Source organism: Taudactylus pleione, unplaced genomic scaffold, assembly GCF_031769625.1.
Source record: "Taudactylus pleione unplaced genomic scaffold, aTauple2 ptg000037l, whole genome shotgun sequence".
Classification (NCBI taxonomy): domain Eukaryota; kingdom Metazoa; phylum Chordata; class Amphibia; order Anura; family Myobatrachidae; genus Taudactylus; species Taudactylus pleione.
Window position 1 is genome coordinate 19,700,808 of NW_028284439.1, and position 111,190 is coordinate 19,811,997.

The following is a 111,190-nucleotide window of genomic DNA, read 5'->3' on the forward strand; positions in this document are numbered from 1 at the left end:
CACCCTTTAACGGTCAAGCCAGCTGGCCCTTTACTTATGACACAGGCGCACGCTTGGCACTACTTTGTTGATGCACATGCGGCTACTGCGCACACAATTCACAAACACAGAAAATAATTTTTTTTTTGGTTTGGACTGGAGTGTACTTTGGGGGTTACAGCACCCTTTAACGGTCAAGCCAGCTGGCCCTTTACTTATGACACAGGCGCACGCTTGGCACTACTTTGTTGATGCACGTGCGGCTACTGCGCACACAATTCACAAACACAGAAAATAATTTTTTTTTTGGTTTGGACTGGAGTGTACTTTGGGGGTTACAGCACCCTTTAACGGTCAAGCCAGCCGGCCCTTTACTTATGACACAGGCGCACGCTTGGCACTACTTTGTTGATGCACGTGCGGCTACTGCGCACACAATTCACAAACACAGAAAATAATTTTTTTTTTGGTTTGGACTGGAGTGTACTTTCGGGGGTTACAGCACCCTTAACGGTCAAGCCAGCCGGCCCTTTACTTATGACACAGGCGCACGCTTGGCACTACTTTGTTGATGCACGTGCGGCTACTGCGCACACAATTCACAAACACAGAAAATAATTTTTTTTTTGGTTTGGACTGGAGTGTACTTTCGGGGGTTACAGCACCCTTAACGGTCAAGCCAGCCGGCCCTTTACTTATGACACAGGCGCACGCTTGGCACTACTTTGTTGATGCACGTGCGGCTACTGCGCACACAATTCACAAACACAGAAAATAATTTTTTTTTTGGTTTGGACTGGAGTGTACTTTCGGGGGTTACAGCACCCTTAACGGTCAAGCCAGCCGGCCCTTTACTTATGACACAGGCGCACGCTTGGCACTACTTTGTTGATGCACGTGCGGCTACTGCGCACACAATTCACAAACACAGAAAATAATTTTTTTTTTGGTTTAGACTGGAGTGTACTTTCGGGGGTTACAGCACCCTTAACGGTCAAGCCAGCCGGCCCTTTACTTATGACACAGGCGCACGCTTGGCACTACTTTGTTGATGCACGTGCGGCTACTGCGCACACAATTCACAAACACAGAAAATAATTTTTTTTTGGTTTGGACTGGAGTGTACTTTCGGGGGTTACAGCACCCTTTAACGGTCAAGCCAGCCGGCCCTTTACTTATGACACAGGCGCACGCTTGGCACTACTTTGTTGATGCACGTGCGGCTACTGCGCACACAATTCACAAACACAGAAAATATATTATATTTTTAGCACTTGGGGGGAGCACCCCTGATGGACAGAGCACCCCCTGGACAACACTACAGCACCTCTTTAGGACTGGGACACTGCACAGGACTTTGGAGTGGACACAGCCCCTATGGAGAACTGACTGCACAACACAGCCCAGCCAGCCCCTATGGACTTTGAAGTAGTGGACACAGCCCCTATTAACAACAGCAGCACAGCACAACACAGCCAGCCCCTATGGACTTTGAAGTAGTGGACAACAGCAGCACTACACTACACTACACTACACTACACAGCCCTAACTCCCACCCTCCCTCTTCACTGTCCACAGCCGAGTGAGAAAATGGCGCCGACGTGGGTACCTTATATAGGATCCAAAACCCGCGAGACTCGGAAGGCGGGAAGATGACGTTTTGCCTCGATTTCAGAATCCGAGTCAGGCGGGAAAAGTCGAGCCTGACTCGGATCGGACTCGGATCGGGGGGGCTCGGGGGGGTTCGGATTTCAGAAATCCGAACCCGCTCACCCCTAATGCTGATGATGATTTACCGGTGTCATCGGAATACATAGACAAAAGTTGAGTATACAGTATACTTTGTGTGTTGTTTGTTTATTGTTTGTATGTTACTTGCTAATAAGGGCCCTGATTCAGACCCACTCGCGAGCGGCTGTCCGCTCGCAAGTGGGTCGATGGTCTGCACTGCACATGCGCACGACGGAGGGAGCTCCGTCGTGCGCATGCGCGAGACGGGACGAGCGAAGGACTTTCCTTCGCTCGTAGTGTCTGATCAAAGGGGGCGTGCTGTCGATGTTGATTGACAGCACGCCCCCTTTGGTGGGCGTGCCGGGGGCGTGCCTGCTAGACGGAGGCATTCCCAAGGGAATGCCTATTCTGTGCAACCAGCACTGGGCCATCACTAGTGATGTCAGTGGGAGTGATTTTGGCTCTGATAGAGCCAAAATCACTCCTGGCCTTGCAGTTGAGAAACTCAACCGCAGGCTTCTGCTCGCAGTGGCGATGGTCGCGATGGTCAAGACCATCGCGACCATCATCCTGCACGCTCGTATATGCTGTGGGTGGTGACCCACAGCTATACGAGCGTCCAGGAGGACGCTCCATTTTAGTGGAGGTGGGCCCTGATTCAGAGCTCTGGTCAGAGCGTCCGGCTCTGAATCAGGGCCAAAGTGTGTTCATTTGTACTCATTCATATTGGTCACATGGGTACTATTTCATTTCGATCAGAACGAAACCCACCGTTATGCACTAAGGGCCTGATTCAGAGCCGGACGCTATTTGCGCTTGCTCGTTCAGAAAAGGGGCCGGCTATTTAAACTGAGCGCTCACTCTTTGCGGTCTGTTGACGCCTCTATGTCTGAGCGAGCGAACGAAACATGCGCTTGCTATTTTGTAAAGACGCCCCCTGGCCGCTCGCATCATACGTTATCTCCGCTATTTATTAGATTAATCGAGTACATCGAAAGGCGTCTGAACTGCTCGCAGTGCTTGTGGTTGGATTTTCCTACAGCAATCATGCGAACAGTTCAGGCTAAGAAACAACCAAGTGACGTGGTCGATGACGCTGCTTTGTTAATTATGCACACCCTTAAAACGCCCGTTTTGACCGTTTGGCACGCCTGCGTTCGGATCTCCACTCCCCGTTTTCAAGCACCTTCCCCTGTTACCACCCACAAACGCCTCATCCTGTCACTCAAATTTGCAGGCACTCGCAATTTTGCGAACACACGATTTCCGACCGCACTGACTGGTTGGCGCATGCACATTACGACCCATACGCATGCGCAGATGTGCGAACATGGCTCGGAGCGAACGAGTGGCCGCTTATGAGCGGCCCTGAATCAGGCCCTAACTTCAGTGCATGCTATGAGGCCTGCGTTCGGCCGACCACCCCCCGTCACCTTCCACAAACAGCACTTCCTCTCAATCAATGCGGTGGGTCTGCGAAGCCACTGGGTTCGCAGTGGACCAGTAGCGGAACTCCCGGAGACAATGGAGTCATTTGTCGCCGGGCGCCAGCCCTGAAGGGGGCACCCGGCTCCATTGTCACCCGGCAGTTTCGGGCACTGCTGAGGAGGAGCTGCATGGAGAAGGAGCGCCGCTGATTGGCGCTCCACCTCCAGTGGCGTAACTACGGAAGGTGCAGGGGGTGCGGTCGCAGCCCCTGCACCCTCCATTTGCCGGGCGCCCGCTGAGTGTGTTACCAGCGGGCGCCTGGCACTTTCTATCCCCCCCCGGCGCCAGTGCCAGCCGGAGGACATAGCTCACTCCTGAGCTCCGTCTGTCTTCTGGGTCCTGCAGAACACTATGGGAGCATTACAGGGGGCTTACTACTGGGGGCACTACAGGGGGCTTACTACAGGGGGCTTACTACTGGGGGCATTACAGGGGGATTACTACAGGGGACATTACAGGGGCCCTTACTACTGGGGGCACTGCATAGGGGGACCACTACTGGAGGTACTGCATAGGGGGACCACTACTGGAGGCACTGCATAGGGGGACCATTACTGGGGCACTACATAAGCGGGCACTGCATAGGGGGACCTCTACTGAGGGCACTGCATAGGGGGACAACTACTGGGGGCACTGTATAAAAGGAACTGCATAGGGGGGCGGCGGCAGCTGGGGCTGGCATAGGTGCTGGGGGGGTGGTAAATTTTAATTTGGGGGGTGGGCACCAACAATTATCTTGCCTTCAGGCACCTGGGATGAAGTTACGCCACTTTAGTGGACGGTTCGTGCACGTGCACTGCAATGCATATGCATGCGCAGTACACAATAATCGGTCGATTGCATGCGTATAAGCAACTGAGATCCTTACTGAATCAGTCCCAGAGCTCTACTCTGCAGATGGGGATTCCAAGATGGTGCCCAGACTGAAGCGCAGGAGGCTCAGCTAGCAGTGGATTTAGATGTACAGAAAAATCCTTGCAAAGTGGGAGGCTTTCCAGAAGTAGCTATCCCACAAGCAGATGGTGCAATAAAAACATATGAATATTAGACAAATAATACAAACATTTTAATAAACTGAATAAAATAATATATGGAACCCACCTGACAACTGATAAGAGGCACTGCTCGCAAATGTGGATTGCAAGATGGTGCACGTCACTGCACACCTCGCAGAAGGGTAATGGAGGAGTCAATGTGTGAGGTAAGATTCCTGGTGCCTCAGTGTCAGTGACATGTTTCCTGGTGCATCTCTTTGAGGACTCCTGCACAATGACAGGATCAGAACAAAGAATGTGAGGGAGGAAATCCTTAATGCAATGTAAGTTCCATGTCGGCCTACGGACCGCAGGGAGCAGTAACATTACGCCCAGTTGTGATGACGCAAATTACTAATATGACACTGCGGTCGACCAGTGCAATGTGTTTGCCACACCTGCTATAGTAACATGAATATGTTGCTTACATGGGCAAGTACATGGGGTCCCGCAGCCGGCCGCCACAGTTTAGAGGAAGAGGCCAGGAAATCTCCGTCAGCCAATGGAGTTCCTGGCTTCTTCCCTCCCCTGCAATGGCAACGACATGCTTCAGTTTCGGGAAACGGAGGGCATCGCCGCCCCCTCCCCGCCCACAAACGGCAGCAGACTGTCAATCACTGACAGTCTGCTGCCAGTCTGTGAGCGAGTTAGCAGGACCTATTCTGCACACTCGCAGAATGGGTCCTGCACCTGCGCAGATTCCCAAACTAGCGTGCACTGCTGAATCAGGCCCTGCGAGTGCTGAGATCTGAAGCAAAGGCAGTAATAACAATGAAATCATACATTCTTGATACACTTTATATCTATGCAGCATATATTCTTCTGCAAGACTTATTTATGGTGTCTAGGAAATTATCTTACCTCACATAATTAGAATGGATCCAGGTAATGAGTGGGAAAAGAGCACTCTCTTAAATACCACTGACCCCCTAGAGTGCTTTTGTAACAATAAATGGAGGATGTTGGTCCACAAAAAGAAAACTCCTTTTTGGTGCACTCTTATATGTAATATTTTATTAAAACTTAACTTTCATATTAATTTATATAAGATTAGAGAAGAAGAAAGGGGATGTAGTCAGTATCCCAACAGTCAGGATGCTGACAGTCACAATACCAACCCGGCATCCCGATTGTCAGAATCCAGACAGATTGAGGAGGTATTAGGGTGAGGGGAAGATTTAGGGTTAGTAGGAGGGTTAGGCACTAGGGGGAGGGTTAGGGTTAGCTGCGGTAGGGGATGGTTAGGGTTAAGCTGTGGGATGGGAGGTTTAGGGTTAGGCTGCGGTAGGGGGGGGTTAGGGTTAAGCTGTGGGATGGGAGGTTTAGGGTTAGGCTGCGGTAGCGGATGGTTAGGGCTAAGCTGTGGGATGGGAGGTTTAGGGTTAGGCTGCGGTAGGGGGGGGTTAGGGTTAAGCTGTGGGATGGGAGGTTTAGGGTTAGGCTGCGGTAGGGGGGGGTTAGGGTGAAGCTGTGGGATGGGAGGTTTAGGGTTAGGCTGCGGTAGGGGTGCGTTAGGGTTAGGGGAAGGGTTAGTGTAAAGGTTACAATACTTACAGAAATCTGTCGGGATTCTAACTGACCAAACCCGAGGACAGACATATCACACAAAACACACAAAAACATATAAAATTATTTTCAAAGCTTAAATCCTCCTAAAATATTAAGGGGTCTATTTACTAAGCAGTGTTAGGAGACGGAGTGAAAAGTGATAAGAAAGTGATAAGGTGCCAGCCAATCAGCTCCCAACTGTCATCTCAATGTGTTTGAAAAATGACAGTTGGGAGCTGATTGGCTGGCACCTTATCACTTTCTTATCACTTTTCACTCTGTCTCCTAACACTGCTTAGTAAATAGACCCCTAAGGCTCTGTGAGAAAGGAGTCCTCAGAACATCATATCTAATTTATGTGTGTTACGTTTGATGCAAAGTTATGCAGGTAATGTATAATTCGTCTTTTTATACCTGTCATGGATATACAAATACTGAAGTACTGTATATGGTGATATTACCACAGTAGAACATCTCCAATATAAAACACAGCCAAAAAAGTCCCTTAGTAAACTCCTAAGCTTCGGGTGGAATTGTAAGGACATAGGGCCTGATTCACTACAGATCGCAGCTGCGATTACACCTGCGGTTCTGCTGCGAAAATATGCTAATGTCTGCAAATGCTCAGCCAGCATAGAGATGCCCACTACCGCTTACTCACATCCATTAGACCTCGCAATCCTGCGTATACATCGGTAACATCGGACCCTCACGCAGAATTACAGCAGGTCTCAGAAATTGCAACTGTTGTCGCACGCAGTGAGTACTCAAGCTGCGAATGCCGTTGCAGTGGCTAATTTCTGCACACCAAGAAATCAGGGTTCAAATGGACAGGCACGCCTGCGTTTCTCCAACCACTCCCTCATCACCACCCCCAAACGCTAACATCCCGTCACTCACTTAGCGATGGCTTTGCTGGCTGGCGCACGCGCACTGCGATGCATGCGCAGTACGCACCATGAGCCGATCTGCGTACACTGTTGCAGTTGCGATCCATGATGAACCAGGCCCTTAGAGGACAGAATTACAAAGGCGCACACAAGCAGGACCGGCAACAGAAATCATGGGGCCCTGTACAACCATTTTTTTAGGGGCCCCCATCCCCAGGTGTCTGGCAGGTACAGGCCCGAGCCTCATCCCCCTTGTGTCTATCGAGTCCCCCTTTGTCTCTCCAGCCTAGCCCCATTCTGTATCTCAATCCCAAAACCCTTTCTGTCCCTTCAGCCCCCACTTACTTACCTTATTCTATGACTTCTGGCTGCCTGCTGCCATTCCTTTGCTCTGTCTTTTACTGTTGGTGCTGGCAGGGGCTGTTTGGCAGCTGTCAGGCTGTGGGGCACACTTAAGCAAGGGGCCCTGGCTTCCTCCGTGAACAAGCCTCTGGCGATACGCTCGTCGGCGGAAGGCGGGAGGGTGTCTGCGCTGGCGCCACGCAGGACACCTCATCCACCAGTTAGTATACCTTGCTGCTTCATGTCTGCTGTTGCTCCCTCTAAGTGACCCGCATCCCATGTATCTGGACATGGTGAGTCGCTGTGCGGCGATCGCTCCGTTTAGGGATGGGGGATGTTAGTGCACACCATAGGTAGAGTATTTACTGGTAACTACTTGGACTATAGATATACCAGCTGGCATTATGTCTTCTGTACAGCTCTAAGCGTGACACTATTAGGATTGGGACACTGCTCCATATATTATTCTACCACCTTTTATAGGTGGGATGTGTGTCACACTGTATATGCGCGTATATGTACACCGGAATAATTATATTCTGTTCAATTTACTGCTATAAGTGATGCAATATTGGTTTAGTGCGTTGGCTACACTATTTAGCTGGTTATAATGTGTTAGGGCACCCAATCACTGGGAAACTGCCCTATTTTAAGGCATTTTCATTTCATTTTTTTGTATTTCATATGGCATTATTATTTATTTTTTATTTGATTGTTCCTATGAAGGTCCAACGCTGTTACTAACCAAGTCTTTAATTAGAAGGCAGTAAATGCTACTTCATAGTAGCATTTAATGTGGGAATATTACATAATTGCCATCCACATATGATAAAAACTTTCTGTATTATTGTTATAAGTCCAAGGGCCTGATTCAGACCCACTCGCGAGCGGCTGTCCGCTCGCAAGTGGGTCGATGGTGTGCACTGCGCATGCGCACGACGGAGGGAGCTCCGTCATGCGCATGCGCGAGACGCGACGAGCGAATGACTTTCCTTCGCTCGTTGTGTTTGATCAAAGGGGGCGTGCTGTCGATGTTGATTGACAGCACGCCCCCTTTGGTGGGCGTGCCGGGGGCGTGCCTCCCAGACGGGGGCGTTCCCAAGGGAACGCCTACCGTCAGAAGCCGGCCCCACTGACATCACTAGTGATGGCAGTGGGAGTGATTTTGGCTCTGATAGATCCAAAATCACTCCGGGCCTTGCGGTTGAGAAACTCAACCGCAGGCTCCGGCTCGCAGTGGCGATGGTCGCGATGGTCAAGACCATCGCGACCATCAACCTGCACGCTCGTATAGGCTGTGGGTGGTGACCCACAGCTATACGAGCGTCCAGGAGGACGCTCCATAATTATGGAGGTGGGCCCTGATTCAGAGCGAGCGCTCTGGTCAGAGCGTCCGGCTCTGAATCAGGGCCCAAGTGTACTATGAACAGTTAATTTTTGTATATCTGAATGTCAGCATCTTCTCTGGTATCAATTATCCTCATGTATAGATTATCAGAAAGGATTCCATATACCAATTCATTATCCTTTAAACTACTCAAGACCAGATGATACTAGTGAGTACAGGACGGAAATTTTATGTCATTTTGATCAAACAATTGAGGTTATGTTGCAAGAGTATTCAACTATGATAGGTTACTCACTCTTCTGACTATCTACTCTATTAACTGATGATAATCTCAATTAGGGTAACTCTCTCATTAAGGGTCCTATGCATCATGTAAGACCCTTGACAGCAGAAGTGAAATAGTGAGTAACGTTACGGTTACGCTGTTGTTTCCAGGGGTTACATTGCCACCAGATGATCCCTCACCCCTCATTGATAGCCTCTGCTAAGTGAGGGGAAGTAGAATCACAGGTGGATTAATCTTGACCCTGACCGTCTTGTTACTTCATTTCTTTAGGTAATATGCTATACATACTGGTGTGATTTCATTAATACCATTGAAGTATTATATGTCTATTATGTTGCTTTAGATGTTCGCCGCTTGTTCGATGAATAAATTATTTGAAGTATATGATAATGTTTCTTATTTGACCACCCATTGCATTAAATATCGATTAAAGAGTTCGTTTTTGAGATAGGATGTTCGTCTCAATTAGCATATACCTATAGACCTCTCTACTAACCTTCAAATGAATTTGGGTGCTTTCATGTTTAATGTTGTATGTCTATCTTTCGTTTTTTTGTCATAGATATATTAGTGTGTATTAATAAAAGTTATGTTTTAATTAATTCATATTCCATAAGAGTGCTCACAAAATAGAGTTTCTTTTCTTCTTCTTTTTTCAACTGTGTTTGAAAAATGACAGTTGGGAGCTGATTGGCTGGCACCTTATCACTTTCTTATCACTTTTCACTCTGTCTCCTAACACTGCTTAGTAAATAGACCCCTAAGGCTCTGTGAGAAAGGAGTCCTCAGAACATCATATCTAATTTATGTGTGTTACGTTTGATGCAAAGTTATGCAGGTAAGATATATTTCGTCTTTTTATACCTGTCATGGATATACAAATACTGAAGTACTGTATATGGTGATATTACCACAGTAGAACATCTCCAATATAAAACACAGCCAAAAAAGTCCCTTAGTAAACTCCTAAGCTTCGGGTGGAATTGTAAGGACATAGGGCCTGATTCACTACAGATCGCAGCTGCGATTGCAGCTGCGATTACACCTGCGGGTCTGCTGCGAAAATATGCTAATGTCTGCAAATGCTCAGCCAGCATAGAGACACCCACTACCGCTTACTCACATCCATTAGACCTCGCAATCCTGCGTATACATCGGTAACATCGGACCCTCATGCAGAATTACAGCAGGTCTCAGAAATTGTAACTGTTGTCGCACGCAGTGAGTACTCAAGCTGCGAATGCCGTTGCAGTGGCTAATTTCTGCACACCAAGAAAACAGGGTTCAAATGGACAGGCACGCCTGCGTTTCTCCAACCACTCCCTCATCACCACCCCCAAACGCTAACATCCTGTCACTCACTTAGCGATGGCTTTGCTGGCTGGCGCACGCGCACTGCGATGCATGCGCAGTAAGCACCATCAGCCGATCTGCGTACACTGTTGCAGTTGCGATCCGTGATGAATCAGGCCCTTTGAGGACAGAATTACACAGGCGCACACAAGCAGGACCGGCAACAGAAATCATGGGGCCCTGTACAACCATTTTTTTAGGGGCCCCCATCCCCAGGTGTCTGGCAGGTACAGGTCCCCGAGCCTCATCCCCCTTGTGTCTATCGAGTCCCCCTTTGTCTCTCCAGCCTAGCCCCATTCTGTATCTCAATACCAAAACCATTTCTGTCCCTTCAGCCCCCACTTACTTACCTTATTCTATGACTTCTGGCTGCCTGCTGCCATTCCTTTGCTCTGTCTTTTACTGTTGGTGCTGGCAGGGGCTGTTTGGCAACTGTCAGGCTGTGGGGCACACTTAAGTAAGGGGCCCTGGCTTTTCTAAGAGAGAGAACTGTGACAGAAAACAATATCAATAGATACAGTATAAATGTTATATACATTTACTTTATTATTTTATATATACAGTATATATAAGGTATATATATATATATGTATATATATAAATATATATATATACTGTATATATATAAATATATATGTATATATTTATATATATATATAGTGTTTGTGTATATGTGTACATATACACATATATAATTATATATATTATATATTAATATATGAATAACCTACATTCCACACTGTGCTCCCCTCCTCCATTCACAACCAACACTGTGCTCTCCCTTTCCCCATCCACATCTCATACTGCTCTCCCTTTCTCCATCCACATCTCATACTGTGCTCCCTTTCCCCATCCACAACCCATACTGCACTCATTTCCCCATCCACATCCCATATTGCGCTCCCCTTCCCCATCCCATACTGCACTCCCCTTCCCCATCCCATACTGCACTCCCCTTCCCCATCCCATACTGCACTCCCCTTCCCCATCCCACACTGAGCTCCCCTTCCACATCCCACACATACTGCTCCCCATCCATATTGTGCTTACTGCAGCCCTGCTCCCATTCACCATTCCTCACTGTGACTGTGCTCTCTAATCCTTCCGCCTTGGCCTTGTGCTCACTGCCCTGCCTCTCCTCCCAATCCCACAGCTCATAGTAACAGCACCCCCACCGTTAGCCGCTGCCTACCTCACCTTGAGGTGCACCCACTACCTTGCATAGAATGCCACCAGCTGGAAAGTGAAAGTTGCCCCTGGGTGCTGCTGGGCTGCCTGCTGCTGGGCGTGGTAGTGGTACTGGTGGAGATGCTAGCTGAGCGCTGAGGTGGGGGCGGAGCTGCATGATGAGTGATGACTACTCAGATCTCTCAGTCAGTCAGGCAGTGATCTGAATTCCGAAGAGACAGTGCAACTGATATCAAAATCCTCGGACCACTGGCTGAGAGATCCGAGGAGTCATCAGGTAGCTCCACCCCCACCCTAGTGCTCACTGCTGAGCATCTCCAGATCCCGGACCCGGCGACAACACAACAGTGAATGGCACTGTCAGTCTGATTCATTGAAGAGAGATAGATGCCAGACGGTGTTGGGGGTCACCTGTGCTCGGTGCAATACAGCAGCTCCCCTCAAATCGGTGCCTGGGTTGCTGCTGCAGTGATAAGCAGGGGCCCCATACATGTCTGCCCCCTGCTGATCACTATAGCAGCAGCACAGGCAGTGGTTACACTCTGGGGCCCCCTAGTACCTCTCAGCCCAGTACAGTTGTGCCCCTATAGGCTCCCCCTGTCACCGAGCCTGCACACAAGTGACTTTGCAATTCCGTCTTGCTAAAATGCAAATGCAGCAGGTGTCTGACACGGGATGCTGTCAGGATACTGACAGGCGCTATCCCGCCCGTCGATATCCCGACACTTACATCACCGACATTGGACTAAAGATAGGCATCGAAATGCTGACACCTATCATTAGACCCACTACGTAATCCCGACACCCGGCATACCGAACGAAGGTATGCCGGGTGTAGTAGCGTTTAGCCGCGGAGGGGGGAGGGTTAGGTTTAGCGACCCCCGGGGGGGCTTGGAGTTAGGCACCCTCTGGGAGGGTTGGGGTAGGGGAAGGGGGGTTAGGCTTAGGCACCACTAGGGGGGGTTAGGGTTAGGCACCCCAGCGGGTTAGGTTTAGGGTGCGGGGAGGGGGGGTTAGGTTTAGGCACTAACGGGGGGAGGTTAGGTTTAGGCACTAAGGGGGAGGTTAGGGTTAGGCACCCCTAAGGGAGGGTTATGGGGGGAAGAGGGGAATGCAATGATGCACAATATATCGTTTGGTAGACTGCACAGTGTGTATGCACTATATAGTTTGTCCGGGAGTTCAAAGGAAATCTCGCGTCGTTTGCAAGACATCTAGGGCTAGATGTACTAAGCTCTGAAAAGTGATAAACTGGAGTGTGATAAACCACCAGCCAATCAGCTCCCAACTGTCATTTTTCAAACACAGCCTGTAACATGACAGTTGGGAGCTGAGTGGCTGGTCGTTTATCACTCCACTTTATCATTTTTCATGGCTTAGTACATCAGTGTGTACGTACCTTTCTCAATTATATATGACTACTACAATGAAACTGTTATTCTCCTCCCTTAGCACATGCTTTTGTAACCATCTCATATATATTAATGATAATGTGATTTGGGAGAGAGGGGAATAAATCAGAAGGTAATAACCTAAATTCACATACAGTATGCAGACTCTACCTCATTAAGCATTACTATACTGAATTTGCATCCCTGATTCTCCACTCCATAATCTGCAAGGTACATGTAAATCCTTAAAATGGATGCATGGGGACCACTTATGCACCAACAAGCTTTTTTATGTTTCCCTAATACAGGTTTCCTCATATGTATCAAAACTTTCGAGAGATAAAGTGGAGAAGTTGACCATAGCAACCAATCAGCTTCTAGCTCTCATTTATCAAGCAATCGAAGGATTGATAACCATCCATGGTCGGTGGCCATCCCCAGCACACAGTGCCCATGTTTCCCGACTTGTGATATACCTAGTAACTTTGGCCCGTATTCAATTAGCCGCGATAATTTCGCTGACGGCGGAGTCTACTTTCCGCCTACATCACATATTTTGGCGGCGGAATCTTATCTGGCGCATCCCCGCTATTTGCCATATTCAATTCCAAAGGACGCAGAAAGTTGGACAGGCGGAACACAAACAGGCGGAAAGTGCTGTAAAAAATGGGGATTTCAGCCTGAGGCCCCCCAAAAGATGCATTAACATTGGGGTTCAATACAGAAGTCCCCGATTGGCCCTACTGAAGCTATTTGTTTGTTTGTTTTCAGTCACATGCTTCAATTTATGGTTTTTGCACAAGCGGTGAAGAATAGCATTAAGCAGGTATTTTTTTGAGAAAATAAGTTGTCCTGTCAAAGTTGGGGAACGTGAAAATGGGTGCTAGCAGAATTGAAATTTAAAAGATTGTGAAAAACGCAACAGTTGCTAGCACCTGCAATCAAAAAAACACCTCCCTCATACCTGCAGACCCTCAACAAGTCTATTTTGCTACTTTTTAAGTTTGTACCCCAACTTTGTACTGTTTTGCCCCCATTTTCAAAGTAATTTTTTGAGCTGTTCCCACATTTTTTTTTGGGGGGGGGAGATTTTTTGACGCAGTTATCCTTTGAGGGCTGTCCCAAGGATGCAGAGTGGTTTCCCCACCTTTGCACCCCAAAATAGCGATTTTGCACTTCTCGCCACCTATTCATAGGCAAACCTTTTTCGCCTATTACAATGAATTGTGTTTTCGATTACGCGAAAAGTGTTTGCAACTGAATATGGCGATACTTTTCCGCCAGGCGAAATGATGCGGATCCCTTTTCTGTGGATCCCTACTTTTCACTGCTAATTGAATACGGCCCTTAATAGGACAGGTTGGAGCTGGTTCCAACCTGTATTATTCTAATTGACCTTCAAAAGGATACGTGATAGATTTTCCATCTTCCATAGATTTCAAGTCCTAGCAGCACAAATATGTTATGAATATTCTTTTGAATTATCATATTTTAATCCTCTTTTCTACTTACTGGATTTGAAAACAATGATGGGGATTCCCTATAACACAGGACCTCTCATAGTGTAGCAATGTACTGTTTACCTAGATAAAGTAATATTTGTTTACTTGTCGTTATGTCATTTTTAAATAAAGCATCAAGAAAAAAAAACACAAAACAAAACGAAAATAGTAAAAAAAAAAAAAAGCCTCGAGCTTGGGGGCGGTGACGTCGGCGGATGCCGGAAGCGGGAGCGGAAGCTGCTCGGCTGCTGCTGGGGAGGAGGAAAATAACACAACGAACCGACTTTACGGAGCAGGAACCGGGCGAGGGCACCGACCGAGGGGCTGATCCTCCCCACCGGCCTCGGCAGCCTCCTCTTCCCCCATCCGGGGGAGGATGGGGATGGACATAGCTACGTGACGACCCTGGGGGTGACAGGAGGGAGAGATGGACGGTAGGAGCGGGGCTGGGGGCAGATGAGTGCACGGAGCGGGGCATAGGAGCCCAGGGCCTGGTTACATGTGTAAATGTTCCGGCCAACCCCCATGCTATAGCTGTGCCTGTAGGTTGCCCATTACTATACCCAGCCAGTGTACATGAGGACTGGGTATGCCCCCCACCCCCTGTATGGTGCCACCTCCCCTCCCTGTGCCTGTCACTGTTTTGGTCATACACGTCCTGTGTAATGGCTAGGGAGAGGGAGACCACCTGTGGCTCTCCTGTTGGACTTACACTACAAGTCCCAGCATGCCTGCCAGGTGGTACAGAGTGAAGCAACTTGTAGTTCCACAACTGGAACCCAGAGTTTGCTTCATCCATTTTTGTAGTCGTGGACACTCACCCCATGTCATGTTCAGTCACCCAGGGGCTACAGATCCTGCTGCTATTTGCCCCCCTGTGTCTTCTTTCATCCACTGCTTACACGGGCATCCCATGTGCTGGAGAACCTGGCCAGCCTGCAGTGAAGTAACTACATGGCATTTGTGTTATTTGTAGTACCACTGATAGGATGGCAACCATTTAGTATCACGCTTTGTTCTTTCCTTATTTTCATGTCACCATTTTGTATTGAATTTACAGTTACTATTTACAAGTAATGTTATGTCAGATTTGCCCTGACTGGAATAGCTGTAAATGATGTTGAATCATTTCTTTTTAGCTTTTGATTATCCAAAATAATTTTCAAATGTTTTTATAATATGACAAATTAGGCTTTCTATGTATGGATTAACTCAGTATTGAGATTTGGAAGTTGAACATCATATACTTCTCCTTTTGTACATAAATAAATGGTATTTTTAATTGTCTGCATCTGATTTTTGATGGGCTATTCAAGGTTTCCCCAGTTTTTTTTTTTGGTCTTCCCTTGTTCTATAATGTAGGTGGAATACTTTCCTTTGCTTGTTATTTCCTGTGAGAGAGGAAACAGAGGGAGATGAGGATATATGACTCGTTTACAGTATAGCTCAAATAGCAGTTTTGTCTTTATGAAAGTTTTTTTGCCTCTGATAATGTTTAATCACAATTTAAAGTGCTATTTATTTTTTCACCACATAAAGGACTTTGGGGCTCATTCTTGAACGCAATTCCAATGTTCGCATAAGTTGGCGATATTTTTGTTACTGCACATGAATCTAATTTCCTAAAGGTATCACGGCGCATATCCATGGTGTGTGCGTACAGAGTTGTAGTACCAGTCTAGCCGCACAGATGCTGGAATTTTTTGGGCGGTTTCTATTCAGACGCACAAAAATTTACCATCTTATGGGAGTGTCACAGTAGTGGTATTGGACTCGGAAGCTTAATCGCGCACATTGAGCGATTAAGCACATAGCAGGAGACGTGCAAATCCCAGTGGTACTTCCGATGGTTGTTACTGCAGCCACTCAAAGTGGGTGTTGCAGCCCCTCTCCATTTTCAGACGCACGCCTGTACACTAGAGAGAGGCTGATACTAGCATTAGTATAAAGTCTCAGACACAAAAGTCACTAATATGGTCGCAGCAATGACCTTCTCAGAATGAGTCCCTTTATCGGATTTTGGTGTTTATTATATAAAAAACACTAAACATGTTATTACTGCAGTACACCAGTGTTTTTTTTTTGTTTACTTATTTTGTTTGCTGTCCTTTTATAATTTGAATATGTATAATGAAATAAGCTGAACAGAAAATATTGTGATGAAATAAAAAAAAATCATTTTCCAGACTGTCAAAAGTCTATTCCCGTTTGTATGGTTGTGTTAATGTGCTCTATAGTTTTGAGTTCTTCATGAATCATTCTGCAAATTCACCATGGTTAAAATTAATAAAATGCAGAAAAAGTGATAATCAGTCAAAATTTGGAACTTTTTGAACTGCTCCCTATTGTTTCACAACCTCTTCTCTAGCACTTCAATGACAGCCTTCACCTTCCCTGCTGCATTGTGTATTGAGAATTATGGTGCTAATTGTTCTTGTGCTCTGTTTATGTTTTGGTTACTGTATTGTAATGTTCTGTGTGCCCTGTCCTACTGTTGACATACGTACGGCGCTGCGGACCACTTGTGGTGCCTTATAATTAGAATGTAATAATAACTGTAACATTTTCTTTTCACTTTAGTTAACCCAGTGAGAGATGCCTGTTGTTTAAGCAGCTAATGTAGCAAAGCTTGTGTAAGAACCATAAAGCCAGGAGAAAGTACTGTACACAGGTGAGCATACAGAAAATTATGCTGATAACACATTTTGCTGATGAACAAATTATAGATGTTTATCTCTAGAATATGTATGCGAAGGATAATGTTGGGAATCTATATATAGGTAACATTTCATAGGTTCACCTGGATAAATATAAAACAAATTCTGTGCATATAGGTACTGATTCAGTCAGTGCTCTACTGCAAATAGCTGGAGTTTTGAGTGACATTTTTGTAAATGTAATTATTAATAGCAATGGGGGGGGGATTTATTTCTGTTTGCGGGTATGTAGCTCCCAGGTTAAGTGCGTGGAACTATTCAATTGCTCAGCCATTTTATCGGATTTCTTATTGCACCGACCTGAAGTGCAAGCATAGAGCGGCGGAAACATCATCGCGCCGGGAAGTTTAGTTGGAGAATGCCCGTTCTCATGACTAAACATCCTGTTTAAGGCACGAGGGGCGGGAGAACGGGCATTCCCCGACCTGGCAGCGTTCAGAATTGAATAGCTCCGGGAGCTTATTCCCGTTGCTATTCAATTCACGTTGAATTGAATCGAGCCCGAAGAATTCTTGTCAACAAGACTTTTGCTTAAGAATTATCTACATTACCCAACATATTTATTATGGGAATGAACACTTAGGGGGTGATTCAATTGCTTTTTAATGGGCACCGAATGTTGCAGTTCAATTGTTTTTGGACGAGCATTAATTATCTCGCTTGTCACGCTCAAACAGGGTTTAGCCGCATAAAATGGCTAAATCCATCTAAAGTCCTGGTTAGGACACCCTAACCACGGACTTTTCGCACATTTCTGCTCGCCGCCTAAGGAGAGCAGAAATACTGGCAGCTGTTCACGCTCAAACGGAGCAACAATTGAATTGCTCCATCAGGCACCCAGCATTGACAGCTGCCGACGCTAACTATTGAATTGCCCCCTTATTTTATTACAGTTCGGAAATTTGAAATCTTTTAATTCGCAATGCACCACAAAAGAGAATAATTACTTTTGTTAATAAATTGTTTATAGTTTAAAATAAGGAATGCTTTAGACCAATGATGGGCCACATACAGCTCCAGGTTCTTCCGAATTTATTGTCAAATTTGTATTTATAGCCTGTAACATTTGTGTAAAATGCCTGCTGATGTGTTATTATAGACTTGTCTCTTAAAATGTATTCACATTCTTACTGAAATTGAAGGTAAAGTTTGTCGCCCTTTAAAGGTTTGAAGACCACCTATGCGGCCCATGAAGTGTATCGGGCTGTCTATCACTGCATTAGACCAATCGTGTCTGCTAAAAACTCTCTCTTTAATATAGATTATTTTTACAAATAAAGAGCAGAGAGCGACACCCCAGGCAGGAAAGATGAACTGCATGGGGTGTTACAGGTGCAGAGTGCTAGAATGAACACTATGGGGGTCTGTCCTAATAAGTGCGAGTTGCCATTGCAACTGCTTTAAAACGCTGGCAACAGACCGGCACCTCGCACCCTTCGCGGCTCGCTCCAAGCCCAAAGTCGCAGAATTTTTCTCGCAGCTCTACGGGGCTGCGAGCAAAATTTAGCGAATCCTGTCTGCCGTAAAGTGCGGCCATTGCTGCCATGACTCGCATTGGCGAGATCATCGCGGCTAATAGGATTGACCCCTACGAATCAATAATTTGATTTGCTTAATATTGCCTATTAAAAGTGGACAGATATCTTGTGCAAAGTTTTATTATATCATCATCCAGGCTTCTAGCAGAGGGCAGAGCATATGTCTGCCTAAACTTCACTTCCTATCTGTCATTATCACTGAAGATTGGTCAAAGCACTAGATAATGGATATGTAAACAAATGCCATAGAAGGAATATTATACCCCTTTCACATCTGCCAGGTCCCTTTCAGACTGGCGGCCCACTAATGCCGGGTTTGATGAAGTCACCGCCATCATATGGTGAACCGGCGCTTGGCAGATTATCTCGTCTCCGAACGCCGGCTCTTACTATGCAGTGAGCGGGACCTGGGTCACATCGACCCATGTTAGCCCATCACACTGCCCTGCAAGCCGGGTGGAACACGCGTTCAACCCTTCTCGTGACCAGGGTTGAAATGCCGGGTCTCTCACCCCTGCTTATTTCAACCTGTCCCTTTCAAACTGCACAGTAACCCGGGTTGCTGCGCTTTCACATGCAGTAACCTGCGTTATTGCTTGTAGTGTGACAGGGGTACCAGTAACACCTTTTAAAAAAACTTGGTAACACTCAGGGCAATTAAAAAGCCCACAACAAAACATTAATCTGGTTTTAATTGCATGTCGCAGTTAATTTCATTAGATCAAAAAAAAAAAATTGTATTGTTTCTTGGGTCATTTTATTATGCCCCTTCTGCTTAATTTGTAGCAAATGCATGTTTCACAATAAAATAAATAGCAGCTTGAAACTTTAATCTTGCATAAAATGTTTAAAATATTTAATGGTTTTCTTTGTAACAGAGCAAGTAAAAAAAAAGTAATTAAACAGCAATCAAATCACTTAACCGTTATAGTACTAGATTAAGAACTAGCATTGTCACTGCATTATTGAAAAGGATTTTATAGTTTCATACATTTTGCTAAATCAGTCTTTGGCAGTACTGTATCTGGTAGAGACTACTTTTGAAGTATAGAAAGAGTTAATAGTAGTACTGACAGTAACTTTTTATTAGTCAGGAATGTGGTACTATTTGCAAACAGGATATACTTGTTTACAGGAATTAATTTCAGCTCTCATTTAAATGTACATCAAGGAAGGAATCCGCTTTTTTTTTTTCAGCAGTTGCCAACATTTGAATTGTTTTCAGTTGTTTTATAAATCCACAATTATGTATCTAATACAAGATAGAAATTACTATTTGTTTATAATAGGGATGTGCAGGCTCGGATAGGTTCGAGTTTGCACGTGGAGTTCGGATTTTTCCCTCCAAAAAAACGGAACTCAGAAAGAGGCAAAACGTCATCTTGCATGGACGAACATCATCATTCCTGGACTTTTGTCCAGGAATGATGATGTTCGTCCATGCAAGATGACGTTTTGCCTCTTTCTGAGTTCCGTTTTTTTGGAGGGAAAAATCCGAACTCCACGTGCAAACTCGAACCTATCCGAGCCTGCACATCCCTAGTTTATAAGAGATTGTTTGTTTGTTTTAACTCTTTGTTCACAAAAAAAATCTGTTCTATTAGGCGATAGGACATTGGTTCCTAGTCCAAATTTTGACTCTGTTCTAAAATGATGTCTATATTTAATCAGATACACCATCAATAGCTGAAAAACTACAATTCAGATAAATATTCAATGGAAAGGGTTAATCTTGTTGTTTTGAGCAGTGTATGCAGAATTGTCTTTCCTCAGGGGACAATTTGCATGGAAGCGAGGGCTATCTTTTCTTTTTCCTTAGTGTTTTAGTTCACTTTGTTCGTTTTTCACACTTCTTGTCTGGGGCATTTATAAATAATATGCATGCTATTGACTCTGTTATATATAATAGGGATGCTATTGACACAAGTATTCCTTAAGGCTACTCCAATGCGTAATCTAAAATGACACCACTTACTTTCCTCTCTCGATCAATGCGGTTGTCGTGGAATAGGTCACATAATTTTCTATTATGTCAATATTAATTGTATTCTTTAGCTGATGGCTATGGGGAGTTTACCTCAACCCATTCATCGCCATGTATCCTGTTTAAAATGGCACTGTAGAGTTTTGAAAACTCTTTAACATAGAAAGCTTTCTTATGTGGAGAACAAAAAAATTCTAAATGCATGTAATTGTAATTTTCTAGTGATTTTCCTGCTTTTTTTAGATTGTATTTATTTGTGTTGCTGAACACTGCTTTACCAGGATTCTGCATATATTTGACACATTGTTTGGGGCCGTGGTTGCCAATCTCAATTACGGTGTGAGCTACTCGAGACAAATTAAACCTCCTGAAGAGATACTAAAATTGTAGAAAAAAAAATCTGGCTACTAACCGAAGGTCATGTAATGAAAATTAAAAAAATGTTTCCTAGAAAACAACAATGCAATTAATTATTACTGTGATATTGTTGCAATGTATAAATAAAGTTTAACAACAACCACATTTCACTGTTAATTACTGGTTCCAAGGAGGTGTGTGCAATAAAGGAGCCAAAAATATAGGCAGGGCTGCTGTGTGTTTTTCTGTAAGGGCTGGGCAGGAGTCACTCGCGGTGTTTGTCATGTATTGTGCTGCTGCACCGTGGCGTAGACGCTGTGGGTGGAACCATGGGGAAGCACGTCAGGTGATTGTAGCGGCTATGGTAATCACTTGACTTTCTTCCCCATAGCTCCACTCACTGCGTTGATGCCATAGGGGAGAATGCATCAGAGATCATTTCCAGCTAGTGGGCTCCTAGCTGACTTGGCAGTATTGCGGCTAGGCAAGCTACTCTCCTAATTGACACAGCAGTACTGCAACTAGACGAGCTACCAAAATTAAGACAGCGAGCTACCAGTAGCTGGCGAGCTACAGGTTGGAGACCACTGGTTTGGGGCATATTCAATTGGGCGCAAAATTTTTGCTGCAAATATTAAACACTTTTATCGCACCCAGTTTCATGTTAACTAAATATGAGCACTCCCGATTCTCCCAAGATCCAATCGAAAAAAATTGGGCATGTTAACTTTTTCTGCTTAAACCCATAGGAAATGAAAAACAAAATGGGGAAATCAGCCTGTACCCTAATAAATAGGCTAAATTATTTTGGATAACATAGTTTTCTTTTGGACAGTAAAATATATCTATTTGGTGCTTTTAAAAGCTCTAAAATGCCGATATTTTTTAAAAATTATTATTTATTTATTTATTTTAAGAACAGTTAAAAAAAAGTAAGCATTTTTTTTAAAGCAAATGCTCTAGTTATTTTTTTGGGGTACATAAAAATGCATGTAACCTGATTTTTATTTTTACTTATTTTTAGCCACTTAAAAAAAAAAAAATATGGGGAAAAAACAGCTGTTACTCCCACTTGCAATGTAAAAAACATCTGTCCCATCCACACAGCACCCCCATATACCTGTCCCACATCTTTCACATCATTGTGCACTTTGCAGAATTCCACCTCAATAATGACATGTAATTATTAGCCTAGGTTAGCAAATAATTTGCCTAATTAATAATGGTGGGGTCCCAGGGGTTCATTTAAAATGGCAATTTTATCCGACTTTGCATCTGCTCTGTGGATGTGAGGGAAAAAGCCACAGTAAATCCTATTGAAATTACTGTGGCTAAAATTCTCGCAGCTAATTGAATAGGATAAACCTTGCAGTCGGCAGCTATTTTACTTGACGTGGAAAAAAAATTTAACACAGCCAATTGAATATGCCCCTTTTATGTAGCATCCTGACCCAGGAACTGGAGCTCATTATATGAGCAACATTGATAGGACAGTGCTAGTATGGGATATTGAAGAAAGCTACTTAACTGGAAGCAAAAACTAAATATATTTTCATTTTTTAGGGTTCTTTATGCCGAATCAAAGCTGTGCGAATTGTCTTCAGAAGAGGAGATAAACAAACAAGTTTGGCAATCATGCCACCAAGACCTTCCTCTGGGGAACTATGGGGGATGCACTTGATGCCCCCCAGTATACTGGTGGAATGCTTATTGCCCAATGGAATGATGGTGACATTAGAATGTTGTCGTGAGGCTACTCTTGTGAACATTAAGCATGAGTTATTTAAAGAGGCCAGAAAGTATCCTCTTCACCACTTACTCCAAGATGAGACCTCTTATATTTTTGTCAGTGTTACACAAGAGGCAGAAAGAGAAGAATTCTTCGATGAGACTCGCCGCCTGTGTGATCTTAGGCTGTTCCAACCTTTTCTCAAAGTTATTGAGCCTGTAGGGAACAGGGAAGAGAAAATTCTAAATCGGGAAATTGGTAAGATCTGATAAATGTTTTGCATAATAGTTAAACTTAGTGCTTGTTTTTGTAACTTTATTTCTAGATGTAAGGCTGATATGGATATCTGATTGTATTAAAGAATTTTGCTGCTCTGTTTTATTTTTCAAAATATTTTCTTTCAATCATTTGTATTGAATTTTCAAAACTGAAAAGGAATACAGAAAATAGAGTGAGGCAAATGGATCAGGATGATGAGCACAAATTGCATAAGCAGCATATACTACACATGTGAGGCAATATGAGAGCCATGTAATTAATACAGAGGAAGAGGAATCTCGGAGAAGATGATGGGAATATAGTAGTCCTCCTTGTCTACTCTGGTTGGCAACAAAATTTAGGCCGAGCAGTCGTGCATAGTCCCTCCTGTGGAGTAGACATACCATTTCTTCAAAGGACAGTTAGCAGGGGTGGAGTAGGGACCGTTCAAAGTCTCCATTTGGAAACTGTGGTACATTTATTTATTTTAAATTTTTTTGCAATAATCAGAGCAAACAAATGAGACAAATCCTGCTTCCACAATGTATCCTTATATCTTCAAAAGCCACTATAGGGCATATAATGGTATGGCCCAAAATATAGCATTTGGGTATATATGCAAGAGGTCTGTGGCAGGGGAATGGGACACCCGTAGACCCGTCACCTGTAAAATGAGACTCTGTATTTCCAACCAGAAGGGGTGAAGTATTGGGCAACTCCAAAACATATGCAAGATATCTACTATTAGGCCACACTTATGCTAACGCAACCGAGACTGAGGGCCATATTTGGTTATGATTATCAGTAGTCAAATACATACAACGTACCAATTTTACGTAAATTTCCAAATGATTGATACACTTTTATTTTGAAATTTGAACTAAACAGATGGGTCCAGTCTCTCTGGGGTCCAAACAGATATAAGACCCGTTACTGTTTCAGTGTGTGTTCCTTTGTTTAATTTTTTTTTAAAGCTTAGTTGTTTTATTTTGACTTGAATGTATTATATTATGGTTACTTGTTTTCAGAAATGTTTAATGGCGTATCTTTATCTGTACACGGGCCCCTGGGTCCAGGGGGACCCACACCGCACACCCGCACCTATATATAGCTATACTTACCTCTCCACAGTCTCTGGAGTCCTGCTCTGCCGGTGGCCAGGCACTGCAGAGCAGCAAAAATTACAAGAATAAATGGTGCAGCAGCCATTTTCCCGGTGATTTGCGCATGTGTGGTAGAGATGTCCCTGGGAATAAGATGCAGGTACCATTTTCCTGGAGATCTGCACATGCTCAGTAGATTTTGGTACCAAGCCAGAGTCTTCTGTGCTGCCAAAAAGAAGGGGGCCCACACGGAGACTGCACACTGACCCTATCCTCTCTTAAACCGCCCTTGTGTTTATGTATGCATTTGTTTCTACTTCAGGGTCCATAGGGGGTCCACAGGGTTGACCTTGGGGGTATAGGTTGGGAACCAAATCCGGGCACCACGCAGTTAAAGCTTTTAGCTCCCAGGATGCACTGGGTCCACTCTCCCTATAACCCCACCCCCAAGCCAGAGGCACCTCAGTTTAAGTTGGTGCCCGGCCGGAGTCGGGTCACCGTTAGCGCAGGGGGAGCTGATTAGCAGCCCCTAAGCTTATTTTATTTTTTTAGGGACAAAGTTTTTTCATGGACTTTGGACTCTTCAGAGCGGCAGCGTCGGACTGTCCATAGGACGTCTAAGCTGCCGCTCCGTCACCCCGCTGGCGCTGAGACGCCAGTACAGATCTGGGGATCTCAGCGGGACCCCAGAGTCTGTACTAGCCGGACTCTGTGGGCGCCCAGGACTGCTGCCGGATCCACGGGGAGCAGGTAAGGTCGCGGATCACCGCTTGCGGTGATCCGCGCATTTCAAATGCAGTCCTGTGCCTCCGGTCTCAGGGGACAGACCGGAGGCGCCGGCAGTGGCGGCGGGCCCCCCATACCCCGTGTGTCCACTAGACCACCAGGGACTTAACGATCGGTGCAGGGAGCCGGCGTCCCGGGGGTTAATAGCCGGCCAGGGGAGGCAGCCTTCCCTGTTACAGCGGCTCCTCCCCTCAGCTCAGCGCGCCTTTCAGTATCCATAGTCTGGCGTCGCTGAGCTGCTTCCTCCGCGGGCCACGCTTCCTCTGAGGTCTCCAGCGGCCATTTTATCTCTGTGGTGCAGCAGAAATCTCTCAGGATGGCAGTGAGTCCAGTCCCCCTGCGTACCTCACCATCAGGTCAGTGTACACAGCGCTGTAGCCTTCCCAGACACTGAATCTGGGCAGTTGAATGCAGTGTAATAGTGCAGTATATTATATGACATGTTTATGTATATATGTATATATCTGCATTGTATGTGACTTATGCTAGTGCTGACTGTACTTTATTCTCTCACCTGTCAGTGTATATCTATCCCTTTTCTTTATCTGCCCTAATACAGCTGTACTTAGGGTGGTTCTGAGACCTCACATTTATATACTTGTTAATATTTGTGTGGTTTGTCACATACTGTTGCGTGCTGCACGTTGCCATATTTTAGATGGAACTGTGTGTTGCATACGCTGAAAATGGGTCCCTGCAGCTATTTTTGGCATCAGTCAGGACCAGTATAGTGCTGCTTAATATTTCCGCCAAGATGGGTCAGATATGTCTGACCAGGAGATAGAGCGTTATACTGCACCCATTTTTACTATCCTGCAAGTCATGTGCTGCAGGTGTTAGTGCGGAGGATTTGACTCATAAAGGGTTCTGTATGTGGCGTCATCTGGTGCCGGCCTCTTTCACGACCCCCTTGGGCGGTTTGTTTTCTCGGGATCCTCTCAATTGCGGATCGCCGGGCGGGCCCCATTGTTGTACCTCACTTGGGGTTACTTCACCATACTGCCCTTTTCATCTCAGGGTATCTCGCAGCTTCTTGCACTCTTCCCCTGTGACACAGACTACCGCTCCCTGCAGGGGTTTTTTGCAGTATATGAATTCCCCCTGGTGCCACAATAGTCTGTCATTCCCCTTGCAGGGATTACCACAACAGCCACCCTGGGTGGATGTCGTTTTCTACGAAACGCTAATTGGCGTGGTTGACGCCCTGTGGTTACTTCCCAGTTGGCTCTGCCGTGAACTGGGTACTGTTCGGGGCTCTTTCCCTCTTACACGGGGGGAAGCCTATTTCAGGTATTATTATCCCTGCTTTAGGGCTGGTAGCAGGTCCATTCTGGTTAGAGTGAATGTTGACCTGCACCTGTATCATACACCCTCAGTATTGCGTGCCTTCGGGTTACCTGTTGCTGACTAGCGGGTGGATCGCATAGCGGGACTCTGGCTGTTGCCAGATAGGAGGTGTTACAACAGTGTTTGGCCTCCTGTCCCAAATTCCCTGAGGGCATCACGAGCCCCTCCTGGGGGGGATGGGCGTGTTACTCGTCTGATTACAGACGTTACTACGCCTCCCATTCCTGCGTGGTCGGATTCTTCGGATCCGTAGGTGGTAACTCTGCCTGAAATCAGTATACTTGCTTTCGGGAGTTGTTACCCATCCTACCATGGCTATAGCATGGTTGGTTAATACTATTGCATATTGGGTTGATGCATTTGTAACGTTTTTTCCCCTCCAACACGTCGGGGGTTCAAATGTATTTGGTCGCTCATGTAATATATGCTGTTGTCATAGGTGGACATGCCTATATTGGATACCAGTCTCCTAACTTTCAGAGTTCCGGCTGCGACTGTATCCTCCGTAATACCCTATGGCTGCGCTCTGAGAATGCAGAGGTGCAGATACCATCTTTAGGGTTGATATTGTTTGGTCCTGACCTTGACAAGATTGTAGTAACATTGGCAGTATTACGACAAGTTTACCGCTTTCAGCTCTGCACACTACAAGGCCTCAGACTAAGTCTGTTAAGTCTTTTTTTGTCCTCTGGGTCAGCCTAAAGGTCTGTTTCTTCGTAGACTGTCGGCATCTACAAGGGCCGACATATCCAGTACCGAGCAGGCCTGGACTGCCAGCCGATCCTGCTTCTGAACCTACGGATATCTCTTCAGTCTGACGGGACAGGCCTACAACTGGGAGATACCGATTTTCTCAGTTCGCCCGGTATTAGTGTCAAGTTGCCGCGGCTACGTGGGTAGGAGGGTACGCCCTCTTTACAAGGGCCTTACAGATCCAGAAAGCTATGCAGTTGTTGCGGTAAGCGGAGCTAATTGGGCCATCCCCACTATCTCAGTGAGGGACTGGTTGTTCTGTTTTCTTTCTGGTGCGGTGGCTGAATGGTCCTCTTTGGCCTATTCTCTGTCTCAATTCCCTGAACCAGTTCCTAAAGCTACCTGGGCTCAGGAGGAAATCCCTATGCTCCATCATACGATGTTTGGAACCTGGGGACTTTAGGGTATCACTGGATATACAGGACGCGTGCCTACGGGTACTTACAGAGACCTTTCCTCAGCATGGGCTGAGGTTTGCTGTATCACAGCAACACTTACAATTTTTCGGGCTCTGCCTGTTGGGACTGTCCTCAGCCCCACAGGGGTTTACCAGCGTTTTGGATTTTCTGACAGTTCTTCTGTTCAGTATATCCCAATGCTCCTGTACCTGGACGGCCTCCTGCTCTTAGCGGGATCACCGGGGTACTTTACGGCCAGGTCAGGATGACTGTGGCTTCTTCAGGGTGCAGACGTTTAATCAACGGGGAAAAAGTCCTCCCTGCATCCCTCTCTGGGTATTCTTCATCTAGGATCCCTGCTGGATTCTCAGAATCTGAGAATTCTTCTGGCGTAAGACGGAATCTCCTCTCTTCCATTAGGAGTACATGGTTGTCTGCGCAGTCGACAGATGTCTTTACACTCTGGGATGCATGGTGGAATGGGCTCAGTTCCATTCCAGGCCTTTCCATAATTGGCTCATCTCCAGATGGAATGAGTTTTTTCTGTCGGATAACTGTTCAAACGATGATGCTCTCTCCGGAGGCAAGTCGGTCCCTGTCCGGGTGGCTATGGCCATCTCGTCCAGGGTTTTCTTTGCTAGGGACAGTGTCTGGACCGAATCCTTTTCAGTGCAGTTGGACGTCTGTCGATTCCACCCTGTCAATTAACTTACTCTGGCATAACTCTTGTTTCCCGGTGAACCTGAAAAGGTTCAGTCCGACAGGGTCAGGACAGTGGCTTCCTTTTTAGCAACACTGTTCGTTGGGTGGCAATGACAGGTATGTCACATATTCGGACATAGTCCGAGGGTCTCCTCCCGACCATCTCGGCAGCGTTCATTTCAGGAGCTCTCCATTGGGAAGCGGGAGTCCTCAGCCGTCACGACGTGCATCCCGGGGACTAGTCTCTTCCCCAAGAGAGGTTTCATCTCCTGGTGAGCAGGGGGGGCCCCCCTGAGGTGACCCTCATGGCCTTCTGACTTTATCACACTAGGGTGTTACAGTTCAGCTCTGGGGATTCTGAAGCAAACTTCAGCGACTCTTTGTCGGTGAAGTGGTCCTTCCACTTTGTGTACCTGTGTTCTCCGGTCTCCCTTCTTCCTCGAGGTCTTTGGAAGTGTTTTCAATCGAGACGGAGATGCTTTCCTGCTGGTGGCTCCTGATTGCCCCAGATGTCAGGGGTACTTGGATCTTCGGAGTCTCTACATCGATACTCCATCCCTGATGCTTCACTGCCTGGACCTGTTGTCTCAGGGTCCTTGGTTTTGCCTTGGACCTGGGTCGTTTGTCTTTGACTGTGTCCTTACAGTGGTCTTACGGCTTCCCTGGCTTTGTCATCGTTGGAATGATTAGAGCACATGGATCAGCTTTTGCTGGGACCTACCACAAACTGTGGCAGCCATAAATCTTATGGTATTGTACCTGTCGATACAATCCTCCGGTGTCCAGGATTTCCAGATATTCTGGCATTCCTTCCGGCTGGCTTGGGTTTCACACTTGGCCTGGTCTTCCTGACAGTGCGGATCTCTACACTGTCAGTATGGTTAAGATATGGAATTGCTTCACTCTGGTATCCAGTTCATCCTTTGGAGTGTTTTCTTGATTATGCCTCCATTTGTCCTCCCTAGGGACTCCTTGGGAGTAAGTAGTGGTTCTTCGTTACCTCCGGGGACAGTCAATGGAACCGCTGGTTGTGATAGCCATTACATGGTCTATTGCTTAGGCTCTCTCTTTCTCTCAGGGTGTTTATATCAACCAGGAGAGTGTCTGAATTGGGAGCGTTCTCATGTAGCTCCCTCTTCTGGAGGGCATCATGTCAGGGTGGGAGTTGCTCTCGCCCTGTGTTTCTTCTTAGTGGTTTTCAGGTTCCATATTATTCTGGAACTTATGGTACGGCCATTCTGTCCCCAGTCCTCTCGGCTGGTGTGGCCTCATTGACTGTGGTCTGGCCTCTTTGGATTTATGTGATCCGTTCAGGTTCCTTACGGAAATCGGACTCCTTATTGGTGGTCTGAGATTTCTGGTTTTCACAGGAAAGGATGGCCGGCCTATAACCAAATGTTGACTTGGATGGCCTCGTAGGTCTTCCTCAGGGGCCTACCCATGGGTAGGCCTTCCTGTTGTTGATGCTTGTTTTTTCTCGGGCCATGTGACCCTCGTGTGCGGCTCGCTGTGGCGCCTCGGCTGTTTTGCCTTACTAGGTGGCCACGTGGTCTTCTGTCCACACCTTTTTAAGGTTCTAGGCATTGGTTTCCTTTGCCTCTCAGGATGCTTCCTTTTTGGCGACGGATTCTCCTCTCAGCACAGGAGCGTCCCCACCCTTGGTTGAACTGCTTTGGGACATCCCCAAGGTCAACCCTGTGGACCCCCTATGGACCCTGAAGTAGAAAACAAGAGATATGGTAAGAACTTACCTTTGTTATCTCTGTTTCTACGAAGTCCATAGGGTCCACAGGGCGCCCGCCCTGACGCACCTGGCTTCATATGGGCTGTGTGGCTGGTCACCGGTTTTCCGTCTCCCATTTCGGTGAGTATGGTTATTGAGTGTTCCAGTTTTCTCTCTCTTTTTCTCTCCTCCTCCGGCCTTTGGCTACTTACAAACTGAGGTGCCTCTGGCTTGGGGGTGGGGTTATAGGGAGAGTGGACCCAGTGCATCCTGGGAGCTAAAAGCTTTAACTGCGTGGTGCCCGGATTTGGTTCCCAACCTATACCCCCAAGGTCAACCCTGTGGACCCTATGGACTTCGTAGAAACAGAGATAACAAAGGTAAGTTCTTACCATATCTCTTGTTTTTTTCTGTACATTGGCTGTGGGACAGACCCTCAGCCTTTCTTTCTGTAATATTTAGCATCTGGTCACATGTGTTTATCATATTATTTATACAACATACAGCAACAAAACATGGACTTTCCCCAGTATATCAGCAGCATTGGCATGACAGTGCTAGTAAGGGGTGTAGTATAAAGGATCAACAGGCAATAGTCCGACGGACAAAAGGTCAACATGTTCACATGGTCGACACAAACACAGTTGACACATATATATATTTTTTGTATTTAAACCCCAATCCTTCCGCTGATCCCTAACCCTCCCCCTAGTGCCTAAACCTAATCGTCACCTGCGGCAGCCTAACCTTAAAAATGTTTTAAAAAAAAATTGTGTCTACCTTTTGTCCCTGTTGACTGTCAACCTTTTCATTGTCAACCTGTTGACTGGATCCCGCAAATAAGGGCTTTAGGATTTGGGAGAAATGTACTAAACCAGGCATGTCAAACTCAAAATACCAACTGGGCCGAATATTCAAGGTCTAAGAGTGTGCGGGCCGCAAGAATAAAAAAAGTCTTATGCAATTTTGAAAGGGTTATTATAAATAAAAACAAATGCAGTGCCCCCTATATTAGAGCCCTTTATGCAATGCCATTGTAGTTGTGCCCCTTATGCAATGCCCCCTGTATTAGTGTCCATTATGCAGTGCCCCCAGTAATGCCCCTTATTGAGGGACCCTTATTCAATGCTCCCTATATTAGAGTCCCTTACTCAGTGCCACTAGTAGTGTCCATTATGCAGTGCCCCTGCATTATAGCTCCTTATGCAATGCCCCCTGTATTAGTACCCCTTAGGTAGTGCCCTTTATTCAGTGCCCCATTAATGCCCCTATTAGTGCCCCTTGTTATGCCCCAGTAATGCCCCTTATGTTGTGCCCCCAATAATGCCCTTTATGCTCTGCCCCCTCCCAGTATAGAACAGGCCCTACTCCTCTGTGCAGTACTTACCTCTCTCTTACCTCTCTTCACACTGGCCGCTTGGCACCGCTCCCACGTAGACGCCTGCAGCTGACTGGATCTAACTAGATCCAGCAGGCAGGCCGCTCACATCGCGGGTGACGTCATGACGTCACCTGCGCACCCACGAACTGCATCACTGGGAACGCTGGCCTCTGAAGGGATCAGAGGCTTCTCTGATTGCTTCAGATACCAGCGCTCCAAGTTTAAACACAAATATTATGTGGCCCAGTCACCCCTGCTGCGATCGGAGCTGAGCTCCGATCACGGCAGGGGTGACTGGGCCGCATAATATATGTATTTGGGCCCACACGGTTGGGCCACATGAAATGTTTCTTTGTGACGCATGCGGCCTGCGGGCATAGAGGTTGACATGCCTGTACTAAACCATATAATACCTAGTGTATCATGACAATTTTTTGTTGAATTGTTTTGCTTTGAAGTATGTTTGTTTGTTTTTTCCTCTTGGACTAAAAATGTACAATTATAATATGTGTATAAAACAAGCTGCCTGATCTTGTGGCAAACAAACCTTCAAGCAGTATTACAATAATTTTATTGGGGTTTTGCTTGCTGGCATAAGCATTTTTTATAACTCTTCTGAAGCATATATTTGATCATCTTAACAAAAAATATACTGTATATCCAGTAACCAAAATGCTTGTAAGCCACTCATTTTAATATTTAAAAGAAGTCATCCGATATGTTCAGTTATAATTGCAATACCTGCATCTGTGTGTCCAGTTTATGGTCTCTTAATGAGTAATGCAGTTGATGGAACTCTGGCTGCGGTTGATGCACTGGTAACATGTGATGTGTTGGTTCTAATATAGAGACATAAGTAGCCACTAGTGACTTCCTGTTTCTCCAATATATATATATATCATAACAGTGCTCCAACAGCAGCTTTATGGGAGAGCGAGCTTTAGAGAATGCATTCAGTTCAGTAAATTACATATATATTTGGCATGTTTCATGTCAGAACATTTTATCACTGCTGTTTAAAACATTGCACATCTCGCCACCAGGTACATTTTATTTGTTACTGCTTGATGATCCTTTTTTGCATTTGCATGATCTCAGAACTTGCCAAAAAACAGTGATTATATCGTTCACAGTAATTTTATTTACATATTCCTATGATCAGTGTTTTTATATATTCTGTCTATGCAGAAACTGCCTAATATTAAAATGATGCTGGTATTATTATATGAAAATCCTCAGCATTTTAAGGTGCTCTAAAGGTGTGTACATACTAGATGATATTTTGCCTGATTTCGATGCATCGGAACATCAAATCGTGTAAAATATGTCCAAATCATGGGTGTCCACTCACGATGCCGATGCGCGTCCCCGCGGTTCGTACATCGCATCTTCAGATCTTGCATGGCATCGCTAGCTACATCCCCAGATCTTTCTGCATGTACAAAAGATCTCCGGATGCAACGGACAACATGGGGGACCATACGAACAATTTGTTGTTCCGATGCGTCGGAATCGGCCAAATCGCTCAAGATATCGTCTAGTGTGTAGGGGCCATACTGTATTGTATAATACCTGTGGATTCCATGCCCAAAGTAATTTTTTAATCCTGGGATCTGGGATTACCCTGCTACAATTCCAAGGAATTAAGGGAAAACGGGGCTAATACAAATTGTTACTTTTTAAAATATTTCTAATTATTTTTTATTAAATAAAATAATGCTCTTTAACTGAGCTATATGGAATCCTCGGGTTGGATTCCATAAAAGTATCCCAAAACCCAGGTCAGATATTTAAGTGACGGAAGCTTTATTTTTTCTTCTTAAGGTTTTGCCATAGGAATGCCTGTTTGTGAATTTGACATGGTAAAGAATCCAGAGGTTCAAGACTTCAGGAAGAATATCCTCAATGTTTGTAAAGATGCAGTTGAACTTCGTGATGCAAATGGACCTATTAGTAGAGCACTTTATGTTTACCCACCTAATGTAGAATCCTCTTCAGAGCTTCCCAAGCACATAGAAAGCAAACTAGACAAAGGTACAGTAAATACGGAACATTCTATAACTGCATTTGTACTCTGACTGGGCTATCTACTTCAGGGTCCACAAGATCTACCTTGGGGTATGTAGTTGGAGTGATCCATTGCACAAAACAGCTTACAGCTTTGCAGCTCCCAGCATGCATAGGTCCTCCCTATATACCCCGCCCCCAGCCACAGGCATTCAGTTTTTTTGTTTGGTGCGCGGCAAGTATCCAGACACAGTTTCTTTTTTTGATTTACCTTAGTTTATTGAACTTCTGAGTTTAGCGGTATTAGGCGCCGAATGCGACGCCTACCGATGCCGAAATGCCAGTACCGCTATATGCCCTGGGGATTGGATTCATGGAGATGGCAGGTAAGATGATTCCTCGTGGGGGAATCGTGCGCGAAGCAGTCCAGGCCTCCGGTGTAGGAGACGCATCGGAGGCAGCTGCGGGTGAAGGTCTCGTTTAACGTGTCCTCACTAAGGCTGCTGGGGCAATATTGACTGTTGCCGGGGATGGGTAGGAGACGCACTAGGTAGCATCTACTCCTGTGAGGACAGCGTGTACCCGTGCAGTCAAAATCGCAGCTATGGGGAGATAGGCGCTCCCCCGGCCGCTCCTCCCCCAACCCAGACGCAACTTCCGGTTGCGGATTCCCGCTTCTGGTTTGGTACTTCTGACCACCTCATGTGTGAGACGCTCACAGTCCACCTTGGGTGCGCTGCTGAAAGCTGTTTGTCTCAGAGGTCAGGTCTGTCTCCCTGTATACCTCTCCCCTGGGTCAGGTATATAGCACTCTATATCCTACCAATACCCCTGAGGGGCTGGTCAGTTGATTCAGAGTCCATTTGCATTAGCATTTGAATATATTTATGCATTGTATGTGACTGTAATGCTAGCTGCTGTATTTATACTGCCTTTTTGTTTTCAAAACTGTCAGATATACAGTAGCTATCACTGTGTTTCTCCTCATACCTCTGAAGGTGTGCGGGGTTTTTCATTTGTGTTAAGTCGCATTGCATTTATACTTTATCCTTATACCTGTTACACATTGCCATGTTTTAAGGGAGAGAAGGATGTGCCTCCTGTGCTGAAGTCATATAAATCCTGTTTGGCAGGGCTGTCTGAGCATTATTTTGTGCAAGATGGGTTGTGTGGTGTCTGTTGTAATCAGCCACCTTTTTTATCTTGTACACCTGCACCAGCACAAGAACCACCCTGGGTGGCCTCTTGGTGTCAGGTTTTGTCGCATTTGGTGGGCAGGTCTGCAGCGTCACATGCTCCTGCCACGATACTGCCTCCTGCTATGGGGTACCTAGAAGGATGCAAATGCTATGTATATGTCCCCCATGAATCTCTGTTGGTTTGATTAATCTGCTAGCTATAGTCAGAGTATGCTGTTGTCTATAGCCCCTCAGCAGGTGCAGGCGAATAGACCAGTGGCAGTAAAGCACGGTCATAAGAGAGGTTCTCTGCAGACGTTGCCTCAGGATTCTGACTCAACCTCCTCATCACACTCTAAGGGGTAAATGTACTAAAGTGAGAGTTTTTAGAAGAGCGTTTTAAAAGTGATGTTGCCCATAGCAACCAGTCAGATTCTAGCTATTATCTTCTAGAAGGTGCTAGTTAAATTTTAAGTAGAATCTGATTATTTGCTATGGGCAACATCACTTTTTAAAACTCTCTTCTAAAAACTCTCACTTTAGTAAGTTTACCCCTAATACTCAGAGGTTGGGGTGTTATTCACTGGAAGAAGACCATCAATCATCTGTGGATGGTCCCCTCGCTGGTGAGAGTGGTTAGATATGTCCTCAGTATAGAGGAAGAGAAGGTTCTGCTGAAATCTAAGACCCCGGTCTTTAGGCGTCAGAAGATGGCTAGAGATTATTTTCCTCAGTCTGAACAACTGACGAATCTCATGTCTGAAGCATGGTGTACTCCAAGTAAGCATTTCCATGCTACAAGGAGTTTAACCTCTCGATACCCATTTGCACTTGGTGAGTGTAACAAATGGAAAGTTCCTCCATCGGTAAATGCTCATGTAACTGGATTGATCAAGAGCTATACACTACCCATTCCTGCAGCATCCTCATTAAAAAAAGATAGAAAATGTGATAACTATTTAAAATTAGTGTTTTCATTATCTGAAGCTATTACCAGACCAGCTATGGCTGTAGCTTGGGTAGCCAAAGCTGTGGAAGAATGGACGAAGTCTCTGGAGGATAGCATGTCGAATGCTACCAGAGAACAGCTGTCTCATCTCAGTCAGATGCAAGATGCAGCTATGTATATGGGGGGGAAGCGGTCATTGATGCAGGTATCTTGGTTTCTAGAGTATCTGCATCTTCGGTTGCAGCTCGAAGAACCCTTTGGCTAAAAACCTGGAAGGCGGATACAGGGTCCAAAAAGGCCCTGGAGTCTTTGCCTTTTCTTAGGAAAGTACTGTTTGGACCAGAGCTGGTTGACATAGTGTCTTCTCTGGCAACATCTACGTCTGCGGGGTTGCCAACTACAGCTACCCCTAAGTATAGGCAGTCATCAGCTTGGTCCTTTCACCCACAGAGTAGGGCAAAGGGACAGTCTTCCTCTAGATGGGATAATCCCCACAGGAAACTGCAGACCAGGAAATTCTGGTCAACCAGACGTCCTTCTTCCAAGCCGGACAATAAGCCCACTGCCTGATGTGGCGGGCCTCCCCCTGGGGGTCTCAGGGTTGGAGGCCGACTGCTACAGTTTTCTCATGCCTGGCATCAAACGACTATGGATGCCTGGGTTCGAGAGGTGGTCTCTCATGGTTATGCTGTTGCGTTCCTGGGGCATCCTCCTCAAAGGTTTGTAGGTACAACCCTTCCTTTAGACCCGGTCAGGTCTTTGGCCTTCCGGGAGGCTATTGGGGCCCTCCTTAGGTCAGGAGACATAATCCCCGTTCCTGTGACGCAACAGGGAAGGGGTTATTATTCAAATTTGTTTGGTTCAGAAACCAAATGGGTCACATCGCCCTATCTTGAATCTGAAGTCTCAACAGATTCATCCATGTGCCCAAAATCCGTATGGAAATCCAACGGTTAATTATGCTGGCAATGGAGCCTGGAGATTTCATGGTCTCCCTGGACATACTGGATGTATGTCTGCATGTTACTGTTGCATGATCTCACCAATGATTTCTGAGATTGATGGTAGATCAGTAACATTACCAATTTCAGGCTCTACCATTCGGGCTGGCCACAGCCCCTCGGGTATTTACCAAGATAATGGCAGTCATGTGGGCTTATTTCAGACGACAAGGAGCCAGGATACTGCCATATTTGGACAAGCTCCTGATATTGGCACAATCTCAGGAGATATTACAATGTCATCTTCAGATGACCATTGTCTGCCTACAAGAGCATGGCTGGATAATCAATTGGAAAAAGTCTTCTCTTTCTCCAACTCAGCAAATGATGCACTTGGGCGCTGCTGGACTCTCTGGGTCAGAGGATTCTTCTACCAGAGGACAAGATTGCGGGGCTACAATATCGTGTGCACAGTCTTCTTTACAAGCAAGAGGTGTCGGTTCACTTGGCAATGCAGTTACTGGGCTCCATGGTATCCACATTCGACATGGTGGCTAATGCCCAGTTCCACTCCAGGTCCCCTGCAGCAATGGATTCTGTCTCATTGGGATGGTCCGTATCATCGGATAAAGTCTCAGATGATCCGCATTTTGCCAGAGGTTCGGCTCTCCCTCGCCTGGTGGCTGCAGACGACTCATCTAGGGAACTGCTTTAGGATGTCCCCAAGGTAGATCATGTGAACCCTATGGACCCTGAAGAAGAAAATAAGAGTTATGGTATAACATACCTTAGTTAACTCTTCTTCTTCGAGGTCCACAGGGTACCCACCCTGATGCACCTGGCCTCAGTTGGGATCTGTTCGTTTCTTTTTGTATCACTGATTCCCTCTTCGTGTTTTGAGAGTGTTTCTTGGGTACATTGTACTTCCTTCTCCACTTTCCGTCTCTTGCCCTTAGGCTTGTTTACAAACTGGCTGGGGGCGGGGTATATAGGGAGGAAGACTTATGCATGCATGTTTTCACCACCACCTGAGTAGGTGAAGAGTTGTGCAAAATCCCTATTTTTGACTTAGTTTAAAACCACTGGAACACCCTCCTTAATGACTAATTAGGCAAAAAAAAAAAAAAATATTTAGGTTAGTTTGGCCAATAATATGTAATTTTTGGGGTGAAAAATTGCAAAGTGCAGGAAAATGGGTTGGTTGATGTGGGACAGGTATATGGGAGTGTTATATGAGTGGGGCACGTGTTTTTAATCAATCAAATGTATTGGCACTGTCACATTACATATCAGTGAAATTGCAGTGCAAGAAAACAGTTTATATAAAATTACATTTAAAATACAATTTAAACAACTGCAGCAGGGAAAAAACTGTTCCACAACCTGATAGAATTGCAAGTGGGTGTTAGAGGCGTATTTTGAAGGGTTTTTAAAAGTGTCTTTAAATGACACAAATATATACTTATACTTTTATGCACCCCAAATTTAAACAGCCATTTGACACAATTTAAGAACCCCAAATGCTTTTATTAGAGCCACTAATACACTTCGGATATTGTTATCCAATATCACTTTTTTTGGGGGTACAAGCAGATTTTCCCAATTTTTACTATACTTATCGCTGCTAAAACAGGGAAGAATTTTGGCGCGAATGCTGCATCGCAACTTTTGGAATTGGATTGTGCAAAAAAATGGGTGCGTGCATAGACGTGTAAAGTGAAATTCGCCTGTAAAGGTTGCGAAAACGAAAAGCACGAAAATCACCGAATTCCCCTTTTAATGTTTTCCCATCTATTGAAGAACACTGCAGTGAGCCTCGCGGAGTCTGAAAATGTCTGAGTAGAGACAACAAAGCAGTGTAGAACAGTTGGTTCTCTCAAGAGCTGCCGGTTCAAATCCCGACTGCACAAGCCCAACAGGAGGATTTCCTGACTGGGGCTGATAAGTACTCTAACCCCCCCCCCCTTCCCTAACTCCCTAACCCTCCCTTGGTGGTGCCTAACCCTAAGTCCCCTGGGGGTGCCTAACTCTAACGTCCCCTTCACAGTTAAGACACACCGGACTTCCCTCGATCGGTCCAGCGTCTCTGTCTTCCAGCGTGTGGATTAAGGTAGGTGTCGTTATTTTGACGCCTATCTTAAGTCCCGTGTCGGGCTTTAGGCGTCGGTATTTAGAATGCCTCCGGTCTAATAACTGCCTCCCCTCTCAAGGTATGGGACATTTCTAATATATGTTTGTGATTGGGCAACTTGCATTTAAAGTTTGGCGGTCCTTTAACAATGTGAGCTACAGTGGCTCTACCAAAAGGTGGCTTCCTTTTTGTAGTTTGTCATCACCACTCCTGTGCTGTCACTATTCTAATCTTACTATCTGTTGAAATCCTTATTTTACATCCTCCTGTGTTCTAAGACCTGACAGATTGTGCAGGTTGCCTCTGAATATTCTGCAGTTGTTGTTGTTGTTTAAGCACATTTGCAGTGATACAATTTTAGTTGTATACATTTATATAGGAAAATGAACACCATCTAATTTTTACAATCTACATCTTACACTAACACGTTTCAGGTAGTCACACTAAAACATCTAAGGTAGACTATATCTGTGTAGATAATTGGAATGATCTATATAGACTACTCTATTCCAACAGGGCACATAATTGTTGTTATTTGGGTAATTGTATCACCCAACAATGAGAAGCAGAAGTACTCTTTGAAGATCAGCCATGATTGTGTACCTGAACATGTAATAGCAGAAGCCATCAGAAAGAAGACGAGAAGTATGTTACTGTCCACTGAACAGTTAAAGCTTTGTGTTCTGGAGTACCAGGGAAAGTACATATTAAAAGTTTGCGGGTGTGATGAATACTTGCTGGAAAAGTACCCACTCAGTCAGTATAAGGTGAGCAGTAGCTTGTAAAATAAACTGTATTATTATTTATTATTACTTATTTTAGTTTAGTTTATCAATGTATCAATTGGTGTCTAAATGTAAGTAACAGATAAATGTATTGCTCAGAACTACTTAACCTTTGGGTTGAGGTCCCTGAATCCCCTTTATTTAGAATAATGAAATTACCTTAAATTTGGGGTGAAATTATACTAATTAAAATCTAGTCACATCATTTATATGGGGTACAGCTTTCAAGCTACCCTGCAGGCCCCCCAATATCTGCCCCACACCCAGAGCTGCTCTGCGCAGACCTGCTGGCAGTATGTTAGAGGACAACTCCATACAGGCCTGATCAGGGGGGGCCTGGGGCTAGTGGAGGGGGGGAATTTGGGGGTTGAGGGGGAGGTCTCTGGATAATCTAAACGATTCATGCAACAGTTTGAATGTACATGTTTTTTGTTCACTATATTTACAGATATGGCTAAAGCAATAATGTGTGATTTTCTCATCTATGTGCCTTTATTTTAGTTTTGTTATTCACCAAAAATTGTTTAGAACTGTATGACACAGTATTTTTAGTTGTGCCACCCCAGTTCTCCTCATGCAATGGTCAGGGGTCCAAAAGACACCTTTCCATTATCACAAAAGAATAATAGGATAAAATAAAAAATATACAGGACCACACGGTTTTACAAATAAAGTATAATCTACTAGGCAACACCCCCAAACCCTTATTCACCTCTTTTTACAAAAAAAATAATAATCTTTCAGTGCAGACCTCACATTCATGGTCTCCATGTTATAATGGAAATCATCTGATTATTCTAAGGGCCGGATTCAATTACCCGGGAATAGCCGAGATCGGCGAAAAGCGCAATATTTTTGCCTCAGTCACCTGTTTTTAAGCAAATTTTTGCGTGCTTTCTCAATGTGCATCCCCGCTTTTCGCCCTATTCAATTGCAAAACAGGCGAAAACGCCTGTAATAGCTAAACTAGCGAAAAGGACAGATTTTTTGGAGGAAATCAGTCTGTACCCCTAAAAAGCATAACTGACACAGGGAATCGATATAGAAGTGTATTAATAACCCTAATAAAAGTAATTAGGGTATTTAAATTCAGTCAAAGGACTGTTATATGCATTTTTGCATAAGTGTGGAAAAATTATGGAAAACAGTTTCTTTTGGAAAAAATAATTGCTGTAGTTCAATTGGGGGGTACATTAAAATGGGTACTAGCATATTTTTGTCCATCCCTACAGCCCCCCAAAATACCTGTCCCAGTACTTAAGACCCAATTTCCAACATTTTTTACATTTTTGCCACAAAAATTGTTTTTTTGGGGTGAATTAAGATTTTTTTTTTTTTGCCTAATTAGTCATTAGGAGGGTTGTCCAAAGGGTTCTGAACCAAGTCTCCACATTTGTACCCCAAAATATGGATTTTGCACTTCTTTTGGGGAGACAGTAGGGGTGAGTTGAATACCCCTGGTGCAGGGGGTGTACACACCCCACGTGCTTCTGGTCACACCCACACAGCACTGGTCACAGCTCCTCCTGGTACTTACCGATGACCCAGCGCTGTGAGGCAGCAGAGCTAATCACTTCCATCATGCTTCTACTGAATTTTGTCTGACACTTCGTATGCACAATGCGTAAATATTACACTTAATGACGGTCATTTTAAATCTCCCAAAATAAGTCTAGTCCTGTCTCTGTCTCCCTTTCCCTATCCTGTCTTCCAAATTTAGAAAACAGAGGTTGTTTGTAATCATCAAAGCTTTAAAACTAACATTTGTTCTTGTGCCCTTTGACTATATCACGCTTGGTATGAAATAATCTTTGGTGTTATTGTACCCTGGAGACTTAAGTGATTTAGGTTTAGTTGTAAATAATTGGTATTGCACTGCCCTTTCTTAGAGAAGTGATATAAAATTGATGTGTGTTGATTAAGGAATAAAACAACTCCTGGCAGAAGGAGCAAATTGCCAAACACTGACATCGGTCTGGTCACAAAGAGGTGAAAATCTTGAATTGCTTTGATTGTAATGAAAATGTTTTGTCTCGTCATATGTGGTTATGTGCAGTACTTTTTTACGTGACAAATCTGTTCCTCCTTTTTCATTTTTTTGATAATTGAAATCCTTGTTAATCAGAGGACCTCCTCCCTGTCAATGGGTCATTGTATGGACTATAATTTGCCAATTTGGGATCTAATGATCTATATCTAGCTAATTTTAAATGCCTCTTTCATTTATGGATATTGATATGTATGTAATTTAAAATTATTATAAGAAGTAATATTTTAATAGTAATGCACATAACAAAGCATGCCCCACAGAGGAGTATTCTGGTTTTGTCTGGTTGCCAATGAGCAATATGTTCTAAGCAGCAGTATCTTTAATAGGAATTGGTATGTTTCTGTAAAAAAAAAACAGAAAAGAAAGTACATTCCTTCAGCAAATGTATGCAAGTTAAGTATTCTTCATTTGTTTCAGTATATAAGAAGTTGTATAATGCTTGGTCGGATGCCCAATTTAATGTTAATGGCCAAAGACAGCTTGTACAACCAGATTCCAGTTGACACCTTCACAATGCCCTCCTACTCAAGACGGATTTCAACAGCAACACCATACATGAATGGAGAAGCCTCTGCTAAATCTCTATGGGCTATCAACAGCACTCTAAGGATACAAATTCTGTGTGCAACATATGTCAATGTAAACATTCGTGATATTGATAAGGTAATTTTAATGCATGCAGTCATTTTGTTTTCACTTCCACAGACATCAGAAGTGAGTACAAACCTTATGTTTTTGCTTTAGATCTATGTCCGAACTGGTATTTACCATGGAGTTGAGCCATTGTGCGACAATGTCAACACTCAGAGGGTTCCCTGTTCGAATCCAAGGTGATTTCATTTATCATGCTTTTTATGTTCTTTTGAGGTTCTGTCATATGCACATATCATCTAGTGTCTGTTTCTGAAGTGCTCTCTACCTTTTATTAAATCAGTTATTAGTTCTTAACTGTAATCTAGCAACAATCTATTCATGTTTGCTGTAAAACTCCAGTATACGTCACTTCAATATAGGCACTCTATTTCTCCATTGATTATACTTATTGTGTGTGTTTTGTTATGGTTGGCACATAAGGGTTTAGAACTTTCCTTATTACTAAAGTACAAGTAGAACAGCTCTGTGTTAATTTCCTTGGTTGAGTTTGTGTGTTGGCTTTAATACTATGTGACGATGTGAAATAAACATTTCCAAGTTGGTGCTTAGTAAGTATATAGGGCCTGATTCAGACTTGGGAATAGAGAGAGATATTTCTCTCAACTGTGAACCTGAACAAACCATATTGCAATGCAAGGGGTGTAAATACAGAAAAAAAAATTACATGTGGGGTAAATACTGGCTGCTTTTGCATGTAGCCCACAAATACTGCACAGCTTTATTATTACTCTACAATTTAGATGTCAGTTTGGAAACACTCCTCCCAAATCTAAATCTCTCTGCACATTTTAAATCTACCCCACCTGCAGTGCAGTATGGTTTCACCAAGTTGATCAGTTGAGTGAGATCTCACTCTCTATTCCCAAGTCTGAATCAGGCCCATAGTCTGTTGTATATTATGAAACCTATGTAAAATTGAAGTTGTACAAAGTAATATTGGTGGTAAAATGTGTTGGTTCTGGTTGCAAATTGCTATTTTCTGCTGCAGATTGTAGAAATGATTGCAGTCCCCGGGTAGTTTTAAAGGCTGGAGTAAAACTAACTTTTGGCCTGCATCAGTGATGTTCGCAGTGACAATTTTTACGCAGAAGGAGTAATTTTTTGTTTTGCTTTTTGTGCATGTGTCAGTCGCACTGGGCAAGTGCAGCGATTGGTTTGCAATTCCACACATCAAGAACCCGTTCGCAAAGTGAGTGACAGGTAGTAAGCTTTTGGGGAAGGTAACTGAGAGTGGTTTGAAAAACGCAGGTGTGTCTTATCATTTTTAAACACTGTTACATAGGTGTGCATAAATTAGCCATTGTGATCACATATATGCAGCATGAGAGCTCTCTGCGTGTCAGGACAGATGCTATATTTGAGACAGGTCAGGGCTGCCGCGAGGGCTGCATGGCTGGTCAGTGTGCATCGATGTTGGATATTTACACTGGTACGCGACGTCGGACACTGATGAGAAGGCAGCAATGGGCGTTCCTATGCTCAGGTAAGCTTTGGAAATATTAGCATAGTTTTGCAGCTGCAGTCCATGCAAAATCACAGTTGCGATCGCGTTGGCGTCCATCTCTGGGAATCTGTATGATATACCGGCGGACTGGATGCTGGCGGTCAGAATTGCGGCATCCCGATGTTGCAAATCCCAACCGGGCCAGTAAGTAGCCTAATCCTAACCCTCCCCGGGCTGCAACTCCCCCAGGTGGGGCCTAATCCCCCCTCCCCGCAGCCTAACCCTTCCCCCATCCTTAGCATAATGCTAACCGTATCCCGCTACTTACCTTCGGGATGCCGGTGGTCGGGATGTCGACGTCTATCTTGATCCCTTCGGGATTCCGGCGGGATTAGCTAATCTCCCTCATTTACAGTTCAGTTCTCAAGATGGGTCTTCCTTCTGTTACCATGTCCTTCTTTTTTTTTTTTTTTTTTTTTTTTAAATAATTTTTTTAATCAAATTTTTATTTGACATCTCTGCTATTGTGTATAACAATTTAGTATAATCCATTTGCAGCTTCACTTTTTTATCGTATACTAAACCCAATTACGCAGACATGTAAATACATCAGCTGTAAAAATGTAAATATTCACTGGGTAGATTGTAAGGGCTAGAGTTACTAAGTTTTTGCGACTTGCCAATTCTCAGCCGTTTTGACCCCAAAATTTTAAAATCCAATAATATTACAGGTACAGGTTGAGTCTCCTATATACAAAATGCTTGGGACCAGGGGTATTTTGGATAACTGAATATTCCATATTTTGGAATATTTGCATATCATAATGAAATATCTTGGGAATGGGACCCCGATATACACACAGAATGCATTTATGTGTTATATACACCTTATACACACAGTCTGCAGGTAACTTCATACAATATTTTCAATAATTTTGTGGCTCAAGCAAAGTTTGTGTACATACATAAAATTCATTTATGTTTCATATACACCTTACACACACAGCCTGAAGGTAATTTTATACAATATTTTTAATAATTTGTGCCTTAGGCAAAGTTTGTGTACATACATAAAATTCATTTGTTTCATATACACCTTACACACATAATTTGTGCCTTAGACAAAGTTTGTGTACATTGGACCATCAAAAATCAAAGGTTTCATTATCTCAGTCATGCCAAAAAAATTAAGTTTTTCGGAATATTCCGTATTTCTGAATATTTGGATATGGGAGACTCAAGTATATGCAAAATTAGGTGTATTTTTCATTTATTACTATTGCTGTTTTAGCTTTCTGTGTCAAAATCGCTGAGAATTGAGCGCTTAGTGAATCTAGCCCTTAGTCTCTCAACAGTATTGTGAAGAGTACAAGGCCTCCCGAACAGCGGAAGCAAAGTACAGTAAGCAGTACCTCCCTCCCCTGTAAGGCAGTACCCCCAATATCCTCACTGTTTGTTACCATTAGCATGAGCTGCAATGCTTTTCCTCCATGATTGCGGCCAGTCCACCATCTGAAATTATTGGGCAAACAGAAAACCCCAGATAAGCTACAGTTACCACTTCAGTGTTTAAGGCACCCCTAACCAATGGTGCACAAGATGTCTGCCCTGGTAGTCCTGCTAGTATTTTATACACTTGGTGTATTATACGCACAACTTACATACAATATTTTGTTTTTTTACTATGTGTAAATGTTTTCCTCACAGGTGGAGTGAGTGGCTTTTGTATGACATGTTCATCCCTGATCTGCCCAGAGCAGCTCGTCTCTGCCTTTCCATTTGCTCAGTGAAGGGGCGAAAAGGAGCTAAAGAAGTAAGAAGTAGTACAGAAAGTTATTTTTCTATAAAAAAATATTAGTAAATAAGTGATTAATGTGTTGTATCTAGTATGGGACTGGTCTGCAGTTTCACACTACAGTGGAAGTATTGCCTTTATATAATAATCAGTTTCTCCTGTCGCTATTTTGTTTATGAATGCACCTGGGGCATACACAGCATGGGATGTTTGTACAACCCACCTGTTTGCTAGGAATCAGAGAAAATAATGAGCCAGCCTCCAATCTATTAGTACAGATAACAATGGTGTGATAGGTTCCATTGACAAAGCCACTGATATAAGGCAGCACAGGAGGCTTTGTTTTCCTTATCTGTGGTTATCGGGATCTGTCTTTTTAAATGACGTAGATATATATCACAACTGTCGTGAAATTTGATTCTACCATTACAGTTATTATTTGCAGCAATGTAAATATATTGGTATTGCTTGCAAAATATTGTATTTCCTGGTTCCTAACCTACTGACCTCACTAAAAGAAAAAATAATCTTGAATGGCAAACAGCCTACTCAGTTGACTTTTGTGCACCTCCTGGAGGCTCATTCAGATGAGCATATTATTTTGTTACATTAGACATGCTACATAATACATAAAAATAACCAGAATAAGAATACTGCAAACATAAAACTTTTCAGTCCCATTAGTCCCTTCGAGTTGCCGTACTTATAAGCACCCAGAGACTCTGTTTAGGCAACTGAAAGTTGTAGCCGCATCATTGGATTATACAATAGTAATCACTCACAAACCAAAAACACCAGAAGCTATAATCTTATTACTTATTTAGCCAGAATTAGGCAATTTATACATCCTGTGGCAGGTATCTGGCATAGATGAAGTTTAAGCTTCTTGATTCTCATCAGTGTAAAATAGGAACAGCAGCTTCCACGGTGTAGGACTTCTAATGGAGGCATGCTAAATAACCATTAAGGAACTAGTGCTAAAATGGACCCCATTTCAATAATAAAATGCAGAACTAAATGGCATACATAAAAAATCTACATGTTACATAGCATGCAGAGCGACAGATATATTAAAATACCATTGCATAGTAGGTAAAATGTGTTGATGCTTATTATATAATGCAATTTAAGTAAGATGGTCCTGATTCAGAGTTGTAAGCTAACGCTGCTGTAACTGTGGGTGTGCGAGAATATGCTAATACAACAGCCTCAGAACCTTGTTTTGAGACACCCACCAGAGCCATTGTAGCTGTCCACAATTGCATACACATATGCAGCATCGGACACAGGACAGGCAAACATCGACTCCTTGAGTGAGTCTATGATCATGCAGCATTGTAGCTGTGCCCAAGACACTGCAGCCATGTTATCTGTGTACAGCATCGCAGACACTGCCGTCCGTACACGTCCTGAAAATGGCCGGAATACTCCTTTGTTTTAACCTTAGCTCCCCATTACCTCCCACAAAAATGTTTGCTTCCAGTCAATGACTTGCGATTTAATCCTTACTGCAACCGTAAGTTAAATGAAATCGCTGTGCTTGCTCATTGCGGCTGTGATGCATGCACAGACCACGATAATTGCTCAACTGCATGAACATCAGAATAGTGTACAACTGAATCAGGCCAATAATGCGGTAGATAGACGAGTTATCGTTATCATCAACTTGGTGATTGGTGTGAGAATTTTTTTTTTATTTGATTGCAAAGCAAAAACCAGTCACCACAACGTACTGTCAGCACTAGTGTTTATAGTCTAAGCCAGTGGTGTCCAACGTTAATTGAGGTGTGAGCTACTTTAGAAAAATGAAACCTCCTGAAGAGCTACTAAAATTGTAGAAAAAAAAAATCTGGCTAATAACCGAACACTTGAAGGTAAATTAATGAAAAAAAAAAGTTTCATAAATAAAAATGCATTTAATAATTACAGTGTTATTGTTGTAGTTTGAAAATAAAATTTAAGCACAGGCACATTTCACTGTCAATTACCACCGGTACGTGCAGTAGAGGAGCAAAAGATATAAGCATGGCTGCTGTGTGATTTTCCGGTAGGGCTGGGCGGGAGTCACTTCACACAAGCACAATCACCTGACGTGCTTTCCTGTGGCTCCACCCATGGCGTCGTTGCCACGGGGTAGCACACATCAGAAGTCACTTCCCCCTAGTTGACTCGGCAGCACTGCAGCTAGGTGAGCTACCAAAATTAAGACTGAGAGCTACCGTTAGCTCGTGAGCTACAGGCTGGAGACCACTGGTCTAAGCTATAGAAAATCAGGGCGATGCACAAAATGGGATCCCCCCCAAAAATACACATCAAACAGTAGGCTATGCCAAGTTCTACTATTGGCATCACAGCAAGGAAACCCTGCGATAATGTCAGCCAGCCCTAGCCCGTACAACATGGAGCTTAGGGCCTAATTCAAACCCGCTCGCGAGCGATGAGCGCTCACAAGCGGGTCGATGGGGGCCCAGTGCGCATGCACGCTCCAGGTCTCGCTACAAAGGAGGCGTGCTGTCGATGTTGAGTGACAGCACGCCCCCTTTGGTGGGCGTGCCGGGGGCGTGGCTGCCCAGACGGAGGCGTTCCCATGGGAATGCCTACCGTCTAGGGCCAGCCCCACTGACATCACAAGTGATGTCAGTGGGTGGACTTCTTGCTCTGTAAGAGCAAGAAGTCCACTGGGACTTGCCGCAACAAGACCCTACCACAAGGGTCTCGTCGCAAGTCCGATGGTCGAGATGGTCTTGACCATCGCGACCATCATCCTGGCCGCTCTCACTAGCTGTGGGTGGTCACCCACAGCTATGCGAGCGGCCATGAGGCCGCTCTAAAAATACAATAGGCGGACACTGATTCAGAGCGAGCGCTCTGAAAGAGCGTCCGGCTCTGAATCAGGCCCTTAATTCCTTAGGGGAATCAGGTACACTATAACTATGTGGGCCACCTTTCTTTGAAGAAAACAACCCCATGCACATTCCATGCCTATACAGTTGACTATTACTGTTTTCTCCCTTCCCTTATAGACCAGCAAGTAAGCTACACTCTCTGTGATGGAAGCTTTTATTAGAGGGAAGTAATAAAAGCAACTTAAGGCTTGGGTACACACGTAAAGATTTTCTGTCCAACCATCCAACTAGTTGATTGGTTGGAACGAAAATCTGGTAATGTATGGGAGTAAATGATGATCAGCAATTTGCTCCTAAATGGCAGAAAACAGATGAAAATGGTCGTCAGACAAGTTTGTTAAATGTTTGATCTAAGCAATTTGTTAAAACAGTTTTTGTCCATTTTCCGGTGTTTGGGAGCAAATTGCTGATGGTCATTTGCTTTCATACCTTACCAGATTTTCATTCCAACCAATCGACTAGTTGGATGTTTGGACAGAAAATCTTTAGGTGTGTACCCAGCCTTAGGTTATCATGGAATCCTATTTACTTTTATTTTGTTTGACTCGCCCATGTGTTTCTTTGTATTTCTATCTCTGTAGGAGCACTGCCCATTGGCTTGGGGCAATATAAACCTGTTTGATTACACAGATACATTAGTTTCTGGAAAAATGGCCTTGAACCTATGGCCTGTACCCCATGGGTTAGAAGATTTGCTCAACCCTATTGGTGTTACAGGGTCAAACCCAAACAAGGTAACTCCCCCTTTTGTCCCAATGTGGACACAATGTAGCATTGTTTTGCAGTGTGTCATGTTTGTGGGCATTGTTTTCAGGCTCTTTGGTTTTGTACTATTTTCAGGAAACCCCCTGCTTGGAGCTAGAATTTGACAGTTTCAGTAGCCCTGTGAAGTTCCCAGATATGATGGCTATAGAAGATCACGCAAATAAAGTTTTGGATAGAGAAATGGGGTACAATTACAGCCATTCTGGATTGGTAAATATTAAGATTTCTTTAAAACAATATATATGGAGAAAAGTTGTGTAAGACTATATCATACACAACTCCTAGGGATTCTCTCTCTGTCAGTAACAGCCTGTTACCGCATCCTCCAACTGCATAGTGGGCAGATAGCTCACTGCCACCACCAGGCTCCTACACCTGCACTGGCATGTGTACGAGAAATCCCTTGCTAAAGTGCTTGTGACAATCGCAGCATACAGATGTGACAGAAGTACAATCCTTCCTGATGTTCAGAGGATACACTCACTAAGGGCTCACAATACAGCAGGTTGTAATCCTGCCCATATACCTATTTTATAGTAAGAGGACACAATGCAGCAGGTTGTAATCCTGCCCATATACCTATTTTATAGTAAGAGGACACAATGCAGCAGGTTGTAATCCTGCCCATATACCTATTTTATAGTAAGAGGACACAATGCAGCAGGTTGTAATCCTGCCCATATACCTATTTTATAGTAAGAGGACACAATGCAGCAGGTTGTAATCCTGCCCATATACCTATTTTATAGTAAGAGGACACAATGCAGCAGGTTGTAATCCATCTAAGGCCCATATTCAATTTGAGGCAAAAAGCCTGAATCCTATGACGTCATTTCGCCAGGCAGAAAAGTATTGCCGTATTCAATTTGAAAGACTTTCCGCCTAGTCAGAGTCATTGCAGTGTAATAGGCAGAAAAGTTTCGCCTATGAATAGCAGGCGGAATAAAGTGCAGAATTGGGGTTTTGGGGTGCAACGTTGCAGGAACCCCGTGCAGCCTTCAGACAGTCCCCCAAAGGTAAACTGTGTCAAAATTAAAAAAAAAACACTGAACAACACCCCAAAAAATCACTTTCATTTTTGGGGCGAAAAGAAAAATGTTGGGGGACGAAGTTAAAAACTAGCGAACTGGACTCTAAAGGGGACCCCAGGTATGCCCCATGTGTTTTTTTCATTGCAGGGGCTTGCGGCAGGGGGATTTTTCACAATTTTTTAAACTTAACTTTAGCAACTTTAAAATATGCTGACCCCCATTTTCAAGTACCCCAAATTTGCTGGGATGTTATTTTCTGAAAAAAAAAACCTCCTGCATACTATTCTGCACCACTTATACAAAAACACTATTTAGCAGCTATTGAGCCCGTTTAAAACAACAAATACCTTCAGCAAGCCAAATCGGGGGTAACCATAGCTAACCCCCCATGTCAGAGCATCTTTTGGGGGGTGTCGGGCTGATTTCCCCAAATCTGACAGGACTTTTCGCTTGTTTAAGTTTCGCCGTGTCCCGTTTTCGCGTACTTTCAAATTGAATACGGGGATACGCAGGCACGCACGCGATACTTTTCCGCCTGCAAAACACGCGATGTAGGCGAAAAGTCCGGGAGGCGGAAAAGTATCGCGGGTCCGCTCAAATTGAATACGGCACTAAGACTAGTACGCAATCCAGGAAACTGTATTCCAATGTATAAATACAACTCTGATTTCACATAACTGGTCAGTTGCATTCCACCTTTGTTATATCTATGACCCAAACCAGTTTGCATTAAACACAATTTGATTTAGCACATAACTGTCTTTCCTTAATACCTTCTTAGAAAACTCCACAATGCAGCAATACCCCCTGGAGTGCAATGAATCTAAGCAAAGGTTTGGTCCGTTACCATTAAACCTTTTGCTAGGACCAGGATAATTACATATAATTTCCAATGTCAGAAAACGAGGTGATTCACAAAATTTGTTAATTCCTTTATAAAGAAAAATTTTTAAACTGTGCATGTATTTAAACATCAATTTCAACAATTCTACAACTGCGCACAGTTCTTTAAAAATAACATTAACACATTTTCATCTGCTATTTTTTGAGCTTTGCTAACAGCCCTAAAGTTCTGGCTGCAATACTGCACATTCACTTAAATGCATCATGCACACACACAAACACTTTCCTTCACCTTTTTAATACACTATCCCCGGCTCCCAGGAGTAAACTTGCCTATGCCTTGCAGTGATCGCGCTGAGCGAAAAAAAATTGTGGGTCCCATGGACTCCTCACTTTAAATAATTGGGGTCCTACTTCACAGTTTCTGGGCCCCTTCACATATTATGGTGGGTGAGGGCAGGCAGCAGCTGGGACAGTGCTGCGGGCAGGTTGCCGTTGGTGTAGAGGGGCTTGAAGGCAAAAAGCAATTGGTGCAGAGCTGGAGGTATATGCAGAGAAAAGTTTGGGTAGAGAGAAGTAAGGGCAGGCAGTGCCATGGGTAGGGAGGGGTAAGCGCAGACAGCAGTTGTGACAGTGCTGGGGGGCAAGTGTAGAAAGAAGCTTGTGTAGTACTTGTAGGCAACGATGCACTAAGGGTAGATGTTTTGCGACCACTGCTATGTAGTTCAATTCTACTTTTAATTTTCACACTTCTGCCAAATTATATAAGTTTACTTATATGTCAAATTTTGAGGCATTATGATTTTAAACACCAACATATTCTAGCAGTGTACCATCTTTACCTAGGCAAAACAGGAAACTGATGAGATATATTAACATCTCATTTGCTAGAGTGGGGGAGTGAAAACTCCACGCTGCGGCGTTCCCAGCCTAGGGCTGATGTGCTGTCTCCCGGCCTAGGGCTGATGTGCTGTGTCTCCCGGGCTAGGGCTGATGTGCTGTGTCTCCCAGCCTAGGGCTGATGTGCTGTCTCCCGGCCTAGGGCTGATGTGCTGTGTCTCCCGGGCTAGGGCTGATGTGCTGTGTCTCCCGGCCTAGGGCTGATGTGCTGTGTCTCCCGGCCTAGGGCTGATGCCCTGTGTCTCTCGGCCTAGGGCTGATGCCCTGTGTCTCCCGGCCTAGGGCTGATGCCCTGTGTCTCCCGGCCTAGGGCTGATGCGCTGTGTCTCCCGGCCTAGGGCTGATGCGCTGTGTCTCCCGGCCTAGGGCTGATGCGCTGTGTCTCCCGGCCTAGGGCTGATGCGCTGTGTCTCCCGGCCTAGGGCTGATGCGCTGTGTCTCCCGGCCTAGGGCTGATGCGCTGTGTCTCCCGGCCTAGGGCTGATGCGCTGTGTCTCCCGGCCTAGGGCTGATGCGCTGTGTCTCCCGGCCCCCCGAACCCCACAATAATACATGGGGGAGAAGATGTGTCAGCGCAAATAACATGCACTGATACCACCACTTGTCCATATTGCCCCTTCATAAGTTTCCCTCAATATCCAGAGAAAACAGGTAGTATTTTCACTACTAAAGATAGTGCAGTTCATTCTTTACTGCTGCATTTTGGAAGTATTAGTGCTCTAATGTTGGTTATGTTATGTGTATGGCAATTTGATATTACAGACCAGCAGAATAGCCAGAGACAATGAAGTCCTTGAAAGTGATAAAGAACAGCTCAAAGCCATATCTACTCGGGACCCTCTTTCTGAAATAACTGAACAAGAAAAAGAGTTCCTATGGAGCCACAGGTATTGTATATCCTTCCCCACTGCTCTGAGCAGACAGCTGCATTTCCAATAAGGAAGTGCTGGACCTTTTCCCTTTGTCCAGCACCTGGTGTAAATCGGTGTATACATTTTTCAACCCATGATAAATATTCTTTCCTTTTTATGCAAAATAAGTGTGTATGTGGTAACAAATCTATTATTATAATTTTGTCCCGTTAACAAATTTATGGTTATGTGATGAAATCTTGTTTTATTAGTTGCTCACACAGAATGAGCCCCTAGACTGGTATCCTTTTATAGTTAATTTGTCTCAAATTGTTAACCCTTTGATGATAGACCGGTTTAATACATCAGTATCCAGAATAATTATCACAGTTTTGTACTGCTTTGAATACAGCAGGCAATAAGTATTTTTGTATTTCGATAACATGTTGTAAGTAATAATTTACTATATGTGCAGCATATAAGGAAAACAATTTCATTAAATAAAACTACACGCTGCCTTGATTTTGCCCACAATTCCTTACATGCAGTTCATACAGAAATGTACGCCCAAAGTGTCATTTTGTTTCTTTAGTATACACAGGTATTAGGTATTCCAAATTTGTATCCTTAACATTGTTAGCAAGTAGAGGCCTTAATTAGTCAGGGAAAATATTTGGACTATGTTATTGCTAGCACTCATGCATTTTGAGTATTATGTTAAGATTGCATTTGACATATTGCCTATAACTAGATCTCAATTAGACTTGGCAATTAGTGTTGTAGCACAGTTCACTTTTGGGTCATCCCTTACAATGCTGAAGCATTAGGGCTGATGGGTCATTGGCAACTCAATTGTAAATTTTGCACATTTTGGGCTGGTCACATTCCAACATCAGTAATTATTTTTGCGGGCCTTACACACATTATTAAACCTTGAAGACTTTGCATTTCCTAAAGACAAGCTACCCAAAAGTGGCCAAATCAGTGCTTTTTGATTGAAATTGCAAATGTGGGGGTTTTTTTGTTTTTTTTTTAAGCACAACCAAAAACTACTTACGCTGTTTTCGCTTTGACGTTAATGCACTATTCTAAAATGGCAAAAGCCAGGATTCTACATATAGAAACAAACATACTGATATATCACTGCAGTTACATGCACCCACACAGAAATGATAAATAGCCGTGATTGTGAGCATATAAATATACCAATTTATTCCATAAAACATAAACCTGACATGTCTAAAATAACAAACCCACAGAGCACAATTGCCCAGAAATCTCTCATATTAATGTCTACAAATAAATTCCTAATATTAAATTATACTGTAGTATATTCAGATATATGGAAATAGTCACTATTTATTAATTACAAAATGTCCTAAGTGGTCCAAGTCTTTGCAAGTGTGGTAATCGGCTGTGACAGCATCCATGGGCTTCTGTTTAGCCCAGATCACTGGGGAGTCAGGATTTATACTCCCCTACTGTATGTACTTGTGCGTAGTAAATCACATGTGGGCACAATAAGGCTATTGCTGCACTGCAATGCAGGAATTACTCAGGAATAAACCTCTTCATTTTAACTAGGTACTAGGTGAGAGTAGTGTTACAGTGACAGCCATATGTAAACAGTCACAATATTGTGGCCCATTGTCATACCTTGTGGGACGATGTGTTATGGAGTAAGTCCTCCAAATGAAATTTGGGCCTTTGGCTGGACTAGGTAACTGGTCCAGGGACTTGTGCATCTGTGGCTACCCCAGCTGGCACTACAAATCAGTCCACCCTGAAACAGGATGCTGATAGACAGTTCCTTTATGTAAACATGCAGCAGTAATAGCGGTTTATGGAGACAAGGCAGGAAGCACACACCATTTGTTGCATTCTCCAAGCATATTATTAAATGTTCTAACTGGGTGAAATTCAGTTAGCCTTTAGGTTCCATCGGAACCGTGCGACCTACTATAAGATAATATAATGAAGGCCATCCATGCAGGACAATGGGGCAGCTGTATGAAGCTCTGGGAAGTGATAAAGTGTAGAGTGATAAACTACCAACCAATCAGCTCCCAACTGTCATTTTTCAAACACAGCCTGTAACATAAGAAAAAATGAGTGTTTTCCTGTAATTACCTATCGTGTGCACAGCTGCATGTTGCGTTAAATCTTCCTCTTTGACTTGATATTTCTGAACATCTTTCATATAGACTGCATTGTTTTTCTGTCTGTCTTTTAGTAGTGATGCTACATTATAATCTGGAGGCTATAGAAATATTTGGAGTGTGTCTTATTACACTGCATATTAGTGATCCTTAAAAAAATTAACATAGATTTCTCCTTCATCCACCAGGGGACACTGGAGATCAAGACACTGGGGTATAGTTGGGTGGATGAGTAGAGCTGGCACTTTAAATTTATAAGTGTGAGTGACTCCTCCCCCTCTATCCCCCAGCAGCCCCAGTTTTAGAATTGTGCCCAAGGGAGCCAGTCACTTGGGGCTGAGCTCAGCCCACATTTAGTATATTTTATTTTCAAATTATTTTATTTTATAGCTTCCCACAGCATTGAGGACAGGCTGGCAGAGAGCTGCATCTATCAGCCTGCTACATGGAGGCATCAGGAGGGACCAGCCGCCGCTCATTAAGAGTTGGTGTCCGGGTCCCAGGTACCCTGGCAGTAGCTCAGGGTGGGACACGCTACAGTCTATTATAGAGGAGTCCTTACCACCGCAGGACCTGATGCCAGCAGCGGTAAGTATACAACACTTCTCCTGACTAGCAGGAGATTGAGATACTATCCTGCGGCACCTCCGCTCCTCTATGTGACCCCCATATACAGCGGTGCTGATACTTTCACAGTGCTCGCATACACTGCTTTCATCAGATAGCAAGTGCCGGGACTCGGGGGATGGGAGGACAATTACAGTGACACCTTGCCACAGCGCACACTCATTTCCAGGTCTCTGGGCACAGGGGCAAGTCTCTGAAGCCTGTTGGAACTTAGAGGCATTCAGTGTGGGGACCCGCCACAGCTCACGTGGCTAGTGTCTGGGTTCCCGTCACTCCCAGGCAGAAAGAGACAGCCTTGGAGTAGAGGCAATACAGTGCCTATTCCCTCTTTTAACTACATGCAGCTACACTTATATCGGGAAAACTTCTAGGAAGTTTAAAGAGAGGATGGGGCACATCGATCCTCTATAAGATCAGCCCTAGTAAGTGGTAGCAGTGATCAGCCGGTAGCCCTGCATTTTGTTGAAGCTGGGCATAATCTGGCAAGCCATCGATATCGCATGATCGATTATGTTCCCCAACCTAAAAGAGGAGGTGATCGCAATAAGTTATTACTCAAACGTGAAGCATTTTGGATACATTCACTGGATGTTATATCTCCTAAGGGGTTAAATGCAATGTTACCCTTGGCATGTTTCCTTAAGTAAAGTCAGGAGACTCTGTGTTTGTTAATGTTTAATCATGTTCTCTTTATATTTTGCAATATATTATGTAGTATGGCTGGATACTATTTTACCATTTACCCTGTGATGTGTTTTCTAGTACGGTTTGACATCATGATATCCGGGTTCATTTGTCCGTGCATCTGTGATATATATTTTGTGAAGATGTTGTCCTTCGCTGGTCTGTCTCCTAGATGCATATATTCTGTTCCATTATATGTTATATTGACGGCTTATGTAGCCCCTATTTGCCATTTAATGATATATTCTTTGTATATGTAACTATGGTGACACTCACTATGGTATTTGTAAACACTGACATGCATTGCACTGATACGCGATGACGTCATGTGGGCACGTCTGTGGCGTTCACGGGAGGCCGCCTCACACGCTGGGTGGAGGGTATAAGGTAATATTTGTTTTTTGTATTATATAAACTTCCTGATGAAATTCTGATTATATAATGAAGCGTTGAAGACAAACTGTGTGTTTGTGCCACTTCTTCTCTTTGATGTGCCGTGAGTGCCACTCTCCTGCCGATATCTGTGTGCGTGACCGCATTGTGGAGGCACCCTACTGCCATTATATTCTGCGTGGGAGTGCCGGATCGTTTATATATATATATATATATATATATATATATATATATATATATATATATAGAGAGAGAGAGAGTTATATACACATATACGGTACTTATAAAGGGGCCTATCCATTTGCCGACTTTCTGCACGATGCGACCATCGTATCGTGCAGAAAGTCTGCAAGTGGATAGCCGGCAAGGACCAGCGATGCGGGTGCGCGCTGGGTCCTTGCAGACGGCGACTTTCGAACATGCCCTTTAACCTGACGACGGTCGTCAGGTTCGGCATGTTAATAGATGGGGAGGGTGGGCTTCTGCACCTCAGCGACCTGAAAATCTGAACGCTGGACGTTCAGACTTTCATGTTGTTATATGGATAGGCCCCTTAAGAACGTACCTGCAGGCATTGCTGGGGTTGTCATTCACAAAATTGTGAATAGCCAAATATTCTCTGTAAAGCACAGAGGAATATGTGTGCGCTACCGGAGTTATAGGCATTATATAGGAGTACAAGCCTACCCTTGACTGATATTGCAATATCATAAATGTATTTATTATTTCCCCTTCTTCAGGTGGGATCCCTTTTATCGAAGTCACTCTGTCATTCCATAGGTTTGACTATATTTACTGTTGTACAACAATTCTTCTACTTTTACTGAGTAAAAATACAACATTATGTTTCTACTGGAATGATTGGCCTATCTCTCCTAACACACAGATTAGTCAATGTTCACTGGCCTGGTTTTGTATATGTATATTCTATATCTGTATAGGAATACGTACATCTCCGATGGAGCACTCTCCGGTTACTTGTTTCATCTGGTCTGGTCACTCTCCTGACCAAGTTCCATTTATCCTAAGGGTTCCTTCTCCTCCCTTTGTAGTATTGGAGGAATTCTGTTTGTTTTAGATTGTGGTCCCTTAGAGTGACCGCACATGCCTCCACTAATATCTTGTCAGTTTTCTTACACAGGGCATGATGTGGAGCGTAGGGCCTCAGCCCACCTACGGAAGATATTGGCATCTACAAGGTTGACCTCTGGTCAGTAACATCTACAACGAAACCAAGTGGCCCCTGATAGCTCGCAGGTAAGAGGCGTGCTCCACATTCCTATGCAGACGCGTCTAACTTTAGAACGGTAACAAGTTTATTGCGCGTTGGTGCATACCTGTCAGAGCACCTTATCAATGTGGTAGCAGACATCTGTACTTATGGGATACCCCCTTTCACTACAGTTTGAGTCTATACCCTAAGAGCCTTTTCTACAATCAGGGCTTCCCCCTGATCTGGAGTACAGACAGATCTATTGGATTTTATAAGTTCATTTCCACTGTTCTCTATCTCCATATGTAGAATGAGACTGGGTGGATAATCCTGGATTTTTCAGTTCTGGTATCTGTTAGGTATATCCTTATTGGATTATATCCATTATAGGGTAAAGTATCTCTATCCTTATCACTTTTAGGTTTTTGGCTGATAGGCCTTATCCCTCCTCCGGAAGTGAGACATATTGTCTGACAAGCACTGTCTGTTCTATATCTTCTGCAGCACTCCTCAGGCTCTCTGTTTGAGTGCCTGTGGTACATAACAGCCTATGGCCGCACCACCCTGAACACGTCTAATCTCTGAAGCTAAGCAGGGTCAGGCCTGATTAGTACTTGGAAGGGAGACCATCTGGGAATATCGGGTGCTGAAGGCTACAGCCAGGTTGGCGGGTTCAGTCCCAATTAACACTATCCTTGGTTAGTCATGTCTTCTTCAAATGCGTTTCTTCCGTCAAGCAGGGACCTGCAGCCGCATGGCCATGCGCGAAGTGAGGCTCATTCTCCGGTGGGCAGTGCTCCAGGAGAATGCGATCTCGACGGTGTTCTTTCCAGGAGCGGAAAAAGGCTGACCATCTCTGTTGTCAGGACCTTCATCCTGGAGAATGGGCCCTACACTGGGAGGTTTTTATAGAGCTAGTCAGGTGATGGAGCAGGCCAGACATAGATCTCATGGCTTCCAGGCACAGCCATCAGGTGCCTCGGTACTGCTCCAGGACACTGGACCCGTATGCAGAGGCGGTAGACGCTCTGACAGTGCCTTGGAGGTACGTTCTCGTGTACCTCTTCCACGAGTCCTCAAAGCGCTTCAAGCAAGAAGTGGCTACCGTCATCCTGGTGACTCCGACCTGGCCCTACCGGGCCCGGTTCTCATATCTCCCAACTGCTCCTCGTCGAGGATCCCTGGCTACTAAATCTTCACCCGGATCTCCTGCTTCTAGGTCGGTTCGTATACCCAGACTTGCAGGAACTGCATTTACAGGCCTGTCTGTTGAGGCCGCTATCTTAGACATAGCGGGGTTCTGGTCTCTGTGGTCCCACCTTTTCAGAATTCGCAACAACGGGGCCTGTGTGCTGGGTTATGCCTCTGTTCTCTCTAGGGGTTCAGGTCTCTGCAATGTCGATATTTTCGGCGCCGCCTGGTCTTGTTCCCTTAGATTCAATCTTTTCCTCAGGGAATTATCCGAAAACTGCCTCCGTTGTCCCTCCTACATCTCCGTTGGACCTTAACCTGTTTCTAATGTTCCTCCAGTCTTCTCTGCCTGAGCCGAACTCCTCTCTTGGAAGACGATCCTCCTATTGGCCTTGACTTCTGCCAGGCGGGTCTCTGAGTTGGGAGTTCTCTCTTGTCGGCTTCCTTATCTCCTATCTCTCTTTTTTATTGATGACCGTGCGGAAGTCCGTTCCATGCCATCTTCCTGCTTAAGGTGGTTTTGGCCTTCCACATTAACCAGCCGATTGTGGTTCCGCTGTAGGATGGCTCTCGGTCTTCCCTCACCTTTACTTTATGACTTTGACTTAACAGGCGCATGTTGCTTGTGCCCAGCCTTAGCTGTTTTTTCTATCTGCACTTTCCACTTGTGCAGTGGGTGTCTCTTGGGCTGCTCGTCGTGGCACCTCTGCAACTTAGTTCTGCTGTGTGGGGCCGCGGTCCACGGTCCACATTATTTGTTAGTTTTTGATATCTTGCGGCCTCAGAATCTGCTTTCGGTCACAGGGTTTTGCTGGTTTCTCAGGGCTCTCCCACCAGGAGGAGAAAACTTTGGAACGTCCCCAGAGTCTTGATCTCCAGTGTCCCCTGGTGGATGAAGATGAAAATAGGATTTTGGTACTTGCCTGTAAAATCACTTTCTCAGATTCCACAGGGGACACTGGACGCCTTTCCAGGACTGCTTTACCTGCCATTGTGTTTTTGTTTTTACATAGGTTGTATGCACTGTTATGTGTGTTTTTTCTATTCTGCCTTGCCATCCTTGTTGTTTCATTCCTTCTCCTCAGTTAAGTATTCGGTTTCTGTCTCCTTGGACTCCAATTCTCTGACTGGGGCTTCTTGGGGATAGAGGGGGAGGAGTCACTCACACTTATAAATTTAAAGTGCCAGCTCCACTCATCCGCCCGTCTATACCCCAGTGTCTTGATCTCCAGTGTCCCCTGTGGAATCGGAGAAAGGGATTTTACAGGTAAGTACCAAAATATTTTTAATGGCAGGAATTAACTTACAGCTCCCTCTACTGTACCTTTTTTTTTTTTTTTTTTTTTTTTTTTTGTACCTGTGTGTTTTTTATAGTAGCCATATGTATGTTTCATTCATTCTTGAATTATTTTACTGTATGAGTCTCCATCATAACTGCTAGATTACTGTTCCATGGCTCATTCTTTCAGATAAAAACAATCTTCCTATAGATACTATTTTTTTTTTGCACTTTAGCACATTTTGTTGTCTATTTAGACTAATTTGATATGCTTTTCTTAGCCTCTAATTACTTCTGACTGTATTTCTTTAAATGCGTTTTTTTTAAACACTTATAAAAACTGACACTTTTATTAACATATCTAACCTATTTACTATACTAATGTTTTCATTTTGGTAACTCGGAGTAATATACTGTTGTCTCCTTGCTCCTTTGACCTTTTCTCTAATTGTCCTGCAGCAATGAGAATGCCTCTTTTCACCCAGCTCTTTCCATAACAAGATGTGCACCCCTTACAAATTCTGGCGTCTTGTTAAACTAGTCAATGCTCTTCCTGCATAAGTGAGCATATTTGTCATTTGGGCAGGAATGTGTGCATGAAGGTGCAGAATGGAGTTTGAAGTGCAGCGTTTTATTTTTTTCTGCTAAATTGAGACAGCCATTGACAATAGTCTCCAGATTCATTAGGTAGTTGATAGACTGGAGTCCTGCCCTCTATTCTTTGTGACATAGAAGACGACACTAGATAGTGAGGTTAAAGAGGATGTCCACGTACATTTTTAATTTAGGCAAACCTTCATTTTCATATAGATACTTTCATAACTAGATCTGATTAGTAAATACTTATATAAAGTGTTTTGTACTTGTATAGCTTTAATGATGTGGTCAGGCCACACCTGCATCTTTTCTTACAAGCTCCTCCTCTGCATATAAAGCACACATATTCCTACCCTCTGTGCTTACATTCTTAATCACTGTCCTTCACTATGTACAGCTCTGTTTTGTCCCCCTCCATCACTCATATTGCTCCCCTCAGAACTCCGTACACGTGTGGCTTTTATTCCTGTCTTCTTATCGGGACCTGGCAGTAACGATTCTGCATTTGTTTTCTAAAAACTACAACACTTTACATGGTAAATTTATAAATAAAATGATTCTGTAAGCAGAATAAATTACAGATTAAGGTTACTCATCAAAGCAAGGAATAGCTGATCAAAACTTCTACCTGCACCATCCTATAGAGTATCCTGTCCCCACTGTGGGAAATTCAGACAGTATGCCAGGAACCATTGGAAATAGAACAGAGCAATCATATACAAGTATTTATAAGCTCCAAGAAAATGTAGTATGTCCATTCCTGATAGTGTGTTTATTTGAAGGTGTTTCCTCAGATAAGTCCAATTAAGCAATTCATTGTCTCCTACACTGTTAATGGAACAGGATATATTATTCAGAATACTTGTCACATGCAATTTTCAAAATAATGGCTTTGAAGAAGTCTGTGTATGACATCATTGTCATTAAGCAAAGGCAACTTTTTACCTTGTTATTTGCTATAGTGATTTCTAGTGTATTTTACATTGCAGGCATTATTGTCGGAATACTCCAGAGATTCTTCCTAAGCTGCTCTTAGCTGTGAAATGGAATTGCAGGGATGATGTTGCACAGGTAGTGTATGCCTATATCATTTTATACCAGGGAAAAATAGGAAAGGAACAATTGGCAATCATATCTTATACCCAACATACCTTTTACTTTGTTCAGAGAGATTGCAGGTATACATATCTAAATTATTAAACGTGCTCTCATGAGTCAGCTAATTAAACCCATTATTGTTTTCAGAAAAACACTTGAAATTCATTCCGACAGATATTGATTGAATTTTTGACCTTAACATAAGAGAACATTTATCTGGAAATACATTTATGATCATTTTGCCATTAAATGGCTGTGCCCTCTTGTATCTAAACTAAATCCTCATAAACTGTAATTCAGATGCACAGTTCTTTAAAGGGTTGTGCAGCTCCAGATGATTTACTTTATTGGCTTGTACATCCATTGCTGTAATAATTACCAAATGCATTGCTTTATCTTCTGGCATCTTTATGCAGTTATCAGCCGTGTGGTAATATCTAGTTCAGTTTATTTTGGTGCACCGTGATGAGGCATATACCTATTCTGTGCCCTCAGCAGTTTTTACATTTGCATCCAAACAACAGCTGTGTTTCATACCTCAGAGTGAATAAAATCATTCTCTCTGGTGATATAGAGACTTTGCTGAAATTCCTTAGGCCGGCCATACACTGATCGATCAGGCGACGGGAGATCCGACGTCCGACATATCGGGAGGTCCGCACACACAGTGTGGTCGGGTGGCCGACCGCCCGATATGCCGGCTCCCCCCTCCCTCACCCGCATAGCAATACACGGGATGGCACATCACATACCCTGATTGCATGGTTCTGCAGTGTGATCAGGCGATGCGATGTATGACCCAACGGGAGCGCGCTTTGTATGAAATCAGGCCCATACACAGAGTGATATCGTACCAATCCATCGGATCGGCTACTTTATCGCACCGTGTATGGGCCGCATTACAAGGATGTCTCAGAAATGGGGAAAACCTTTTTATTGGGTTTTGAAATGCATCCAAGAGCCAGTATTCTGGGTCTTGGGGTCTATGTACTAAGCCTTGGAGAGAGCGAAAAGTGCCAACCAATCAGTTCCTAACTGTCATTTTTGAAACACAGCCTGTAAAGTGACAGGAGCTGATTTGGTTGATACTTCATCTGTCTCCACTTTCTCTTTCCTAGGCTTAGTACATAGACTCCTGAGTTTCAATGAACACTGTTTGTAAGATAGTCCTAAAGACATGGAAATAAAGTGAAACCAATAGGTACTGCCAATACCTTGAGCATCGTGGTGACTAATCATTGCGCACCTAACCCCTGGGAAAAATGCTCTGTGTGAACCAGGACACTTATTCTCCTAGGCTGTGCTCAGATGAGAAGGTTCAGTGTAGGGGCTGCAGGGAGCTCTGCAATGTGCACTACGATGACTGACTGACCCCTAGTATGCCCTGTGCATGGTCCAGCATTTTTTTAGAGCTTTAAAAAAAACTAGTTCAGATGGGAGCTGAAAACAGATTAGTTACTCTATGATTGAGCCTGCTAAGCAGTGGCATGCTATAATTGAAGGGAAAGTGATATACAGTATAATTCGTTATGTTCTGAGAAAGTATGGTGGGTGAGAAACTAATAATAAAGCATGGTTTTAATGATGGCTGGTTATTGATGGAGGGTTACTATTGATGCTCAATGGTAGGGTCAATTATGAATGATGCAGTTTTTTTCTATTTGAGCATATTGATTCAGTATTGAGTTTAATGATAAGAGTGCATTAATTATTAGGATTATGAAGGAGAGATGATAGGAGCAAGGTTATGATATGTAATGTCTGTAAGAGGGATAAACTGTCTGTAAAATATATAAAGTCTGTTATATTTGCCTGGTCTGCTGTTTGTTAGAAGGCTCTATATAATAAGCGTTTACATATTGCATGGCTCCTAGTTGGTTGTTAAGTACTAGATTCTAAAAAAAAAAAAAAAAGAAAACTGTTGAATCCTGGCCTAAGTAAATGTTAGGGTTCATAAAATGTGTTTAATGTTATTGTTCCCGATTTGTAGATGTATTGTCTACTCAAAGATTGGCCTGCAATCCGACCTGAGCAAGCAATGGAACTGCTAGATTTTAATTACCCAGACAGAGTGGTACGCTCGTTTGCAGTTACATGCCTGGAGAAGTTTTTGACAGATGACAAGCTGTCACAGTATTTAATCCAACTAGTACAGGTACTTTCCGAGAGCTGCTTTGTGCCCTTGTGTACTGTCAGCTTTGTATGTTAGAAGAAATATTAAATGTTTATCTTGAAGATGCTTGTTGTTTGTAAATGTTAAAATGTTTGTTTTGTCATAAGTTTTTGTTCTTGCCATGTAGCAAATAGAAATTAAAAATACATTTTCTGAATGTATTTACTACAAAACCTACTTTATGTGACCATGACTGACAGTGAATCTATAATCTGATTCACTGTTGTAGTAAAGTGATACAAATCTGTTACTATAGTGTCAATGACATGAAGCAAACAACTGACCTGAATATAATCCTTTTAAATGTGCGCTTCCAGTTAGTAAAGGATTTGACTATGGTGGTTATCCCAATAAACCAAGTGCGGCTGTTTTTCACAGGGCTCCATTCCACTTACTGCCGCACAGAAGCTGCAATCGATATATTGCTGCTTACTTTTGGCATCCTCCCGCTCATCCTTCCACCCCTCTTTCCCCGGGTTGGGCATGGGTTCCCAGCGGTCGGGATGCCACCGGCCAGAATACCGGAAGAGGCATCCCGATACCCGTAGGTAAGTATACTACCGCTAACCCCTACCCTAACCCTCCCCAGTGCCTAAATCTAACCTCCCACCCCCAGTGCATAAACCTAACCCTTTCCCTCTTAGTGCCTAACCCTCCCCCTAGTGCCTAACCCCCGTTACTTACCTTCGGGATACTGGAGGTGGTATTTAGACCGTCGGAATCCTGCACGCCGGAATGCTGACTACATCCCCTTTCTCCAACCTCTTTTTCCACTGTTGTATTTTAAAGTTGTTTAACTTAATTGTTTTGCGAGCCCTGGGATCAAGAATACATAGAATAGACCTTGGAGCTAGGGAGATGGGCAACTTCAGTAAAATATTTTACTTAGGTGGTAATGCAGCTTTAAAATGTCACTGCCTGCAGAGTCCAGCATAGAACCTTCGTAATTCCTGAAGGCTGTTGCCGGAATTACTAGTTTAAAAACCAGATGAGCAGCAAGGACTAAACTATCACTTGTGCAATGATAAATATGTATAATTAATTGAGGGGGGGGGGGGCTTCCATAATTCAACTGTTTACTGCTGCTTCTACATTCCTATTGTTTTATATTTGTGTATAAGGGTGTATCAGTATTACTTTTTTTGTCTGTTTTGAACAGGTTTTAAAGTATGAGCAATACTTGGACAATTTACTAGTGAGATTTCTACTGAAGAAGGCACTAACTAATCAAAGAATCGGACACTTCTTCTTCTGGCACTTGAAGTAGGTCTACATACTGTATAGCAACTGTGGGTTTTCTCCATTTTTTTTTTTTTTTTTTTTTTTTTTTTTTTTTTTTACACAACGGTGTGTTTATCAGTAGAGCATCATGACCTGAAGCATCCATTGAATAAAACAATTTAGATGAAAGTTTCCTAGGGGTTAATAAGGAGAGAAACGGCAAAGCATTGATCAGGATGCGTAGCTAGTGTGTACTTTTTGTTTTTTTAATGGGCGCTACTGTTTTTCATTTAAATTTTATACTGCGTGCTGTTGGATATCAAGACCTCCAACTGACAGAAATATTGAGTGTCGGTTTGAGTGAAAAATATGAGTGTGTACCTAGCTTAATTCCCATGGAAAATCTGTGGAGAGTTCTGAAAAATCAGTTGAGAGAAGGCAACTTTCCAGTCTGCGAGTACTGGAGCAGTTTGCACAGAAAGAGGCCAAACTGCCAACATAGGTTGCCAATAGGAAGAGATTGATTGCAGTTATTTTGACCAATGACACTGCTACCTAATATTAGGTCTAAGGTGTCTAATTTTGTCAGTACCATTTCTTATTGTTTTCTGATTTTAAAAGGTTATACAGAATCAAATTCTGAATCAAAACTAAAAGTTCTGAAATATTAACAAACAATGAATTGTGGACACCAGATACAGTTCTTAATGTTGGCTTTTGTTTATAGAAAATTGTAAATTATTTGAAAAAAGTGCAAGGACACCAAGTGTTTTGGCCTTACCTGTACTTGCTTATGACTATACCATACTAAAGAGGTTATGGATATTCAATGGGAGGTCTAGGTGTACAAACATTAAAATAGTCTGCTGGTTGGATATCAATAAACTAGTCTTTGTGGCTTTTTCTTAATTTAAACCGGAAATACTTGGGGAATGATAGAGTTTTAGTCGTTTTCTAAAAATGTAAATCTATTTAAGAACTCTGATTTAACCCTTCTTAAAGTCATTCATGTTAATTTACCTTGCAGTGAAAATATTATGCCAGAAAATATTTTGGGTGTACTTTGCTTCTATACAGAATCTTTTATAGTTATGGAAATTACAGATCCATGGTTTATAATATACTGTACTGTACATGAGTAGGTGGGATCACTAGATGATCTATTTGAAAGCAAGGCAGTATATGAATAAAAATGTGTTGCAGGACACACAACTGCCAGATAAAATTATAATTGGCAAAACCATTTAGTAAAAAGATAGAAACATCCTGATTACTTATAACATCTTACACCTGTAGAAAATGGATGACAGGTACTCTTTTGTCTGTTAGTTTACCTCCATCTTGTGTATTATTATATAAGTTGAATAATTAGCTCAAAGTAAGTTTAGTGTTCTACAAAAGGAGAATTATACTATTTAAAGCATTTTTTTTTCTGCCACCTCCATTGTTCCTCTGTGGAATTTTGTAATAAATATTTCCCTTCTGGTGCTAGTGGCAATTAAACTGTATATGCATTCAAATGTAATTGGATCTTGGCACTTTCTGAATATTTCCTAACAGATCAGAAATGCACAACAAGACAGTCAGTCAGAGGTTTGGACTGTTGCTGGAATCGTACTGCCGAGCCTGTGGGATGTACCTCAAGCATTTGAGTAGACAGGTGGAGGCCATGGAAAAACTCATTAACCTCACTGACATCCTCAAGCAGGAGAAGAAGGATGAGCCTCACAAGGTAAACGCAGATTTTTTTTTCCCATGAAATATGAATTCATGGTTTACTAGGGAGTAAAATATTCAGCTGTCACACTTTTTTTATTGTCATGGAAAAGTAAATATTTAAGCCACTAATTAAGGGTTATTCATGAGCAGCAAAATGTCATGTTTTATTGTGATTGGTGCACTTGTGCACCTAGTTACATGGAGATGTGCATATATTTGCCAACCTAAATAGAGTTGTTGCCATCACTGATAGGATGCAGTTTAGGTGCATAAGTGCACTAATCTTAGCACTCCCCATGCAGAGATTTTATTTTATGGGATGTTTAAATGAGATAAAGGGTTATGTAAGGCACATTTGTAGGGGTCTTCCTCGTATTGCAGACTCCCATCAACCAAAGACCTTAAACTCTCCTCTAGAGATGATGTTTCGTCCCTATTCTTATTATGGGCTGTACTTTGGGCCTGATTTATTACCGATCGCAACTGCGATTACACACGCAATTGGCCAATTGTGGCGCATGCGTATACATCGTAGTGCGCATGCCCGAACCAGCCACTCCAATCAGGACTGCGATCGCGGCGACAACACAGACCCATGGCAAAGTGATTGACAGGAAGTGCCGTTTGTGGGAGGTGACGGGGGGGGGGCAGCGAAATGCAGACGTGCCAGTGTGTTTGAATGCCGTTGCATGGGCATGCATAAATTATCCACTGCAATGCCATATACAGCTTGTGTACTGCCTATGTGCAATGAAGTTAGCAATTTCTGAGTAAGGTCAGAGCTTGTGCAAGTGTGCGTGAGGCTGCGATGGTACTCGATGTTACCGATGGTTTCACAGTCTTGCTAAGGATTACAGATCTGTGTAAGGTAAAGTGGGCGTCCTTATGTTGTGCTGCGATGACATGATGATCGCAGTGGATTAGCATACTATAGCAGTAAGTCTGCGTGCGTAATCGCTATTGCAATCGCAGTTGCGATCCGTAATGAATCAGGCCCTTTGTACCTTTTACTTTTGCAGCTAAGAGGGGTATTGAATATGAAACGTTAACCTCGCCGTCGAAGATTTTGCTGCACATCGGAGCTTTTGCTGGCGAAAAAGTATCGCGCGCGCTCCCGCTTATCCCCGTATTCAATATGAAATCGTCGAAAACGGGACCCGGCGATACTTGGATCGGCGAAAACAAATGGGAATTTTTTGGAAATAATTGTAGGACACCCCTAAAGATGTCCAGACCTCGGGGTTCACTATGGGTATCCCCGTTTTTGCCTGCAGAAGAAAGTCGGGTTTTTTAAATAGCCGAGGCAGGTGTTTTTTTCCCAACTTTGAAGAAGTGATGCAGAAGAGCATTTAGCTTTTTTTTTTTCGTTTTTAAAAGTGGTCTCATCAAATTTGGGGTACATGAAAATGGGTACTAGCATATTTTTAAGTCCCTAAAGTTATTTTTTAAAAATTCTGCAAAAATGCACCTGCCACTACTTTGCGCAATGACAAAAACACCTGCCACATACTTGGGGACCCCACCAGAACTAATTTCGTTAGTTTGGCATTTTTTTTTTTCATTTTTTTTTTTCATATATATATATTCACAACTTTATTTTTTTTTTTGTTTAGGGAGTCACGATTTTTTTTTTTTATTATTTACAACAATTTTTTTGAACATTTCCTTTTAAGGGGACATTCCCAAAAGTACAGGCTATTTTTTATAAACCTGCACCCCCAAACCCCAATTCTGCACTTTTTTTCACTTGCTCTAGTGAATTGAACTGTTTTTTTAAAAATGACCCTTGACTCCATTAAGGAATAAAAACGGGAATTTTCGGGAAATATGCCTGGGACCCCCCTAAAGATGTCCAGACATGGGAGATCACTATGGGTACCCCTGTTTTTGCCTGCAAAATAAAGTCGGGTTTTTAAATAGCTTTGCCAGGTCTTTTTCCCTGCCGCGGCTATTAGAAACCCCGACTTCCTTCAGGAGATAAAAGTGGGGGTACCCATAGTGATCCCCCATGTCTACACCTCTTTAGGGGGGTCCCTAGAATATTTCCCGAAAATTCCCGTTTTTGTTGAAACCTGTAAAAAAAAAGTAGCAAAAATGTACAAAAAAAATGACATAAGGTCCCCCCCCAAAAGCCAAACCAGCCCCAGGCTTGCCAGCCAGTGGTGGTTTCTAAAAATACGGGGAACAAAATGTGTAGGGTTCTACCGTATTTTAGAAAGCAACACCAGGCTGCAGGGACTAGTGCTGGTTTTAAATATAGGGGACAAAAAAGACATGGGGTACCCCCTATATTTAAGACCAGCACCAGACCCAACCGACCGGGGTGTAATGCCACAGCCCGGAGAACCAATCACTGGGGCTCCAGGTCCAAAGCATTACACCCCAAGTCGGTCAGCGCAAGCCGGTGATCTCGGGGGATCCGGGGACCCCCCAAAAAAGGGTCCCCCCTCTCCCGAGTACCACAGGCTTACGCTGAAGCCTGGGGCTCATCCCCATACCCCTGGAGCAGTGGGGTATGGGGGTAATAGGGGGGCCAAATAATGTCACACTATTGTACTTTACAGTGGAACTACAAGTGCCAGCAGACACCTGGGCATACTTGGGGACCCTCCCAGAGTCAAGTTCACTATTTTTTAACTTTCTCCCCCAACATTTTTTTTTTTGGCCCCCAAATTCAAAGTGCTTTTTTGGGGTGTCTCGATTTATTTATTTTTTTTACACAAATCGTTTCAAGGGGTCATTCTGAGGGGTGCAGGCTATTTTTTTTTTAAGCCTGCACCCATAAACCCCAATTCTGCACTTTTTCGCCACCTATTCAGTGGTGAAAAGTTATCACCGGTTTTTTTCAAAGACTTTTCGAATCTGCGAAAAGTCTTTGAAATTGAATACTGTGTAAAACCAAAACCAGCGAAAATGACGTCATCAGTGCGAAATTATCGCAAAAACTGACTTTTCGCTCCAAATTGAATACCCCTGTAAGAGTATTTTTAATAATATATTTATAATACATATGTAGGGATTCAATTTGAGGTGATCTAACAGCATACATTGTATATTAATGGGTGTGTATATTAGGTGCAGATGAAGTTTCTAGTGGAGCAAATGAAGAGGCCAGATTTCATGGACGCATTACAAGGCTTTACCTCACCTCTCAACCCTGCTCACCAATTGGGAAATCTCAGGTATTACCAAGTATGGCTTGTTTTCAAATTAATTCCAGTTGTATAAATATGCAACTCTACAACCAACAGATCCTAAAAATCTGAATCAGGCAATAATAGTATAAACTAATGTAACAGATGTTTATCCTAACAGCAGCTCCCAAATAGTATTCTGGAGATACTAAATAATGAACAATATTAAAAGACCATAAAGGCACGTAGGGAGCACTTAAACAATTATTTAATTGAAATAATTAATTTGACATTTATACTTTAAATATCATGTAGAAACATAAAAAACAAGCATATAACAATTAAGGCTAAAAAATCTATGCATAAAGGTCAGATGTTCCAATAGCAGGATATAGTCCACTTAGTGTGGGAAAAAATCCACTTCATAATAATTGATGGAAAGGATTCCAATATTAATGGTCACTTAAAAGCAACAATGTGTCTGAGAAAATGGCATAAATTTCAACCTCCACGCTGTAAGCTCAGCTCACCACCTGCGCAGATATCAATCCCCGGACACAGTCACAGAGTAGTAGCAGTGGGAGAAATCATCAGTGTATTACGCTCCCCATTTGGTGGAATAAGGCAACCACCTAAGGTGATGGTGGAGCAGCGTCTAGTGGGAGCAACACTTTGGTAGCCGGAATAAGGGGACGGAGAAAGCCACTCACGCTGGAGTCAGAAATCCATAATATGATCCATAGCTTCTCAGTCAATAGCTGGAGCAGCAAGATAGTGTTAAGATGCCTGCTGATAGTCCCTTAACGCGTTTCTCCGTTCTAAAGGTTTCATCGGAAGGTGAAGCAGGTGTAAAACAGGCAAGGTATTTAAATGATCATGCAGCCAATCATTGACATGTGTTTTATGTTTCTATATGATCCTTAAAGTATAAATGTCTAATTATATCAATTAAATAATTGTTTAAGTGCTCCCTACGTGCCTTTATGGTATTTTAATATTATATAAATATGCAGCTTGTGTGACCTGTATACTATCCTCCTGTTTTTTAGGCTTGAAGAATGCAGAATAATGTCCTCTGCAAAAAGGCCGCTGTGGCTAAACTGGGAAAACCCAGATATTATGTCTGAGATGCTGTTTCTGAATAATGAGATCATCTTTAAAAATGGAGATGGTAGGTTTATTAGAACTTACACTGCAGCCTATGAGAAATGTTCTTAGTTGTCTACTGAATTTAATATACTAAGGGCTTTATTTCATCCAACTAACTTCTATTCACCAACTTCACATTTTCCTTTTTTCTCCATCTATTCCAAGCTTACTCCTACTAATACTTCTAATACCATCTGCTACAAATGAAATAATCTGTCCATAGGATCACGTGGGGGAGGGGTTTCTGAGTACCCAGAAACCCTCTCTGAAGGATCTAAAACATTTATTTTCTTCTTCAGGGTCCATAGGGCTCCACAGAGAGATCTTGGGGTGTAGGTGGTGGTTGAGGACCGGGCACCACGCAGTTAAAGCTTAAGCTCCCAGGATGCATTGGTCCATCCCCCTATACCCTGCTGCCGAGCCAGAGGCACCTCAGTTTAGTCGGTGCCCGGCCAGAGTCGGGTCACCTTTTATGCCGTGGGCTGCCTATGCAGTCCAAATAGCTTTAATTTTTATGATTTTACTTATTTATGTATTTGCATACTGAGCATGCAGCAGCAGACTGTCCCTCTGGGCGCCGTAACGCCAGCTTCAGCAGGGGATTTCGGCGAGCATCCCGGGATCCTCGCTAGCCGGCCCCGCGGACGCACCCAGGCTGCAACCTGGACGTTAAGGGAACAGGTAAGGCGGGTCATCGATCGCGGTGACCCGCAATTTGGCAGTCATGCCTCTGGTCTCGAGATAGACCGGAGGCGCTGAGCGTGGACACAGGCTCCAGATCCAATGTGATCCACTAGACCACCAGGGTACACATGGAGTGGGAATCCAACGTCCCAGTGGGTAAACAATCAGCATGGGGAGCCAGCTTTCCCCATTAAAGCAGTCCCTCAGCTCAGGGCGCAATTTCTCTGAGGTCTTGCTTCTCTGAGCTGCTCTCCTCCTCCGACCACGCCCCCTCAGAGGTCTCCGGCGGCCATTTTCTCTCAGGCACAGCCACCGCTCTCTCAGGGAAACGCAGGGTCTGGTACCCCTACATACCTCTCCCTGGAGTCAGTGTATGTAGCGCTATAGCATACCAGACACTTGAGTCTGTGTAGTTGATGGTAGTGCCATATTACAGTTTTACATGTTATTTCTGCATTGTATATGACTTATGCTAGTGCTGCCTGTCTGTTTCCCTCTCTATACTGTCAGCATATATCTTTTCAATTTTTCTCTGACTTTGCCTTAACATGCAGGTGTATTCATGGTTTTTCCTGTGCCTCACATCTATCAAATTAAGTATTTGTGAGGCTTGTCGCATACAGTTGGTTATTGCACTGTGCCATATGTGTGCTGTGCTTCTGCAGCTTGCCCAAGTATAAGACAGGACCAGTATATTGTATTCCTACTAGTATCCTACATACACAGTGGTTGCATTATACCCAGTACCATATTGTGTGCCATATTGCTCTGCAGCACTGTCTAGCAATGGCAAGAGTAACAAACAGGCATCTGCACCCATACTGCTATCATGCAAATTATGTGCTGCATATGTAGGAAGTGTTTTACTCCACCAGGCCCATCAGACCCCCCCAGCGCCTGTACAAGAGCCCCCCTGGGCTTCTTTCTCTCAAGTGCTGGCTACTATTGCGGCACCGCTTATCAGTTCCGGCTGTAGTTCCGCCTATGGGGTTACCGCAGCAGGCTGTAATTACCCCTTTCGGGTTGCCACAACAGGTTCAGGCAATACAGGTACTTCCTGTACCCCCACCATGGGTAGATGTTCTCTCTAACTCATTGCAGAACCTGGTGGCTACCTCTACTGCCTATCAAACTATGTTGTAAGGTGAGAAGCCCCTACCCAGTAAGCCTTTTAAGGGTCCTGTGTTATCTTTACAGTCCATGCAACTCTCAGAATCTGTAGTATCATCTGAGGGGGCAGAAGCTGCCGATCTCTCTACCACTGACTTCCCTCTGGAGGAGGATGAGAGCCAGTCCAAAATTAATATTCCTGCCTTGGTATGAGCTGTCAGATCCATCTTACTAATAGACGAGGACGAGTCAGCCCCTAAATCCAAGCACCCTCTGTTTAAACGACAGAATGTGGCTTCCGCAGAATTCCCTCTATTGGATCAACTAGATAAACACATGTCTGCAGCCTGGCAATCGCCTGGTGAGAGGTTTCAGTCACAAAAACGGTGGACACCCATGTTACGCGTTTAAAAGCGCTATGTTACCTATCCCTGCAGTAAACTCTTTGAAGGATCCTACGGATAGAAAAGTGGAATCTTGCCTGAAATCGATATACTCTTTCTCAGGATCTGTTTCCCGTCCAACCATGGCTATTACATGGGTGGCCAAGGCTATAAAGAGCTGGACTGACACATTTGAAAACACTTTTTTTCACTCAGAGGCTTCTAGGGATCAGATGTCTTTTGTTGCTCACATTCGAGATGCAGCATCCTATATTGGAGAAGCGACATTGGATGCCAGTTTCCTAACCTCCAGAGTTTTGGGCGCTACTGTGTCTGCCCACCGTATCCTGTGGCTTCGTACATGGAAGGCAGATGCGGATTCCAAGAAAGGCCTAGAAGGGTTACCCTACAATGGGTAGATCTGATTTGGCCCAGACCTCGACAAGATTGTTACCACATTGGCAGCATCAAAAACTGCATTTTTGCCTTCAGCAACTACTGTACTACTACAAGGCCTCGGACTATATCCTTTTAAGTCCTTTCATCCTCAAGGAAAGCCTAAAGGTCAGTCCTTTCCTAGGCAGTCTGCTTCCGCTTGGGCCGCCAAACCCAGGACCAAGCAGGCCTGGAACACCAGACGCCCTGCTTCAAAACCCGGGGATAAACCCTCAGCCTGACAGGACAGGCCTCCCTCTGGGGGATCCCAGAGTGGGAGGCTGACTTCTTCAGTTCGCCCAGTGCTGGTGTCAAACCACCACAGATGTTTGAGTAAGAGAAGTGGTCTCTCACGGGTACTCCCTCTCATTTCTTCGACTGCCACCCCACCAGTTTTTCTACACAGGCCCTCCTTCAGCCCAAACAAGGCCCTACATATTCAGAAGGCCATACAGTCCTTGTTGCAAGCAGGGATAATTGTCCCAGTCCCGCCATCTCAGCGAGGAACTGGTGGTGGTTCTCTTCTCTTTCTGGTTCAGAAGCCGAATGGGTCTATCGGCCTATCCTCAACCTCCAATCCCTGAACAAATTCCTCAAGGTACCCAGGTTCAGGATGGAAACCCTATGCTCCATCATCCTAGCTATGGAGCCTGGAAACTTTATGGTATCTCTGGATATTCAGGACACGTACCTACATGTACCTATAGCGCCCTCACATCAGCGATATCTCCGGTTTGCTTTACTACACTAACCCTTCCAATTTCAGGCTCTGCACTTTGGACTATCCACAGCTCCACGGGTGTTTACCAAAATTATGGCTGTCAGGGAGTCCAGCTGTTGCCATATCTGGACTACCTCCTGCTCCTAGCAGGAACCCCAGAAGTGCCATCTGCAGCTAACCATTGCTTTCCTGCACAAGCACAGATGGTTAATCAACTGGAAAAAGTCCTCCCTAACTCCCTTACAGAGAGTGATTCATCTGGAAGCCCTGCTGGATTCTCAGGATCAAATAATCTTCCTGACATCAGTCAAGATCTGCACACTTCAACTGCGAGCGCGCAGATGTTTCCACAGTCGCCGAGTGTCGATCTACTCAGCAATGTATTTTCTTGGATCCATGGTGTCTGCCTTCGACATGATGGAATATTCCAGGCCTTTGCAAAGGCTGATCCTCTCCAGGTGCAACGGGTTACCCCCATCGGATCAAGCTCAGAAGATGGTGCTCTCTCCTGAGGTGCGTCTGTCTCTATCTTGGTGGCTACAGACATCTCATCTAACCAAGGGTCGCCCCTTTTAGATCCCGGACTGGGTAATCCTAACAATGGATGCCAGTCCCCGGGGCTGGGGCACTGTGACCGGTCTGCACTCCTTTCAGGGCCATTGGGCATTGGTTGAATCAAACTGGCCCAGCACATACTTCACAGAAAACCTGTACAGGATCAGTCCGACAATGCCACAACAGTGGCTTACATCAATCATCACTCGAAGTCGGGCAGCAATGACAGAAGTGTCACGCATTCTGACATGGGCAGAGGGTCACCTCCCAGCATTATCTGCAGTGTTCATTCCAGGTGTTCTCAATTGGGATGCAGACTTCCTCAGCCGTCCCAACGTGCATCCCGGGGAATGGTCTCTTCACCAAGAGGTGTTTCAACTCCTTGTGAACAGATGGGGCCTCACCGAGGTGGACGTCATGGCCTCCCGACACAATCACAAACTGCCAGTGTACGGGTCCAGGACAAGAGATACCGAGGCAGCCTTTGTAGACGCATTATCAGTGAAGTGGACCTTCCCGTTTGCGTACCTCTTCCCTCCAGTCTCCCTTCTTCCTCGAGTTCTTCGGAAGTTCAAACAAGATGGAGGCACTGTCCTGCTGGTGGCTCCAGTTTGGCCAAGACGTCATTGGTACTCAGATCCTCGGAGTCTCTCCATCGACACTACGTTCCAGCTGCTTCAATGACTGGGCCTGTTGTCTCAGGATCCTTGCCTTTACCCGTACCTGGGTTGTCTGTCTTTGATGGCGTGGCTCTTGAGACATCCCTCCTAAAGTCCAAAGGATTCTCTAGCTCTGTAGTCAAAATTACGCGTAATCCAGCCTCTGCTCGGATCTACCACAGAGTGTGGCATACATATTTCCAATGCTGTCATACCAGGAGCTACGACCCCCAGGTGTTTAGGATTTTCACAGTCCTGGCCTTCCTTCAAGCTGGATTGGACCTTGGACTCCGCCTGGCCTCACTGAAAGTGCATGTCTCTGCTCTATCCATTTGGTTCTTGCTCCGATATCGGATATCTACACCTTCCTCCAGGGTGTCCTCCGGATTCAACTTCCCTTTGTCTCTCCAGTGGCTTCTTGGGATTTGTCAGTAGTTCTTTGTGCTCTCCAGGGTCCTCCATTTGAACCCCTGGATTCTGTGGAACTCAAGTGGCTAACAGTGAAGACTCTTTTTCTTCTGGCTATAGCATCCACCAGAAGAGTGCCAGTATTAGGGGCGCTCTCTTGTCACTCCCCATTTCTAATATTCCGTCAGGACAGGACTGTGCTTCGGACTCGCCCTGGTTTCCTTCCAAAACTTGTTACTAGTTTCCACACTAATGAGGAAATTGTAGCCCCGGCCTTTCAATCACCAGACCTTTCGGCAGGTGAAGCCTCCTTGGATGTGGTCCAAGCCTTCAGAATATATGTGGAACGTACCAGTTCCCTTCGGAAATCAGATTCCTTATTTGTGCTAGATGGCTTCGCATGACTATCTCACAGGCTTACACGCAGGCAGGCCTTCCTGTACCGGCTAATGTTACTGCTCATTCTGTGGGTCCCATGTGGGCAGCTCGCTGTGGCGCCTCAGCTAAGCAGCTTTGTAAGGCGGCCACATGGTCTTTTCTGAAGTTCTATGCCTTTGATACCTTCGCCTCTCAGGATGCTTCCTTTGGGCACCGGATTCTCCTCTCAGCGTAGGAACGTCCCCACCCTTAAAGGACTGCTTTGGGACATCCCCATTGTCTCCCTATGGACCCTGAAGAAGAAAATAATGAGTTATGGTAAAACTTACCTTTGTTAACTCTTCCTTCGAAGTCCATAGGGTCCACAGGGCAACCGCCCTGACGCACCTGGCTTCATATGGGCTATGTTTCTGGTCACCGGTTTCCCGTCTCCTTCTCCGTGAGAGTGTGATTCTTGTGTGTACCAGTCTTCCTTCTCTCTTCTCCTTCTCCGGCCTTTGGCTTGTCACAAACGAGGTACCTCCTGGGGCGGGGTATAGGGGGATGTACTGATGTATCCTGGGAGATAAAGCTTTAACTGCGTGGTGCCTGGTCCTCAACCATCACCTTCACCCCAAGGTCTCCCCTGTGGACCCTATGAACTACGAACAGAGAGTGTTAACAAAGGTATTTTTTATTTTTTTTTTGCCATAACTAATTTTGTTTTTTTAGACAGACAACTTTGACCGCATGTTCAGTTGTAGCGGCTTCTCCCATGCCATTGTGGAGCGTTGTTTGTCCGGTGTACTCCTCTCTCTACTAGTGTAATTGGCACCAGTCGTGGGGGGTTCAGGCAGTGTCGCTGAGTAATATTGGGGATCAAGTCTGTGTGGGGCCCCCTGCAAAGTGTGTGTGAGAAGTCTGTAGCCCAAGTGTGTATAGAATGAAGGTTTGTAGACAGTCCACAGTCCAAGTGAGTCTGTGTGTGTGTGGAGGGGGTGCAGCCTGCAATCAAAGTTGGAAATACACCTATGCTTGCACTATGTATTGCAAAAATCTATCTGTGTGAGAGGCATGTGGGTGGTTATTTTTTAATATTTATATCTATCTCTCATATGCGGAAGCCCCCCTTACAAATCCTGCGTTTGCTATCTTTCTTTTGGCGTGATTAAAGCCTGGTATGGAGAACTATATTTGCTTGTTAAAACTCAGGAGTACAGAAAAAGAGTGGTGAGTGGTACAAAAATATTGAGGCAAAGGCACACACAATGTTACAGTTACGCAAATGAAGTGTAACGTTACTTACAGCCTTGCACAAACTGTCTACGTAGGGCACAACAATTTGGTGATATAGTGGGTCAACTTAGGGGGTTCAGTCTAATTAGTTGAGAGACAGGGTCATGGTTAGACCAAAAATTAGAGGCCTTCTCCCCATCCGTGACATAGTTGTGCAAATTAAACAATTTGACATGGGAGAAAAGAAGGAGGTAGAATAAGGCATGTAAAAGAATGTGACTACCTGGGATTTTCAAGAAAGTATTTTGTCCTAAAATAGCCTGCGTGTGCGTAGGTGCAGGTGAGGCATGCGTACCTGCGTAGGGGCGGTTGAGGGATGCACATGAAGGAGAGTAATTAACTGATAATGGTAGAATAAGATGGCAGTCCTTCTTGGTTGCAATATCTTTTAACAGCCGCCAAATAATATACGAATTTTATGTTTATCGGTGCACATTCATTTGGGAAGTAACTGTTTACATGTCATTATAACCAGCACTGATTTTAATATTCTTTCTCTTCCCCCAGACTTGCGTCAAGATATGTTGACGCTACAAATTCTAAGAATTATGGAAAACATTTGGCAAACTCAGGGGCTTGATTTACGGTATGTACATAAGTATGTCGCTGAAATGGCTTGCATTGCACATGAAAACCAGGTCTATAGTTAATTGTCCAACTGAATCATCAAAGAGATTTAGCTAAGGGTAAACAAGTAGAAAAAAAACTCTTGCAACATAAACTGTAAATTAACATTTTATAATGTCCTGGACGTAACTCAATAAAATGCATGAACTTTTTTTTTTTTTCATTGTATTTGTTTTTGATTATACCATTTTTACAGTTATCTAAAACTAACGCATAATAACCTACCCTTGTTAACTTAGTTATTGTTGTTTGTTAGACTGAATCAGGATTTTCAACTGCTGCTATTCTAGAGCTTCCATATTCTTACATTTGACTGTGTGCCGTACCTGTTGGTGCAACATGTGGGGTTTACCTGAATGTGGCAGCAGTTCAATAAAAACCACATTTTATGTTCCTTTTTCTCTAGTTTTTTCCATCTCCAGACCTTGGGAACCTGTTGTATTTAGTAAAATGTTTCCATTCTGTCTTTGTGCAGCCTCTTATAAGTATGTAGATTTTTTCAGACACACTATTCTTATTACATATATGCTGTGTACATTTACAGTGATCGTGCAGAACAAAAACATTTGTGCGTCCCGGGAACCCCTCGCTTTAAAAATTTGGGGTCCTACTCCACAGTTTCTGGGTCCCATTACATATTATGGGGGGTGAGGACAATGCTGGGGACAGGTAGCAGTTGGGGTAGAGCTTGGGGGTAAAGGCAGGGAAAAGCTGGGGTAAAGGAGGTGAGGGTGAATAGCAGTGAATTGGGCAGTACTAGGCGCAATGGAGAGGTTAGTGGCAGGCAGTGCTGGGGGTAGGGAGGGGGGCAAGGGGAGATGACAGCTGGGGCAGTACTGGGGGGCAAGGAGTGGGTTAGGACAGGCAGTACTGGCTGTAAGGAGGGGGCATTGGTAATTAACAGCTGGGGCAGTACTGGAGGGGGGCAAGGAGGATTTTAGGGGAAGGCAGTGCTGGGGCTAGGAAGGATGTAAGGGTAGATTGAAGAGAAGTTTAAAGTAGTAGTAGTGGCAGCTGCCCTCCCCCACCCATATTTTTTGCGAGCACTGCTGTTATATATTAGATGTTATTGCTGCACTGTTGTGCATGTACATTTAATAAAGGCACCAGGTGGCATGAACTCTCTAATTAATTTGGTGCCACCCGCCCTGGCTTTACACCCAACCCGCCACATCAGCACTGCAGCGCCAGCAAACGCAGGTAGTTATCCTCTGCCCCCCCACCAGCCACAGCACCTGTCGTGTATGTACCAGGCCTACCTCCCTTCCTGGAGCCGAGGCCGTCCTCCCGCCGAGTGTTGGGGCACACTGGGTGCAAGGGATGTCCTGTCGCTGGGTGCCAGGGATGTCCTCCACTTTGTTTAGGCGGGGCCTGTCCTGTTGCCAGGTGCCAGGGACGTCCTCTTGCCGGGGCCTGTCTTGCTGCCGGGTGCCGGGGACGTCCTGCTGCTGGGGCCATCCAAGGCCATTCTGCCGCCGGGTGCCGGGGACGTCCTCCTGCCGGGGCCTGTCCTGCTGCCGGGTGCCAGGGACGTCCTCCTGCCGGGGCCTGTCCTGCTGCTGTGGCCATTCTGCCGCCAGGTGCTGGGGACGTCCTCCCGCCGGGACCTGTCCTGGTGCCGGGGCCATCTGGGTGCCGTGGAAGTTGCAGCATCAAGAGAAAGCTGCGGCTGAACTTGGGCTGGCTGGCTTAACCACCGCTTCTTAGTCTTCCCTGTTTGGGTCAGGGAGACATCAATCATTCGATCGGGAGCCTGCCGATTGGCCACAGCGGGAGGACCCACCCATTTTACAAAAGTGGGTCCCCAGTCCTCATATTCGAGTAAAATACGCGCTATAGCGCGTATTTGCAATCACTGCATTTATGTTAGAGCATGTGACTTTCTGGTTTTATGGTATGAATAATTTCTGTGCTAAATCCGATTACCAAAACATTTACAAGCAATTTTTTAATGCAAGATACAGCATGCCAGCCACATACCCACGTCTGGTGTTTGCTAGCTATGGTGGCACGGCTGAGTCTCTGTTTCAGTTCTCTCACGTTTACTGCATGTAAATGCAAAGGGGGTCAATGGGCGTGTCCTCCATTTCCTTCCCTCCCCCAAACGCTGGTGTAAGAGGCTGGCTGGCACATTTTAGCCTGAGGGGTAAGCATACCGCGCTGGCCCATGAGCAGCCGATCACCATTAAAAGGCTGTTTTTAGGTAAAGAACACGTGCAAATTTACCAAAGGGCAAAAAAGTGATAAAGTTTTTGCTAGAGAATTTGTTTTGCCAGCGACAGTGCTTGTTTATTGCCGTCTGTAACCAATTTCTGAAGCTTTCCCTCTGCATGGGATATCCGAAACAAAAAATAAAGTAGTCCCATTGGTCAAACATAGCTAGGCTAAGTGAGAAAATGTAGCCATCCATCACAACTTGTGCGCCTTACCTTTTAATACAAATTACTGCACAACGCATTGTCTTTGTAGTGTTAGCTTCGTCAACAAATTTCAAGGGTCTGCCAAGGAAATCGGTATGATTTACCGCCGGACCGGAGTTCGGCGGTTCAAATACCGACACCGGAAGTGAAGATCCCGACGGGGTAAGTAAATTAACTAACTCTGACTCTGCTTTAGGGGTGCCTAACCTCCCCCCCCCTAGTGCCTAACCCCCCCCCCTAGTGCCTATCCTCCCCCCTGTAAGTGCCTAAATATAACCTCCCCTTCCCCTAGCCTTACATTGTGCTGTTCTGTCGGTGTGTTCACACATTGTATAGTGTGTACCCAGCTTTAGGCTCTCACAGATCAGACTAGACATGGTCAGTCTCCAGTCACCTTTACAGTACAGTAGCTGCAGTATGCCGCTCTGCCTCTCACTCTCACACCCTGGCACTCTCTCTGTATTCTGTTTTCCACACTCTGAAAAGACCTTAGGAGAGAACTGTCTCCCATTGGTCTAAATTTCTGTGTTGCTGATTTCCTGGTTAAGCAGCTACTGAGTCCTAACTGTTGCACTGTTGTTTTGTGGCTAGGTCCATTTACGCCATCTGTAAAAGATGCAAAATAAATGCTCCTCCTAACTGTAGCAGATTGTTCTGCCAGAGGCACCATGTGTGGCCACACCCCCACAGTGACATAGGTGGCACCCACCGAGAGGCTGGGAAGCCTGTGGTCTGCTGCTTTCTCATCTGTGCCATTCGCCGACTCCAAAACTGCCTGGGCAGCAGATGGCCGCCTCTGCCTGTCATAATGACTCTTCCCTCACAGTAAATGTGGCTGGATGCTGTCCCAAATAATCCAATAATACACTGGCTCGTGGGGGAGCATTCCCCCTTGGCCCAGCGAACCCCTGACAAACCAAAATATCTAATGTATATATTGCTCTAAGATACAATCTGAGATCAATAAATGAGGGGAAAATATATTATTTTTTTTCTGTGAGGGGATAAATGTGGGAAAATATATTGCATTTACTATGAAGTAAATAGAAGAAACTGTTTCATTCATCCAAGGGCTTTTACCAGAGACAATAAACATATAAAATAGTACTCTATTGACACGGTAAATTCTTGTTTTCTCATATGAATACCCTAAGGCTGGGTACAAACGTAAAGATTTTCTGTCCATCCATCCAACTAGTTGATTGGTTGGAATGAAAATCTGGTAAGGTATGGGAGTAAATGATGATCAGCAATTTGCTCCTAAACGTCGGAAAATGGACAAAAACTGTTGTTTTAACAAATTGCTTAGATCAAACATTTGACAAACTTGTCTGACGACCATTTTCATCTGTTTTCTGGCATTTAGGAGCAAATTGCTGATCATCATTTACTCCCATACGCTACCAGATTTTCATTCCAACCAATCAACTAGTTGGATGGTTGGACAGAAAATCTTTACGTGTGTACCCAGCTTAAGCATTCTATTGCATAATTATTGGACAAAAAGTACCCATAATAATTAGAAGCCAGAGTGTGTGTGTTAATGTATATGTATTGTGCATACAATGTAAGTAGTCTTACCAAGCGGTATCGAGATGATTGGTCTTGAATTTGGGAAAAAACTTATCACTATTCTCGCCATTGGAGAAAAGAAAGGACAGCATTCTAGTTACCCCGTGTGGATGTCAGAATCACATTACAAGCTTGGGCCCGTATTCATTTACAGGCGAAAAGTCGGCAAAGTTCCACCTGTCCGACTTTCCGCCTCATTCGCCTGTTTCGGAGGTGAAATTGTTGCGTGCGTGTCCCCGCTTTTCGCCTTATTCCAATCCAAAACAGACAAAAACGGAAAGAGGCGAATGCGGAACTGGCAAAAAGTAGTGAAAGAATTGGTGATATTAGTCTGTACCCCCAGAAAATTATGCACTAACATAGGGAATCAATATAGATGTGTACTAATAACCATAATAAAACTATTTTGGGCACTTAAGTTGTGTAAATTGCCTCTTTTTAGCGTCTTTGGGAAAGTGGGGAAGAATGGCATAAAGCAGTAGGTTTTGGTGAAAATAAGTAGTCCAGTCAAATTTGGGGTACTTGAAAATGGATGCTAGCATATTTTTATGTCTCTAAAGTTAACTTCGAAAAAACGTGAAAAATTGCACCTGCAATCCCAAAAACACATGAACCCATCCTTGCAGCCCCCCAAGAAGCCAATTTTGCTAGTTTTTATGCTTGTCCCCCGCCCCCTTTTTACTTTTTCGCCCAAAAAATAACATGTATTTTTTGAGGTGGTTAGGTTTGTTTGTTTTTTTTTTGGGGGGGGGGGGGGGGGGGTTGGCTGATTTGTAATTTCCCCACGTTTGCACCCCAAATAAAGATTTTGCACTTTTCACCTGCTATTCATTGGAGAAACTTTTTCGTCTATTACAATGCGTTGAGTTTCCGCTTAGGCGAAAAAGTCCTGGAATTGAATTAGAGGATAAGTCACGGACAGGCGAAAAGCTGCAATAGGCAAAACTTTTTCACCAATTACGGCTTTTCGCGTCTAAGTGAATCCGGCCCTTAGCCTATTCTGGGTAAATGATCTAAATATATGCTATTTGGTGCAGCTACAATTGGGACCAGATATAATGGAGTATAAAATATAAAGCTCCAGATAATGTGTCGGTATGTGGCTGCACCTATGATTATTCTGCACTATAGTAGAGACGACATATTATGTAGTGTGTTTAGCAAAGCTCCTTAGGAATGTCTCAACACATGCTGTACTGGTGTCAGATCTCTGTGTAGAAGCCTGAGAAAGAGCTACATTTGAATTTAGTTTCTGACACATTTTGCTTGCGTTATGAGGACACTAATCTTTGTAACAATTCAGCAAGCTGGGATAAGAGACAGAAGTGAATGAGGGGTGGTTTTTAAAAAAAAAAAAAAAAGTCTAAAGAGTTAAATCCAGCGGAGTTTATGCTGGCGTTATTAATTTATGTAGCCACACTATAAACCGTATATAATTCACGAGATATGTGACTATGGGGCCTATGTGTCAAGGTGGGGGTTTTTTTGTTTTGTTTTCATAAAAGTATGTAGAAACTGCAGTTTCTGCATGATTTTATGAAATTTTGCTATGTACTAATATATTAGTACAATGCAGGAGAAATCTCTGGCAGAGTGCTAATTAGCACTGCAGATAGCAGTCCCCATTATTTTCAATGGGGATGATGATCTCTGCCCTATGTACCAAACTCCAAAAAGCAAAGCTTTTCGGAGTTTGGCCCCAGTAGTTTGCACCATCTTCAGATAGATTTACACACAGTCATTTTTACATCATCGTCGGACAGATTTAAGCCTAAGGAGGCTTAAGAGCAGTAGAGCGATCTTCCGATCTCTCTCCGGCCGGCCGCGGAAGTTGACACTGCGCATGTGCAGTGACACCTTTCACAAACTTGAAAGACTTCTACAATATGCTGGGGATATTACTCGCAGGAACAGCGTTTACCGCAACTGCTGTCCATGCAAGTTCCCCATTGTACATAGCAGGGATATTTTCATTAAAAAAGAAAATATCCCTAGCAATATGGATCCTTATTAATTGTGGCAATGCCGCAGTTATTAATATAGGCCCCTATATCTGGCACAAGATACAATATAGTAACGGAATATAGTTTTACCAGAAGTTACTCACGCATAGATTCATATTATTCCCCAAGTTATAAAGTCAGGATTATTATTGAAGAACTAACCTAGTGTGGTGATTGGTCTTAAATCTTACCACAATCTAATACAGGGGTTCCCAACCATGGTCCTCAAGGTACACTAACAGTCCAGGTTTTAAGGTTTGCCATACTTGAGCACATTTGACTTAATTAGTACCTCAGTTATTTTGCTTTAACCATCTGTGCTTTAGCATGGATATCACTAAAACCAGGACTGTTAGTGTGCCTTGAGGACCGAGGTTGGGAATCACTGATCTAATAGAATTAGGTATATTGACAGTGCGCAGCCTTATTTTAATTTTCACTCCTTCTATAATTTTATTTAGCTGATTTTAATTATATCCCACCATTTAATATGATTAATACATACTAATAAAAGTACATGTTTGAATATGGAGTGCTGAATCTATGTAACATTCAAGTGCATTCCATCTAGGGACTACTTTTTCAGTTTGGACTTTACTGTTTTTGGAGTAGCACCTACTAAATACTTAAGAAATAGATGTGTGGTGATTTAAGATTGGGTCACTCTGCATAGAGGAACTTTGCTTTAGTGCGACCTCCTTACTATACTTGTATTATAATATACAAATATCTAGTAATTTGGTGGGTTTCTACCACAGTGTGTGGTCCTTTTTAAAGGGATACTTCACTTAATGTAGTTCATAAATGTCTAGTGTTTCTCTGAGTAATAGTTTTATTGTATGGACTCTGATTTCTATTTAACCAAAGCAGTCTTTTATTTTCATATATAACAAGACCATTGGTATGAATTAGGAAATATATTGTTATTTTTTTGGATTTGGCAAATAATATACAGTGCCTTGTAAAAGTATTCACCCCCTTGGTTTTTTTTACCTTTTTTGTTACATTACAACCTGTCATTTTTTTATTTTTTTTAATCTGAATTTTGTGATGGATCTGCACAAAATAGTCTAATTTGGTGAAGTGAAATGAAAAAAATATATATTAAAAAAAATCTTTATAAATAAAATTCTGAAAATTGGCATGTGCACATGTAATCACCCCCTTTGCTATGAAGCCCCTAAAAAGTTCTGGTGCAACCAATTACCTTCAGAAGTCACATAATTGGTGAAATGAAGTCCACCTGTGTGAAATCTAAGTGTCACATGATCTGTCAGTATAACCACACCTTTTCTGAAAGGCCCCAGAGGCTGCAACACCACTAAGCAAGAGGCATCACACCATGAAGACCAAGGAGCTCTCCAAACAAGTCAGAGACAAAGTTGTTGAGAAGTACAATTCTGGGTTGGGTTATAAAAAAAAAAATATCCAAATCTTTGATTCCCTGGAGCACCATCAAATCCATCATCATCAAATGGAAAGAACATGGTACCACAACATACCTGCCAAGAGAGGGCCGCCCACCAAAACTCACAGACCGGGCAAGGAGGGCATTAATCAGAGAGGCAGCACAGAGACCAAAGGTAACCCTGAAGAAGCTGCAGAGCTCCACAGCAGAGACTGGTGTATCTGTGCATGTGATCACAATAAGCCGTACACTCCATAGAGCTGAGCTTTATGGTAGAGTGTCCAGGAAAAAGCCATTACTTAGTGATAAAAATAAGAAGACGCGATTTGAGTTTGCCAAAAGGCATGTGGGCAACTCCCCAAATCTATGGAGGAAGGTGCTCTGGTCAGATGAGACTAAAATTCAACTTTTTGGCCACCAAGGAAAACGCTATGTCAGGAGCAAACCCAACACATCCCATCACCCCAAGAACATCATTCCCCCAATTAAACATGGTGGTGGCAGCATCATGCTGTGGGGATGTTTATCAGCAGCAGGGACTGGGAAACTGATTCGAGGCGATGGATGGTGCTAAATACAGGGATATTCTTGAGCAAAACCTGTTTGTCTGCCTGTGATTTGAGACTGGGACGGAGGTTCACCTTCCAGCAGGACAATGACCTGAAGTACACTGCTAAAGCAACACTCGAGTGGTTTAAGGGGAAACATTTAAATGTGTTGGAATGGGCCTAGTCAAAACCCAGATCTCAATCCTATTGAGAATCTGTGGTCAGACTTGAACATTGCTGTTCACAACCAGAAACCATCCAACATGAAGGAGTTGGAGCAGTTTTGCCTTGAGGAATGGGCAAAAATCCTAGGGGCAAGATGTGGCAAGCTCATTGAGACTTATCCCAAGCATGTTCTGTGAATGAAATGATGCACACCTTCAAACAATCCATTTTAATTCCAGGTTGTGAGGCAACAAAACATGAAAAATGCAAAGGGTGTGAGTACTTTTGCAAGACACTGTATTTTGATGTATGTTTTCAAAAATGAGTTAATCTTTTACAGTGCCTCAGAGTATTGTAAAGTGTCTGTCAGCATTTCTTAAGAAGATAATAGCAAAAAGATGATTTTCAAATTATAAGCTTGTGTATATTTTATTCAGGACATTTAATGTATCCATGGAAGAGAATGCTACTACTAAGCCCACTAACTGAATAGTCTCTCCTCACATATATAGTGCAATCTATTATGAACTTAGGCAATTTTAAAATGTAGCTTCAAAAGCTCACGTTCCTCCACCTCTAAACTTAGATTGACCAACCCCCTGCCGTTACACTCTATACTCTGTTCCAGTGGTGGCTGTGGATGAATGCGAAATAAGTATTTCTTGTCAGTATTGTTGTAAGCGCAGAAATTCAATTTTTCTGTTTAATAATGTCCATGATCTGCAATTACTGTACGCTTATATTTCCTTTCTGAGTCTTGGCACAATTCTGGTTAGTGCACAATGTCTTTTTACATACAGGAGCAGTTTGGTAGCATTTGTTATGGTGAAAGTGCTGTCATGTGAAGATTGTATGACACATATACTATCCCTTTTTCATCACACAGCAGTCTGTTACGGTAGGGAGAATTTGTGGCTGCCTCTTTACGTATTTACCAAGGATTAGGTTTTTGAATCTTGCTTACGCACCAGTGCCATGGTTCTTAGGGCCTGATTCAGAGCCGGACGCTCTGACCAGAGCGCTCGCTCTGAATCATGGCCCTCCTCCCTCAACTTGGAGCGGCCTCATGGACGCTCGCATAGCTGTGGGTTACCACCCACAGCTATAGCAAGCGTCCATGATGATGGTCAAGACCATCGCGACCATCGGGCTTGCAACGAGACCCTGCGGTGGGGTCTCGGTGACCGCAAGCCCTGGAGTGATTTTGGCTCTATCAGAGCCAAAATCACTCCCACTGACATCACTACTGATGTCAGTGGGGCCGGACTCAGACGGTAGGCGTTCCCATGGGAACGCTTCCGTCTGGCAGCCACGCCCCCCGGCACGCGCCATCAAAGGGGGCGTGCTGTCACTCACCATCGACAGCACGCCCCCTTTGGTGCGAGACCCATAACGACGGCTTCGCCGTCGTTATTCGGGTCTTGCGCATGCACTTGCAGTTGGAAACCTTCTTGCTCTCATGGATTCTATGCCCAAGTAATATTTAGCCAAGGGAGGCTTTGGTGTTTCTCCAGATGTTGCATGGACTGGGAGTGCTTTTAGCGAAATATATAATTAGTCTTACTGTTAAATCCCTTTCTTGTAGGCTCTGTACTTTCGGGACAGTTAGTCCTGTCCTTAACTATTCAGAGGCGTTGCTTTGTGTATACTTTCCACCTATCACTACACCTCTGTGATAAATGAAAAACTGATCCCTAAGAGGTGGAAATGGCTATACATAGAGAGGTTATGAGCTTGATTTCTGGTTCGTTCTTTTCTTCTCTGGTGATACCTAGAGGTAACTGGTAGAATGAGCTTATGGGAAATGGATTTAACAGTAAGAGGTCAAGCCTATTAGCTGTGAGTTCCTCCACGGTACACATAAGTACAGCTGTATTCAGCACTTACGGTCCCTCCAGACTTGCAGAGTTTTGTTCGCAACCCTATGGTGCTGCATACAGAAATCTGCCAGTCCGGGGTGATATCGGGCCGTGAGGGTGGCGAGTTGTGGTGGCGTTACTGGCATTTCTACTCCATTGCAACAGGATTTGCCCTAAGAATAAATGTCCATAATATTATCTGTATGTGCCTTGTATGTCATCTTAATCCAAACATGTGGAGTTCTTCTTTGAAAATGTACAGCAGTTAAATGTAATAAAAATATTTAATATCAACAGATTAAAACATTAATAAATACAAGTGCAACAATCCGCTCACAAATAGTCAAGCAAATGTATCAGAAGAATTGTACACTCACTAAAGAAACACAGTGCTGTGTCAGTACAATCAATACACTCTAGAGTATAATGCGGGACCCCTATAGTCCCTCTCCTGTGTAAGTGTCCACCACGAGTCTTTCCCTGTTAATGTAATAGCTCTGTGTACAATAGGTTACTCACTGTCCCCCTGTAGATATCTATATAGGCGAATATCACCGGTATATCAAAGGCATCCACCGGGTATCATGTAGAAGCAGCGTCCAGCTCAAATGTGGTCAGCAGCCGGTGTGTTTCATGCACTGAGCTGTCAGGCTGCGGCTCTCTCTGATCACAGAAAGCCCGTTATCTGAGTGCAGGTGTGCTAATGCGGTCGGTGTCTGAGCCTGAGTCCGTGGGCGCAATGAGCCCTCCAAATGAAACAATGTTAGTCTTGGTTCATCTCCGCTGTATAGCTTGATCGCGATGGTATAAATGCCCAATCTCTCGGGCACAGTGAATTGGTAATTTACCAGGTGGTATAGCAAGTGTCAAATGGTAGGACAGGAACAATAAGGGTGTGAGTCTTAGCTGTCTATTTATCAAGCAGTAGACCAGTGGAGAAGTTACCCATAGCTACCAATCAGCTTTGAAGTAGCATTTATCAAGTAGTGTCTATAAAATAGATAGGAGCTGATTGGTTGCTATGGGCAACTTCTCCACTGTCCACTTCTCCACACTACTCACTGCTTGATACATAGACTCCCTTAATCCTTTAGTTTTGTCTTTAAAGGATTGAAATTTGCCCCCTCCTCTAGTCCAAACATATTTTAGCTATTTGTAGAACTTAATAGGTTCATTAGGAATCTCTGCAGCAAACACTATTTTGCAATTAATGATCTGAGAAAATGCAGGATAGAAGGGTCACCTATAATAGCAGATTGTGAACTCACAGAAGAGGATAATGTGCCTATTAATGAAATGTTTAGCTTACTTGAAGAGAGTGACAATCATTCTGACTCTCACACCCCTGTATTTCACACCCTTAGATCGTCCCATGCTGCAGTGGCAGCTAGCTGTAAAATTAAGTCAGTCTTTTTCCCTTCAATATAAAAGTGCTCTGACTGAGACATTCTATCAAAAGACTCTGAAAGAATTTGAATCACTGTGTTTGAAAGCTGATGCAGATGTAAAATACTGCCATAACCTTTCACAAAAGGAAAGGTGTGCTTTAAAAGAGTTATAGACCGTTCCATCAATAACGATTAAACCAGCATGTTTGTAAGTATGGCTTTGAGTGCTGCGCTCACTGCTAGTAGTAGCTTCCTATATGCCTTAGTGACACACAGGTTCCGATAAGCGCTCATTGCGGTGTTAGAGGTATATAGTTTACTAAGTGTTTTACTAAGTGTTCAACAGAGTAAATGCGTATTGGCACCCAGAGCTGGCGGATCAGGGGACACCTCCAAAGGCAATGCAAAAAATCTGCTGGAGGTGCGCCACATTTGAAACACAGGTGGGAGGTGGAGAGGCCAGTCAAAAACCTTCTGTGTGGAGAAAGGTATGTTCTGTGAAGTGTATTTAGGAACATCTCCATATACATTACAGAAGATAATGACCGACAGGACCGCAAATGGGCCTTTAGTAAGTCATCACTTTGTAAACCTGGGATCTGGGAAGACCAAGAAGAAGATTGGAAACAAGAAGACAATAAAAATTTCTATGAGCATTTACATTTTGTCTATGACGCAAGTTATGCCACAGTTTCCTAACAGACCAGAAGAGCGGCTTTTCCCGAATATGAAGCAGGATTTCTTGATACCCCTATTAGGGACTGGTTGTTGTAGTTTAATAAGTCCAAATGCACGGCCATCAGCCCTGCCATATGAACCTCCGGAACAAAAACTGCGTATGTTGTGTATATTTGGGGGTTAACATGAAAGGTAATATCTAAATCAGGTACATTTAAACATGGAAAATACACCATTTTAATAAGATTTGTCCCAATGTAGGACAAAGGTAGAGATTTCCAACCCTCCAGCTCACGTAAAACAGACGAGAAATTAATATCATAGAGAAGGCCCGGTTTCCTAGATATGGTAATCCCCAAGTAGGTGATGGAATCGGAACTCCATGGTAATTGTATGTTACCCACGCCTTTTCGGTGAGTCTCCCAATTCCAAACAGAGCACAACTGATTTTGACCAAATGACTTGAAATCCTGAGACTTCCCCAAACTGTTGTAATATCTGAAAAATATGAGGCAAGGAGTCAGAAGGCTGTGATGCATATAATAAGATCTCGTCTGCAAATGCAGTCAGTTTAATTGTTTTATTTCCAATTCATGCCCAGTTTTTATAATAGTATTGTGTTCTCTTTTAGGATGCTGCCATATGGTTGCCTGTCCATTGGTGACTGTGTAGGACTCATTGAGGTGGTCAGATGTTCTCATACTATTATGCAAATTCAGTGTAAGGGAGGATTAAAAGGTGCTCTTCAGTTCAACAGTCATACATTACATCAATGGCTCAGGGATAAAAACAAAGGAGAAACGTGAGTGGCAAGTTTGTTTATTGATGATAAATTGATAACTGGTTATATTGCTTGCCCTGATTTGATTTATCTATTATATACACATTTTAGCATATAGACCAATGTAATACGTAAGACCGTTTCAACCTTCATCCAGCCAATTAGCCTGCCATTCCCTATTGTCTTCAATATGAACTCTGACAACATTGGTGTGTTGGATAGGACAGGTAACCTTCCACAATCCTCAGTAATTGAGGACTAGACATTTCAGACTTTACCTGCCAGCACCTGCAGTCTGACGTAGGTTCTTGTTATTTTATTGTATTGTTCCAAATATTGCAAAGTAGCTTAAGCTTGCCAGGTGTCATTATTATTCCTGGTGTCACCAGTCATTACACTGTCCATGCCAGGGAAATGTGATTGTGTATAGTATGTACCAAGCACATGGGAATATTTGTACACTTCAATCCATCTCTCTCTCCTATGTACTAGGTATGATGCTGCCATTGACTTGTTCACTCGATCTTGTGCTGGTTACTGTGTTGCTACTTTTATTCTTGGAATAGGTGACCGCCACAACAGTAACATTATGGTGAAAGACAATGGACAAGTAAGTTTAAACCAAAATTGCTGGCCCACCTTTTGCAAACCTCAGTCTCCCCCTCATTTTGACAAACCCGTCCTGTAGAAAATAGAGGGTAGAGGTCTCTCCCACATAATACCCTTGTCCCCTACCTCCTGAAACTGGGAGCAGATTTGAGGTGACTTCTAGGTCAGTAAGCTGTTACTTTAATGTATTAAAGTTTTTCCAAGCATTAATATTGATCTTCTGTCAGCTTTTTCACATAGATTTTGGGCACTTTCTGGATCACAAAAAGAAGAAGTTTGGCTACAAGCGCGAGCGTGTACCTTTTGTCTTAACACAGGACTTTTTAATTGTCATCAGCAAAGGAATACAAGAATGCACAAAGACGAGGGATTTTGAGAGGTAAGCCATGATTTATCCCCTTGTGCATAAAGCAAATACTATTTTCATGTGATAATGACTGCTACATACGGAATTATTTCTATTCCTTCATTAGGAGAAACATTTCGGAATGAGAACTGATTCCATATGCAAATGTCACACCTAGAATCAACTCCAGACCTTTCACCTGCTTAATTAATAATGAAATAACGAGGGAATAGCCCACAACAGTCCATGAAATAGCTTTTGAGTTGATAGTCCCATTACTTTTGGCCCCTTAAAAAGTGGGAGGCACATATAGAAACCGTTGTAATTCCTACACCGTTAACCTGATTTGGATGTAATTACCCTCAAATTAAATCTGAAAGTCTGCAGTTAAAGCACATCTTGTTTGTGTCATTTCAAAGCCATTGTGGTGGTGAATAGAGGCCAAAATATGAAAATTCTGTCAATGTCATAATATTTATGCACCTGACTGTGTGTGTGTGTGTATATATATATCTATATCTATATCTATATATATATATATATATCTCTCTGATTAATAATATTCGAGGCAATCCTATATAATAAACGAGAAAGCCTGTCTGTTTGTCCTTTATGCACCGCCAGAGTTTTGGACCTAGCACCACCAAATTTGGCATGGTGGTGTAGTTTCACCAGGATTAGGTTTTTGCCTAGGTTTGAACTTCATCAGGGACACACACTGTCACACAATCGCTAAAAGTTGGGACACTCTTAAATTACACAGGTTCCAGGGCTGGCTCCAGTGGAAATTGGCAGCCTGCCAAAATCCTGTGAAAATGCAATAAAAGTATCCTTTTCACCTCAGTCTGAGCAAACTTGATAACTCCGGCAAGTTCATATTAAATCCAGAGCCTCTGTTTGCATGCAAGGGCGTAAGCAGAAGCATAGAGAGACCTGCCGGGGGAAAGGTGCGTGGTCTAATCATGCAAGACGTAGCTACACCCCCTTAGGGGAGAAACTTTTTTTTTTGGGGGGGGAGAGGGCGCTGGGAGCCCCTCAGCCCGGTGCAAATCCAGGGGGGGGGGGGTGCAATCATTGTGATCGCTCCCCCCACAGGCAGAGGAGACTGTAGTCTCTCATTGCAGCCCAGCACACAGCAGCGTGTGCTTGGCTGCTGACAGGTAAGAGGAGATGGGGGGGGGGGTGCTGCGGACATGGGCACCCACCAGGCCCCTCCAACAAGCCTAGGCCCGGGTAAATAGTATCCACTCTCCCTCTTCTCGGCACCCCTGGGCGTCACTTTGATTGCCTTGTGACTGTCAACGCCGTCTTTCCATGACTGCCTTGTAGGTTTACCTTTTCTGTTGTCACGTAGATGACCTCTTATAGTTTTTACTATGAATCTGCCCCATTAAAGCCCTTATTTAGTTACCTTTGAATGATAAAAATCAATTCTGTCATAGTTTTAAAACAACTAGGAAGCAAAATATAGTTTGAAACCCATGGATTATCTACACACTGTTAATTCTAGTATTTAAAAAATGACAATAAAAGTGTGAGATTTATTTCACAAAACCTGACCCTCTCTTTTACCCACTTCATCTTGCTAGGTTTCAAGAGATGTGTTACAAAGCCTATTTGGCAATTCGCCAGCATGCCAATCTTTTCATCAACCTGTTCTCCATGATGCTTGGCTCTGGAATGCCTGAACTGCAGTCTTTTGACGACATTGCCTACATCAGAAAGACTCTGGCACTGGAAAAATCTGAGCAGGAAGCCTTGGAATATTTCATGAAACAGATGAATGATGCCCATCATGGTGGCTGGACAACAAAGGTGGACTGGATCTTCCACACAATAAAACAGCGTGCTTTAAACTGAGCAGGGTGCTGGAAGCAGGCTATAAACTTGTCGCCCACTCTATGGGTACTACACTGCACTGTTACCGTGGACAGGCAGCAAAGACCGGCTGCATGGGAATTGCACAAACTACAAAGAGCATTATTATCACAACAGCAGCTATAAGAATGCACCAGAACCATTAACACTAACAGGGTCTACAACAACACTAAAGGAATACATTTCAAGAGCTACAGTCTGGATTTCAAACGTTATGCCTTAATGTCAAACAGGAGGCTAACCCTGTTTGCTTGCGTTTTAGTACCCAATGTATATGGTCATGGTCTATTTGATACAAACAGAAGTTTGGCATAGAGAAATATTTTTGTGATTCCCATGTGTGTTTTGGAATGCTGATTTTTGAACCTTTGGTGCAGTAATATACTAGGAACTAGATTGAAGGGAACTGCTCTTCCTAAATGCCTCACAGTATTGTTCAACTACAATGCAACATAGAATGCGCTTGACAAGTGTCCATTTTTATTTTACTTTTTGTTCTTTCGAAATGTGATGCCATGTAAGTCATGCGAGAAGGATGGTCTTGTTTTTGTCTTTCTCCATCATTTTGTTTCTATCTTTGTTTTTAGTTTGCAAAAGTTGCACCATTCAAAGGAACAGAACCGTTTCAAACTTTCCTGAAGTTATAAAGAAGTCTGAAATTCACACAGTAAATGTGTGTTTTAAGTAGGTTTGTATTGACCATGACACTCATCATTACTTATGTTTTTTTTATTATGTTTCCTGAAATTCTACAAAATGAAAGACCAGATAAAGCTGGGGATGTTTTAAGTTAAACGCTTATTGCACTGAAGAATTTTGCTCTTATTATTATTATTATTAAACTCTTATTTTTATAGTCTTCCTAGTCTATGTTAAGGAATTTTGTTCTTTATTTAATCCCAAATTAGTTTTTGTTTCAGAGGTTGCATCATATGTAATCTATATTCACGTTAAAGGGTATGAATGTTTTCTAGTTTATTTTTTACATGAGGTTATGCAGTTACTTTTTGTCTTTTGAAGCGTGCAACAAGTTTGTGTGTGTGTACATAATGTTCTGTATGTACGCATACAGTTTTTTGAGGTGCTTATTCTTTTATAACTGCCCCTGTATTATTTTGCTTTATTCTTTTCTCGCCAGTGTATGAACCTAGTCCTGCCCTGGTCATTTTACCAGGTTTTTGTGGGGGTTTGTAGGGACTACTGAAAATCATTTACACTGTTGTGCATGACTTTTGCCTATCTTTGCTAGTTTATAATTAATTGACAGAGCTTGTATCAACACATTTTACACCATGTTCAGTTTAGATGTTTTGAATACAATATTTTCATTTTTTTCCAATAGTCCCTTACTCCATCCAGCCTTTTGACTATGTCTTGTTTGTGTTGCATTTTCTCATGCCAACCTATGAAGACTGGCGCTGGGTACACCAACTTTATTACAATAGTATTAGTAAACCACAAGGCATGCAAGTCGTCTAGATAAACAAGCCACTTTCCGAGGTAGTTCAATATATTGTATTAATAAATAATGGTAGAGTGTACACTTTCAATACTTGCTATAAAGGTGTTGTTTTTTTTTTTAGGTAGACACACCGCCAATGTTCATAATTTGCTTTTTTAAAGCAGTATCTAAGACTTGAGGTGGTATATAATAACCTTATTAACAGTGGGGTATATTAAGTGTTTCCAATACAGTTGTTATGATACCCCTGCGCAAAAAAAAACAATTCTGTATAGCTGCACAAGTTAAAGCATGAAGTAATGACACTTGTGTATTATAAAGATAAGACACTAAATTCACAGGCATGCTGTTGTCCTTCCAGTTTCCCAAAAGCTACAGACAAGTATTTATTACTGCAAATAATTTACCAAACCTTTGTCTTGATGAGATATGGCACAACCTACTGTACTAAAAAATAAATAGGACATTGTGTCATAGTATGTCTCGGTTAGAACCCAGTAGTAAAGGTGGTGTTGAGTTTTTATATATGCAGTTTAGACCAACATATGAATTGCTTTACATTTCTCTTACATGTTTTGCTTTAGGCTACACTAAATCTTATTATGACATTTAACTTTTCCTACCAATAAATAATCATCATTAATGGATGTTATTTTATTAAGGACATGGATACTTCTTATTATAGGCGGCACTTGAACTGTTCTTTCAAACCAAAAGTCAGTCGGGCAACTCGAAAATGGCTGTCAGTTTATTGCCCTTTTACAGGCTCTTGGCTGCTGTCAGCATTCTTAGGGAGCTAGGGCACGCTCTTGAGCGGTCTGTTCATAGGAAAGGCAATAGTTTCAGCACAACACGAGAAATCACACTGGTGACTTAGAGTGGAGCAGCTGTTTTTAAATCTCCCACTGCCTGACTGACGTACACTGACTTGAGCCAGCAGGATTTTTTAAACTGGTCACGTCGTCATGATGCGGTGCTGGTGATATACAGTAGGCACATATAATGAAGTACTGATACAGGCATATATGACTCGCTTACAAGTATTGAGTAATGGTGCATGTATGGTTTAGTTCAGAAAGTAACCGGAAGTTATAGGGGGTTTGCAGCCAAGATGAGTTTGGGATAAATGTTGTAGATTTGTTTTCCAAAGGAAACTCTAATATTTACAATATTAATACACTATTCATGTTTGGAAAGGTTTAATGCCAAAGATAACATTTAAACAACATTGCAGTCTATAAATACAATATTTTTATAGAAAAACCTTCCAACTATACCCAGATGCAAAAATAACAAAACTTTATTGAAACACATTTTACATGTTGTTATAAACTAATAAATGTAGATGAGAGAGAGATGAACTGGAGAGAGGTAAAGTTCCAACCAATTGGCTCCTAACTGACATTTTCCAAACACAGCCTGTGAAATTACAGAAGATGATTGGTTGGAAAGGACAACTTCTCTCTCCACAGCTTGAAACATCTCCCCATTTGTGTCTTACGTTTTGCATAAGTCACAATTGCTAGTGTACTGATGGGCTTAATATTGGTTCAACATGCAAAATAGCTGTCTCCACTTAGTATAGGTGAAAGGCACAAGCATAAAAGTCATTAAAACCTCTGTCTGCCAGGGCATGTTTATAAACTGTGTAGTCTAATGGTGCATACACACAGTCAGATTTGTCAGATAAACGATTGAACTATTTTTACAACGATTTCATCAATTTCATTAACGATTTCTGACAGTATTAAAATGAATGAAATCATTAAAATTTGACTGCCAATACATCAGATTTCAGAGATCGTTATGTGACATGCGGGAACGTGCATCGTTCGTCAATGCATGCCCATCATGTCAAAGATATGAACGATTGAACTATTTTTACAATCATTATCATTCATATGTGAAACTAAATCTGACACTGGTTATGCAGCATAAGCAGTCCCAGGACTGGATGTGACCATCCCATAATTGAGTTGTATCTATATGTCAGTGTAGTACAGAGTGCACAATTTAAATAGATAAAGATCTATTCGTGTTGGTTAAGTATTTAAATTTTTTCCAAAGTTGTCAAGTTTTGAATTTCAAGTCTAAATGATATTAATCATAAGTACTGATTCAAGTACAGATTTATGTTTAAATCCTGCAAACCTATTTTTTGGGTTGGTGTCAAAACACTTTATCTTATGACACAAGGAGAAAATTGGTACATTGCAGCTCATGCATGAAACCACAAAATCCATTTGTAAGTTATATACATGACATTGTGCTACTCAAATATTGCGTTTCCTGGTAGTAGTCAACTGACATACCTATTCTGAACCAGCGTATTGGAATGCTGTGTATTGTAACAGACTGTACCCATCTATAATTGTACATAAACAGGAACTAAATATAGAGGGGTAAAGCTAAATAGCAAGTAACTATGCACCTAGGTAAAACCATGCTGCACTTCACGTGGGTCAGATGTAAAATGTGCAGGGAGATTTAGATTTGGGAGAGGTGTGTCCAAACTGAAATCTAAATTGTATTGTAAATGTAAAGCTGTCCAGCATTTGTGGGCTACTTTCAAAAGCATCCAGTATTTACCCCGCATGCAAATTAATCATTTATTTGCACCCCTTTTATTGTCACATGGTTTTGCCCAGGTACAAATTTACTTCCTCTTTTTGCTTTGCTTCCAATACGGAATCAGCCCCAGAGGGAGGAATTCAAATTGGTCTTGTAAATTTTTTGTTTACCGCGGCTCCAATTAATGCGTCTATCATGCGCTAATTTCACTTAGCGCGGCTATGCGTGCACCTGCTTAACACTCCATTCAATTGTAAGCACGATAATTTTCTTTGATGCTGGCAACATTAAGTGTGCAGAAAAATGGAGAGATCAGCCTGTCCCCTAAAAAAGTGCAATGTAACATTGGACAACAGTATACAAGTATATTAGTGTCCGAAAGCAAAATAATTGGGGTTCTTAATAGTTGTCAAATGTCTGATTTTTGTATTTTTTTAATAACGTTGAAAAAATTATAGAAAGGTGTGCATAAAAATGTCTAATTTGTTTTTTGTTTTTTTTCAATTTAAGCCAATTTAATTTTTATTTTTTTTTAAATCCCCTGTAACTCCCACCTGCAAGCCTAAAAACTCTTGTCCCATCTATACAACACCCCCTTATACCTGTCCCACATCAATTATCCCAATATTCTGCTTTTTGCAGACTATCACCCCAATAATCACAATGTCATTATTGGCCAAATTAAGCTAATTAAATACTTCTAAGTGCCTAATTAATCATTGGGAGTAGGAGGTGTCCCAGGGGATCTGAACCCAATCTTTTCACCTGCTCAGGGGTTGCAAGAAAAAAAGCTGCGATAACACAGTTTAATTTGCGCGTCTAATTGGTTAACAAAAGACTTGCGGCTGGCAGTGTTAAGTTGCATTTAGGCACGTTAACCCCTGTAAACTGGTTAATGTGAATATTTGAAATCCTCTCAGTGTGTACAGTATGTGTTTCAGTTACTCCTAAATTGTGACTCAAGACCCTGCTTTCTATTAATCTGTGCATACTGGGCTAGAAGCTGCCACATTTGTAGCACTGACCATTTGTTACGCTGTCTGAGAGAAACATACAGGCTCTATAAAGACTATTAATTCCACAAAAAATATAGTAAATATAACACTAATTCCACTAATGAAGACTTTTGCACTGTAATAAACGTGTGGTATCTGCCATCAGCAATTACCTCTATGATCTGCCCTATAATGTTAATATGTATACATTATATATTTTACTATGTGTTCCCTACATCTCAGTTTTTATAATTCCCATTTTTGTTGGGAAAAAGTATGCAATGTCTAGTTGGGTGTATTTATGCACTAGAAGAGCCATTGATGTTAGTGCTTTGAATTAGTTCTATAATGCTTTATAGTATTTATTACCAAGTAGTGTTGCGTTATCGGGATTAGTGCTAGTAAACACGCATGACTGGCCTTTGTCACTGCTTAGGGAGGGCATTGTAGGTAACCACAAAGCATGATCCCAGTGGCACATACCAGGATGCATGAGGTTATAGCAATAGTGTCAGTGCATAGAATTATACTATTCCATTCCTTTTAATAATAAGGGAAATTGTTTGTAAGAAAACAAATTAATGCTAATGGATAAGAGGACGAAGTTACTATTTTATTTATTTATTTATTTGCATTCGTTAGTTTAGAGTAGCTTAATTTTTTTGCTGCAGGTTAAAACAGTTGGTTGATGCTGTGTAGTTTATCTAGCAAATAATTCTTCTATTTCCAGAACTAATTATCTAAAAATGTATTCCATTTCTGTTACCCTGTAATACATTTCTAAACACTGCAGGGATGTTTACAGGAAGACATTAAGCAGCGTGGGGGATATTGAAGTTTTTGGTTACTGTTGGATACATAATCTCTTTATTTTTTAAAATAATCTTTTAGCCTTTCAAGTCACTGCTTGTCCCATCTGTATGGCCATACTGCATATAGGGCTATTGTACAAGCTATCAGCATTTCCTGACAAATGTAGTCCGCTTCTGATTGGTTCAGAAAAGTCCTGTGACAACAGCCACCCATAGTCAAGCTTATTCGTACGTTCTCCATAGTGGTTTATGTAGCACTATATACAAGGGTTCATTATTGTGATTCTTTAGGCAAATGTACATTCTGGTTATCCTTTCTGTGGACTCATTTGGCAGCCCTAAGGTATAAATGTTATCGTTTTGTTAGGAAAAAACATGAAATGTTGGGATCTTCTAGCACTGCTCTTATTTAGCTATAGCGTAGTGCTGTGTAGCATTAAAAAGTATCAGAGGGGGATAATTGATCAGCTGACATTTTGGGAATAGTTTTTCAAACTGATTTTTGGGAACAAAATGTATAGAATATGATGTGTTTAACTGCTTTCATCTGAACTTTGTAATGGTTTCAATTTAACGGGTGTAGCTTTGTTTACTGGGTGTTATGTTATCTTTACTCTCAGAGCCTTGAAAGCAGAAACAGGGTCTATCTATCAATTATCTGGCAAAAAAACAAAATGTATAGTGCTGGTATTTACAGAAAGTTTTTTATATTTTGTAACCGGGCAGGACTTTACCACATTAGGGACAGATGACGTTTCTTTTAGGGTAAAAACTTTGTGGGGGAAACTTCCTTGCAAATGAACCAAAGGATTGCTTGTAATATATAATTGTATTTTTTTTCCTTTTAATATACTATTAATACATTTATTATTTTATTAATTTACTACTAACAATCATCACTACAGATAGTACCTAGCCTGTAACTAAAAACTTTCCACAAATTGAAACATGTTGTATAACCAAAATTATTCATGAAATAATCTGCAAACATAAAACCACATGTGATTTTATATATAACATAACATTTTGCCCTCATTTAGCTATTTTTCTGCTGTCTGTTAGATAATGTGTGAAGCCTTGGGGCAAACTGTTCTAACAGGAATATATATATATAAATTATATTCAGTTGGTGCAAAAATATATATATATATATATATATATATTATAAAAAATAGTAATTTGAACAGATCTATTTCTATAGTTTGTTAAAAAAAAAATTAATTATTGCACATATTAATAATCACTTCAATTTGTTTTGTGCCTTTTGTTTTATTGTTTAGGATGTAGAGTGGCTTCAAAGATCAAATGGTCCTCAGCTTAGCTACCTCAGTTGTAGTAATGGATGCTATTAATGTCTCCCTCTGTGATTGAATCTATTTACATCTTCAGGACTAAAATATAATTCCTGTAGGTACTGCTAAGTAAGCAGAACGAATGCTAGGGTAGATGGTACTGTGATCTCCTATATAGAATGATGGCCACATACAATTATTGCACCTATATTGTGTTTAATTCTTACTCTATAAAGTAGCTATTTGTTCCAGTCAGAAGTGTTTTACACTTGGGCCAGACCCACATAAGAGCAATTTTAAGCCCATTTGGTTACATCATTAAAAACGTATTAATAACGTTCTATTTAAAATAGCTGTAAGTGGTGTGATATAGTATCCTGCATAACAGAGCCAGCTTGCATTAACTTAATTTTGGTATCTACTGGAAAAACATTTTTAATGCAATTATATTTCCTGTACTTACCTATGTTCCTTATAAATCACATTGTAGAGGCGATACAGTAGCCTAATTGACATGCATGCCGATAAGTGAAGTGGATTCAATGGTTTAGCAAAATGTTGATAGAGCAACCAATGATGTCATGTATTTATAGCAGAAGAGAATGAAGGTCAATCCAGCTTATTTCATTGCAAAGGAAAGAAACTATAGGTTGTAGAGTGTACTGTGATGCATTGCACTGTGCTATTTGCCAGCAGGTGAAGCCCGCGTTAACTGGACCCAAGACAGTGACATATTCAACATTGTGTAGACCCCCCTGACTCTTCTCACAGTACTATTCATGCAGTCTACATATTAACCTGTTGATCTGTATCTGTGGTCTGCTAGCCATTCATTGCCTACTGGTGATTCGTGCACAGGGCAACTTGCCACAAGTTACTCTGCAACCACCCATGAGTTAGGTTCCATAAAAATGTTTGTTTTTGCTTTCACTGAATAACATGATTCCGCATGATATTTTCATGACCTAATAAAGTACCCTAAAATTTGTGTTTTGTTCCCATTGCTTGGTCAGGCTTTAAGCTGGTTTACACTTGATATTGGTAAGCATTATCATTTTCTTCCTGGCCATGTGAAAGACCAGTGCTGTTTGTCTGTGGATTTCATGCAGCATTCAGTCCTATCTGGGAGAAATCTGTTTGAACTTCGAATGGTGTCCAGTCCCATTTGATATGATCATTTTTCATTATTTTTAATGGAAGACCCCCGTGAGGATGAGCCCCTTTTGGGTTTTTTCAATTTTTTTTATTTTTTTATATATATTTAGATACATTTCTGGTGAATTGCTGCTCTTTCTCTCTTTAATATTTCCATTTCCTGTTGCCAAAACACTGCTGGTTTAGATTATTTGACCTCTCCACAGCAGGGCTGACAGGGCAAATCTGTCTTGTTTGCATTTGCAACTACAATTTTAACATGGTAATGTTTATTTTCACCTCTTATGTTTAGTCATTATAACAACCTCCTCATTTTTGTGGTAGGAGTTGGTTTATGTAGACTTGTTTGCTAACTTGTTCTGTTATTTAATGTTTGTTATTGGAAATGTTCTTGACTTGAAGTAAGCTGGTCATTAAAATGATGAAGAAACTGCCTGCATATTTCTGTTACATTAGCTAATATGACTATACATCGCCAGCCATAATGTATATTATGTCTATATTGGTTACCCAGGTTCTGTAACCTGAATAAAGGAAAATGCATTTTAACCTCTGGCAAGCTGCTTATTTGATTTGTGTTTCTGTTCAGAAGATGTTAGAAGAAAGTCTTCATATAAATGTATTGCTTTTGAAACGATGCATGAGCTATCTTTGTATACCCACACAGTCTGTGAGGGACCATCTACATTGGAGATGTTTAAAAGTAATTGGTATACAGACCTTGATCTGCTTCAGATTCCTTCATTTAATAATGCAAGTACTTATTTATAAAGTACTAATAAAATCCCTAACATTATTTTGCAGTGAAAAGGCAGGTATGCCCCACCGTGGAACTGCCAGTAATGAGTTGTGGCTGCAGTGTATTCTACCTTTTTCCAGCAGGAGGAACCCAGTCCTCCTCACTGAGGAGACTATGTACTAAGCCTTGGAGAGCGCTAAAGTGTATGGAGATAACGTACCAACCAATCGGCTTCTGTCATTTTTCAAACACAGCCTGTAAAGTGACAGGAGCGGTTTAGTTGGTAATTTCTCTCTCCCCAAGGCTTAGTACATAGACCCCTGAGTTTCCAATGAACACTGTTGGTAAGATAGTCCTAAAGACATGGAAATAAAGTGAAACCAATAGGTACTGCCAATACAAGATTTTAGTACATTTCCAAGTAAATGAATATTTTCAATATGTCTTTCTCGATCATCTATGCAGCATGGATGTTTTTGAACATTTCCATTTTCCAGGCGATTGATCTTTTCCAGGCTAGCTGAAAACTGGTGAAACATCATTCAGTCACTAACATGAAGAGGGTGCCTTGTTTTATTAATTCAAAGGGTTGATCGACAGACATTTATGTATTGTGTACATTGCTGGCAAATAAGCCATAAATAAGGAGACTGATTACTCATCGTGTTTGCTGGATATCAGTGTTAGCGTTATAATGTAATCTGACAGATCTCTGATTGTACCATACAGTCCACCTTTAAAAACTTTCCAGTTGAGCCATGGATGTGTCAGTGCCCACAAAAGAAGAGTGTGGCCACCTCGCATGGGACATATCTGCATCACATTGGGAAGTGCCACACTGCACCTTTGCATTGGTGACCGCCTCAAAACCACCACCTCTTCTAAATATTAAGATTGCGGGCAGGATGCATCATGTATCGCATACAGTCTACTATACCAAGTTGCAATCTAGAAACACCTATTTCCCGTACAGCAAGAAATGTCCAAGAGTCATCTGACTCAGCATCTCCCGTGCACACACGAAGATGCATACGCTTCATCTTTCCCCATTTGGAGCTAAGCACAACTCTGAATCAGGCCCTATATGTTTTGAGAGTCACTTGGCCCAAAACAAAACCAGGGACAGACTTAAGTATTACAGAACATGTCCACACTGATGTGTTTCCTTGGCTGTAAGGCTGTCACAGTGGAGTCATCCACTTTGTGGAACTAATATTGAATTAAGTAATATCCAGTCCAGCAGTGCATCAGTGATGATACTGGTTCTTTGTATACCGATAAGGCTGTAAATTGGTTCATCCCACAGACTGCCATCACTGTTTCTATTGAAGTAAGCAACTTAGCAGCTGTTGCTCACATTAATTATAGCAAATCTGCAAACAAGGGAGATTCTGTGCTAATGAATTCCCACTAAAGGGTTTCAAGTTTATAGTTAACTTGCTTTTTATATAGTGATTAATCTAGTGTTCAAAACTGGTTTGTCGTTACCCATCCGATGTACAGAAGCCTCAAAATATTTTTTTATTTGCACTCCTGAGAAGCTATTGTCATACTTACCAACTGTCTTGGAATATGCAGGAGTTTTCCAAATTTCTAGGCACTTTCCAGGACGCCACAGAGATTGGGCTAGCTTCTCGCATTGAATTGTATCATTGTAGCCCTGCCTCTTGCTGTACAATGCGCAAATTATATCTTTGAACAGCAGAGCGTGGGGTCACAAAGATCTGATTGTGTCAACCCCTGTCGCACCACCCACATGGTTGTTGACCAGCTTAAATTTGGTTAGTATCGCTATTGGTGTTATGACTGCTGATTAAATTAGCAATAATATTGACGGAGTCTAGAAACCTAAATAAAAATTCTATTTAAATATTCTGATTAAATATTTTTCAGGTTGATGCAACCATCCTATGTGGACATGTTCCTTTGAAGCTCCCACTATATTTCTAACCTTTGGGGTTATCCCCAAATGGATCAAATCATCATTCTAGGTGCTGGACTCTAAAGTGCACCCTTTGAGTCCATTGTGACTGGTCTTACCATCACCGGAGTTCCTGAACATGGCCTCCACCTCATTGCACCTTCTGGTGCATAACATGCAGTACATTGCCAGGCACACTACGCTTTACCTGACTTTTTCAGAGGCAAAAAGACTTTGGTCAGTGGCAGAGTCTCATGATTCTCATAGGAGTCTAAATTTGGTTTTAGATCTGAAACTTAATAAGTTGTCTTACCCTGACAAGTGCCCTACCCAGCGTGATATGGCCTCTTCTGTTACTTTTTCACAAATTAATAACAGTTTGATTTCTATGATGTTTGGAGAACTCATGAGTCTACTGGGTGTGAATATACTTACTATTCCCACGTTCACAATGCTTTCATATTGATCTACTTTTACGGATAAATGGACCCAACAACATTCTAAAACACTCTCCATTCTTCCTATTACCTAGCCCAAAAATCAAGCTCTGTGTTTGGAATCTTTACCAGTCTCCTATATCCCCTCATCCCTTGTGGTTCCCTTCATAATTTTTAACTTCCACAGATGCTAAGTTAGCTTTAGAACCAGACCTGACAGATATTTAGATACTTATTATCCTGATGACACATCCATATACACCTTTTGGTGTGCTCTGAAAAAATGCTCTTAGAGTTGTGTACATACAGATTGGCTCATGGCTCGAAAACTACAACTGCTTTCTGACTTGGAGGCCAGCATTCCCGCTCGGAAGACCTTAAAGAAAAACATCTTACCTCAGCACTTTACAGATAATTGGGCGCTCTTCGTAGCCAAATTATAAAATATTCTGCCTTCCTGTGCTCAGGCTGCCTTGGTAAAATGGAGCCAGAAATGTTGTATTGGGGGGTTATAGAGCTGGTAAATTATTTGCCTATATGCTGAATTTGGGGGCTTGTCTGGGTGGTGCCCAATAGGATACCCTCACTCCTGCAGCCTAAGGAGAGAAAAAATCCAATCCCATAGAACAGCAGAAAAAAAGATAGGAATAACTCTGGTGCAGGAGGAGGGTATAGCCACAATCTCGGTTATAACCAGAGAAAATGTATCTCTGACACAGTGCTGTGACTAGATGCCTTCTGAATTATTTTTCATCAATTCTTGTATGCACTAGAGATAAACTTTATGCAATTTGATGCCTTTAATAAATGAATAAAAATTTATTGTTTATTTTCATTTATACTTGGTCACTCTGTTTTGGTCGTTCCCCTTTTTTGGTTCAACAGGTCCATCATGTCCGGGCAGCCTTGCTGGGAATAGTTCACCTGTAAAAAAAAACAACCATTTCTAACCCCTTTCCTCAAGCCTGCCTTGTTCTGGAATAGTGTGTGTACCTAAATCAGCAACAGAAAAGAAATGTTGGCATATTCAGATACTCCTTGATCAAAATATACCTTTTTGTATAAGAAAGAAGTGACCGGATATAGCAATAACCAAATTACATTGGACTCTGTCCATGAATCCCATTATACCGTCTGGATTACACACAAAATTGCAAAAAAATAAAAAAAACTTTTAAATCTCTCATCAAATGCAATTAATACTTACGCTCTCATTGATGGCCCAATGCATTTGTATACCTCCAGCTTCAGGCTCTCTGGAAGCAGGTCAGTCCTTTGTAATGCCAGATCTATAAGAAACAAAACTGCTACAATTGCTGACCTTATTGAATCTTCAGATCTTGCCTGCATTACACAGACTTGGCTAGATAAAAATGCAGCACCTATCTTGGAAGCTGCAGTTCCAACAAATTATTCTGTCAGACACAACCCAAGACTGAACTGCAGAGAGGTGGAATGCCATCTGCTTTAAAAAAAGGACTTAAGCGTAGGTTCCACCCAATGGAAATTACTCAATCATTTGAGTGCATCACTGCTCTGAGTTCTACAAAATTAAGATTCAGAGTACTTCTCATTTACCACCTCCCTTGAGGAAGATCAGAGTACTGATCGAAACGCGTTGGCGGTATTGGTGTTGAACAGCTATCCTGACCAGACCAGAGGAGGACGGTGCCATTTCCATCGAAGATTTGGGTGCATTACTGCGGGCAGTGAGATCACTCTTATACGCACAAAAAACCACTGTATTCTGGTAGGAAGCCATCTTCACCTTTTGTGGATATTTCAGCTGTGAAGCATTGTTGTATTTTTAAAGTTATTTGGAACTCCTTCATTTGGATATATCCAATTAAAACACTTTTATTTTTTTGGAAATTTTGTCTCTTTGGTTTTTAAATGTGCTTTTTTTTCCATTTTAATATGGATATATGGAGAGCATATACCTGAATGGACTATATATGTATTAATTTGGGGTAGATCATATACACCCCTATATGTGAATTATTGTGTACTCAAGTGAATTCTTATACGTCTGCACTAGATTGTTTTCTATGTTTTATGTTCCCACATATTCATCAACATTGGAACATACATCCCACACCTATCATAGAAAGTGTCCATTATAAAAAGGATTTGAGGTCCCAAGATCAGGACTTCATATTGAAGATAAGTAAATTCTATATCTTGGGTGAGCGCAGAGTGGTATTCTCCGGATTTTTGTTTGTGTTAAGATATACGACTCTACCTGTCCTTTACTTCAGGTACTCAGAACCCAATACCAACCCTGAATGGCTGTCTAGCTGAGCTCTAGGAGTAGATGAGTGCCAGCTGGCTGTGACTGAGCCCTGATAACAGAGGTCCTGGTGATAGGATCTCTGTACAAGGCTGCAGCATAACCAACCAACAGGACTAACGCTTGGGAGTTCAGAACAAAAAAACACTGAACATGCGCGGAATCTTGGTGTTGGATAGTGGCTTGACACTTAAACATCAAGTATCAGCCACAATCAAATCTTAATGCTTTCTTCTGAGGAACATGGGGCCTGATTCAGAGCCGCTTGTAAGCGGCCGCTCGTTCGTTCCAAGCGATGTTTGCCCAACTGCGCATGCGTACGGATCGTAATACACATGCGCGAACCAGTCAGTGCGGCCGAAAATCGTTTGATCGCTAAATAGCGAATGCCTGCTATTTTGAGTGACAGGAGGAGGCGTATGTGTGTGGTAACAGGGGAAGGTGCTTGAAAACGGGGAGTGGAGATCAGAACGTGGTCAAAAGTGCTTAAAGGTCAAAACGGGCGTTTTATGGGTGTGCATAATTAATACAGCAGCGTCATTGACCACGTCACTGGGTTATTTTATAGTCAGAACTGCTCGCAAGATTGCGGTAGGAAAAACCAACCACAAGAATAGCGAGCAGTTCATACGCTGGTCGATGTACTCGATTAATCTAATAAATAGCGGACATGATGTAAGATGCGAGCTGCCAGGGGGCGTAGTTTCCAAAAAAACGACCGCAAGTTTTGTTCGCTCGTTCAGACATAGAGGCGTGAACAAACCGCAAAGAGCGAACGGTTCATTTGAATAGCCACCCCTTTTTTCAGAACGAACGACTGCAAATAGCGTCCGGCTCTGAATCAGGCCCTTAGCCAGAATCAAGCACTTAATTCCCTCAGAGGATCTGCCTAAAGTCAGATGCATTTATATCATCACACCTAGGCTACTGCAATGCCCTCTACCTTCGTCTCCCCACAAAAGAATTGCACCGCTTGTAGATGGTACAAAATGCATCTGCAAGGCTATTAAACAACCAGCCCTGTTCCAGCCACATAAGGCCCAATCTTCACTGGCTGCCTGTAAGATGGCGAATGGTTTTCAAGATTGGCTTACTGACTTTCAAAGCCCTACATGATCATAGAGCACAAGGTACTTGAAGCAGCTTCTGATCCCTTACTGTACCACTCAAGTACTGCGATCTGTTGATGAAGGACTATTAACAGTACCTAAAATCTCCCTGAATTAATTTGGGGATCGAGTTTTCAGCTTTGTGTCTCCAACTTTATGGAATTCATTTTCACGCAACAGTTCAAGAAGCCTCCACTCTAGAGTCCTTCAAAAATAGACTCAAGACTTTCCTGTTCACCCAAGCATTTCACTAATGTCCCTTGTTAAGCTTTTTTTTGTATTTTGTGCTGTAAAGGCAAATGTAAAACACTGAGTCCTATTAGGAGAAAATTGCTATATAACACTATTCTTTATTACACTATTAAAGAGGATCTCAAACTCTGCCATTACAGTTCAGGTTTTAAGGATATCCATGTTTGAGCTCAGATGGTTAAATCAAGTTGACTGAGGTACTAATTAATTTGTGCTGAAGCATGGATATCCTTAAAATGGGAGCTGTAATGGCGGAGTTTGGGATTCGCTGCACTATTGCCTCTGCACCTAAAGGCCCAGGGCTGGTTGGCTGGTTGTCCTTGGGTGGGGGGACCACATTTTTTGGGGGACCTTCACTATCCTAGGAAGTCCAGCCCTGAACTGTCCAGTTTGGTGCTGCTCGTCATTATGGCAAAGGGACCCCCCCACACTGTGTGTCTTCATGCTATAGAGTCAGCTGCCCCGGCTACTTCAGGCTAGTGCTCATTATTGGAAAATAGGGCAGACCCCACACCATTTTTCCTCCCTATTTTTCCAGTATCAATCTAGGCTCAGGGGCTGGTTAATGATTAGGGGAGGGGGGTGTTTTGAACCCACATATTTTTTTTTTCTGTTTTAATTTTACAACTTTCAAAAACTTTTAAAACCACATTGCCTGCACAGATTATACTGATATGTTCAGTGCTTCACAACAACTCGTTTGCCAGAGGCAAGTCTGTTGTTTAGGTGGGATTGCGGTGGCTTCAAAACCTGCTGCATAGCAAATCCACGGTTTCTATTCTTGTACTAAGAAATCATTGACAATGAACCGATGTTCTATTGTGTTATCTGGCCGGTTTCTCATCGGTTTGGCCTTTAGTAGATGAGTGGATTGCAAAACTGATGCTTAATAAATCTACCAAGCCCTTCACTTTCATGTCTGATTGCACTCTGAATGTACTGCAGTCTAAATTTTGTTATGATTGTTTGTCCTGAATCCTTCTCTTAGCAAGCTATAAACATACCTCACCTCTTTAGATACTGTTTTTGAGGTTAACTTTCCTCCATCAGAAGACAGGTTGCGGACCTCTACAAGCTCTTGGTTGTCTTTTGACCTGGTTGCCTGGCGACTTACAAAATTATGTTTTTCATTCCTAAGAAATACATTGTCTGGTTGCAGTCTTTGTCCTCTTATTTGTTAAAATGTAAGTCTCCGAAATTGCACAATCCTGCATGGTCCAGTCTAAATACTGTGGTCTAACCCTCCCTAATCTCCTTACCTATCATTAATCTTCTCTTCTCACTCATCTATGAAATTGGTCTCTTCCGCCGGGTACTAAGCCCTGGGTTGACTTTGAGAAGGCTTTATCCCACCTATGGCTTTCTATCTCCATGTTGCTGCAAACCATAGGTGACTCTGAGGGTTTGTGAAAAGGGTGGATGATAAATGTCCAAAACTGTCTTTGCTAACAAGTAATTTATTTATTTAGAAATTGATTCCTTACCTTTTGTTTGCTTGTCTGGTTTGCTAATGGATTCTATTTTTACCATCAAGAATTATCAAGTTAGTCATTGGCTCACTGGTTTTCTCTAGTAGCCTGGCTCTGTTCGTGCAGCATCTGCTACTGTCCTTCTGAGACTCATTTCTGGAATTGGCAAGAATAGCATTTCCTTTTAGTACAAATTTCTTATTGATCTCGCCTCACCATTGAACTCCCCTGCTTGGCTTCGCTGGGAATTTCACTTTGGCAGGAGTTTATCACTTGCTCAGTGGAACATTATGGGCTTGAGTTGAGAGTAAACCAAACAAAGGGAGTAACTGCACCTTGGTAAAACCACATTGCAAAAACCAGGTGAGGAAGATTTAAAATGTGCATATATAAATTTGAGTTGGGCATGTCCAAACCAAAATCTAAATAGCAGTGCAAAAATAAAGCTGCCCAGCATTTGTGGGCTACATGCAAAAGCAGCCAGTATTTACCCGGCATGTATTAGCACCTCTTGCATTGTTTGAAAATGGTATCTGTGTGAGCTCTCACCTGTGGTGTTGGTGTGGTGGGTGGGTTTAGAGGGAAGAGGGTGGGGGGTTTGTGTATGATGTGGCTTTGTGTGTGCATTTGTGAAATGTTGGAGTCAGTGTAGGGACTGGTGTTAGGGATGGTGGTGTGATAGTAATGTATGTCAAATGTGGATATAGAATATGGAATAAAGAGATGAGACAAATGTGGAGGAACAGTCCGTTTGAGTAGTTACAGTGCTTTTCTGCGGATGGTGGAGATGACAACTTGAGGGACTATTCCTATATATAGGAACCTCTATCCAGTACAGTGGTAACTGTACTCCGATTGATTGGTTTCCGGGTGGGGGGAGGTCAGGTGATTCTGGCAGGGAGCACTTACCATGTGTTTCTTGACCAGCAGGTTTCCTTTGCTGGACCTATGGTCTACAGACTTAGGATGTTAATAGTTAATATGTTAATATCATCGGAAGTCAGAGGTGACATCCTACACTGATAGGATTACAGATGAAATGAACCTACCGGTAGGTGGGCAGTTTGTAATTG

At 43.0% G+C, this 111,190-nt stretch overlaps 1 protein-coding gene across 1 annotated transcript; it reads left to right on the forward strand.

The window, feature by feature from the left end:
- Nucleotides 1-14,288: 14,288 nt before the first annotated feature.
- PIK3CA (phosphatidylinositol-4,5-bisphosphate 3-kinase catalytic subunit alpha) lies at nt 14,289-94,472 on the forward strand. The gene is made up of 22 exons (XM_088452427.1): nt 14,289-14,514; nt 16,661-16,751; nt 22,240-22,663; nt 32,681-32,890; nt 38,579-38,829; nt 41,315-41,560; nt 41,642-41,727; nt 44,703-44,808; nt 48,278-48,430; nt 48,537-48,671; nt 51,998-52,122; nt 61,219-61,300; nt 63,318-63,482; nt 64,660-64,763; nt 66,282-66,453; nt 69,516-69,622; nt 70,624-70,745; nt 77,839-77,917; nt 90,631-90,801; nt 91,273-91,390; nt 91,617-91,768; nt 93,325-94,472. Exons 3-22 carry the CDS (start codon nt 22,312-22,314, stop codon nt 93,593-93,595), a joined length of 3,207 nt encoding a protein of 1,068 aa, XP_088308553.1. The 5' UTR covers nt 14,289-14,514; nt 16,661-16,751; nt 22,240-22,311; the 3' UTR covers nt 93,596-94,472.
- Nucleotides 94,473-111,190: the final 16,718 nt, after the last annotated feature.

Coding starts and splice junctions, on each gene's coding strand:
- PIK3CA (XM_088452427.1), top strand. CDS start 22,312: ATGCCACCAAGACCTTCCTCTGGGGAACTATGGGGGATGCACTTGATG. Junction 22,664..32,680: donor AATTCTAAATCGGGAAATTG/GTAAGATCTGAT, acceptor TTTCTTCTTAAG/GTTTTGCCATAGGAATGCCT. Junction 63,483..64,659: donor ATTTAATCCAACTAGTACAG/GTACTTTCCGAG, acceptor TGTTTTGAACAG/GTTTTAAAGTATGAGCAATA.